This window comes from Scleropages formosus, chromosome 5 (assembly GCF_900964775.1).
Source record: "Scleropages formosus chromosome 5, fSclFor1.1, whole genome shotgun sequence".
NCBI classification, from domain to species: domain Eukaryota; kingdom Metazoa; phylum Chordata; class Actinopteri; order Osteoglossiformes; family Osteoglossidae; genus Scleropages; species Scleropages formosus.
Genome location: NC_041810.1, coordinates 28,632,999 through 28,771,191, shown reverse-complemented (window position 1 = coordinate 28,771,191; position 138,193 = coordinate 28,632,999). Strand labels below are relative to the sequence as shown.

Here is a 138,193-nt window from a genome sequence, read left to right as displayed (position 1 = left end):
CGAATCTGGTTGGTTTTTATTGAAAGCTCTGAGGCATGAGATAAAAACGTCCAAAAACGGGTCGAACCAGGTGTGATAGAAACATGAATCAATAAATAAATAAAAGTGAATAAAAGTGTAAAGTGTAGGTGCACCCAGTTTGATGTGAAACACTATCAAATGCTGCCCTCTTGCGGAGAAAGTCTGTAGTGTCTTTTTTTTGTAATTTTCACTTTTTTTTGTGACCCTTCAGAAAAATGAACCATTTTTCCCAACCTAAAGAAAAGTGTTTGTTTTTTTGTTTTTTTTTTGCACCCATGGTTTTCCCCTGTCTTGGAAGGACAGAAAGTGGAAAGCCATGTGGAAAATCTGCTTCTCTTGAACTGGCGATCAGACTTCACCGTTGGCAAAATCACAGCGTGGAGTCTGCTGCCGCGTGAGAAAGCCCCCGTCGGGCTCCGGTTCGAGCAGAAATGTAACGTCGGTTGCGAGTGCAGAGCAGGTTAGGGCAGGCAGCGAGACGGGTGTGTGGCGGGTGGAAGACGGAGGCCTCTGGGGCCCTCCCAGGGGGAAAATCAGTGTAGAGTAGAGTGAGTACAGTGCTAACCCTGTACATGTGGGAGGGGTGGGGGGTCAGGCCCTCGCCCCAGTGGAGGTCAGTCAGCTGGGGGTCTCGAGACGTCAAGTGTCTGCAGAGGGTGGCAGCAGATGGAAGGACCTCCCCCGTGAGAGTCTTGCGCTGGCGACCAGCCGAACCTCACGCAGGGCCACGAAGGCTGTTTCGACGCCTCGGCTCGGGTCAATAGCGCATCTTGTTTAACGCGGCACGAGGCTGCTGTCCGGGTCCTACGGTTTTTCAAGTGGGCCCTGATCCAACGTATGTGTGTAAACAACGCGGTCGCCATGGAAACCGGAGAAAACCAAGAGGGTCACGTTCCCTTCCCTAAATCGGTGAGACTCACCAAGTTCTGTCCAAGCCCTCGAGGTCACAGATTGTACGCTATGATGGTGGGACTCGGTAGCTGTACAGTATGGTGTGTGTGCGCGCGCGTGTGTGTGTGTGTGTGTGTGTGGGGGGGGGGGGGGATTCGTACTCCGTGGGCCTTGGAGTGGAGCATCCAATGGTGTACTACTTAAGAATGAGGTAAGCTGCAAGTCTGAGGACAGGCCTGGCCTAGGACTCAACCTGAATTAAGCTGGTGAACTGTCCTTACCATAAAGATGGGAAAAAAAAATCATTTACTTTGGACAAAAGCTAAATATTGAATAATTTGTTGGGAAATAAATATTAAATGTTAGATGACCATCAAATATTGATGTACTTAATACAAATAATATAGTACTATATATACAGTGTAATATATATGTAAAGTATATATTGCATAGTATTACATATACTATTACTTCTTAATATAGTTTGTATAGGGGAAGTATAAATTGTTTAATTTTATATATAATACATAAAGTATGTATAACAAAATACATTAAAAATTAAATATTTTCTAAATATTAAATATTCAAATTCAGTTACATTTTTAATAATTTGCAATTAAAATCCATGCATTTTTGCATTATCATTAGCAGCATGTCTAGTGTAGGGTTGCAGCGGACCAGCGGAGGGGCCTCTCTCTCTCTCTCTCTCTCTCTCTCTCTCTCTCTCTCACACACACACACATACACACACACACTCTCTCTCTCTCTCTCTCTCTCTCTCTCTCTCTCTCTCTCTCACTATATTTATGTTAGACCCCAGTTCTGCTGAAACATGACTTTGGACAGTGGGACGAGATCCACACAAACATGGAAACTCCATACGGAGGGAGCTGGATTCCAACCCACATCCGAACCCACAGCCCAGGAAAAGTGAAGCACAAGCGCTACCATCTGCACCCTTAACATTTATTAATTTAGCAGATGCTTTCCTTCAAAGAGAGGGGCAAATGAGAGGATGAGCGATGCGGACGCACACACGCCATCCTCACACCACAATCAGTCTGATGTCATGGTTTAAACCGGCATATTTTACATGAGTAGCTGCATATGGAATTGGTAGGAAATAGAAAGGTACGTAAATGTGACAGGTACACACACACACACACACACACACACACACACACACATTTTCAGAACCGCTTGTCCCATACGGGGTCGCGGGGAACCGGAGCCTACCCGGCAACACGGGGCGTAAGGCCAGAGGGGGAGGGGACACACCCAGGACGGGACGCCAGTCCATCGCAAGGCACCCCAAGCAGGACTCGAACCCCAAACCCACTGGAGAGCAGGACTGTGGTCCAACCCACTGCGCCACCGCACCCCCACTTATGTGACAGGTAATGCAGTGCAAATTTATCCCTGAATATTGATAGGGATTCAGCAGTTCTGAGTGCCACTGCCAGTAATCATTTAGAAAAAAGAATGCCCGATAAATATTACATATTCTAATATTGTAAAAAGCAGATTATAAAAATGCACCTGGTCAATGTACAAAACCAGCTCAGCTTAGCTGCTTCGGAGTGTGAAAACGTTTTGTGCGGCGTTCGGCTTTTCAGGGAGAAACCAGACCTTTGAAAGACGTTCGTTCAGTCGGCCTGTTAATCGGGAATAATTGCTGGGTGCGTGATGGATTATTGCTAAGCTCTTTAAAAGGACGAAGAAGAAGGAATGAGCTCGGCCAAGAGGTGCACTGTGTTATCAAAGGTGGGGAAGAGCGTTTCGCCGCCGTTTCTCTCGACGCCGAGGAGGAGGCCCTGCCCGTCGGAAGGCTACGGGGGCGTTCGAGGCCCTGGCGTGTGAAGACAGGCCTGCGCTGGGAAACCCCTTGGCGCGGGCCACACGTGTCGCGCTGCGTTCTGTTTGCGTTTGGTTAATCTCGACCGAGTCCCCGGGGCCTGTGTGGCGTGCGGCCGACCCACGAGTCTCCGCCCACTTCTCTGTGTTCCGGGCTGCGGGGGATGCGGGTGCCGCGCGCTCAACGCTCGACTGTACGCCCTCCGGCCCCAGGAGGCTTCCTGCGCTCCTCTCTGATGAGTCACGGCCTGCCTGTCGATGAGCGTCCTGCCACTCGCTGGAGCACACGGGGCTGCTCTGTGAACCTGCACTCGCTCATTGCTGGGGCCCTAGTGGGATCTTACATACAGTCACTTAATTATCTTAGAGGTATTCCATCTTTTTCTTACGAACTGTGCTGTTCTCAGCCCTTCTCACCCACCAAACACACTTCAGATACTCATGTGATCTTAAAAAGACTAGGAACGCAATCATCTTTATGCACCCGAACTATATCTTACACTATCTGCAGAGGCGTGGGAGTGCGGTGGCGCAGTGGGTCGGACCGGGTCCTGCTCTTCGGTGGGTCTGGGGTTTGAGTCCCACTTGGGGTGCCTTGCGACAGACTGGTGTCCCGTCCTGGGTGTGTCCCCTCCCCCTCCAGCCTTGTGCCCTTGTTCCCGGGTTAGGCTCCGGCTCCCCGTGACCCCGTATGGTACCTGTGGTTTCAGAGAGTGTGTGTGAATATCTGCAGAGGCATTTTATTTTACCAATACAAATTGAACTACAGTTGTTTTTTTATGGATTCATTTAGCTGACACTTCTCTCTCAAATATTTTTCAGTTTTTCACCCATTTCAAATTTTTACAGAAGCAGCTGAGGGTAAGTACCTTCCTAAAGGGTATTACAGTGGAGGAGGGAGGGGAATTTGAACCTGCAACTTGCAGGTTTTAAGTCCACATGCATAACTGCTGCGTTACCTGCCTTTTGTTCCCGCGTTCTCCTTTTCTTGACATCATTCACAGGCTCGGTGGTCAGTGGACTATAGGTACACGTTCATTAGAAGCTTAAGTGCTTCCCTGCAGCCCCTCCCACACAAAGCCTTGACCGCTAAAATGGATCAAAGCGCGGGTGACGGCCTCCTGCTGCTCTTTCCCAATGTTTCAGACACCAGTAGACATCGCCGTTAGAAACAGCAAGGTTCAGGTTGATGTCAGCAGATGTCTTAGAGACAGAGGACATCATTACCGGGAAAAGCCTGAATCGCTGTCAGTAAAGCACAGATCAGTCACATTTTGCTGCTCTTGGACAATTAAAGCAGCTCTTGTATTATTATGTGATTTATTTGATCAGTGTTAGAGCACTCCCACAAGGGCTCCAAAATCCAAAGTCTATTTTTTTTCCATCTCTGTGATGGATTCAGCGCCCTCTGTCCCTCGGAGCTGCTGAATCCCTTCCAGCATTCCGGATGCATCCCAGAACACGTCTTCCAGACCCGCTTCTCTCCCGATCTCCTAACAGCCCGATAAATTTGCATCGCGCCATCTGCCATTAACATCTTCGTGTTTCCGGTCACACTCTGTTCTGCGCGCAGCTATTTGAGTGATGCGCTCCAGCAAAATCGTGCACGTTAACAGTCGTAAGTCTGCGTCTAAAGCTCCCCGCCTGCTGTAAGCTCTACCTTGGTACAGAGCTGTGTATCGCTTTAGAGGGAACTGACTGCTAAATGAATAAATGTGCATTTCAGAACGGTTTTTGGCTACTGATCAACTGGTAATGCCTAGTATAACGTGATTGTCCCTGAAGCGTAAGATTACGAATAATTTGCACAAACTATCACGAATTCTCCTTATTTAGTCGACGCAGGCCTGACTGCGGTAAGACCGCAGGCCGACCTGGGCTAGATTAATCAGCATTTTTGGCGCAGCGCTGACTGTGCGCGAGCCACGATGGGCGCAGGTCCCCTCACCGTGGTAAACCAACCTAGCAGTTTCTGAGGCACGCCACGATCCCAGGGCGAGAGGCCGGCTCCCATTAGCCATGCTGGAGTGACTCTGCGATCATATGCATCCCATAAACAGCGGACCGCAGCAGTCAGACAGCGACTGACCTATATTTGATGGGAAGGGGGATGCTCGTGCTCAGCCTGCAGATACACACCGCACACACACCACAAAAAAGAGGTAATTCGTAGTTCTTCCCATCCCAAATCATTTTTGTTCAATTTCCCACATCTGGTCTTCCTCCTGTCTGGGTATTGTGCCTTTTATTATTTGAACAAGCATATCTAGGTCACATTTTTTTTAATCTTTTTTTTGGGGGGGGGCCTCATTCACTATGGAGTCTTTATTTCTGACCTCCCTCGCCCCCTCCTAGCTATAATACCTCTCAGCAAAGACCACCATTCCGTGGAGAGCACACATCAGTCCTGTTTCTCGTCCAGTAACTGACATTCACGTGTAAATGACATTTTGCAGGATTAAAAAAGGCAGAAAATAGTGGCCGGGGAGGGAGATGGGGTTTCATAATGAATACCGCTCCCTAAAGTCATGAATTTGTAGAAATGAAAGGAAACCTATTGCCAGAAGTGTCATCGCCTCAGCCTGTTTGCAACGGGTACAAATCTAAATTACGACAGAAAAAAAGGTTCAACCCAAGTGGGAAAAGTCTTCCAAGAGGGGCTTTTAGTTAAAGATTTTTATTTCTCAAATATCAGCTAAAATATTTTTATTATTCATCTTTCCCCATGCAGCGTGCCTCCACTAAAATCGCAATATTGAACAGCTGAAAGTCTTATAATCATCATTTTTGTTAGAAGGGAATCGCTGGTCTATTTGTGAATGAAGCGCGTCGGGCTCGGACGCCCCCGATTGGGCCGCAGCTGTGTCAATCACTGTGACGTCATGTTGTTGCTAGGGCGTTGAAAACAACCGGGGAAAAGCGTTCGCAGCGAATCCGAAGCCAGGCGGATTTCGGTGTCGAACTAGCAATGGCAACCGGTTGAGGTTTTGCTCTCCAAACACAACTTGTAATGGGGCGTATTATTTGATCTTTAAAAGATCTCAATAAATTTAATTGTGCACACTCCCACACATTGTGAAGTTTCGCTGTTCTTTGATGTTTCGGAAAGTGTCACAATTCACTTTTCCTCCTTTAGCCGAAGGGCGTTTTATTACTTGACTGACGTCAGTTTCGTCCAGTCAAATAAAAGAAAATGTAAAACAGCGTGAAACTGATGCCATATTGGCTCACGTTATCGCCTCTTTTTTAATATAGCAACGCTTTACAGTTTCTCCAAGATGGCGGCACACCACTCCAGTTTCAAGATTGTGGTTCGTTGATTAATAATACAGCCAGTAACATCAGAAAGAACAAACGTCTTGTATGGGTCTTTACGTTTTGATTGACAGTTAGAGTATCGAATCATAACTCCGGACGTACTGGGGTTAGGGCTGAATGCCACATGCGCTGACCAATCGGAACGAGGAAGCTCGTTTGACTGACAGGTATGTCGGCAGTGGGGGAAGGGGTTGCTGAAGTTGATAGAACCGCCATCTTGAAAAGTGCTATCTAATGGTCTCCCTTTTCCCGCCTGCCTGAACCTGCTGTAAACTGTTTATTTCTCACTTTAGCGGCCTGTTGCCGTCGTGGTTTCTGTTCAGGGGGCTGGAGGAGAGGGGTTTTTTTGAGCTACATGTGGCGGACTGGACGCTGCCCGTGGTTTGTCGGTACGTAGCGCCGTCGGCCGTGTGTCCGTGCAGTTCTCGGCAACTCACTCCGATGTGTTTTGCAGAGTCAGAGGCTGTTCTCGTGTCGACGGCGCGCGACACGTTATTTTTTTTCTGAGGCGTTTTCCCGCCCTCTCCGTGGCCGTTAATAATGTTACTTCGTCGTGAGTATGAGTGTGTGTCCGTGTGCGTGTGTCGCTGGGGTGTGTGTGTGTGATGTTTTTTCTGGCCGGCCGGGCTCGTACGGCCGCCCCACCGAGTCCTCTCAGCTATTCGTGTTCCCGTTTTTGCCCCAGTGCCTCGTCGCTGCGCACCGGCGCGCGCTCTCTCTCACACACACACACACACACACACACACACACACACACACACACACACAGAGAGAGTGTGACAGGTCCGTTGTCCTGCGAACCAGGTTCTGTTCACACACAGTTTGCCACGGGAATTTAACCATCGACATCTGTACAGTGTGTGTGTGTGTGTGTGTGTGTGTGTGTGTGTGTGCGCGCGCGCGCGCGATTCAGACGTTGTGTCTTTATAATGGGTGGATTTCTAGAATGCGATCGGCCTTGTCCTACATACTAGCTCGATGGTACTGCAGTCAGTGTGTAACACTGGGCTGTGAAAAAGGGTTCAGAATCAATGTTGTTTGATTTACCATAGTATACCGTAGTGTACCACAGTGTACTGTGGAGCACCACACTTCCTTTGGTTTCATTCACCGACACCAAGACTCTACAGCATCACCAGGGGTCCTGCGGGTCAGTGGATCATCATGCATGCCACTCTGGGTTACTGTGGTAAATGACCCTGATCTTCCTACTGTTACATCTGAGAGAATTAGCTGGAGATTGGAATTGATGTCGTCATATTCATGGTGTCTTAAAGAGAGCTCCCTGTTTCACATGGAGATTGTACTTTTTAGACATCTGTTGCAGAGGTGTGGTACTGATGATGATGTAGGTGCTTTAAATCTACCACTTTGTGTTAGGAAACTCGAAAATATGAGACTCTTACTGAAAAGGTTTGGGATCCTAATGTCTCAGAAGTTGCTGGTTGCAGTAAGTAGGTAGCATAGTGTTTAGTGTCCTGTAGGTACCAGGGTCAAATCCCGGTCCTACTGTAGTACCCTTGGGCAAGGTACTTACCCTTAAATAATAAAGTGAAAATACCCTGCTGTATAAATCTTTGTAAATTTGATTGGGTGAGATTGTGAGTCACGTGTGTGTGTGGTGAATGAAGGTTTATAACATCATCTCAGGGTTGAGGTGTGTGTCTTGAGGGTTTACCCCTGAGGGAGGTCTGGGTATGATGCTGGAAGATGTTTGTTTCTTGTAGCTCTCCACTTCTTCCACTAACGTAGTCCGTAGTATGTGGGTATTTACGTAACGTAATGTTTGTAACGAAAGTGAATGTGCTCACACAGGTTAAACGCTTTGGCATCTGAATATCACTATCGAAAGCAGTCGGGCTGCTGAGTCAGTGGAGAGTTTGTTTGTTACCGAGGACTTTGATCTGCCACATGTTTCTGTTATATGGAGTTGATGGGAATGGCGAGATGCGGGAAAACAGCTGGATCAAGGGGCGTCAAGCTTGACAGTTAACTAGGGGATGAGTGCTAATGATCCGTGAAAGTTTATTAAGAAGGAATATCGCCTGCTTTCCTAGAAAATTGCTGCTCTGGAAACGTGCATCAGGGTTGCAGTGTGAGAGAGTATTTGGAGTTAAAATGCCCGTCCAGCTCATTGATACTGGCCTGTTTTTTTTTTTTTTTTTTGTCTCCAGTCGTTCGCAGCTTTGCACCGAAATGAGCTGCTTTAAGCTCAACAGGAGCTAAAGACCAGCAAAGACGCAGAGCAGCTCGTGGTACAGTGGCACAGGGTTGGAGGGAGTCCAGCGGCTGCAGTCGCCCGGGTTGGCCCCTCCGTGGGGTCTATTAATAATCCTGTTCTCCTCTCAGCCGTTCATGTGAAAGAGAAGCAAAGTGCTGGCCAAGCGGAAGTCAGGACAGTTTTTCGGTAACCTCTTGCCCTGATACTGGCTCCGAACATCTTTCAACAAAAGGGAAGGAAAAACCTGAAGTATGTGTTAATCGTGCATCACAAAAGTCATATTCTGTGAACAGTCTGATTCAGTGTATTTGTCTTATTTACCGTTATAAGTCTGTTAAACTTGACACCTCTGCCAGTTTGCAGCCTGAATTGACATGACACACAGTGGACCTGAGGTTGTTTTTATAGAGATGCATTGTTTTTCTTTGGTAATGACTTAAACGTAAGTGGGGGGGGGGGGAATGATAAACCATCACAGCCAAGTCTGGAGTCTACTCCACTAGGCTATTCTACCTGTGGTCAGGTAGGCACAGCAGGTAATGTAGGAATTAAAAATAAATAAATGACACTTCTGAGGAAGTGCATACAATTTCTGTAGGTAACTCCTCCAGTACTTCTGAGCAAATGGGTGTTGCTTTTATAAATATGTGAAGCAAGGTATAGATATGTATGGATGAATGTTATGGAGAACTGCTGTAGTAACTACTTCTAGAAGTTACCTCTTACCTCCTGAGTACTGAGTGACAATAAGGAAATGTGTATGATACTTTCCTGTGAGTGAAAGTATTAGCAGGGTTGTGAAGTTGCACATTATCCCCTATCAGCGAGACAAACCGATAGGTGTTTTTCTGCAGGAAGGAACTCTGCATGCTTAGAATCAATGAGTTAAGGGTTAGGGGTTAGCAGGCATGAAAAGGCTTTTTGTTGGCTACCTCAATGATCAGATCACACTCTAGTCCTCGGCAAGAGCCCTGCACTCCTCCACCTCTGGAAGCTTGGTCCCACTCTGAAGGGGTCCGAAATTGGCTATGATTTGGTGGAATGAGCTTCTGCTCTGCCTCGGAACTGCTGAATTTCTCAGCATTCGGGAAGGTTCTCAAAACCCACCTATCCCCGTTACTTTCAATGGCATTTTTCTATTCTTACATCACATCTTACGGTGTCTGCTTGTATATGTGTGCTTGGAAGATTGTGATATAAAAAAAGTTGTACTTCAATAATTGTTTTGTATCTAGTGGTGTATTTTTGTTTCTCTGAGTTGTACTGCTGCCTAATGTGTTAATGTAAGTTAACTGGAGTATAGAGTGCTCTTGAGTGGTTGGTGTGTATTTGTTTTTGCAGGTGTGCATTGACTGGTTCGTGGGAGCTGTGCTTTCTTCCTGCATGTGTCCAGCACCCAAGGGTTTCTCTTCTTTTGGCTGCTGGTAGACCCTGTAATGGGCAAGAACTCCCCAAGAGCACAAGCATCATTTTATTTTTGATTGGAATTTATTTTCAGGTTATAGCCTCAACCAGGTATACCTTTTTGGTGTAAATTTACATGTGCCGAATTGTTGTAGTGTATTAAATTCAGTGTCTGGTGTTTTGTCTCTTAAACTTCACCCATGATTTCTTGTGAGCATTCAGAACTTATTGAAGCTACAGACTGAAAACTGCAAATATTCTTTCACCATTTTTTGGGTGTACTACAGTCAATTCATTCTGAAAGCAATGTAATTTATCAAAGCGGAAGTAGCTTGGTGTGCCTTACAAAGAAAGGCCAGTCCTGTTCACATCGGTGTGTATTCACAGACCGTACAGTTACAGCAGTGCATGTGTGCACATTTGCATGTGTTCTCTGAGTGTACCTCTGCAATTCGTCACAGTGGCACAATGTTCTGGAAGTTTGACCTGCACACAACGTCCCACATCGACACCTTGCTCGAGAAGGAGGACGTGACCCTGACGGAGGTCATGGATGAGGAGGATGTTCTGCAGGAATGCAAGGCTCAGAACCGCAAATTAGTGGACTTCCTGGTGCGGCCACAGAGCATGGAGGATCTGGTGACGTACATCACTCAGGAGCCCTCTGAGGACATGGATGAGAAGTTGAAATACAAGTGAGCATATCTGGCCCTGTCCCCTCACTGATGCCATGTCCCCCATTTAGCTGTGATGTTTTGTAAAATCTTGACTGGCAGTGTGATTTTCAGCTCTGTTCATACGTGCTGTTTCACTGCTCCATGCCTGTGCTTCAGTGCTGCAATGGGGACAAGAAATAATGCAGTATTAATACAGATTTTAATTACATTTTATATACTTTTTGGAGTTATTTTATTATGGTGCACACCGGTTTTTCTTATTGATGTATTTTGCAGCAGAAATGTAATTTTAAAAAAAAAAAACAAAGCTCCCCTCCAGTAGAACAGTTGAATTGTTCCATTCATGCTCAGTAGTGGTCTTAATTATAGTGCACACCAGCCGTTCTCTGAGCTACTGATGTATTTAGCAGCGGAAATATAGAATTAGAGCGCCTGTGCAGCGGCAGCAGGTTCACAAGGTGCACAAGAGCCCAATAGCGCTGCTCCCTGTCTTTAGCATTCACACACATCCTTTGTGTGTTGTGTTTGAGCCATATTAGTGTAGTAACAAATGTTTTGATCTGAAGTATCCTTTTATGTAAATCCCCACATATTTTCTGTGTCAAGGTGTGTGGAGACCCTCAACCCAAGCACATGAAATCGATAGCAATGAGGCTCTAATGTTGCTTCAGGAGACTCTAGATTTTAATTATAGGCTTATGGCAGTATTATCAAATTTACCGTCATACCATCTAATCACATTTATTGTAGCTATACTTTCAGTCATGTGCAGTTAACTCACACATGACCATGATGAGATTATCACCAGTTCATGTGCTGTGGATATTTGTGCAGTGTTATTGCTTTTCCTTGCTCTGCTAAATTTTTTTTTTTTTTTTTTTTAAAAATAAGCATTAATTTAAACTTTTAAATGTTGAGTTCTTGTTTAAAGAAATAAGTGCTGTTGTTTCTGTCTATTTCATGTCTATTACAGATATCCTAACATATCTTGTGAACTCCTTACTTCTGATGTGGGCCAAATCAATGATAGGCTGGGTGAAGATGAAGGTTTACTGATGAAGCTCTACAGCTTCCTGCAGAACGAACCTCCCTTGAACCCTCTTCTGGCTAGCTTTTTCAGCAAGGTGCTGAGCATTCTCATCAGCAGGAAGCCTGACCAGGTGAGCCCTAGGAGGGAAGGTTTATGAAGTGGTGAAAATTGTGTCAATGAAGGCTATCATATGAGGTTTGTGTAATTTGTGCTTAATTTTTGTAATATTCAATCTGATTGCATTGTCTGCTTAATTTTTTTTAATAGATTGTGGAGTTTCTACGCAAGAGGGAAGACTTTGTGGATTTAATGATTAAACATATAGGGACCTCTGCTATCATGGACTTGCTGCTCAGGATGCTGACATGCATCGAACCACAGCAACTTAGGCAGGACGTTTTAAACGTGAGAGCTGCTTTTATTTATCTCTTCCTTTTACATAAACAGATGTATAAAAATTATACTTCTTAGTTTGTGAGATGCATAGAACATGGTCAGTGACTTGCCTGTGCAGTTGCAACCTGTATGGTTTATAATAGAGGCGCGCTAGTTAAATGAGCAGAATTCCACCCTCTGTGGGTTTTTCTCAGGCTCTGGCAGAGCGAGAGAACTGTGTCATTCATCTGCTTTGAAGATTAGTGGTGATACATGGTATCCCTTTGCTGGGTTTTACTTCCTGGGGCAAAACTTACGTGGTTTGAAATGACAGCAGTTTGCCTTGGTGGAAGGGGAAACTCACTGGTCGCATTGTCCGTAATTGCTTTAGGTTTGGAAATGGGTTTGCATATATTAAGTTGACGGGTGTTCTTGGGCCACCAGCCTAAGAGGTTTGGATTTTCAGACAATCCTTTACTGTTGAGTCCCTAATAGCTCTGACTTCATTTTATCCACAGTGGTTGAACCAGGAAAAGATTATCCAGCGGCTTGTAGACATGGTACAGCCATCTCAGGATGAAGATGTGAGTATGCCTGGATTAATTTATGGAAAGTGGTTAGTGACTACCTGCTGTGACACATACAGTTATCCTGCTTCTTTAGCGATGTTGTATAATGTGGTCCCCCCCCCCCCCCCCCCCCCATTGTCTAGTTGCTGTGTAGATCTCAAGTCATTGTTTGTTCTGTGTGTCTAATTTTTTTGTTTTTGCTTCCCTCTGCCAGAGACACTCAAATGCATCCCAGTCACTATGTGAAATCATCCGTCTCAGCAGAGACCAGATGTTCCAAGTCCAGGGTGGCTCTGAACCCGACCCCTTACTGGCCACACTGGAAAAGTAACGTCCACTTTAGTCCTGTGCTTTTCAGTGTAAAATTGAAACCAGTGTTTGGATTTGAGTCAGCTAAAACGGATACTATTCAGTGATCTTTTGAAGTGAAGGAACCTTGCAATTTCCTAGAGTTATGTAAAAAAAAAGTTTGTTCATGGAGCACAGTTGTGGAAGTGTGTGTGTGTGTGTGTGTGTGTGTGTGTGTGTGTGTGTGTGTGTGTGTGCGCTAGTCCTGTCAGGTTTAGTGATCCTTGACTTGATGATTCATTCACTAAAGACAATCTTCCTGTACCCATGCAGGCAGGAGACGGTAGAGAAGTTGCTATCCAACATTTTTGACAAAGAGAAGAATGAATCTGCTATAGTCAGTGTTATTCAGATTCTGCTGACCCTCTTCGAGACCCGGCGGCCTGCGTACGTATCCTTATTGCTATATATAGATAGTGAGGTGAGGTGGTCTGTTGGTCGTGGGTTTTGCTCATCTGCTCTTGCGATTTTATCAATTTAGTTTTAATAAATAGTCTGTGCACTCTGCAGGTTTGAAGGCCACTTAGATATCTGCCCTCCTGGAATGAACCACCCATCATTCTCGGTCAACCAGAGCGTGCTCGAGGCCGTCAAGCTCAGGCTGAAACACTTTCATCAGCTGCTTCTGGAGCCCCCAAAGGTAACCATATATGTCATTTTGTTGTTCCCATCATGAATCTTGTTTTGTAACAGTGGTGGTGCTGGCTTTAGTTTGCAGCAGCACCTGATGAACAACAGTCGTGTGTTGGTAGGGGACGAGGGGTCTATCAGAAGATTCTGTTAGTGTATCATTTCTTCTCAGATTGAAGTTTCACAAAACACTTCAAATGAGTCAGAATACATTACATTTATTTAGCTGACGCTTTTCTCCAAAGCGACTTAGTGTTAAGGTCACAATTATTACATGCTTACAAACCCATCTGTATAGCTGGGTAATTTTACTGGAGCAATTTCAGGGTAAGTACTTTGCTCAAGGGTTCTACAGCTGGAGGTGGGGATCGATCCCATGACCTTTCAGTTCAAAGGCAGTAGCTCTAAACACTACGCTACCAGCTGTCCCCAAATGAGTCAGAAGATCACATTTTGGTTATGCTGCTTCCCCCATTCACCCGCTTCGATAGCAGCCAGATGGAGTGATTAAATTGCTCAGGCTTTCTTGGTGGGTGGCCTCCCTGGGTTGCTCCACTTTCATCTGCTCGTCTCTGTAGTCCAGCTATGGCCTTTTCTCGGCCTTTCAACGAAAGCATAATTGCAGTTTCTGGTATTGACCAACAGATCTTTCCTGAAAAAGATCCTTGTTGAGATGCTGCACTGTTACTTGAAGTGTGTTTCTGTGTGTGTGTGCAACCTTAGAAGAATGTCATGAAGACTACGTGGGGTGTGCTGGACCCTCCAGTGGGTAATACTCGGCTGAATGTGGTCCGCCTGGTTGCCAGCCTTCTGCAGACTAACACACACGTTATCAACCTGGAGCTCATCGATCTCAACACTGTCGGGGTCATACTTGTAAGTAGCCCCCCCCCCACACACTTTACCCCAGGGCTCTGTTCACATCGAGCGTAGATTATACATTAAAAAAAAAAAAAAAAAAAAAAACATTGCTCTTTCCTAGTCTTTTTTTTTTGCAGTTGATCTTACATGACCTTCCTGTTTTTCAGGATATGTATTTCAAATATATATGGAATAATTTCCTGCACATACAAGTAGAAATCTGCACTGCAATGATCCTAGCCATGCCCCCTGCCCTTAATGGCCCTGCCGAAATCAACCAAGATAGTGACCAAGAACCTGTCCGCGAGAACCACCTCGTTAAACACGTGAGTTCCGTCCCGTTCTGCCACGGAGCTTCATGTCGTTCTGTGCCATGGTTCACGAGCAGCTGAACTCCCCCTCACTCATCTCTTCTTCATCCTCAGCTGTTCCAGAAGTGCCAGTTGATACAGAGAATACTGGATGCGTGGGCCTCCAACGAGAAGGAGCAGTAAGGAGGCCAAGCTTCCTCATTTCACATGCATCTGTTTTGCGTGCGACTGTAGGAACTCGAGACTTTTCCATCCCTTTTCAGGGCTGAGGGTGGTCGTCGGCGGGGCTACATGGGCCATCTGACCAGAATAGCCAACGCCATTGTGCAGAACAGTGACAAGGGTCCCAACAGCGCACTCATCCAGCAGCTCATCTCAGGTAAGCAGCAGCGGCTGAGCCCCTCGTGGCCTCACATCCTGCCCTGGTTTCTTTCGCAAAGCTTAAGGTGTGGGCGTCTCCTCTACTGCAGAGCTCCCGGAGGATGTCCGGGAAAGATGGGAAGCGTTCACCTCTGGTCCTCTAGCAGACACAAATAAGAAGAACACTGTAGACTTGGTAAGTGGGTTCCCTGTTCTTGTTGTCCTGGGCTTTGGACATGTCCTCCTGAAACCATTCATTTATTTTTGTCCACTGTAGAGCACTTTTTTATGGGTATCTCCCCAACTGCACAAAATTTTAACGCATCCTGTAGAGGACACTCTATGTTCAAGTAATACCACATGTTTGAGGGTGGGGCTTGGAGAGCTTCCTAGAAATATATCTAGAAACTTAAGTTTTGAAGGTAACCAAACTGTTTGTATACAGGTAAATACACACCACATCCACTCATCCAGTGATGATGAGGTAGACTTTAAGGACAATGGATTTCATCAGGATTCCTCCTTACAACAGGTAAGTTTGATGGGATGACATTCAGATGTTCTATTTAATTGCATTTCCAGCTTTTGTTTACTTTTTAGGGCTTGTTTTTGGAACAATGTAATGCTAATACACTTTTGAATACTTAGTACTAATGACATGTGAACAGGCTGTGCTGGATATATGCGCCTATGTTCATTTAAAAAGTCTGAACTACTCATCGATGTTGAGTGTTTTGAGATGGAATCTGATGCGTTGTAGTGCCAATACTATATCATTATCATCGGTCCTGGGTTTGCCAGGCCTTTTCTGATTATCAGATGCAACAAATGACGTCCAATTTTATTGAGCAGTTTGGCTTCAATGACGAGGAGTTTGCCGATCAGGACGATGTCGTGGAGTGAGTACCGCTAACGCATGCTGTGTCTTAATAACCCGTTTCTGTGAGGAAATGACTCTGTACACCTGAGCGAATCATTTGGAGAACTCAGCTTCTGTGTGGGCTGTACTAACATCAAGAAGGGTTTTCTGAAATAGATTTTAGAAGGGTTACAGCATTGATTTAAAAAGTACTTTTGACTTTTACATCTCCTTTCTGCGTATATTTTAACACTTTAAATGCTTTTTGTTCATGGCACTTTGGTGGGGGGGGGGGGGGACATGAAGTTCCCACATTTGAGCAAGTTTATTTTAAGGCCCTCACCTCCCTACTGGCACATGTTCTTGGTTGTAGTTTCTGGTGCTGCAGGGGTCTTATGGGGGGCAATTTGGGCTTCTTTTCAAATCAGTATTGTTAGTGGCTGGGTGTGTCTGCTGTCCTGATCATGTCCACCAGTCTTACCTCTGTTCTGTTTTTAAATATCTCTTAAACAGTATGTGAAACTGGAACACAACTAACTGTACTTAAATCATGTTCTCTCTAATATTGCAGTATTCCCTTTGATAGAATATCAGACATCAATTTTTCCTTGAATACAAATGACAGTGTAAGTACCACCCTTTCCCCTTAACTGTGACTGAACTACAGTGTCCTGGGTTCAAACTTACCGCACTCAGTGGCAACAGTAATAACATTGTTTTGCTCAGTTTTTTACATGTTATCTATTACGACCTAATCCGTGACCTCAGGGTTGTCTGCTGCAGGCAAACATAGCTCTCTTTGAAGCCTGTTGTAAGGAGAAGATCCAGCAGTTTGAAGATGCTGGATCGGATGAGGATGACATCTGGGATGAGAAAGATGTCACCTTCGCCCCTGAAGCACAGCGGCGCCCTCGGTAATGGCATCTTTGAGGGCGGGGGTGGCAAAAACTTAACCCAAGTAGACTTCATTCGTTTGGACTTTGCTGAGAGGTTTGACTGAGTTCTCCCCTTCCCTTCTGTAGAAGCTCTGGCAGCACCGACAGCGAGGAGAGCACAGACTCGGAGGAGGAGGATGTCAAACGAGATCCTTTTGAGCCCAGCAACAGTGCTCCTGATGAGAGAATGGAGGTAGATCCTGGTGAAGGTGAGGATGTGCTCTGCCTCCATTTCAGCAATAATGCCATAGCCCTGAGCACTGCTGAAGGTCAGGTGTTAAGGAATACAGGGGAAGGCCGAGTTATATGCAACATTGATTTTTGTCTCTGCAGCTCCCACCTGGACAGCTAACTTTGACGACGTCCCTATGGACACGGGCAGTTCAACAGCAGCGGGAGGGTCCTCCACAGGATGCGTGGCTGCCATTGCCATGCCGGAGCCTGACGGGTGGGAGTCTAGCCCCTCTGGGGCAAAGGAGACGGGCTGGGCTGATTTCAGCAACTTCTCTGCTGTTACCAGGTCAGTGCTGCTCAACTGGGGCAGACAGCTCTGTGCTGTAAAAGACTTGACTAGTTTGAGGCTGTGGAAAAGGGCCTGGTGCAGGATGTATAGGGCTGCTGAAGCAGTAAGGTGCAGAACAGCACGAGTAGAAAAACACCCTGGAGCAATTGAGGGTACGTACCTTGCTCAAGGGTACTACAGCTCCACGTGGAGATCAAACCTGCAACCTTTGCAGCCAGAGGCAGTAGCTCTAACCATTACACTACCTGCTGTCCCCCTTGTTCTTTACACCTTGTTGCTGGTCGCTTTGTAGACACTCACCCTTCTCTCTTGCTTTTACTTCTACAGCCCTAAAGATCCACTGAGGAGCAGCTCCCCTGTGGCTATGGAGACCAACACGGAGACAGTGGACCCCCTTGGGGTTAATGCCCCTGCAGGTGAACCACTGGGCCGCCACTCCTACCTCTGGTGCAGTTTCTCATTTGTCCAGCGCATTGGTGACCCTGTCCTGCGGACCTCTTGCAGGGTCAGACCCGTGGCCTGTAGATGAGCCACCCGGTTCCACGGAGGAGGAGCCGCCCACCGACCGCATCACAGAGACAGTCACCAACGGCTCCATGAAAGAGACCGTCAGCCTTACTGTAGATGCCAAAACCGAGACTGCTGTTTTCAAGAGGTGAGGCTGTTTGCGGCAACGTGTGCAAGCATCTGGTCCTAGTATCTCCACGCTGCACCGACACTCCGCATGCGGCAAGAAAATGCTGTTCATCAAAGCCTACCTCATAGGACGAGTGTACCACAGCCTCCAGGGTGCTGTATAACAAGTACTAGTTACCTGGGTGTGCTTTACTTGTGGGGTTCTGGGTGACAGTATGTCTAAGTTATTTGAGAAACTGCAACTGAACTCCCTTTCGAACTGCAACATTTACAACATGAGCTTCCTCTTTCCCCTGCCATGCGTGTGGCATCAGAGTGTTGAAATCTTATCGGTATGTACAGCCAATCAGGAGCACACGTCTGTTGTCTCATCTGTCACTTTGATTTCCTTTAACGTTACTTTTTGTTTATTCCATCTGCATGTTTACCTTGGATGAATAAACGTCACTGACATGTCGTGAGCCTAGGCCATTGACGTTTACCATGTGTTGGGCTTTCAGTTGCCCCTGTATTCAGAGGGTTCCTTGTCACCTCACTACACCCTGCAGTCTACTGTCCCACCCCCCGCCCTGCTGTGCTGTCAGACAGACGACGCCACCACTGACTGCATTGCTGTCGCTTGGTTTGAGGCTCCAGGCAGCAAAACTCTTCCTGTTGAGCTGCCCAGTTGGATAATGGGGAACACAGTTTTTAGACCCTTCGGTGGGGGCACGTTCATCTTCCTCAGGCCACTGCTTAGGTCATGCAAACGTCTCATCTGGCCCAGCAGGTAGAGTAGTGGTTACAGCATCCAGGTTCAAGTCTCACCTTCTGCTGGTCACAGTAGTTGTCCTAAACTTGCTCCAGTGAAAATTACCCTGCTGTACAGAAGTGGGCAAATCATCGTTAGTTGCTGCACTTTGTATGTCACACTGGACAGGTAAATGTAATGATCTGACTTAGTATGGTCTATAAATTGCTAGTCAATTGTCTTATGCAATTCAAGATGGACATTGCTTTGGAAAAAAACATCCTGCTAAATAAATTTTGTTTGGCCTCTGATACTTGGTTGGGGACAGTAAAATGGAAGTTTGGAAGGACCCTGGCACTGAATTCCTCACCTTAACCTTTTCACACTTTTCCTTCTCTAAACTCATACATGTAACATTATACAAACAGGCAAGGAGGAGAGTAGAGCAGCCTTGCATCCAGCTCAGTGGGAGGCCTCATCCGACTGCCCGTGTTTCACACCCCTCCCACGCCATCCACATTAACGTTGTCCTTATCTGTCCTGCATGGGTCCATATGTGTCACAGCGGTCTGGTTTTCATTTAAATTAGTCTTTCCTGTTCATGAGAGCAAGCCCATTTGGGCAAGGGGGCTGAGGTGTGTTTTAACAAGCATATTTTTACATAGTGAGGAAGAGAAGTCATCTACCTCTGAAGATCCATCGGTGAAGTACACTGTGGCGGAGAGCGCCGAGCCGGACAGGAGCCTGTCTGCGTCAGCCCATCCGGCCGGCAGCTTTCAGAAACAAAGGTGAGAGTTAGTGCTGGGCCAGCTGATGGAAATCTGGTCACACATGATGATTTGGACTTATAGGATCAAGGTTTGAATCTCTGCTCCCGCTTTAATTCCTTTGAGCAGGGTGCTTTCTCAAGGGAACACAAGTAAAATTACCCAACTGTGTAAGTTGCTTTGGAGAGACATGTCATGAATACTTAAATTTGGTGTCTTTGCTGTTTACTGAGTGCATGTGTTCCTTCAGATCAGGGTTGGTACCCATGATGCTCTTCTCAAACCTCTGCAATTCCCCCCCCCCCAAATGTGCAACATTTCCACATTTTGACCACTTTTTGACCACCCACCTTCTGCTGCCTCCTCCCTCGGCAGTGCAAAGCACTTAGAAGAGAAAAAGTCTCCAACTGAAGCTTTAAATGGTCCCCTGGAACAAGTGGCTGCAGTGGAGGAGCCCAAGTAAGTCGTCCTGTTGTGATGGGGAGGCGCTTCTGTGGCACTGAGGACAATGTCCTGAAAAAGGGAAGGTGTGTCATGTTTTATCCCAACTTCCCCAGGACAGACCAGCGCGTTCCCTCGCCAGAGGCCATGGTGAACGGACCAGCATGAGGGGCACAGAGCCGCCCACCTCTGCCGCGCACAGTTCCTCTTCGGGGGGGGCTCCAGTAGGGGGGCAGTGCCAGCTCGGAGCCGGAGCCACCGCTGCACTAACTTTACCAGATCAGGACCAGCAATATTCAACAACATCGGTTTTACAGAGAGCTGTACAGAGGATTCGAACTGTATGAAGAGAAACCAACGAGCGTACTCAAATCTAATGGATAGAGACCTTTTTTCCATTTGTTTATATACTATTGTTCTTATAAGATCTGTCTGATATCTTGCCACTCAAAGTTAATAGTAATGTTGCTATAGTTACAATGATTGTATGAATAAAGTATTTTATAAAAGAAAATGTATACAGAAACCGAAAGTAACTGAAATAAACCAATTGGAACAGTGTGACCAAAAAAAAGCTGTTTTTGATAGGGATTTTCATCTTGCACAAATTGGATATTTAATTTCCATCTAAGTGAAATGGCAACAGCTACAGTGAAATGTGTTGCTCTTCGGAGTAGGTTGGTATTTTTAAGATGATTAGGAAATTTATCATTTTGAAAGAATTCAGCAAAAGGATTTTTTGCTACACGTATTATTTGTAAATGTTTCTTGTATCCTTAAAACAAGCAAAATTTGAAAACTTTTGGTATAGTTTTTAAAGTTTATTTATTACCGAGAAGTAGTGGATGATGTTAAGTTACTAAAAGACATAAGCTTGCTCCTGCTTGACAAATTGAGAATTGCAGAACCCCCACCCCACCCCCCCCGCAAACCAGACGAAGGGAACATTTCCAGTCGCATGTGACAAGTGTTGACTTACTGAAGGTTTGAGTCCCGCTGAGTGATTGTTCCCAGTCACTGACAGACGTCTACCTGCAAACAATATATAAATATATATAATATGTACAGTATTATATATTTATCTAAAGTAGGAATCCATGTAAATGAAAAGGATGGAGTGAGATTCCTGATATTGCTACAATCGTGCTTTTATTTTTTTGATTAAGAAAAAGGTCAGTGCCAGCAGTGTGAATAAATCTCCTTTTCTTTTCTATCCTCTTTTCTGTCCCCGGTGCCCATTCTTCCAACAGCAGCCTCTGGCAGGCAGTACTATGTAACTTTGATTTGATGAACAAATACAATGACAAGTTCTTAACACTGCTGGAGGAAAACCTGCCTGGTGTCTTGTGTAATTTATTCTCTCCTAAATGAAGTGTGGTTATTGATGACAGTGTTTTGCACAAGTTATGCTGTGATGTGGCTGAATAGCAGTTGTTTGATACAGTACAGCTGTATGACTTTTTATTGCCATCATGAGCATCTCTTCCATTAGGAGGCTGGGTCAGAGCAGCGGAATGGCTGTGCCATTCAAAATCATCACTGCACCATCGCTGCTGTGGCAACAAGATGTTACTGCCTCTGTCTCAAATGTTTTTCTGCACTGCTGACAAGCGTTCAGAGAATGAAGAGTTGAGATTTGCAGCAACTACAATCTCATTAACAAACACGTCACATTGAGCGTGAATGCTGTTAGCGGAATGGACACAGAACCTGCCCAATCGGTAAGCAGTGCAGCTGGTTTTTTACAGGAACAGTATATACTGTAATTGCAGTGTTGATGTGACAGGACTTTCATTATAATAATTCTACTGTTCATTCTAAGTTCCCTTAGAAAAAAGAATGTAGCTTCTGCGCACTAAACAGCTTTATACCGATTTATTCATTTATATAGCTGGCTCACTTTTACTGTTATCAGTTCAGGGTAAGTACTGATTAAGGCTACTGCAGCAGTACAGGCGACTTGAACCCAGGTCCCTCGACATGGAAGGGACCAGCTATAACGCTTATGCCACCAACTGCCCCATCGGAGCTGACCTCAGGGCAACAAAATTTATCCACAACAGAATTAAGGAGGGTGAAACGAGATTTTTCCATACTGGAAATGCTTGCAATTCTTTCAATATACTTTTGACAACTATCAGCAATGACAAATTAGTTCAGTAGACTGTACTCATTACTCACCCCTGTAAGTACACAAATACAGCTGACGATGGTTCTGAATGGTGGTGTGCTGTGGGTTACTTCCTCTGCTGAGCTCTTCACACACACCGCTCTTCTGCTGCTGCTGGAGAATCCTTGTCTGGCATCACGAGAATGAACAAAGACTTCCTGTCACATGACCTGTTCTTCTGTCACTCAAATTGGAGAGACAAGATGGGCACATAACTGCAGTAAAATTATTCCGATCCTTTTCCATGGTCAGACCTTAGCCTTGGAATGCTACTGAGGTGAAATTAGAGTAATTACTAATGGATAAATACTGCATGTTGCTGCAGTTAGTTCCTGGGGCTGATTCCCCTTTTGAGTTCTGGTTCAACAGCAAATGCCTAAGATTTGCAATGACAGTAAAGTGTTACTCAATTCACAGAAAAGGTAAATACAATTACCTATACTTATGTTCACATCACACTCAGGGCTGTTTTGCAGTCATAATTTTGAGTTTACACCTGACTGTTGGACAATACCACAAATTAAGCCCTCTACTGCTGTTACAGAGAAGACAGTGATACAGTGTTTGTGTCAGAAGGATTTGTTTCTGAATACTCTTGGCATGATTTGTGGTACACCTCATTATAAAACCTGCAAGAGAAATCACGGTAAAAATTCCATCAGTGCCTCATACCTCCAACAGGGGGCAACATCAAATTTCGAAAGTCCATGCCAGCCTCGCTCACTGGTGCAGATGCGCTTGCTGTGTCCAGGAGATGAGACAAAACAGTGTATTATAAGGTTAAGTCATTTTACTTAGATTTAAACTCTACAAAGAAGTATCCTATAGCTCTGCCCCTTTAAAACAAATCATCTAACCCTTTACAGGTTTTGATTCTGAAGTAATCTGTACAGTTTGACTTGTAATATAAAAAACTGAATGTACAATTGACTTGTATGTAAATCTTGCAACTAACTAAAGAAAATCCCACATTCTATTTATTCCCTTAGAGGGAACTACTTCTGCTGGGTTCAAGTTGCCTGTACTGCTGCAGTAGCCTTAATCAGTACTTTTCCTGAACTTATATAACAGTAAAAGTGAGCCAACTATATAAATGAATAAATCAGTATAAAGTTGCTTAGTGCACAAATGCTACATTCTTTTCTCTAAGGGGACTTACGATGAACTAAATAGCAGAATTAGTCTGAGTCCTCCTGCATTGCCAAAGGAAACCAGCAGATGGCACTGCATCACAAACTGGAGCTGAGTGAAATGTGAACTGCCAACATACTTATTTATTCATTTATTTAGCAGACGCTTTTCTCCAAAGTGACTCACAATGGATACTATGTAGTGTTACCAGCCCACACACCTTATTCACCAAGGTGACTTACAACACACTTGTATTTTTCTCTAAACATGAGTGGTCGTTCACTGCAACATATCCAGTGCCCTGAAGGACATTGTGCTGGTTGGGCGAGTACCATAATGTGACAGGTGGTTTGAGGTCTTCTGGTTAAGAACCAGTTGGACTTGGATGGCGCGGAGGAGACTGAGCTCTTGTGTCTGACCTCGTAGGCGCTCCAGCCAATCAATCATCGCCAGGGTCCAGCTAGCAGGTCATCGGAGCCTCCGCATACACTACTGCATGCACCTCCAGTGCTTTTGTAATGCACATGAATTTTTGTGCCCATGTCAAGATCCACACGGTACAGTTTGGCCAGGTGCGTGCACAACCTGTGGGAGATACAGCCTGGAAAATGACAGATGGAAGCACACTTTGTGCCTTAGGTGGACCAGCTACAGACAGGCCCACCTCAGGAACTGGTTGGGAAAATCCATTCAGCTTAATTTTTTCGACCACCCATCATTAATAACTGCTTATGTGGTGTAAGGCTGTGCTGGTCAAGGGACTATCCTAAAAGTATAGAAAGCAGGGCAGGCTACATCTACATCCAAAACCCAGGACCTGTACTGCACCTGGCACAGCAGGTAGTGCCACCATGCCAACCTAGAAATCATTCACTATAACTGAGCATAAGATGCAGAAACATTTCTGATCATAATGTCCCTGAATTGTGTGAGAACCCAGGCCAGTAACCCATCATCAGAAAAACTCAAGTCCTTGGGTTAAAGGTGCTAGAAGTGTTCATCCCTGTGTCTCGCCATTATGGCAGATATTGGACTGGACTGCAGCAAAACGTCAAAAAGGCTTCAACCAGGGAATTAGCGGTGGTGAATCACGTCCAGAGCAAGTGGATTATTTTGAATCATGTTCACTCTGGTTTGTCTAATTTAATGATAAAATAAAGGTGTTATCTGACACTTGTTTTCCAAAGCAACTTACATTAGGTCTCTACATTAGGCTCTTTACATACACACACACACACACACACACGTCTACAACCACTTGTCCCGAGCAGGGTGGCGGTGAACCGGAGCCTAACCTGGCAACACAGGGCACAAGGCCAAAGGGGGACCAGACGCGAGTCCACCACAAGGCACCCCAAGCAGGACTTGAACCCCAGACCTGCCACACAGCCCCAAACTTGCTGTGCCACCACATCCCACAAGGCTCTGTATAACGTTTACTAATTTATATAGCTGGGTAATTTTACTCTGTCAATTTAGGATAAGTATCTTGAACAAGGAGCAGAAAATGTGAGTTTTCCAATAGGTCTTTATTCCAAGGACACTAACCAGTACGCAACCTGCTGCCCTCCACCCCATAAACACCTTTATTACCAGTAATATGACACATTACATTATACCTACACTTTTTTTTTTTTTTTTATTAAAAAAGGCCCACACTGGACAAAATTACAAAGTACAAATTTTTTCATGACTGCAAGCCACTGAACCTGTGAGCATAAACTGAAGAAATTTCTAAACATTCACATCAACTTGAACATTACTGACACTGTTAAACTCTGAATGAGATTTCTTTAGCATTACTCATCCCTTTTTTCTACTCATGTATGAAATCAAGTCTTTTTTCGGGATGTGCAATAAGTCAAAGCGGGATAATCCAAAAGTTAGATGTACCAAGGCTGCTGAAGCGAAGGTGTCTCAGCAATGTGCAGAGAAAATAATCGTGTCTATAATGGGTGTTTCCACGATGACTGGTCATAAAGGTGTAATACACACCTAATACTACCTGCATTAATACACCTGACTGAGGCGGGTGGTCTTAGATGTAACAAGAAAACAAATAAGAACTAAAGGAGTACAGCTTTCATCCCAAGAAGGTCGTAAGCCAAGGCAAGTGGGATTCCTGACTTTCATCTGCATCTCACACAGAATTAGACATGTTTCCCAGATCAGGTACAGTTCCTGCACACAGTTTGATGCTGTGCACCAGAACGGGATGGGGGGCCTCGGAGAGACCCTGACAAGATCTTACGAGGACAGTCTGTCCTTTGTACCTGTGTGCGCATCTTTCTCTGGCCGTTTGTGATGGATGTCACTGCGGGTCTACGGGAGGTTACAGCGTTTACAGCAGATAGTGTACGACCAGCCAGCCTCTTCCCGAAAGACAAGCGCTCCATTACCACCAGTGCTCTTTCATGTGCTTGGTCATTACAGGTGACCAACGGTCCCACACCACCCACAAAAGGCTGCAAGGGAACAGTTCCTGCCCTTAAGTCTCTTACAATAGGACTCACATGAGGCCCTCTACTTATCTGCAGAACAGCATACGTTCCACCTGATCCATCTACAATGATAATCCTCCATCTAAAACAGCTACATTAAGAGTTTACCATGACTACATTTACAGTGGTGCTTGAAGGTATGTGAACACTAAAGGGATGGTCATTATTCTTGTATAAAGTATTAAACTTACAAAATCTAAATGCTAAAATAAACTTAAATGAATAAATGATTAAGATTTACACCTCTAATTCTACTTACCTACTTGGTTTGACCAGTGCAACTTGGGCTTCAATTATTTTTGCAAATGCACTACTTGCGTGTTTCTACTACACACAATATCTAAAGGAACATGCAAAATTGGTCATTGCACACTTATTATGTCACATGAGAAACACTTATTCTCTCCATATAACCATTCTGCAGCAAAACTGAGGGTCTCACATACTTTCAAACAGCACTATTATTCTTTACTGGTATTTCACTATCCAGAAATAACTCAGACGTTCTAACAGTAAAGATCTACCCATTTATAAACAGGGTATTTTACAGTTGTTACTTTTCTATCCACCTGTCATCAATAACCGATTGCAGGATTGTGGTGGTAAAGAGTCTGTCCCAGAAGCAAAGGGTGTGAGGCAGGGTACACCCTGGATGGGACACCAGTGTATAAAGCAGGGTATCACATGCGCACACACACAAAAAGAGCAATTTAGAGTCACCAGTTCTCCCGAATCACACGTCTTTCAACTGTGGGAGTAAAGCAGAGCACCTGGAGAAAACCGACGCAAACACAGAATGAACATACAAGCTCCACACAGACTCAGCCAGATTCAAACTCACACCAAAGTGCACAGTCCAGGTGCTACGAGGCACAACCACTACTTACTGTGCCACCACGTCAATGTTATTGATTACATGGGGGAAAGGGGAAAAAAACCCACATATATATCACCTTGCTTTGGGAAAACAGAATTTTTTATACCAATGAACATCTGAATTTTAACATCAGCTGACAGAGCAACTTTTTAATAGAGTGGAGTGTGAGAAAGATGATGATCGTGGCAAATGTCTTGGATCCACAGCCTCCACTAAGCTCTACAACAGGACTGAAACTGAAGGATCAACACCCCCACCCCGTTACCAAACTGACATTAGTTACAGATCACAAAGGGAGCAAAAGTCGACAAAGAGCGCTATTATCCCTGAGCTTCGCAAATAACACATAATTGCACCGTCACATTATAATAAGAAGAGATTACTAATGCTGTGCACCAAGCTAAATGGCTCTCTTTTAAAGTTCCATTATAAGATACACATAAGTGACTAATCAAAGTAATTTGCACATACTAATAGCACTGACTTGATACTTAATGCTGTATTATTTCCAGAATGTCTTTGGGTGTACAAGACGGATGATTAATGCTGAAAGAGGAGTAATAGCTACAGGTGTGTATTTCAACTTATTTCATGAGTCATTACTTCATACTGTACCAGGAAAACACGGAGCACACAAAATAATAACGCAGTATATCAAATTAATGAAAGGCTCATGAGATGGTTGTTTCATTTCTTGAAAGAAAAACTTTGTGTATACAGGCCATTTAGCACCAGTTTGGATGTGGTGTTAGACTACTCTCTGCTACTAGCTCTTGTATCCCCCTAAAAAATCTGGCTTTGGAGAGCAAAGCAATAGTAAACCATTGTTACTTTTCTTTTGTCAGAGTTGAAAAATGTTTGAACTTCAGGTATTAACTCCTTGTGACTGTTGACGGAAAATAACAGGTGAAAATCAGCCAAGGACTCAGACTTTTCACCAGAAGGGTTTCAATGTTGCCTCCATTATTTCCACTTGCAAAACAATTAATCTCAATGTTCGCTTTAAGAGGCTTCCCAGCCAGCGAGCACAATTCTGTTCATTATAATCACGCTGTTATGCAACTAACGACATTTCGATGTCTGCTTTTCAACTTTTTAAATATCTCCGTACCTATACTCTATGCCTGCTTATGTCGGGTACAGACTGACCTTTTTATGACTTGTTTGCCAAATTTTAAGCAAGAGAAAGGCTACACACCTTTCACCTGATGTATGAGTTAAGGGAGAGATCAAATTCTAATAGCATTTACTGTTCAATGTAATGATTGAATGTTTGCATTGATAAAAAGCAGACTACATACTGAAGGTTACTCAGTTACCCATCGGCAAAACTCAATTAACATGTGATTGAATAAAACCCCAGTACAGAACTAAAGCTCAAACTGCAACCTGGATATTGGTTTCTGTCTGGTTTCATGATAATATACATGTTTTGTATGTTGGAACAATCCAGGAGTAATTCCACTTAATAATGCAAAATTCTCTGTTAAGTCTGAGTATTTGTTGGGTTGTTAATCCAGAGTTTAAGGTTCATCCTTTGCACAGACCTTGTTGAAAGAGCACACCTGAACATCTAATGCCTGTTTACAATGTGCTCTGTTAGTAAAGCATGTACAAACACACCTTAACCAAATCAGACAATACAGTGTATTCCTGGTGGTTCACAATTTCTTTTAATTATGGTGTCTCCAAAAAAATCACAAAAGTCTGGCTGCTCTATGAAATTACAAAATAATATAGTAAGTAAACAACCAAAGACCAAACAAATTACGCAACAGTATTTTGTGACATGAAAACTATTTCAATGTGGATATACTAAGATCATGTCTTTTTTTAAATATACCCATTTATGTGATAAGAAAATTGCTCAGGAAGACTCATTTTTGTATTCCCAGAAGTTGGAAACGTACAATGACTCAGACACCATGTGTAACATGTTCTGAATATGCCTATCAGCTGGCTCCTGGTGAGCAGCTCACAATTTCCTAGATTTACTGGATCAGGATGAAGGCTGGGGAGAAGTCTTTATATTTATTTATTTATGTAATCAGACCTTTTTCTCCAACATAATTTACAATGCGAGGTTACTACGTTAAGTTCATTTCAACAAATAACTGACCCATTTATACAGCTAGGTAATTCTTACTGAATCAGTTCAGGGTATAAAATAATTTGATGAAGGCCACTATAACAGCAGGTAGGATCTTTGTATTGCAAGAGCAATGTCTGTAAGCACTGCACCACATACTGACAGTGATGGGATGACTTTGTTAGCCAGATCTTCACCAAGGCGGTGATCTCAGGATAGTGTCTGAAGAAAGAATGAGAACATTTCATCTTGTACAGAACCGCGTATTCGCACTCTGACCCAGTCACCACCAGGCTCACCAAAATGGCATATCTGTGTGTGTTTGTATCACAGGGATAATCTGATATTGCTCCACATCCATATACTGTTTGGGTACAGAAGATGAAGCTATTGTGCCTGTCCTCAGGAGATTTCAAACTCTAATCCTGTGCCTTGTTCGCTAAGATAGACACGTGCTTTTGAAATGCTAATCAGATATATAAAAGATAACGTTGCCCTGATACAGCTGATGCCATGAGAAATTCCCTAATTTCACTCCCACTGGGAAGTGGGCAAAATGAGTCTGTGAAGGATGATTAACACATTGTGCCCCACTGTTCCCTTGTGTTCAACAGGAATACATTCATATCCTACCACTTTGGAGAACAACCTTCACCCTCTGTCTGCTTTTCACTGTTCACAATGGACCAGTTCTTCCACCCTGCCCATTTCAAACCCATTTTCCCATATTTCAGCCTCTAATCGTTGGTATTTTGTTAGGTGTCCTACTTCCTTTGATGGCTGCACCCATGAAGATTGCTCTAAAAGCACAGAGCTACAGGCCCCTGTGTGCCCTTGTTTGGTACGACATTGAAAAAGCAAAAGAACATACACCCGCCCAAGGGTGATTTGCCCCACTGTGTCTGAGTTAATGTGACCTTACACAATGGAGGGCACTAAGACTTCCAAGATGGTAGTAACCAGACTTCCTCTAATGCGATGCTCTGAATCTCCTTCGGACATGATGTTTAGTGTCATCGTTTGTCAAGATTCTAAATGTTATCCCAACTAAAACCCCACCATACTGTGAACGAGTCGGTTGTCACTGTATGTCACCAGTACTTGCTGGTGAGAGTGCAAGAGACATTGACATCTGGGATAGGACATGTTCGGCTTTAACTGTCCTTTCAGTAAAAATGCAACGAAACGGTCCTGTAATTCTTTTTAAATGTCATATCTACATTTACACATTAAGGTACCTAGAGCGGGGGGGGGGACAGTATTGTGTATCTGGTATTATTTCTCATTCTGCTGCGAGAATTGTTACTAGAACTAGGAAGCACGACCATATAACACCGGTACTTAAATCCTTGCATTGGCTCCCGGCCTCTTATAGAGTTGATTATAAAATCCTACTTTTGACCTATAACGCAATACATGGCATTGCTCTGGCTTGCCTTTGTGAGATCATTAATTTGTATATCCCAGGACGATATCTCCGTTCATTAGATGCAGATTACCTTAAAGCACCTGTGATCAATAAGACCTCAGTAGGAGGTCGCGCCTTTAGTTATAGAGCACCTAAACTGTGGAATAGTCTACCAGTTACTGTCGGAAATACCCCGTCTGTTTCTGTTTTCAAAACCCGACTTAAGACTTATATGTTCAGTCAGATATTCCACCTCGTAACGTAATTCAACCTGCCTTGGTTATTTATTTTATCACCTTTACAAAAATGCATTTTAAATTTACGTAAGTAAATTACTAACTGTCCTATCTTCTCGTTGAGCACTACCTCGCTACATAAGACCTGAGGAGGCCGGCCAGTGGTGACAGACGAATCCCGTGCTGACAGAGGATGATGTCCATCTGCTGTGACGATCGAGACGTTCCATGCCGAGCTGGGGATCCAAGATGCCATTTACCAACATTATAATTACTTGTTAAACACTGGCTTATAAATTGTTACTTTCTAGGATGCCCAGGAGGGGTGGGCAACCACTTGCCCGTAGACCCCCAGAGGTTTTTTTTCTCCCTCAACCTTCAGTTGGGAATTTTTGTTCCTTTTCCCGGTGGCCAGTAGGTATACTTATAGCTCTATAATAAGTTCTTCATTATGGTAGCCATTAGTTGACTGTCTTCTTTGTTTGTGTCAATTTTTCTTGCTGTATGCCTGTGTTAAAGCGCTCTGTGTCACTGCGTGAGAAGAGCGCTCTATGAAAAATAAAATAATTCTTTATTCGAACATGGATATCTTAAGGATACAGAGAAATCTCTTATGGACATGGTGCAGAAAGTACATGGGACTCTTTAGAATTTGTAAAAGTTGCAGCTTTGTTTATAACTTTAATGTAGGACTCACAATCTGTATTTATGTACACCTAAGCATCATCTTACTGTATTATATGCAACATGAAAGTTGCTCAGAGTCCAACTAAACATTTCTTTTGGCCTTAATCAGAATATAAAGATCACGAAGCACCCTATTAACACAAATGAGATGGAAACCAGTGAAGTGTTTCTTGCTGGCTTTGAAATGAACAACCATGAAAGGAACCAATCCAAGTTAACCCACTCGGTCTGCAGTGCTCTCACAGGGAGCTCTCCAGCAGCCCGCTCCGTGTTTTCTGCTAAATTGGAATTTAATTCTTACAAGGCAGCAAGTAATGAGATTAGGTGACCACAGTGAAAACAAACAAGCCCTCACTGTCTCCTCACACACAATCTTTGGCAAATCCCATCCAATACATGTAAAACCAAATCCAAAGACTACATTTAAATGCCAGAAATCCTCAAATCAAACTGGGAAAATATTATGTTTAGTTGTTCAAACCATTTTCCTATTTGGACCGTGTTTCAGATAAATTCTCCAGTTTTGGTTTATTTTACAATCTGAACTATTATACAGTATTACTCACAACAGAAACTAATGCAGCATTTGCCTCCAAAAAGTAACTGTTTAGAGTTTCTAATTGTATTATTTCTGTATTAATGCGACACACCTTTTTGCCCAAAATATGGTCTGTAATCTTCATGGTATCTTCTCCAGTGTCACATCCACAGCTCAACTGCTTGGGCATCTGTTATTTAGTCACTTTAGAGATAATTATCTGAAAACAAAAGATAATCACTTAGTGGACACAGCTACAATGAAATCCAGCAAATTAAGTACAAGTGTGAACCAAATGGAGAAGCCAAACCAACACAAATTCATTTCTTTCTCATCAGATTGACACTTAAATTAATTTGGACTACACAAATTAAGAACTATCTGCTGTTTAGGATGTAACTGTTGTGGAATTCCTGCAAATTCCTCACACTAAGAAAGGACGAGCTGCTCCATACCATATAATATGTGCCTACTGCTTTCCTTTATCAAAGGCAACACCCTTGTCAGGTGAAACTTTATAGATACGCAGGCAATTCTGAGCCACATATGTTTATGTATTTCAGCCCAACAGTATTTCCAATAATGCCTACTCCTGCTATCACAATAATAAAAAAGTCTAACTGTACCTATTACCACAACCTACAACTTCAGAAATGATTTGTTTGTTTTCCAGGATTAAGATTTTGAACATATCCTGAATTTTTTTTGTATTTCTTAAAACGTAGCCTCAATACACAAGAGGTGAAGAAAATGTACTTTGTAATACTGAGCTAATTATGATCTTCACCTGCAGTTGTATGTGTAGATGTTGATCAGTAGCACAATATATAAATATGAGGATCAGTGAAAAAGTATCTACAACAATCTAATTATTATTCAATGTAATTATTTATCCTTGTATACAGTATATATAAAATATTCGAAGGGGAGACTAAATATCACCTGGCAGCACCTCTTCAACACATCATTTCTGAAAATAAATGGACTGTTCACTTGACTTAAGGGATTCCACTTTTATTTAACAATGTCATTGTTGAGTTTGGAGAAGCAACAAGAGCTTATGATGCATTACCTTGGCAGCTTGAATTTGTCAACTTTGACTTTGTACAGCCCGTCTTCGAACTCCCTCTGAAGGGTCACAGAAAACTTTTCAGGTCCCAGAACTTCTTGACATCCTGTATAGTCATAAACCTATTGGAGGAAAAGTTTGTAAAAGAAGGCAGAAAAAAAGCTCTACTTAGGAGAGGCCTAGTACACAAACTGATCTTTAGAATACATTTTGACTTTGTATAACGAGACACCAAGAAATCTGAAACTGTAAATTTCATAACAGATACAGAATTTTACAAAAGACATGTTTTTAATAACACCAAGGCAACTGATGCAACCTCAATTTAAATGTCACATATTTAAATCCATTTTAAGTGACATTTAAATTTGCATTGACCTCATGTATATATTTTAATTAATTTTGAGTATTCCAAGAAAAATGCAAAACAACTACTTTCTGTATGATTTCATGTCTCAAACTTTTACATTGACCTTGATAGAGCCAAAGAAGCATGCTATACATGTAAGGGTACTTAAATCTTAACTACATCATTATGGATAATTACTAGTTTTTCACTTTATCCAAGGAAAAACATAACAAGCTAACACCACATAATGTGTGTGTCAGACAGTCTAAATTTACATATAGACACATATTACATGGTGTTGCCTTGTTAGGTTTAATACATATTTGAATTCAAACAAATAATCATTTAAAATTACAGCTCACCAAGCAATATGGTATGATATAATCAGCAACACAGCGTGTACTTCAGAATTTCCTAGAATGTTCAATTCTTCCATAACAGAACAAAATTGATTTGGTATGTTAAAAATAACACAGCTGTTTGCCTCTATGGCTAGTTCATATCAGACTATGTCAGAGCTTGCAGAAGGACTTTTAAATCCAATTTGAGAAACTGACCATAATTACCCCAATCATGATTTACGGAAAACAAGCAAGAACACGTGAGAGGACATCATGTCTACAGTGATTTTCACAGCGTGTGTAAGGTTTTGTGTGGAGAGGACATCGCTTACCTCCCATGCTGTTCCACTGCACTCACTCTTCGTCCCTAACTGATCACAGGCCTTCAATGTGCAAAAGTTATTCTCTCTGTGATGTAATACAATTTTGTTAAATAATTTAAAGACAACATTTTCTTCCAAAAAGGTCACCTACCTACCTTGCCCCACACATTCACTTCTTCCATCTCCTGGGACTGATGGGCTGGCAAGCCAAGTTCACACAGAAGACTCTTCTGACACCCACAGACACACACCACCACCCAGCACTTATTACACTCACAGCAGTGGAAGGTACACTCAGTTACCACTGTGCACTTACACAGAAAAAGCATAGCAAAGGGAGACAATCTGTTTTGTGACAATTCGCTATAGTACACTTTGTAATAATTACATTATGCCGCTATTTAAGGGACAGATCTGAGCAAATCTTTAATATGCAACAAATACTAAAACTTGCAAATCAGCATTTTACCTTATGACAAAACAGCAAAAAAGAAAAATGTTTCAAAAAAAAGGTTGAGTCAGCTATTCAAAAGTGGTAGTTGTCCCATTTCTACAGTATATTACATATGGTGTATATAAGTGGTCCCCGACATACAATGGGGTTACATTCCCCGAAACCCATCGTAAGTCAAAAAATGCATTTAATACACATCTCTGCGTGACAGACTAGGAGATGTGGATTGCTGCCGCTGCCCAAGCATCGCAAGAGATTTATTGTACCGCATATCACTTGCTTGGAGTGGGGGGGGGGGGGGGGGGGGGGGGGGGTAAAAATCGAAATTCAAATACAGTTTCCACTAAATGTCTATTGCCAGCTCCCCATACATATAGATAAAGTCGAAAAAAACCATAAGTCGGAGACCTCTTGTATATTAAAAGTTGACTAAATGTTAAGCATATTCCAGCAGTATCCCATTTATTGACATTTTATACTGATGCCAGAAAGGTTACAGTGAAGTTACAGTTTAAAGTGGGAAGTGTGGGGCTACAATGGCTGGAGTGTGTGTATACACACACACACAAAATTAAACTGTTTTTACTACACTTCTTGCCCATAATAGCAAACTTAAAACTCACCTCTAATAAAATAACATTTATTTGTTCAGCATACTACTTACAGCAATTCACCCATTTTACATAGCTTTTCCCCAGGACAACTTAAGACAAACACCTTGTGTATTAGGAAGAAAGTAAGATCTGAACCAATAACCTCCCCGTGCGTGCAGAGGCAGCTATATCCACCTGCTACTGGCTCCAAATAACAATGATCACAAAATGAAATAAAACTATTAAGTATGTGAGAGGATGGGAAAACAAGACAAAGCAACTCCAACTGTCTGACAGAACAGTCACTCTGCGAGGCCACTCAGAACACCTCAAAACTCACGTATTTGGCCTTTTAAAACAATAATTGCAACAATTTTCCACAATCTTCTAAACGTTTATACAAGTACTTTGTATATTAAAACACGTTTGGTTTACTAATAAATATAATTAGAACTGGAAGCCCGAAGGACGAACTCGGTGAGGACGTCGTCGATGAGAGCACAGAACATTCTCGAAGGTCTCCGTGCGTACGGTCGCCAAAGTCGACGTCGAACGCATTTAACGTCACGCATGTTTTGTATTTGTCACACAAAGAAGTTGTTGCTCTAAGCTTTTCCCACTTTCTGACTTGGTGAGTCTACTTTTTTATTTTTATTTTTTAAACTCTCTCAGTCTCTGCGGCGCGGTATTCTGTCTGTTTTTTATTTTACCAGACTGACAAACTTGTTCAAGAAGAGTGGCAGAGAACTGAGCTCTAGTAGTCAGTGCGTGCTCCTCAAAGCCCGCGCAAATTGGGTCGAAATAAATTATGAACCATTTTCTTCTAAAAATGCAGGTTTTATGACTTGTAAATTTTAATTTTTAATTTACCGCCAGCCTCCGTAAGTAACTTACTTCACTGCATAAGGAACGACGCGCGTTCCCGTAACTGCATTAACGTCGCTGCGTAAGACGTCGTGCGCGTTCCTGTAATGAATCTTCCGCCGAGTGAATTCTAATTGGCCCTCAACTGGTTACCCGGCAACAAGGACGCACAAATCACGTGGCAACTATGTAGCGATGGGCCGCTGGCAAGCAGGACATAGCTGTTCACCATTTTCAGTTGTGGGGCAGAACTTGAGGTAATTCGGGAGGACGTTGGTTTTAAACGTTTCCCACGTTTAGCTCCACGATTTGCCATTTTTATTTTCAAGGTGCGTGGCCATTTGCCCGTGAGTAGTTAAGGAGAGGGGATGGCGCTGGGATAAAAGGTTACACATTGTTAACTAAGTGCAGTACAGTACAGGACTCCTCACATGTCATGTCTTCCGTACCACTCAGATTCAGTATTGAAAGCTTCTCATTCGTTATTAACTTTTTATACCCTTGATTGTATGTCGCTTTGGAGAACCTCTGCTGATTGAATAAATATTATGCCATCAGATGTTGACCTCTAACAACAGTGATTTTACTTTCCTTCTCTTAATTGTCCAGTGTAAAAGATATAGTTTTGGGCAAACTCAGTGAGACTAGAAAAGGAACTTTGAGCTGTTTCCAGTAATCCCCTCCATTAAGCCTATCTAATGGTTTCTATTCTACATGATGCAATTATATGAAAGTGTCAGCATATGTTGTTTGTGGATATTTTGCAGATTTCTGCTACACGTTATGGATTTGTCTCGAAATTCTACCAGGACAGAGGAGGCATACTCTGCCCGAGGATGTCCTGAGCGCAGAGTCACAGGTGTCCAGTCTGGGACCACTTTTCCTCCAGAGATCACGTTTCTCACAGTGAAAAGCTGTGATCATTGTAAAAGCCTCAATCTGAGTTTTGGGTTTGCAAAGAGATTGATGGTACGTGCTAAGAATACACATACATAATATGATCTTAGTTTCCCCATCTGTAGTCTGCACTGACATTATGCATTTTAAACCCTTGCAGGATTTCAATAAAGCGCTGAGTGCCATTGATGAGCGGACGGTCAAACTGGCACGCATTCTGGATGACAGTCAGTTGAGTCGTCTGTCCGACCAGATGAGAAAGTCTGAAGGCATCTGGGCAAAAATCCACGATTTAGAGGCTCTTGAGCATCGGTCTGATGATCTATCTCTTTCACCTGCGCCATGCGACTTGCAGGTACACCGGAGCACGCCCAAAAAAGGCTCCAGTGCCATAGGCTTCTTTGATGAAGGACTGACTCTGAATGAAACTGGCCCTGCACATGAGGATTTGCATCTTAACGCAAGAAGCAAAGAAATTGGCTATACCACTGAAAATGACAGGTATTTTTTTCTCGTAAAATTTAATTCATACAGAATTTTCTGCTTGGCCGAATGCTTGTGGAACTGATGCCAAAGTTGTTGAGCCAAATGAATGTTTACACATGTATACCATGTATCTGGCATTACAATGTGGTAGAATAACTTAGTATTTATTGCCATCCTTTCCTTAGTTTTACAAAATAGCGAACCATTTCCAGATTATTTTATAAATACACATAGTAGGTTTTCTTTAATCTGGACTGCTGGCCAGTCTTGTATCCTCCTCTTTCTCAGCCATTCATTTGTGTCCACTGTAGAGGACATGTGCTACGGTCCTGAGTCCTATTGCACGTTATAGAGGATTTTCTGTGCATTTAAACACCACATTTTCTGGGTTGGCACTTGGACAACTTCCTTAAAGTAACGCTTTTTTCTTTCTGTGAAGAATATGCAGCCCATTTTGAATTCATTCATTTAATAGCATTCGTAAATGTGTAGGTTTGAATTTAAACTAAGAAATAGATTATTTTGCCTGGTGAATCCTATGCTATCGTTCCTATTAGCATTGACTTCAGTGCTGAAGAAATTCCCCCTGCCGCTGCACCAGGAAATGCTTGGAACGGTGACCCTTCACTCTTTACCCATGGGGCAGAGCACTCAAAGGAGCTGGATTCTGGTATTCAAGAAGGAGAGAGCATTCAGCCAGAAGAGGGAGAACCAGAGAAAGACGCGTATCAGGCAGAACTTGGTCCACCCTCCGGCTCTCAGTCCAAGACCAGCCTTGGAAGCACACAGGGCGACGCAGAAATGGAGAAACCCACAGCCCAAAAGAGAGACACAGTGTGGTCCAGGGTTCCGATGTTCATACGTTTGTTTGTATTTGCAGCTGTGGGTTTCCTTATGCTGGGTTCTCTCCACTGGTGCAGGTATAGAGTACCAAGATCATGGGTCTCAGATAGTTTCATGGGTGATGTCCTAAACCTTTGCCATGACCCCCTGTGCAATCCACCTATTTGACATTAAAAACCCTTGCCTTAATAATGTTGAAGCAAGCTTATACTGCTTTCCCAGTATTTGGGTATAACTTTATTGAATACATGTATTCAATGAGCTGATGCCTTTGTCCATGGCAATTTTTATTCAGCTGGGTCGTTTTCACTGGAGTAATTCAGGGTAAGAACCTTGCACAAAGGTACCGTAGCAGAAGAAGAGAGTTCAAACCAGGTTCTTTGATAGCAAGATGATAGCTCAAAAGTTACACCACATGTCTCTCTGTAATACTGTTTTTAGTATTTTTGGTTCCCCAGTACTTGATAAGATGCTACAACCTTGATGAAAACACTTCTATGGATGTTTCTGGCAAATTAGCATCAGGTAATGTTTTTGCAGTTAATGTAGCCCCAGATGTCTTCAGTGAGATTGGTTTCAATAAATAAAACCACCATTAATATCAACATGTGGTTCTTGCATCCTTGTGAAAGTGAGCAACTATGGCGACATGATTTACAAGCTCTGCAGTAATTTGTCATTAACTTTTAATTGCGTGAACATGTGTTGCTCCCCTGTGATGGGCTTGTGTACCATGCAGGGTGTACCATACTTTATACTTTATTCCCTCATGAACCTGTAATGGGCAAGTAGATATTGATAAAGGGGAAAAAAAGACCAGTTTTAAAAAAAAAATAATAATAAAAATCAGTTATGACCATTACAGCTTCCACAAATTTTCAATTTTTGGGTTATTCAATGACGACGCGGTACACGTCCATCGTCACTGTGACTGAGTCCATCCACCTGGTTGCTTGTCATTCTCATCTTTTTTCCGACTTCTCCGAGTACTACACTCTTTTTGAATCATACCTTCTCGTGACTTGCCCGAAGTATGACGCCCTCAGACATCATTCATGCTTCCAGTGATATTTCAGGCTCAGTTTGACCCCAAGACCCATCATGGTGTCTTCCTGGCTGTCCATGGTGTCTTTAAAAAGTCTCCCAGGGCACCATAGTTCAAAGAAGTCCATGCTTTTCCTGCTTTTTTCAACATCCCACTTTCACGTCCATATAGTTTTACATGAACTAGTAGAAGTGTTGACCAGTGTACCGTACTTGTGTCATTTTGAGAATATACAGAACACATACTGTAATGTAATACACAGAGGACTGATTTCCTCATCAATGTCCCTCTGCTGTATTACTGGGAAGTTATAAACTATAGTGTATATTCCACAAATACACTTTTATAATTATCTTTTGATTATAATGTATTGGCAACCTTTTCTGGAGCCATAAATGAGGGTGCAGGTGGATGTTTGGTCTTTTTTTTTTTTATTAAATGAAGACAGACTTGGTGCGTTTTTTCAGTCTCAGTCGAATGAAAAGTTGGATAAAGTCATTATCAGGTAAAATGACTCGTTTATAGAGACTTTAATTCGACATAGTAATCGAAACATGTTCTTCCTCGATCCTTCAAATGTCTTTTTTTTTTTTCCAAAAGAACATGATCGCATTACTGTAATTTGGAAGAAAGGCGGTGACGCAGAAAGGTGTGTGTGTGTGTGAGTGCGTGTATTTCCCAGGTCAGTATAAATAGGAGGAATCCCACGGATCCCCTCATGCGAGGCTCTCATACACACACCACACACAGCAGAATGGAAAAATTCTCCCAGGAATACACACTTTAAGGGTTATTTTATTTTATGCAGAGATAAGTTATTCCTTCTAGCTTGAAGCGTATTCATAGTCACGCGTTTCTTTTCAGAAGAAACAGAAAACACACAAGGTAAGTTTAAATGATGTAATTAAGTGAAGTAACTGACGTGTTAAAAACGTGGTAATATTAGTTTTGCTGCAGGAATGTGTGGTAACTGGACAATATATTGCGCATGGATCTGGGGGTGAATTTGGAATGATTTATTTTGATGGTAATTTCTGATTTGGGTTTTTTTTTTTTATTTATCATTTTAAAATTTTGCCCCCGTTGGGATAGTGTGGGAAAAGTAAAAGTTGTGCTCATCATGTCACCTGTCAGATGCAGAAGTCCATCGGAGTTCTGTGCGTTTTCCTGCTGCTCTGCGCAGCGCTTTCCGAGACCATCGGGCTCGTCATCGCGGTATCTCCTTCACTTCATTCTTTACTGTTTCTTTTTTTCTTTTTAAATCGACATTTCCTTCAAAAGCTAGCATTATTAATCTCAGTACCATATTACAAGCCTATTTACAGCATTCGGATGTAATTAAAAAGTCCTTTCGTCCCTGTGCGTAAAAGCGCAGGAATCCAATGAATCCAACTGAATGAATCTGGACTCTTTGCCTCCGCAACGTAATCTGGGTTCTTTTTTGCAACCTCTCTCTTACCTTAAAATTCAACCATTTACTTTGCAAGAGAAATCCATACAAAGAATTAAATAATGCAGCAATGTACTGAATTTGGAAGGTTTCCCAAGTTTTTGCCTGCGGCTTTAAAATAAACCAGGTGTTTTTGTCTGGAAATTCGAAGACTGTAGAAATGTAGTATTTCTGGACAGAATTTGGACAGAACAGGTGTGATTTTTCGGTGGGAGTGGTGGAAATAACTAGAAATAAGAGTGGTTTGTGGGACAGTGTCCCCATTGTGTCCTCATTGTGTCCCCATTGTGTCCCCATGTGCTGTGCTGACAGGCCAAAGAGAAAAGAGGCTGGACCCTGAACAGTGCTGGATACCTCCTGGGTCCTCGTGAGTGTCCCTGTCCTCTTTTTTGTCCTCCTGTCCATTTTTGTCTAATATGTGTACACAGTATAGAGGGGTATATAGTGAACATCTATCTATCTATCTATCTATCTATCTATCTATCTATCTATCTATCTATCTATCTATCTATCTATCTATCAAACATCCACATACACACACATCTACACATCTGCATATCTGCACATGACCCTTCATTTGACCTCCTTCCCACTAGTTGAGCTCATCCCTTGTATCCGCCTGTCCTTCCACTCCAGTTATAGAGCACTCTGTGTTTCTTTCTCCCAGCATTATTTCCATCTACACCATCTGTTCCTTGACTTTTTTCAGTCCGGTTCTCACCTGCAACTCCTGCCTTTCGTCTCTGTAAACGTGGCACTGTGGATCCCTAGCGAGAGACGTTCCCTGTGCTGGATTCGCTGCACGTGTGTGTGTGTGTGTGTGTGTGTGTCTGTGCTCAGACACTGTTAAATTTCACCAGTTTATCCTTTTTAATCCGGGTGTATGGAGACTCTTCCTATGGCGCTGCACAATCAGTCTTCTCACACATGCACTGCTGAGCTTAGAGGAAACATCTTATTATGGGACTTTGAGCAACAAACTGCACCACAGAGGGGGTCATTGTGTATTCTGCCAGAGGGGCTTTTGTTCCTCAGATTCTGGGTAGTGCTAATTTCCTCATGTCAGGAATTATGTGCTGGGGTTAATACCCTATATTGCTTTCATATTTCTCTGTACCAGCAAGAGGAAAATTTAATATTCCTCAGCCTTATGAGAGGTCGAGGTACTTCTTGGTTATGTGTGTCCGTGTGTGTGTGTGTTTGTGTGCGACACACAGCACTCCAGAAGATACAGGTAACGTCACCGGGCGTGAAAGGTATCTGTCAGAACCATATTTTAGCATCACCTGCTGGGAAGAGTCCTCCTCTAAGGTGAGCCGGAGATGAGTTCGAGTGAACGTTCGAACCCTCGCGGCAAGCTGCTTCCGAAACGTGTGTTTTCTATTTTTGTGGAGCGATACATTGCAGTCTGGAGTAAGTACTGTCAGCCCAGGTAAAATGCTCATCATCCCCTGTGTTTCAGGTCGTATTGAGCACCTAATACAGATTAAGGATACTCCCAGTGCAAGGGGGAGAGAAGAGCTGCTTGGAGAATGTAAGATAGCTCCTGCAGGTCACTTGAAGTCAACAGAGGAACTGTTCAAGTGATGCGCTGCTTTCTGTGTTCGTGTTATTCCTTGTGTGCCCAGTTATTACATATGAAGAAAACAAAAGCTGGGGGGGGGGTCGTCAGGGCTTCTCACATGTTTTTCCTTCCTTTTTCTTTCCTGCTGAGCTGTGGCACATCCTGTGTTCACCCCCACCCCCCCAGAAAAAAGATGCTTTAAACAGATCGCGGTAAACTTTGCGGCTGAACGCCTGCGACAAAAACACTCGTGCTCTCAAAGTTTGCGATCTGGACGAAGCATTGGTTCGGATGCACTGCTTACGCCTTCTGTAGACATTACTTTTACTAAGGAGGGAGAATTTAAAAAAAAAAAAAAAACATTCAGGGTTTGGTTGCGAGTAACTGGTTTTAAACGTGCGTGTCCAGAATTATTCACGAGGAATCCTTCAGTTGTGTAAATACAGCTCACGAGGGGGGGGGTCTAATCCAGACTTCTCATTTTTTAAGATAGTTTGTGCAGCTATGTAATGGACATGTCCGCAGTCTCTGCCTTGATCGCACAGCTAAATGATGGTGTAATTAACCGCAGTCGTGGTGTCCCCTCCACACCTTTGTCTCCATGCATCCAGGGAGAGTACAGAAAGAGACAGTGATTATACGTGGAGATGTCCTGTGCACTCTGCTCTCACCCATCCTGTGCCCAGTTTGGTCAGTTCTTGCTTGTCCACTAGTGTGTGGTGACGCCCCTGCTCCTCACCTCATGCTGTACGTCTTTGTCAGTGACCTTCCGAGTGAACCTGTGTCCCCCGCTTCCCGCATCGTGCCATGGAACCAGATTTTGAACACACGTCTTTGACTCAAGCCCTGCAGGTTGCTCGGTCCCCCCCTGTGAAATGCCGTCTGAGAGCCGCACGGAGCACAGATGTGCGTGCGTGCCGCTGCTAGGGTTTTGGGGGTTGGGAGTGCACGACGTGGACCGGGTGTTAGACCTGTACTAGCTGCTTTTTTTCTTGTGGACAGATGCCATTGACAGTCACAGAACCCTCAGTGACAAGCAAGGCTTCGGAGGCAAACGGGACCTCCCCATGGAGGAAGACTTCAAATCAGGTGGGCCGTCACGTCCCTCTCATGGTGTGTGTGTCACAAGGTGAACGAGGAGAAAAAGCGGTGCATACGGTGCCGTTGACAAATGTGAGCACACTCGGGCAACCTGCATAATACCTGTTTGTGATAAACTGGCTAGGTGAGTGAAATCAAAGTGAGACACAAGCATGGTACATCTCCGGGAAGCGCTGCAGAAGAGCTGGGAGGTCACGTTGGCTCGTTTCCCGATCAAATTTGTTAACCGAATGCATCGCGAACACATACTAGTCTCCAGCACATGTACTCAAACTTTTGACAGGTAGTCTATACGTGGGATTGATGTGTTCTTAGTCGCACTGAAATTCTGAACACTTCTCTGTGCAGGTCCTCTGAGAATAGCGGATGAAAACGTGATACACACCATCATCGACTTCTTGTCATACCTGAAGCTTAAAGGTGAGTTCAGCCAGTTGTTACTACTATTATTTTCTTCACTGTTATCGCACTCATCATCACCGTATTTAGGATTTGGGTAGGTGCGATCCAAGAAATTTAAAGTACAAGAAACTGATTCTACAGTCACAGCACCAGATGAGATGACTTCCTACCCATGCAGAAACATCATTTAAGTAGTCCCTCTGTCCCTCTGAGCTGCTGAATCCCTTCCGGCCATTCAGAAGGAGTATGAAAATATCTGTCTCACAATTATTCAAATTCTGTGGACAGCTGCTTCAGTATTGTGCCTGAATAAATGCTGGTGGTGCAGTGGGTTTGACCGGGTCCTACTCTCCAGTGGGTCTGGGGTTCAAGTCCTGCTTGGGGTACCTTGCAACAGAGTGGTGTTCTGTCCTGGGTGTGTCCCCTCCCCCTCTAGCCTTGCACCCTGTGCTGCCGGGTTAAGCTCTGGCTCTCCTTGACACGTGTGTGAGAGTGAGTGATGATTTTTATAAAGCTTCACTTTGATAATGACAATGTCTAAAGCTCTTTGTCAGTTGTCGAATACATTTTTGCCTACTCTGATTTGTCACTTTTGAATAACCTTCCTAATTAACAAACGTAAATGTGAAAATAAATATAACCAGGAAGCCCAACCTTTCAGTCTTTAGATATCATCTATGTCGTCCAAATTAACCCACAAGGGGAGCTCTGTTCCTGTTGCTTCTGCATGAAGAAAAAAGTGTATGGAAAATGTCACATGAACTGAAATTCACTGAAATAAAAAAATGGGTAGTAGTATAAACATATGGAAGCTGTATAGCTTGAACTGTTCACATCTCTTTTTTAATGATTGCATACCACTGTAATTTACCTGAGACCTTCCCATCCTCCTTTCAGAAATGGGTGCTTTGGACAATCTGTCCTCGTCGCTCACATCAGATGAGACCGCTCAACCCTAGCCTGATATGAATGTGTACATAGCTACTCCGAACCCTGGACAACACACCCTCTTGCCTGCTTTCTGAACCCTGGGCTTCGGCCGTCGGTCTGTGTTCATCTTCCTTTCATTGTAACTGCTCCTGGTGCCTTCACTACTGTCTATCCTACCATACAGAGACTATTTTATTTATTTTTTGGTTGGTTGTTTCAGAGAACAAAAAAAAAAAAAATCTATGAGTAAAATAAGTTAACAGCATTGGCTCTTGTTGTTGTGTTTTTTTTTTTTTATTTTTTACAATCTTGGAATTTGGGAAAAAAATCAGTAACGCTGCAATAAACATGGTACATTTGTTATTTTATTCCATAATTCACACATACGGAGGGGCCGAGGTAAAAATAAGGTTCCCAATGCAGACATCACCAAAGTAGGATCTTCCCAGAGTAGTCCCAATATCCTCCGTGATCCTTTTCGGACAAGCCAGCAACCACAGACAGCACGGAGGACACGCTCTCCTCCACACTCAGATCAGCCTGTAAAATCAGAAATAACAAGCAAGACCGAGTGAACCACATGTCCATTCTTTGCATTGAAGACAGACACAGCATGACTGAATTGGCTTTAAGTGGCCATTACTGGCTCTTACGTGAGGTCCACCCAAGTCCGGGTGAAGATCCATGCAGAGGATGCCCTCTGACCCCAGATCATTGGCCAGACACCTCGTCACCATGTTCAAAGCAGCCTGGTGCAGGGGGCAGAAAATTACTGCACTGGTTCTCAGTGTAACCAGTTACCTGGTTAAAGGTGGTGTCTCGATAATAACAATAATCATCCCAGCTCTAGTTTACGCTTTTCTCCAAACCAGCTTGTAATTATTTACCCATTAATACTGATTGGTAACATTTACCTGAGCAGTTTTGGGTAAGCAACTTGCTCAAGGGCACTACAGCAGCAGATAGGATTCAAACCCGGGACCTTCGAATGTGAATGGAGGCAGCTGAGCTAACAACTATACTAGCAGCTACCTCAACGATGGATTAGATGCTTGCCTTGGAGGTTCTGTATGCATAGTTTCTATAAGCTCCAGATCCCCAGTTCAGCTGGATGGAGCCAAGGACGGAGGACATATTCACCACTGCCGCCCTGTGGATCCCCATTCCGGGGACTTGTGCTGCAGCAGCTCGCAGAAGGGGCAAAAAGGCCTATTACACAAAAACAGCAAGGGTACCTTAATTTTTACTCTTTATCGTTTAGATTATTGCAAATATTTAGTGCTGGTCTAAGGAAGCATTGACAACTGTTATAGGACACAGTGATCCCATCCTTGTTTTTTGAGTACAGACAAGACTGTATTTGCATGCAATGGCTTACAGGCTGATTTGCATAAATGTGTCCCGTACAAAAGGTGACATTAAATAAAATAACAGGAAATCCTGCTGTAACTGTGAGGCTGGTACAGAGCGGTCGAGCCAGTGTCTGCAGCTACTTTTTGTAGGACTAATAGTAAACTCTGGTTTGTTTACCTTGGTGACCATGAGAGGGGACACAGCATTGCTTTCAAAGGTCTTCAGCATCGCCTCTGCTGTCACCTTCTCCAGATCGGTGGACATGGATACGGCTGCATTGTTTATCAGGCAGTTCAGGCCACCAGGTCCCACCAGGGAAGCTACCTCCTTAAAAGCCCTCTCTACACTGGCCTGACTGGTCACATCTCATGGAGTAAAAGGGAATAACAGGGAGCACTTTCTTCAAAAACTCACAGTATCACACATCCTAAGCAGCTAAATGTACATAAGGAGGGTTTTTGTTGACTGTGAAAAAGTTAAAATAACTCATTTATTATGTGGAATTTTAATTTTAACTATGAAATCTTCCTAAAACTGAAATCAATGGCTGGATGAAGTGCACTGTGAGAATGCACTGTGCCACTCTGCCACCTGGTGGTAAAAGAAGGAATTAGCTAAAGGAAAAACAAGCTTACCAAGGGTTACAGCATTGGACTCCAGGATGGCTTTCCACAATCTTCTGAAGCTCCTGTAATGAAGCAGCATATCGTACATCGAATCCAAACATTTCCCAGTCTTTTGCTTTGGAATTTATTTTTAAACAAACATCCAAAGAGCAATTATTCACACATTCATACATACATCCATCATCAATAACGACTTGTCCAATGCAGAGTTCCACTGGTCTACAGCCTATCCCAGAAAACATGGGATGTGAGTCAGGGTACATCTTGGACAAGGTATCAGATATACACACACATGCAGAGAGAGAGGAGAGCGAGAGAGAAAGAAATGTAATTCCAAAAGGAACCTTCACTTTGCTATTTCCAGAACTTATAAGTTCAGGAAACTGAAGAGTGTATTACAAGTGAAGCACATAGGAAATATTTTGAGGTTGAACGAGACAATTTAAAAGACAAGTAAAGATTTGTTTTACCTGTGCAGTTGCAGGATTGCGGGCGGTTGCAATAATAACATTAGGTCTCTGGGGACTGTTAACCAACATGTTCACCATGTGGAGGCCGAGACCCCTGCTGGACCCCGTGATCAACACGGACCGACACTGACTGAAACCCCCCTTCATGGATGTAAACCTCAGGCTGATCGTCTGCTCCGCTTACCCTGCAGGTCCATGTATTTCTATCCTGGGACTGGGGTGGGGGTGGGGGGTATGGTTTTCAGTTTTATAACCATTACACCAACAATTTTTACACTCCATCGTAAATCTTGTTCCGTGACACTGACATGTGAAGCTCCAAGCTGTTGCCTAACAGTGATGTTCAGAAGTGTTGGTGGGCATACCATACAGACAAGCAAGTCAAAGAGTGTTTTAAAATTTACCAGTCAAAATAAATTAAAACATAAAGCAGTTGAAAAAAGTAAAGTATTTAAAGTAAAGGATTAAAGCATAAAGTATAAAGTATTTGCTGTATTGGAAACACAGGCATCTGAAACAAACAAACATAATATATAATTTTACTACCTGTTATTACATGTAAAGAGTTAAATTTTTTTACACACAGTATTTTACACACACACTGTCAGAACCGCTTGTCCCATACGGGGTCGCGGGGAACCGGAGCCTACCCGGCAAAACAGGGCGTAGGCCCAGAGGGGGAGGGGACACACCCAGGACAGGACGCCAGTCCGTCGCAAGGCACCCCAAGCGGGACTCGAACCCCAGACCCACCGGAAAGCAGGACCGTGGGCCAACCCACTGCGCCACCGCACCCCCTCAGTATTACATAATGTTTTGTAATTTCACAAAGACTTTACTGTTAACCAGCAAGAAACATTTTACTCACCCACATTAGAGGGTAAAACTATATGTATTTGTCCCCCACCTTCAACCTCCATTTAAGCTGAGCAATAACGGCTGGAACAGCAATTTGGAAGAAATTGCCGATTTTGCTCAGGAGTGTGTTTGTTGTGTTCAAAGACCAATGAAATGTGGGGAATTTGTTTAGAAGATTCTAGTACGAGAGGGCGTGGTGGCGCAGCGGGCTTGGCTGGGTCCTGCTCTCTGGCAGGTCCGCGGTTTGATCCCCGTTTGGGGTGCCTTGAGATGGACTGGCGTCCCATCCTGAGTGTGCCCTTCACCCTCCGCTGCTGGGTTAGGCTCCAGTTTGTCGCGACCCCACTTGGGACACGTGGCTTCAGCCAGTGTATGTATTCTAGTGTGCTCAATTTGTAAAGGCTGTGAACCAAAGCATCCTGAGGTCAGCAGGGTCAGAAAATAATGGCTGTGGACTGCAAGCTTTCTGATGTAATGCTAATTGTAAAAAATATTCAATTATGAGGTTTGTTCGCATTTAAGTGTTATTTATTTACTTGTTGGAGTGAAGAACATCAGGTGGAACCGGCCGTCACCGTTCTTATTAAAGGTCGTTTGTAGAAAACAGGCTTGAAGATATGGTAAGATAGGTATAGATGCAGAAAACACAGAACATCCCTGTCTAATGCCACTGCCGGGCTTTTTTTTCCTCTGAAAAATATGTTTTGTCACTCTTATGTAACACGCATACTTTCTGACACCATATTTCTTGTGAAAAACGAAGAAAAACACTGATATATCTCTGACGCCTTTGTGAGGGCAGCGAGACCCTGGAGACCTAGGCGGTAAAATGGAGCCCAGGTCACACAGGGGAGTTCTAGAAAAGTCTACGAGATCTGTCAGGCAAAACTATAGGAGGGAAAAATGGAAATAGCACATAATGAAGCCATTATTAAATATAGAGTAAAATGCTGTAAATGCGGTACTGTCAGTAGTGCAGTATTAGCACACCTGACTTACAAAATAAAGCAAGTATGCAAGCGTTGTAAACAACACTTAAGAACTTATGCTAAATTATTCTGTTAATTGTACTATTTTTATTTTACTTTGTATTTTTATATATATTCTGTATTTATATATATATATATATATATGTGTGTATTATGTATAATTTATATTTTTCTATATATCCTATGTGCGCTGCATAGCTTGTGGTAGATATTTCATTTTATACTCGTACAATGAGTGAATTCAATTACTTAACAATTGCTAAAAACTAAGAAAACACGACTGGGAATAAATACAGTAAATGTAAATAAAACCAGCATCATCAACTGGTAGAAACTTCGCGAAACTCCTCATCACAGCCGAGCTCGCAGCCATCTTGGCGAGGCACGAAGGATCGCAACTTCCGCTTTAGTCATTCGCGCCTTTGTGGAGTCGCGCGAGGTCGCCTAGATTTAAAAAGATGGTTTACAGCTTGGCAGGTGTCTGCAACTACGCTTCGCAAAGTTTCACTAACGGAGAATAATACGTTTTCACACCCTTTAGATGTCCTTTCCTCGCAGTGAATGCTGTCAGGTACGAGTGCAGCGATAGATTTTTTTTTGTTTTTGTTTTTGTTTGTTGATCCGGCCGGATTTTACAGTTGAGTAAAAGTCTTCCCCTTTGTAGTTAAGAGAAAATTGGTTTGTCAGCCAGTGACGTCATTAGTTGTAGCCTAGAAGACCAAGAAAAATGAAGTTAATGCTAGTTGTTGTCTTTTTCTTTCCAAAAAGCATGATGTTTATTTGTAGTATCATGTGCCATTTTTACATTTATTTATTTACATATTTACCTGATGCTTTTCTCCAAAGTGACTTCAAATGGATACTGTGTAGTGTTATCAGCCCGTACACCTTATTCACCAAGGTGGCTTACTGCTAGATACACTGCTTACAATGGGTCACTTATCTATACATCAGTGGGAACACACTATGGGTGAACCTAAACAGCATGTCTTTGGACTGTGGGAGGAAACCAGAGCACCTGGAGGAAACCCACACAGACATGGGGAGAACATGTAAACTCCACACAGACTGAGCAGGGATCGAACCCATGTCTTCTTACATCACACAGGTGCTGTGAGACAGCAGCGCCACTCGCTGTGCCACCATGCTGCCCACAAGTTTTTTGCATTGGTTTAATCATGTGTAATTATGATGCTTCTTGTATGTTCAGACTTGTTGAAGGGTTTTTTGTGCTTTCACAGCAGAATGAAGACCTTTACAGAAGATAAGCATCCATATGTCATCTATGAGGATCTGTCCCAGCGCTCAGCGGGGTCTCTCCCGCAAAGCTACAGCAGCCCAGCCAGTGGGCAGAAGTTCTTTACGAACTTGAACAGCAGCAGGGGCCACTCAGACACCAGCCTGGAAGGAGACGAGTGTCCCTCGCAAGGAGATGTCTTCGAGCTGAGATGTCCGGATGACCAGGGGAATGGCACCTGTCTCCTTTTTGGGATCCATGGCCCCAGCTTTCATCCACCTCGCCATCTGGCCACCCCGAGCTGCTTCCCCAATGTCACCCTCAGTGCCATGGCATCAGAGCCCACTTTGTTTGAGATGCCTGTGGAATCAGTCCCAGAAATGGGACTTGGCTGCCCATGGTTCCCCACGGGGGTAGGTCGCAGTGGCACAACTTCTAGAGAAAGCACTACGTCTGCATAAAACGGAAATTTTCTATGGCATCAACACTGCAAAATACATGTGTTAACAATAAAAAAAAAAAAAAAATATAACTGTACTTTTGCATTCATTTAGGCCTGCCCTTTTTGCAAGATGCAAAACACACTTTGACCAATAGTCAGACTGTTTGTCTTATAATTATTGCATATGTTTAATAAAATTCATTGTTAGGTTTATTGAGAAGTTTTAGGGCCAGTCCTCAGACAAGGGCTTTCTGAAAAGCCTTTTCTTGATGCAAGCAGCTCAGACTAAGAGTCTCTCTGGAAATACAAGATTGTGGTGTTTTTGGGAAATAGTGAGCTAAGTTTGCTTGTAATATAAACTTCACATTTATGATCGTGAAGTTTTTCATTGGGAATTGACATCTGTTGTATGAACAGCTGTGTGATGGCATTCATCCTTTGTCAAGGTCTTTGATTTATTTCAACGGGATACCTTTAATACGATCATGTTTCCTCGCCTTCAAAATGATCGTCAAAAAGAGAGGCCTCTGCAATCCACATGATTTGTACTTTTTTGACCTACAGTACATGTTGCTTTAATTGACCCCACACATATACCCCCAAGGCATGAACCGATTCAAACAATGAAGCTGTTCATTACATCAAGTACACGGAGGGGGTTGTACAGGCAGTACAACAGAATGACTGTTTAGTGTTTTTTCTCCATTCATTATGTATAATGTAACATATAGTAAGCAAGTGTGGAGAATGAGCACATTCTTCAGAAAGTCAACATACAAAACTGTAACTGCTTATCTATTTTTATCCGGTGACCTGACTTATAGAATTTGGAAACATGGCCTGTTAAGTACATGCCAATTGATTTGGAGCAAAGAATATCGATTTAAGATGTGTTTCATGTTTGTAAGTATTATAAGCCTAGGTTTTTTTCCTCAGTTCTTAGCTCTGAATGCAAACTTTGTATTTGACAGATGTGGTCACATCAATAGATGTGAAGACATTTTAATGAAAGTTGATCCCCAGATAACTTTTTCTCCAGATGCCTTAGCAGCACCAACCAATGCCCTCTTCACATATGTGAAGTCCCCAATGCCATACTGTTTATAAACAGTCTGAAGAAATATTTAATTTGCACCAAGACATCAGTGTAGCCTTCAGACCAGAAACACAACACAGTTTAATTCTATTTAAAACAGTTTTTGTTACATCATAAAGACAGCAGCTGTGTACAATTTCCTGCAAATAATAATATGAACATTATTGTAGGAGTGTTTCAGTGTGGCGTTAGCCCCCCCCTCCCCCATATGTGGACAGATGTGTGTTGCAGCTGTTTTTGGGTGCGTCTCATGAATACACTTCTGTGTTGTTTAAATCCAGGAAGAGCTGTGTGACGCTGCAGCCTGCATGACCTCTAGATGCAAAGAAGAGCAAAGGGGCGAAGGAGTCTTTGTTAAAGAGGAAACGTCCGGGGAGCCCGTGTGCCAAACCAGGATTGAGAAATGTCAGCCTGTATGGTTCACCATTTAAAATGTCAAACTTTAGACCTCCCTTTTCTTGTGCATGTCTTGTCAAGAGCACTTTATCAGCTCCACACTGTTTGATCTTTGGGTTTTAATTAAATTTATAGCGTAAAGTTACACTCAGCGTGTGTGTTTCGTGTTGGATATCATTAACTTGTTGGACTTGTTTTTTCTCGCAGACCCTTGACCACATGGGAGAAAACTTGGCTATGAAGGGACCGGACATGTGTCAGGTGAGGCTGTTTTGATAAGACATCATCCAAATGGCTTGATTTTCATTGGACCTTTCATTGGACCTTGATCTTCATTGTACCAGTGTAAAACGTGAGTCCGCTTGCTCACAACTCGTTTGTTTCCCATGAGGCATTTGTTTAATAAGTCTGATCAGGAAATGATGCGCCAGCTCTTCCTTTTCCTTCTTTGTTTCCAGAGCTGCAGAACAACAAGTGCGTAGCTTTGATTTTGTTCTTCTGTCCAGTTTGTCCCATACAGGTGTTGCCCAGGTTGCTCAGGCGTGCTCATGCTTTTCTGTCCGAGTCAGTTGGGTTGGACGGAGAACTCGGAGCCTCTTGCTGAAGTTTTCGTCTTCCTTCTGCCAGGTTCGCTGCAGCGTTTGTGGTGCTGTGATGCTGGTGAACAACACTAAACTGGTCCAGATGAACGACATGCAGTGTGTGCTCCCTGGGCAAGTTCTTAATGCTTCTGAGCAGCAGGTCCCCAGCGCATCCCACAGGGGACCTCCTGAGCTCAGTGACACACATGAGAAAGGTTAGACTCACATTGAAATATCCATACTTTTTATCATTACTCATATGGTTTTTATGCATCAAATTTGCCCCATGTGAATACTGACATTTAAACTGTCACAAAATACCACCAGTGAAAAGCAGAAGGATGAAGGAGGAAAAGCAATTTTGTTGTGCCTCAACAGAGGGATGATGCCTCCTAGTGCTTCGCTGGAGGACTGTGCTTAAATCTGCTTCTGCAGAGTGTTTTACAGACATTTTTTAATGCCACTCATCTGTCATATATCAGATGTGTTGGACTCTGTACCAGTGTAAGAATATTTCGATATAAATGTTCTATGTACAGAATTTTAGAATATAGAATATCTGGAATATTTCAGAATATTCAATATCAAATGAACAATAAAGACTTGCATAATTACATTTATTCATTAACTGACACTCTTCTCCAAAGTGACTTACAATGTTAAGTTATAATGTAATTATTAGTTACAAGCTTACAATTATTTATCAATTTATTTGAATGGGTAATTTTTATTGGAGCAATTTAGGGTGAGTACCGTGCTGAACGGTACTACAGACGGAGGTGGGGATCAACCCACCGTGCCAAGCGGTTATTGACGATGGATGGCTACTAAGCTTTGTAGGAAGTTTATTAATTAAGAACATTATTTTGGGAAGTATTCTCACTTTATAGCTTTTTTCCCCAAGTACTTGGCCAGGTCCCGCTCTCTGGCTCGAGTCCTGCTTGGGGTGCCTTGTGATGGACTGGCGTCCCGTCCTGGGTGTGTCCCCTCCCCCTCGAGCCTTGTTCCCTGTGCTGCTGGATTTGGCTCCGGCTTGCTGTGACCCTGCTTGGGACAAGCGATTTCAGACAATGTGTTTGTGTTTTTATTACAGAAATCTCTTAGTTGCATTCTATGTGCCTGTAGCGCATTCAGATTTGTCCCATGCAGAGACCTTCATCCTCGGGCAGATGGTGTCCCCGACCCCTGCAGGATCACACCCCACCATGGTTCTGCCTGGCCCGGCCTCACCCAGCCTGCCCTTCATCCAGGCCGCTCCCACTTTTCCCACTGTCACGTGTGATGTTCCACCTGAGACCCTCAAGAGGGGCTGGAGCTCCAACTCCCTTCCTGAACCCTGCATTTCTCAGGTAACCCATATTTGTGTAGTCACTGCTGAATTGAATCGTATTATGGCAACACATGGGCTTTCTTAAATAGAGAAAAAAAATCAGCAGCCAGTGAAGAAGGTGCCTCCACAGATAGCAGAGTCATTCTACCTTCTGTTGAACAGTTCAGCCAGACAGCCTGCAACGTGTTTCCTGATTCCAAGGGATTACTCACTGAGACCCAGCCAAAGATACCTCTCGAACGGTAAGGATGGGTCCATCGTAAAAATTATGAATACAATGTTCAATTGCTGTTGATGAAATTGTGGACTGTTAAGTGCAGTTATTGTGCTGTGATGGTGAGTGGGGAATGTGTTGTGTTGCGATGGATGCAGGAACCAGCATTCTGGAACTTACTGGGACTCTGGGGCGAGGAAGGCCTGCCAGTGCATGAAATCGCAGTGCCTCAAATTGTAAGTGTTTGTGAGTCACGATTCTCTTTGATCTGCATGTGAGCCTTTGCACCAAGTCCACAGCTTTTTAAATAGGACAGTCATGTGGACAGTGAGGGCTGGATGGCAGGGACCCTTTGGTGGACTGGTAGAGTGCTCTGTGCTATACGTTGCTGAATGTACCTACATATTGGTATGTCATCACTGTTGGTCATCATCACTGAAAGTGTGTCCTCTGGCCCAAAGCTACTGTGACTGCTTTGCAAACGGAGAATTATGCATCCGCTGCAACTGCGCCAACTGCTACAACAACATGGAGCATGCGCATGAGCGCTACAAGGCTATTAAGGTATAAGGGCCGTGTGAATCCCTTCTTGTGTTTCCCATTTTCTATGTATTAACTACATGTACAGTTTAATTTTGCGGCCCATCGTGTTCATCGGTTGCATTGAATGACAGAAGAACTTCCTGTCAAATGAGATTAATAATTGTATGTTTAATGTTGTCTGAATGAACAAATCCAAGTAATCTCGATTTTTTTAGTCTGAATTTAGAATAACGGTTATTCTGTTGACATTATAAAACAAGGATCTTGCTGTAAATTCCCAGCTATGTGAGTGACTTTTGCCGTTTTTGCTCGTTCCATTACTGAAATAATTATACAGCTTTCTTTTGTGGGAACAATACAAGATCTGTCTGGAGAGAAATCCTGATGCCTTTCAGCCGAAAATTGGCAACAGGAAGTGGGGCAAAGTCAAGGGGCGTCACAATATGGGCTGCAGCTGCAAGCGCTCTGGCTGCACGAAGAACTACTGTGAGTGTTATGAGGTGAGTCGTGTCTTGACCAGTATGACCAGAAAGGCTCCCATGGGTCTGCTGATGCTTCACATCTATATGTTGAGGGCAACCGGAAGAGGTTCAAGACATGGATGTGTCACCTGGAGGCTGCCAGCTCAGCCTTCGTTGGGAGACCCTGGGATAGTGAACACCTGTGGTACAAATATTAGGCTGTAATACAAGCTGACTGTATGTACCTGTGACCCCATGTAGGCCAACACCATATGTTCCTCTACCTGCAAGTGCGTGGGCTGTAAGAACTATGAAGAGGGTTTCAAGAAGACGAAGGGTGTTTATGCTAGGTGTAAAAATGACAATATCCTTTCATACAAGGGAAACCTGTATCAATACAGCAAGTAAGTCTCCTTAATTAGATTTGAGATCCTTGGGAATTTTTTATGAAATCCTCCATTATAAAAAAAAATAATAATTAGTGAGCAAAGCTAATTTGCAAATGTTTGTACTTCTGGACTTGAAACCTTCTGAAAGGTTTTACCGACTTTTCTGCAGTAAGAGATGCAAATAGATAGCGATTGGTTGAGGAAAACCATGTGCGATGGATTTTAATTAGTGTCGCTGTGGTGGGGTTGGACTTAAGGCTCTTTCCAAATATGTATTGACTCATGAGCTAGCAGTTTGGGGGAGAATGACTTATAGTTAAATAAAACAATCATGAGAAGATCGGCTGTCTGGACCCATGTTGGATTTACTTTCGTCTTACTTAGAAATATGGAGCTATGTTCTGGACCGTGTTTTTCATTCACATTAAATTTTTAATGAGTTTCTTTCCCTCTGTAGTGACATTTGTACCGCAGTGTCTGAGAAATCATAAAAGTAATGAAATTGTCAGTAAGAGTGAAAAAGGCTCTTGAGTATGGATTTTGTGTAGAATGTTAAAGAAATTAGAAACTCTCTCTTGATCAGTTCAGTAGAGCTGAATGTAAGATATGGGCTATAAAACATGTTATTGATTTAAGTTGTCTCCGAGGCCCCAACTTGAATTAGATGTGGGACTTCATCCTATCTGCTTCAGCATAAATGACTTAAAGTGGTAAATAAATGGCTGATGGAAGAAAAACTGGGAAAACATCTATAGATTCTGGCACCTGTCCCATTTACTCACCAGTGAGATTTTTTTTTTTTCTGTGTTCCAATCAATTGCAGATTGCAGATGATGCCAGATGCATCCCTGTTTTCTTTTGCTGCAATCGATCTCTGTGTTTAATAGGTGTCCACTCGCGTGCATCACGTCTGACGTTGTGGAAGCAACATGTGGCTGTCTTATTGCTTGCGCCGAGGAGGCCGAAAAGGAAGGCTACACTCCGCCTCAAGCTGAGAAGATGATTCTGCAAGAGTTTGGCCAGTGTCTGACGCAAATCATCCGGTCAATATTCAAACCCAGAACATTACAGGTCTAATTTTGATGAAGGAGACACTATTGTTCCATATAGAAGAAATGATTCTAATGAAGTCTTGTATATGTTTGACTCACATTTGTTTTTTTTAATTTCTAAAAAATTATTTTTGTATTTTAATAATTTTTTGTTTTGTAAGTTTAGGGTTGATTTTTTTAAATCCTTATTTTATTTATTTTTCTATTAACATAACTAATACTAATTATTATTCCTTCCTATTTGGAAGATTGAGTTAGAGCATTACAACTGTAGACATATGATCAGCATTTATGCAGTATATCTAAAAGTAAATATGCCACAGTATATTTTATGTTTATTTTCTGTAAGATTTATGTACTATTTTGTCAGGTCAAGAGTACAATATAAAGGCATAATTCAATCTGTCGGGTTGAATCTTTTATTCGGAATCAGTCACACCTACAACATTCTATAAGTGTGGGTCACCATGTCAAAAACATAGGTGGCATTCATAAGATGACATGAATAAAGAAAAGGTTTGAAATCATTTTTATGAGTATAGAATTGTTGAATACCAAGGATTTCAATATTGTTATAGTTGCCCCAGTACTTGGATTGCTTTCGCAGCTACCACATGTGTGCATAAGTTTATACAAAAAAGATTGGTGGGAATCTTACTATTATTTATCGGTATGTTTGTGGAGTTTTGGACTGATCAAAATTATCTGTCCAATTAATATGATGGTGAATAGCATGGGTGACAATGTCAATCAAGACGGGCTTTGTGGTTTTCACCCTGGGCAGGAATTTTTCTTTGGTCGACCATATTTTCTCGACCAACTTTCTTTAGGTCACCATTTAAGGACAGATAGCAGTTATTAATTCAGAGGATGGTTCAGCTGTAATTTTAAAAAAGGCACTGAAGTCAGATTGTTGTTGAGAGTTCAAAACCCATAAACGGCAAAATGATTGTTATTACGTTTTTAATGTTGCAATTTATGCAAACCTGTGTTTTAGTGAACTCAACAAATACTTTGTCAATGTTGAAAATGTGAAAGCAAAATGTATAGTCGCAATGTTACGATGCGAATAGCAAGGTTTCAAAAATTGAAAAACCTAGATTGACGCTGACCAGTCGTTCTGTTTTTCGTTTTCATTACTGCAGTTACGGCCTTGACGTGAGCATCTGTTTGCAGCTTAATGTATTCTCTTTCCTCACCGGAGGACATGTACCTTGAAGAGATACCTCACTCAGAGGGGAGTATTGAACCTGAGATCCTGTTGTTTTCAGTTGTTCATGTGAATAAAAGAAGGGGGGAAACGCCAGAAGCAACAGATGGTTCTGCTCGCCAACATACAAACACTCCTCTTGGTGAAATGGTGAGTGGCGTGTGTGTAACCTAATGACCTTGCCAGCATGTTTAAAAATAAAAATCTAATAACACTTGACCTTCCTTTCACAGAAGAAGAGAACTACACTGATGTGCACTTGCACAATCATATGGATCTTCTTGGCCGTGGTTTCATGCACCGGTACAAAGGTAAGACATCATCCAAAGTTTTGATGAACCTATTGACTTTACCGTATTTGGCACTGGTGATTCTACAATATGTCAATGTTTCATATGGCTTGCTGTGTACAATTTCAGCAGAATAAACTGAATGCAAAAAACTGGGGTCCACAGTCAATGATGTACCTCAAAGGAAAATGTAAGGCTGTCAGTGAGTACTCAGAACCTTTTTGGTAGCTGAGCTGTGAGATCCAACTCAGGCCACTTACAGAACATTTATCCACTTGCAGATGGAAGAAGATTTGCACAAGACTACGAAGAAGACAATGTGTACAAATCAGTACTGAACAACTGGTCCAGTCTCCTCAAAGGCAAGTGTGGTTCAATGTGTTGGACCTTCGGGGTTCTCAGTGTGTAACGCCATACAGTTGATTGGATTAAAAGCATTTTAATTTCATAAAATAGTTTGGAACAAGATGTTTGACCAACCTTTTTGACCACTTTCATTGTATTATCTTATGTGAAATGGTTTTAATGACATGTCCATGTTGTCTTTAGAATGAAAACAATAGCAGTGTGCAGCATCCTGTGCATTCTTGACCGATCCTTCATTCTTCTTTCTCAGGGTTTCAACATCTGAAGCCTGTGGGGGTCAGGAAGATCCGAGGGCTCATGGCATCGGAAAATTTCGTATTTCATTACCTGAGATAAAGCGGAACTGAAGGTCACCTTTTCTCTTAACCACGGATGTACAATACATACATTTTGGATTGTATTTCTCTCATAGGACATCACTGCTGTGTACATTAAGGTGCATTATGTCCATTTAATTAAATGTACTCAGTTCATTTTCATTGAGAAATTCTATCCATCCATTTAACAGAGAATATATTTTCGGGCTGTTTAAATGTGTAAATCTTCAGTGTCGGCAAAACGTGTGTGAAAAGCGTCGGTATTTTATTGACAACATGAATTACTACTCCAAATAAATATTATTTTTGCGTTATAAGTGCATTTTATACCCATGTTTTCGTTCAGAAAAACGCGTCGCTGCTTTTAAGAAGTTACAGAGCTGGAGGGAAAAAAAGATATCAGAAGGTTCACATAAATCATACTCTGGAGTCATATTTTAGTTGCGTTTGAGCGGCGGGGGGTCTGGAGACTCGCGCGCTCAAAAGGTGCGTCACGTGCGGATTGTCGTATTAACGGAGGACGATTATTAAACAGTGCCTGTTTTGTTCATTAGCATCTGTGTATTTTTACTACTAAAAAATATATATGCGTATCTCTAAATGCACAAATTGTGTTTTCTCTGGAGAAAAGCGCTACTAAATGAATAAATGTAAATCTCAACGTGTAGAGACGAGTCATTTATTTCTCACAACACGTGTACGATTAAACTTTATTGAAAACGTCATCAAAGCTGACGAATACGTTTCTCCGACTCTTTTATTTGTCAACTGACCTTCAGCAGCAGGTGCACAAATGACACCATGATTAACAACACACCATAACTGCTCAATATATATATTTCAGTGTAATTCGTCGAACCCGTTTACACTGCACCCTTAACACACCCGGCTCACTTTCCGCTAACATGGGGGAGAAGAAAGAAAGAAAGAAAAAAAAAATAAAAATTCCACTTTTTATACCTCGAGCTCTTGAACCGCGCGGTTCAGGTGCATTTAATCAAAGCGCTCCGACCTCCAGTGTTATTCTGGCGACGTTATAAACAGCACCTGTTCTTTTTCCCTCCCTATCCAGAGAATGTTCCAGAAATATATTCAATTATCACTTCAATGTCAGCCGACGCTTCCAAAACACGCAAACACAATGCGAGTAAAACATAAGACACGTATAATAAAAACGAAACTAAGCGAAAGTGTGTGCGAGAGATATTTATACACGGGGGCGCTGCCCCAGACCAGGCTTGGCCAATTAAAAAGTCTCACACTTTTTTTTTTTTTTTAAATAGACTGACCTTAAAAGAAAAAAAAAGAAAAAAAAGTTGGCGCATGATAAACAAAGTTTGCGCACGCGTTTTCTGAAGGACATTCGGAGCCGCGCATTTCGACCCTGTCGTATTCGTTATTCTTGTCACTTAAAAAGTCACGAGAAGAGGGATTGCAAGGAAGAAGAACAATGTCTGGGTTTAACAGATCCTTCCACCTTCTGAGACGCACGCTGAGCCCCGTGGTGACCCCCCGAGCGACCATCACGGCGAAGCCCCCGAAGCACCACCTCTCCGTGGCTGTAAGTGCGGCGCTGCCCTGCGCTCGAAGGTCCAACGCGCGCACTTCAGCGTTACAGTGTCTCCAGTGCGCTTTTTCTTAAGTTTTTTTTTTTTTGGGGGGGGGTACTTTTTCAGAAATTTCCAGAACCCCCCACGTCCGTTTCAACCAAACAAACAAACAAAAAAAAACTCTTCGATTGTTATTTCTTGTTTTGGACATCGCACTGTGTGGACTTTAGCGCAGAGCGCACGTCACGTGCGGATTTAGGGTTAAACCGGCAGCGCTGCGAACTCCACACCACCAGGCGCCGCGCGCGCCATTGTCCCCTCGACACACATCACGTAGGACAGCAAACGACACCCAGAGCGAAACCTGCATCTTGGATGCATTAATTTATATCTATATTCTTATTTTAATTTAATGTAAGAAAGTATAGCGGTTAATCTGCAATGGAGGGATTATTATTCTCACTGGCTGGAATTGAGTACTTGGAGCACTGTGATCAGTGGGATACAATGTTTTATGTATCCATTTTTATGACACTGTGTGTGTGTGTATCCTCGTGTGGGTGCTGATCATGTGACCTGCAGGTGCTGTTTTATTTACTGATTTGTTTGGCATGGATGTAGTCACTTCACTCTCTGCCCCCTCTCCATGGGGGCTTTGGGGGACCTTGAGTGAACTTTTTGACACACGTTGCTGTGTCTCCCTGTTTGGCTCGAGATGGTGTATTCATTTAGTCCCTGATTTTCTCCAAAACAACATACCATATTATGTTTGTCCTCTCAGCTACTTGCAATAATTTATCTGTGTAGCTAAAGTGGCAGATTTTTTTTTTTCTTCCTCTTCTCTTCCCTGTGTTAATTCAGGGTTAGATACCATGATCAAAGGTACTACAGCAGGGTTAGGTTTTGTCTGGGTTCTCAAAGTGTAGAACTGCAGCTGTAGCCACCATCTGCTCCATTTTTTTTTAAATTATTTTATTACAAATTTTTGTTCCAGGACCAAACCATTGCAATGGTCATCTTGTTTGCCTGTATTCTGGTGCCGTCCGGGTGGGTGATGGCGAACCTGGAGGAGTACAAGAAACGCTGAGAAGCCACTGAACCCCCCTCCCCAGGGGGTGAGCGACCTGGTTACCTGCAGGCATCATGAAGAAAGTCTCAATATGAAGAAATGCACACTGACAACTCACTCTGAATAAACTGACAATGGAAAAATACTGGCTTTAATTGTGCTGAATGGAAGTTGCTCAAAATGAGCCGGGAGGTGATTTTGACAAATAATTTGGGTTACTTATGCAATAAGTAGAAGAGTAATGGCAAAATGGTCATTTAAGTTGTAGAGTATTTCATAGTAGTTTCAGCTGTTGTTTAATTGTGAGTTAATACAAATCTATTCATTTCATTAATGAGTTTGCTGAATAGTTGATCACTGGGTTTCAGAAGTTACATAGATCAACTAGATAATTAAATAATGTGGATTTATCAGCAGGAATTCTCTAACTGTGGGGAATGGTCTTTGAATAACATTTTAACAGTTGCATTTTTTTAACTGTTCTCACACACACACACATTTTCAGAACCGCTTGTCCCATACGTTCATTCAAGGCTAATTAGGTTAAAAGTTCAGGCTGAACAAAACCAGTGTACGGAGCAGGCCTCTTGGGTCGAGAACAGGTTTGTTCATGAAAGATGGGCTCGAACTGGATTGTGTTCTGCAATTCCGGCAAGGGAAAATGCAGAGGGACAAGACGTCAACAGACAGTACAGGTGCTATTAAGGCAAGAGAAATGTGGCTGATAATTTTGGTAAAGTTCTGAATTATTAAAACTTGCTCCATTTTACTTATGAAGCTGTTGTGGTTCCATAGTACTCTGGTACTACTGTACTCTTGAGCGAGGTGCTTCATGTCAGAATAGGCAGTCCTCGAGTTACAAACAGCTGACTTAAGTACTTATGAACCACCCACTTACTGACTGGAAGTTGATTTTTTTTTTTTTTTTTTTTTTCTGTCTTTCCCCCTTCCTCCTCCACTCTCCTCACCCTTAAACAACAATGAAATGAGAACTTCATGATTAAGCCTATTAAGAATTTGAGTTATTCTATGTACGATGGTTTCTAATAACAAAGGGGGGCACTACTTTGCAAGCACATCAGAACATGGCATGTCTACAACGGTTTGTTGGCTCGCGGGCGGGGTGCGTGAGCCAGAGGTAGGACAGACTTCCTTCCTTCTTTTCCTGTTAACAGTGTCACGTGTGTTGCTGTATTTGACTTTAATTTTTTAATTTTTACCCTCCTAACCATGGCACCAAAGCATAAATGAGAGAGAAGAGATGGTGATGCATCCAAGAGAAACTTAAGGAAACGATCACGATTGAAACTAAAGAGGAAATAAAGCAAAAGGTGAAACGCCAAGAAACAATGGAGAAGCGAACATTAATGTTTCGCGCGCACACACAGACACACACACACTGTCCGTCTCTCGTTGAGAGAGCGCTCAGCTACAAGACACTTCTTCCAGGTTGTGGAATCTTACACCAGACATTCCCACCCCCACTGTTTTCAAACCTACTTCACTTTTAGCTCTTCGACTCCTGCCCCTAATCGTTCCCCATTTCCGTCCCACGTCTTTTTGATAACGACCGCCTGCCTTGTTCTTCGACCACAATTTTGGATCTTTGCCTCCGCTCAGTTCACCGATCGACCGACCATTCGTCCGTCCACGAGAACACATCTAGTACTTTGATTCTGAATAAAAAATCCTACACTTGGGTCCAGCCTCCTCCATGTCCTCTGTTCATCATGACAGAAGTAACATTTCTCTTTCGATGTATCTCGCTTATAAATACTGTAGTTACATTTATTATCATTACATTGTATTATTATTACTGTATTGTTAAGGTGTTTTCATGTATCCAAAGTGTTTCTTTAATGTTTTTTAGGCATACAAAGGTATACAATATACTAAGACATATTTGACAAACTGACGTTAGATACCCACACCTAACTGTTGCGACTTAACGTACAAATCTGACTTAAAGACAGACTGAGGACATGGAATTCCTTGGTAATTCGGGGACTGCCTGTAGCTTTGGGATTTCAGATAGATGGGTAAATCTAACGTAGGTGTTTGAGAATATATATGTTACAAAAGTAATTTACATGGACATTTTTGGGGCCAAAATGTGAATAACAAAGCCACAAAAAGGCTCACAAGAGCTACAAAACTAATAAATTTCTCTTCTGAAGGTGTGGTAAATTCATACAGATTTAGATATCCTTTTTTTCTTTTTCTGTTTCATGAATACTTATTACTGGATTTTTAAAGAGAGAGATTCATGAGGCCTCCAGAAACCTGAGCAATCTATCATTTTTTGTACAAGTTGCTGGCGTAAGCTTTATTTTTTTAAAAAAAAAAAAAGTAGACCCAGCATTACAAGTGAAGTTTCTGTATTCTTCCAGTGTTTAGAGGGGCTCCCCTTCTAAAGTGATTTATATTATTTGCAGGGATGCAGGTAGTGCAGTGGGTAAGGATGGGGGGCTAATAAGCTGAAGGCCAGGGGTTGAAGTCCTAAAAAAGGTCCTTATTTAATACCAGAGAGCAATGGAGTTTAATGGTTCCAGCAGAACTGCCAACTGTATGGAAATATAAAATAGTACGAGCTGAACACCACACTGCATGGTGGAAGTGTGACTGGTGAAGTCTATGTGTGTGTGCGTGTACACTGTCCTATGAACAAGAGCTTTCTGGCCAGAGACAGAGCCTCAAGCCAAAATAGATAATGAGTAAGTAAATAAAATGATCTCTTCATGGGTAACTCCTACACTCATAATTGCATAGCAAAATATGTGTACCTCCTCTTCAATATTTCAAAGACAAGTTACAAGAATTATTGACTGGATTACCTTTATTGGATCTGAGGAAAGATATCATTCCCTGCCAGAAAGTGGTAGAGATTTTTAGGAAACTTTCTTCAGTACAAAAGAACTGGATGCATTACACATTCACCAATTTAATACTAAGTTTGTCCTCTTTGAACATGGAGTCTGTTACAGAAAAGAACTTTTTTCTAGCTCTAACGGCTTAGAGTTTAATGAGTAAGTAAAATGCATCAGACCATCTGACTGGACAGGGCAAAAATGCATGGAAAAAGATACATGGTCCAAAACCAGGTTTTAAAGAAATTTAAAAAAACTGAATAAAACATGGCATCCAACTTTAAATACAAAACAGTACTCAGAAGAGGTTCTGCATTCTGGATTCTGCTGTTGCAGTCCTCTTACAGTCACTATTCCAAAATACAGTCAGAGACAATGCTCCTGGGCTGCGGGGGTCTGAAAGATCCTCATGAAACCTGGACAAACAAGCAGAAACTGCTGGAAAACCACTCTAGGTCAGGATGTCATGGGCCTGCTGCTCCACCAGCATGGCCATGTTCTTCACATCTCCACACCACAAATCCAGACGTTCCTTCATGCCTTTGATCTGCAAACACAGGTGGAGAGGTCACAGACTGGAAGTTTATACTTTCGCCACTGAGGAAACACAAGTCAATGTACATTACAGTCAAACCTCAATCTGGGATTTAAAAAGCCTCAAATAGTTAGAAATCAGACATTCACCTGTTGCAAATCCAGTACCCTTGGTTGTACCCAGGTCATCTGAACCCTCTGATCAACCTCATCAATGTTGCCTTTAATGAGCCCCACAGAAAGGGCCTTCATCACCAGTAGCTCAACCTGTGAGAAGGGTTGAGGATACTGTGCATGAAGCTCAAATTGCACAACACAAAAAGGCAACAAATTTAACACTGCCAGGGAAGTCAAATGTAGCAGCAGAAGGAATACCTGAACAAGAGTCATTTATTCAAAATAGGACAGACTTACCTCATCCACAGGGATTTTAGCGCTGTGTGCTATTTCTTGGAAGGTCAGCTGTCTGTGATTGGCTGGGCGGGTAAATGTCATCTGGAAAGGAGGAGAAAATGCCATTAAAGCAGAAATTAATCCATGGGCTTTTCATGGGTTCTTTCCTCTAAACCAAAACATTAAATAACTATTAAATTAGCTGTTTACCTCCATCACACAAAGAAGCTGAATCTTCTGCATCAGTTTGTGTTCCTGGGCTGCTAGGTCAGGCTGCAAAAAATTTTGGCGCTCAGGAAATGGCAAATATCTCAATCTCATGTCAGCCAAGGCCATGAAGCACTAGAACGACGACTTATCCTTACCTGCTGGCCCCATGCTGGCTTGAATGCCTGGAATTTCTCCACATTGCCCCCATTGAAGGCATAAAGTGTGTCTATGAGCCACTGCTTGTCTGTGTTTCTCAAAGACTCCAGCACCGGATGCATGAGCTGTGAAAAACCAGATTTTAATGACTGCTTGCACCATTTAAAGAGTTGAAAATACAGTACACATGTTGAAAAGCACAGGAAACATGAAAGACAATGGTAGTAAATGACAAGAGGGAGCTCAGTGTGCAAAGTAATAAACTTAGTATGTGAAGGTTAATTCAATTTAATCACGAGGGAACCTGTGACTTAAACCTTGAATTTCACTTTACATTAATTTCTGCTGTAAAATATACAATTGTGTACAGTTTGTAGGCTTAAGCTGCTTTTAACTAAAAAACAGTAAGTATTTTCTTACTAGCTCTCCAAAGTTATAAACACCTTCCCCTAAGAGTCCAGCCAGCCCCAGTGTGAAAGCTCGCTCCTGTTGTTCTGCCTCTGTAAGGGGACACAACGGGGCATAAACAGGACATAAAGCAACCATTGCTTTAATTACAGCTCTCAGTTCAGATGAACAACAAAGCTGGGAATCATAGCTGTAACATTTCTATTGATAATTAAATCCATGTTAACTGTAGGTGATACCTGGAAGGTCCTTAGCATCCACACATCCCAGGTAGCGCAAGGCGTCTTTATAGTAGGCCGCATGGTTCCCAATGATGCGGTAATACTTGCTGGAGAGGTCATAAAAGCGTCCATGGACCGATGTCACGCCAGGCAAGTTGTTCAACATCTCCTCCACGTCCTCAATTATTTTCTGGAAGAACCCAGAATTTTGGGATAAAGACAATTGTCAAACATCAAAGTAACTTGTGGTATGCATCAAATGCAGTCAGAAATACGAAAAATACCCATTTGGGTCAGAAATACCTTTGTTGCTGGGAGGTCATTTATTTCCAGCTTGAGGCTACCAATGGAGGTCTTGCAAAGAATTACTGCTTCCTCGCTGCTTTTCACCTAAGCATTGAAAGAGATGGACAAAAAGTGACTTTAAAGAGAAAACCCCTGTGTAATATGTTGTCTACTACATGTTCACAGTGCCCAAAAATAATTTAAAAGCTGAGGGCTACCTTTTCTTTTGTCTTTTCAAGGAAGGTGATAGCAACATTGGGATCTGTAAAGAATGTAAAAAGTACTTTACTTTCAGGCTTATCTGAGGGAACAAAACTATTTACAAATATGACCTTGTGTTTCAACCTTTACACAACAGAGAGAAAGCACAACTTTAATATCTGTTTTTACCTGTCATTTGTCGAGCTACATGAAGAATAATTTCCACCAGGGAAAGCGGATTGATTCTGTCAGTTAAAAGACATCACAAGTTCATCACATGAAGAAGAAACACACGATTCACTTTGACGAATAGGTTTACACCTTTTTAAGAGCTGTAACCAAAATGTTCCCAATCCATTTCAAGACAGATTTAAGAACATGAGAACAATTCTAAGTGGCCGCCATTTGATACTGTCAGTTATTAAACATAAAAATGCCTAACCTGTGTTCAAAGTCACAGAGGAAGTTTTCGTAGAGCTGTTAAAAAAAAAAAAAAAAAATGCGCTGCATTAACACTGAATGTGGAGAGAAGTTTCTAAGACAGTGTGCAGACAAGACCAAATTATGTAAGTTAAAAAAGCATTTCTTCATTATGTGAAAATCTCTCACTTACCTGAATAAGTCCATCTCCCGTGGCAAAGCAGGGATCCTGCACAAAATCTGTGAGCTTCAGTGTAAGCTGGTGCCACAACCTGGTCACATTCAAGACAAGAGACAAAGCAGTTGGGTGAGTGACAGTGAGTTCGTGACCACGTTTTACACACAAATACAACAGTGTCTGTACTTTGGTGGATATTTAAAATCACCTCACAAGCACAACAATAAAAACACTGAGATTTAAACTAACAATTACAATGCAGGCTACAAAGCTACATTATATACAGAAAGAAATATACTATGATTACTACCCACTTCCAAATATTTTTAAATTTGTTGATTCTCTGGCCTCTTTTATCCTAAGGCTTGCAGTATTTGACCATTTACAGATCTGATTCTGAGTATTTTACTGTATTACTAAAGCCAGTTGAGTTGTTCCTTGATCAAGAACACAACAACAAGAGTGGGATTTGAATTGCTTACCTTGACTGCAATTTTAGATACCCCACTTCACAATGATTACCTATTCATACAATATTTTACTGCAGTAATTCAGAGTAAGTCCCTTTGAGTACTAAGTAAGTGGAGAGGAAACCTTCAGACTCAAAGTCAGATTCCATTCCGAATTTTGCTGCTCTCCAAAGAGACGATTTACTGTATTTTACCTTGATGGACTACTGATCGTGTGTGTGTTAAAAACCGGCCAAGGGAGGTTTAATTATACGATCAGTGGTTCAGTCTCACTTCGACCGCCAGTGAAGACAATAACAAACAATTAAAAACATAACACAGATATGAGTTTTAAAAAAAAAAAACACAAGCTCCTGGCATCAACAAACGCGAATAATAACTAGCTCTGCGTAGCTAAGCTAACAACTTTCTTCAGAGTAACACGAATGAAATGTGAATGTCGGCGCGTTCGCTGAAGGCTCAAACGAAACGGCCGCTTGACTTTCGGAGTTTTTAATACGGACGTCTTTCCAGAGAGGTCGCACAGCAGCAAAATGCACAATTAATGGAAATATTTTAGCTCCCTGGGGCCTCGAAGTCCATGTACGTTAGCTTAGCAACATGACTCAGCGCGAGACTCCTCAGTCTCGCCGAACCGTCGCCTTCCCCCCCCCCGGCTTACTTTCTGTTGTAGAGGTCCTCCAAGGAGTGCCACTCTTTCGCCAGTTCAGGCGTGGAGCTTTTGCTCTGCTGCTGTTTGAGGTACCCGGTGACATCTTTCATTGTGAACGTCGTCTCGGTACAACGTATCGCTGTAGCAAGAGACTCTTACTGTTACTGTACGAAGAATGTACACACCGCTTCTGCAGTGCATGTCGGGAAACGACCCGGGAGGGTCATAGCGGCCGAGTTAACTATAGTGTAGAGGGAACTAAAAATTCACCTCACCGGCAGAAAATTGTCGTAGACTTTTTTTTCTCAGAAATTCCCACAATTAGAAATTTTTGAAACAGTAATTATATATTAAATATATGACTAAAAATCTATAAGACATTGCTGACACTCGTAATTGTTTTCCTATGGGACATCTATATGTTTCATTACGGTAACTTTTGATGATGTCACGAGGTCACTTCAGCTGATTCTTCTATTCGCAGCTCTGTTGGTGCTCCGTGAGAATAATGGGAGTTCGGAGTCTTTTTGGTAGAAAACTAAATGCGTAACTTTTCCAGTCACTGCTGAAATAGGTATGACATTCAGCATGTCTTTCCCATTGCTTCGTCTGTGGCGGTTTAGAGTCTGTCAACGCGCAAGGTCAAAGGGAACTCGACGTCTTGTCTCGGTAGAAGGTAAACCTGACATAAACACGACGTGTCGTCACAATTGACCCATTATGGCATGATGATGTGACATTTAATTGTGTTTAGAGGTGTGCATGACATATATAGACGTCCAGTATTTTTCATAATGTGCCTGTGTAAACATCAGTGGCAGTGCACAGCATTTCTTTACATTTGTGGTTAATCATGTCTCATCAAGTAGAAATGAGGTAAACTACAGTACATCCACAGTTCCCACACACCCCTTGCAGGACATTTCTCAGATAATCTGTAGCTGTGTTTACGCATTTAACTATTAAATATATACTGTGTGTGTGTGTGTGTGTGTGTGTGTGTATATATATATATATATATATAAATATATATCAAATGCATAGTCTAGAGTTTACTATCTCTACTTAACTGATATCTAATCACTTGCAGACAATGACTGATCTGATTGCAGGTTCCCTCCAGGCTCTTTTTCTTGACTTTCTTTACATTATTTATCTGACACTTTTCTCCAAAGCAACTTGTAGTGTTAAGCTACTTAAAATGGTTTACCCATTTACACAGCTGGGCAGTTTTGCTTGAGCAACTGAGTGTAAGTACCTTGCTCAAGAGGGGGGCACGGTGGCGCAGCGGGTCTCTGCTGCTCTCTGGGGGGTCTGGGGTTCAGGTCCCGCTTGGGGTGCCCTGCAACAGACTGATGTCCTGCCCCTGGGTGTGTCCCCTCTCCATCCAGCCTTACGCCCTATGTTGCCGGGTTGGGCTCCGGTTTGCCGTGACCCGCTTGGGTCAAGCACTTTCAGTCTGTGTGTGTGTGCGTATACCTTGCTCAAGGGTACTGTTGCTAGAGGTGGGAGTCGAACCTGTGAGCTTCGGGTCCAAAGGCAACAGTTCTAACCTCTGCGTTACCAGATGTTGTACCGCTTGTGTGTTTGAGTGTCTTTCTTTCTTTTAGATACACAGCAGAAGACTTTTTCCTCCTCTGCCGCAAGGATCACAAGCATCCTGCACCCTAAACAAGACTGCTTGGGGAGCTCAGCTGGATTTGCACACCTTGGGACCTTGGGTAATGGGTGTGTAGACTGGTGCTTTCCCTTTTCCTGTGGCATTGTCTCCCTCTTGCATTCATTTGCAAAGGGACACTTTGCACCAGGGATTGCTACGGAAATACCAACCTCTTTCACTTCTCAGGAGAGGCTTCTGTGTATGGAGTTCAGCTCGAGGATTCTTTGGGAAAGGTGGAGGGAGCAGCACACCGCAGCAGAGCCTCCAAGGCATTGCCCGGGGTATCAAAGAGGGGGAGTATAAGAAGGTCGTGGTGATGGTGGGTGCGGGAATCAGTACTCCCAGCGGCATCCCGGACTTCAGGTGGAAGAATTGTCTGGAAACTGTTGTCTGTGTTCTATTAGGTTATTTTTATTTTTAAAAGGGTCTGTAATGTTTTACAGTGTATTTTACAGAATGTCTTTTTATAATTTGGAGATGCAAGAATGTGTTTTAATGCCTTATCCTACACTGCCAAAGCGGGATGGGCCTGTCATCACCTTGTCCTTTGTGTGGGAGATGTAGATCTGTTGTATTTTTTCTACTGTGCCCAGTGAGGGGGTGGGTTTCACTGAGTTTTGATTGTGCTTGTTGCACATTTTTAATCTGTCTCACTTGTGAAAGTGGATTCATTCTGAATATTGCTGAGCATGTTTTCCTTTGTTGTAAGCGTTTATGGCGATCAATCAAAGGAAAGACAGACGTGTACAGATTTTAATCATGTGTCATATTAAGTGACTCTTTTTTTTTTTTCCCCCCCAACAAACTTTATTAAATAAAATGTCAAACACTGCTTTGCTGAACTCCCTGTCCTATGCTGTCCTTTAACTGCGAGCTATTTTATTTATTTATCTATCTATCTATTACATTTATATCTGCAGTGTAAATATTTCCTCTTTGTACTTCCAGGTCTCCTGGGAGTGGTCTCTATGACAATCTGCAGCAGTACAAACTGCCATACGCTGAAGCCATCTTCGAGATCAATTACTTTCATTACAACCCCCAGCCATTCTTTGCTTTGGCAAAGGAGCTGTACCCGGGAAACTACCAGCCTAACCTGACGCACTACTTCATCCGACTCCTGTATGACAAGGGCCAGCTTCTGAGGCTTTACACACAGAACATCGATGGCCTGGAACGGAGTGAGTAATCCACCAGCATCTGGAGGGTGCGCTGCAAAATTGGTCTTAACACCCAGGACACACATCTCCCTGATATTCATTTAACGTGTGTTTGTGTTGTTTGTGTTTGTGTGTTTCCAGGAGCGGGCATTCCTCCAAGCAAACTGGTGGAAGCCCATGGAACATTTGCTACTGCCACCTGTACTGTCTGTCGCAAGGAGTACCCAGGAGAGGATCTGCGTGTGAGTGTCAAAATTAGATAGATTTATGTGCCGGATCACAAGTGGAGCCTAACCAGTCATCTTTTGTGGTATTTAATGTCTTTTTATCACTTTATTATCAATTGATGCTGGGGTGACATATTAGATGATGCTGGTTCCTCACAGTCCCAGGGTTGTGGATTTGATTCTAGTTAAGTCTGTGTGGAGTTTGCATGTTCTGTGTTTGCCTGGGTGCGCTGATTTCCTTCCATAATTCAAAGATGTGTTTCAAGTGAATTTGTGACTCTAAATTGTCCTTAGAGTATGTATTTGTCGGTGAATGAGTGTGTTCTGTCCAGGGTGTATCCTGCCTCAAGCCCTGTGTTTCTTGGAGTATTGATAAGTGATGGAATTCTGCGTTTTTAACTCATAATTGTAACATTTGACTGCATGATGAAGTAATAATATGTAGAGCTAAACATCCTGCCAATGCATGTGAGTTAGGGTTAAGGTGTGCTTTTACACAGATATGAAGGATAATTGTGCCAAGATTTGTTTGAGATGACAGGACAGTGGACCCCTTAAAAACTCTATGAAACCAACAAGAAACTGCTGGTATCAGAGCAAATGAAATGCATATTTAACTGTTAGCTGTTTTACTTTGCTTTTTTTCCTCATGCCCAACAGGCTGACATCATGGCGAGTGCCATTCCCAAGTGCTCTACCTGTAAGGGTATCATCAAGCCAGACATTGTGTTTTTCGGTGAAGAACTCCCCCAGCAGTTCCTCATGTACTTGACTGACTTCCCAATGGCGGATTTGCTCATCATCATGGGCACGTCTCTGGAGGTGAGGGCTGGCGGGTGGAAGAGCTGCAGGGCTCAGGATGGACATCATGAGCAGTTTGGCTCACAGCACTGAATGTGATCTGTAGATCAGGGCATGTGGACTAAGTTTCTGAAATGTTGAGTCTGCTGGCGCACTTCATTTTGCAACTGTCTGCACCAGGTGGAGCCTTTTGCCAGCCTGGCTGGTGCGGTACGCGGCTCCGTGCCCCGTCTGCTGTTCAACCGGGACGCCGTGGGGCCCTTCGCCCACAGCTCCCTGCGGCACAATGATGTTGCTGAGCTTGGCGATGTGGTGAGTGGGGTGCAGAAGCTGGTCGACGCTATGGGCTGGACAAAAGAGCTGCAGGCACTCATGGCAACCGAAGCCCAGAAGGTACTGAGCTCATTTCCACGTAGAAGTCCACATATTCGCACAGCAGGATAGAACAGTCACACACATACGCATAGTCTGAAACCGCTTGTCCCAAGCGGGGTCACTGCAAACCAGAGCCTAACCCGGCAACACAGGGCACAAGGCTGGAGGGGGAGGGGACACATCCAGGGCGGGACACCAGTCCATCACAAGACACCCCAAGCAAGACTTGAACCCCAGACCTGCCAGAGACTGGACCTGGCCAAACCTGCTGCGCCACTGCGCCCCTCCCGCCATCGAACAGTCAGTATAACATAAATCAGCATTTTTCATCCATTCAAGCCTTTTATAGCATTTTCATGGCAGCAGTTGGGAGAGTGAAGAATGAATCCGATGTGGCTAATGTGGTACACGTTAATGACAGCTATGGACAGCCGGGAGCAAGAACAACTGTTATCCAAACCCTTAGTGACAGTAACTGAGGAAAACACAAAAATGGAGCACTTTCATGGTTTCCCATTTTGACCTGCAGTAGTGGTTAATTTACAGGTCATAATATCACCCACAAAGGCCCTTTAGACCTAGCAGTTTTTTTACATGTCCATATTATCTAGATGGGAATTTAATGGCCAATAACATCCTAATTGAATTTGTATCTCCAACTTGGTGCCACAGTGGACTGCTTGTAACCCACAGGTTCCTAGCTCATCCAGACTATGGCATTAGCTTTAGTCAGACCCCCAAGGATAGCACACAGGGACCCCACCAGGAGATCAGGCATCTGTGACACCTATATACATGTGATACATGTGACAATGGTCCAGAAAGGAAAGGTGACTTCCTCTGATTCTGCTTTTTCTCTTTTCTTCTTCCAGATGGCAAGGGATAGAGAACAGTGAGGAGAGCTGGATGGGCCCTTAGAGAGGTGCACATAGGTGACAGATAGCCTCAAACCCTTGGGACAACCAGACACCCTCTATGCCCTCCCTGCATGGCTGTATGGAAAGCACCTCTCTGAATATCACAATCATTTGCCTTTTTAAGGCAGTGATGAAGGGCAGAGTTTGGGGCAGCAGGTAGAGTAGTGGTTAAGGACATACAACCTGAGGGCTGCGGGTTCAAAAGGACCTACTGTAGTAACTGTAAGGTACTTACCCTCAGTTGTTCGAGTAAAAATAGAAAGCTGTATAAATTGGTCAGGTACTTAATTCTCTGTAGATAAAAGCTTGATTGAGACCTGCCATCGTCCCTTTATTTAAACTACAGACATTGTGGAAGGATCAGGAGTGTGAAACAGCACTGCACGTCACAGTCTGTGATTTAATTGGAGTCAATTTTGATATTCTCGGAAAACAACTACAAAATTAAAAATGCAAGGGAGAAAATAGGAATAGGAGTCAAGGATTTTTATTTTTTAATGAATCTCAAATTAAATAAAGCTTGTATTAAACTGTATTAAATTCTGTCTCATGTTCATTTACTGTAATTACGGATCCTTTAAGCACGGTGGACGTTCGTGCCTAGAAATATTAAAATCTTACATATCGTAACCACCCGGTGGGTCCATAGTTGGGAATTCCCAAAAACAGTAATATACAAAAAAAAATAAAATTCCTTAATTTGAGGTCATTCACATTTGTCTGTAGATGTTTCACTGCATGGAAGGGTATCAAATTGGCTTTTCCATAACATTTCAAGCAACATAAAAGAGAACCCATAAACTTTATACATAAGAAGGAAATCTGTCTGTAAATGTTTTTTTTTTTTCTCCCCACTCTTGGACCTAGATTTACTTTGAGCTGCAAATACCTGAAGCAGAAGGGAAAGCTAAACGAAGCAGTAAATTTATGAGCCAAGCACAGCTCTCTGGGAGTCGCTTTACATTTACAAATGCTGTACGAAAGTGCTCTGGTGGAGTAAAGGTCGGTCCTGACCAATAGGAGCATGGCGTTTGGCAGACTAAACACACTCCAAAAAGTAGAAGGGAAGTGTGTGGCAGGGGTTATTAGGAGTATTTACTCATTTCTACCATAACTTTACTCTCATCAGTGCTTTTCTTTGCCTATGACATCTGAAGAGGGGGCATAGAGGGATTGAGAATAATTTCAGCACAGAAACAGTTATAAGATTACTGAGTTTACATCTTCATTACAGATATTAATTTTGCAGAGCGGCTTTGACGCCGCCCAGTGGACATGGTGGTGTTGGTGGAACAAATCGATAGTCTTTTTAGCAACTGTTTCTTGCATTTCCCACAGCTGTACGTATACAGAATCAGATCAACGGGAATAAAGGTCCTGTCCCTGTTAGGCGTCCTCCTCGTCGCTGTCGGACCTGTGTGGGTTTGGCATCTGCTGCCTCAGCATCTCAAAGTCAGCAGCCTCAAGCGCCGTCATTTGCCCGTCTGCTGTCAGCTTCATCGGCTGGATCACATGATCCCTGCAGGTAGAAGTTCCCAAAATAATTAAGGCGCTGGGCTGCTTTCCATGGAACACTTATCAAACTGGTTTTCTGCCATTTAGTCATTTCCAGTTCCATTTCGGACCTGATTATCTGCGGCGCTGCAAGCATCCACTGCGTTCCGTGGAGCGGGTTGACGGGAGAGAGAGTGAGCGGCAAATCGGAAGCTACCTGAGGACTCTGTGGGTGGCACTGAAGCAACAGCACACTAATGTACCGCGGTACCCACAGTTTCCACTAATACATCAATCCAGGCACCACGGGTCAGACTTGAACTGTGGTTTGTGCTGGAGGACACAAGCACTGCCGTCCCTGGACAAGCTACTTGAGACAGCTGGAATGGACAAACGTGGAAACGTGCCACATTTTCTCCTGATTTGAATGTGAGTATTTTTAGCAGGGGTGGCTTGGGGCTGCTGGGTTGTGACCAGTGTTGTGTAGGGAGTGGATCCCCTGCAAGGATCGACAGCGCACTCTTCCAGATGCGGACCTGACACTGCATTAATAACGTCTCTCCCTGGAGCAGTGGGGTAAGGGTGGGGTGGGGGCAAACCGTGGTGCAGCGTGGTAGGCATCTGTCAAAGGCATCATTGCTCACGGCGACAACATGCGTCACATACATGACCCACACACGCTTCCAAGCTAAGACCCCTGAATCACGCGACTTCTGCTGGTTTGCCCTTCAGCCCAGCAGTCATAACAACTCTTGCTAAAGGTCTACATGGGCACACGGTACATGTATTAGAGCCTAATGAATTTGTTCTTAGCCATTTAAAAATTGCCTGGAAAAATAAATTCTATCAATAAATAATGATCTTAAATTTTCCAGACTTATTTGGTACTGGCTGTTTAGTCCTATTGAGGGAGGCGCCACAGGCAGCTGCAGAACAGCTGACAGGTTAGCTATAAATTTTCAATTTTCCTTTGTTCCTTTGTTCTTTTACAATATTTGTGCGGTGGAGGAAGGACCGCTTACCTGGACAACTTGTCAAACATGTTGACAAGTTTCATGGCTTCCACCTCCTTCTGCTCTTCCGTCATGCCTTCCATCGGGTTGGGCTGCTCGTCTTCCACGCGCCCCGTCACAGGGTTTATCCTAGTTACGGGAAAGCAGATGACACCGAATGAGGACGACCAACCCAAGTCCAAGCCAGCCTAACCTAACTCAAGCCAACTTGCTCGCTCCCATCTTTGGTCAGGAGTACTGTGAGATGTGGGTCTGTTCCAGGCCTGACCGCACGTGATTGCTTGTCCATTTCCCCACCACTCACTTGGCCTTGGCCTGTCGGTACTCTTCCGTATCACTGTCTTCATCCTCCGAATAGTGGCCAGGGTCCCTCCCACCTCGCATCAGGCCCCGTGCAGCGAGAAGGCCTGCTGCATTGCCGTAACCCGTGTATTTGATGAATCGTGCCACTACAGAAGGGGTGTGATGCAAAATAAAATCAGACACTACCAAATCTCACACAAATTACAAAGGAATTTGTCATCCAGCCACACTAAGGGCAAATCAGAGTCACCAATTTACTTGAAACATATGTCTCTGGACTGTGGGAGGAAACCAGAGCATCTCAAGGTAACGCATGCAAACACAGTTGAAAACATGCAAACTCAACATAGGCTGAGCCGGATTCAAAACCATCTCCGAACATTTCCACAGACTGGGAATTGTGATGCACCAGTGATACTCGCTGTGCCGTTATGCCGCCCAGATGGAAGAACATGCAAAGGAAGTATTTTCGGAGATGTTCTCTGCTGTACAGGTGGCCGTAAACAAGGTATGTGGAGGAAACGGATGCCCTTCGATGGAAGCTGTGGTTCTCCCACTCACCGTTCTCCTTGCAGAGCACAAAGAGGAACTCGGCGGCGCAATGCTTCACATCCGTGTCAATGTGGGTCATGAGGCGCACCAGCTTGTTCCGCAGAGCATTTCCCACTTCGGGGCGGTTCTTCACATCACGCAGAGGGGGCAGGACCTGGCAGAGGGACCACGAAAGAGCAGATGGTTGTATCTCAGGTTGGACGGCAAAAAACCATATGTGAGTGGGACCGACCTTCATCCTCAGGAACTTCCTCGTCTCTCTGTGGATGCGGGCGCTCTCTGTCAGCAGATTAAGGGAAGGCAGAAGGGTCTCCTTCAGCTTGTTGCCCTGAAGGATACGAAACCCAAGAGAAGGTTCGATTTGATGCACAGAAGATCCACAGGTTCAAAGTGGTAAGTGACATTGATGATTTTATCAGACATATTTCTCCAAAGTCACGTGCAATTCAGGATAAACAAAAGAGCATTTTATAACAAAGAGCTTTAGATGTACACGTTCGCATGTTCACATGCTCGCTGAAGCACAGTTTGTCTAATACTGCCATCTGCCTAGCGCACATTACACAAGTAGCCACCTATACAATTGAGAGTCAGACAGAACATGTGAAAATAACCCTGACGGATGATGTGACGCAAATTTCGGTAGCTGTAGGAAATCAGGACAGGTCCTGAAAAAGATGGCTGTTGAGATTGTTCTTGAATGATGTAAGGGATTCAGCAGCTCTGAGGGAGAGAGGAAGCTCATTCCACAAATTCGGGGCCAAAAGACAGAACTTACACACTATCGATTATGGACCCCCTGTGTGTGGTAACACTAAGTGGCCAGAGGTGGAGAGGCACAGCACTTTTTCTGGGTGTGTCGGGAATCATAATTAGAAAGTGACTTTTCCATTTCTGTATGGTAAGGGCAAGAAAATGGAAAACAGCTTGAGGTCATTTATTTATCCCGCAAGTAATGTTAACTTTCCGCCCTCACGGCTCAGTCTGTCAGCACTCCTGCAGCCCATGTGGATGCCTCAATTACAGGTGTACCACGCTGAGGTCTGCACAGCTTTCATTACAGGGCCAGCTGTGCTCTGTTTTGGTCCCCAGTGCTGAGCGGTGCCCTCCAAGATGCATTTAAAAACAAAAACAGATAGTGTAGCATGTAATCACATTAGCGCCTTGCAGGTGTTTTCGCGGTGAAATAATTAAATTGCAGAAAGCGGTCCTGTTGGGATTAGCGAACATGGGTGCTGGGAGTAATACTGTGAAAAAGAGGGAGCGGCGCTCTAATGTGAGTGTACGGATTGCAAGTTATTGCAGGATCCTCAATCCTACTTCATTAACGAGATGGTTTATGGTAATGAGATACAACGGATAACTGTGTACATCAGGCCTCCAGGAGATTAATGATCCAACCCACCCGGTCGAGCCTCTTCTCCATGAAATCCAGCAGCATGTTGACTGTGTCCATATTGACGCCCATATACTCGATGGAGCCTTGTTGCACCTTGGGAGCCAGAAGCACGTCCAGGCAGAGTAGAGGCAGGTTGCCCAGGAGGTTCACTGTGTGACTGTTGAGGAACACACGCAAACACAGACACAAGTAGGACTACACACATGCCACTCGCTAACCTTAAAGGCTGTTTGGATAGCATCATTTGAATGGAGTAATCAGATTAAGAATCCATTGGGGGCAACCAGAAGAAGTAAGGCTAGGTCCATACTGGGTATTGTATTTCAAGTAAATGCTGATGGAAATGTTCAGTTTCTAAGAGTCTTCAATGGCCAAGACCTAGTGGCATCACAGAGATGCCTTTGGAGGTAACCGCCGATCCTTACCTATGGATCTCTTCTGTGCGCTCCTCACCCTCAGCTGAGCTCATGAGACAGTGTCTGAGAATGGCTCCGAGTCGTCGGTATGTGGCCGCCTCCTCCTGCCACGGAGATGGACAGGTTACCAAGACCATGGCAGAATAATTAAGTGGATCTTCAGAGTCAACAGTTCACTGACCGCTCACCTCATCCACCTGACGACGGTTGGTGTCAAAGGTGATGTTGAAGAGGATCTTTAGGATCTCCATGACTCGTTCCGTAGCCTCCCGGGTGAGTGGAGGAACTGGCGCCCCGTCCTCAGCATTGGCTCGGGTCACCTCAAAGGCGTCCACCCAACACACGCCTAGAGTGGCCTCCAGGGCATCGGACAGGAGGCTGACACCTCGCAGCTCGCGGGCCAGCTGGGCACGCGTGTCCACACGCAGCGCCGTGAAGAGGAAAGTGAGACGCAGGTCAAAGAAGCGCACCTCATGACTCCACTCGCGCCCTCGGCACTGCTTGAGTCGCTCGGCCAGGCCCGCTACAAGCCGCAGCTGGGCGCCGGCCTCCTGCGCCGCCTCACTGTTGAAGACCACGTTGCACAGGCATTTCAGAGCCTCCACAATGACTTCTACATCGGGGATCTCGGGCGCCGCGTCCTCCCCGTGGGCCAGGCCCGCGTGCCGGCTGAGCGTCTGGATGGCGGCATGGGTGGTGAAGGGTGCCAGGCTGTTCTTGTCCCGTGACAGGATGCGGATGGTCTCTAGGCAGGCCAGCTGGCAGGACGGCTGCAAGTCCCGCTCAAGGAAGCCAAGCACCAACTCTCCCAGTCGCTGAGGGGACAAAGAGAAGCGTGAGCATCACCCTCATAGCTGCTGGGAGGCTGCAGAGACGATATGAAGTTGGAGAATCATCCCCATCTCACAAGCTTCAGATCAATATCAGGCAACAAACATCAGTGCCCTACTGTTTTTTTCAGGACTCTACGTTATGATCAACATTCAGTGGTACTTCACATTGGACCCTCGTCTAAATATTATCTTCTGCATCCGAGTCAATCTTAGACTCCTCAAGTCTCAGAACGCATGAGTCTGAACATAAAGGTAGCAAAGGAAATTTCTAGAGAACCACAGATAGAAATGCAACACAAGTGGGTGGAGATGAAAACCAGCTCATCTCAGTGGCCTGCAGGTAAGATTCTGGACCGTTACAAAAGTCCTGGTTCTTGCACCCTGCCAAGAATATTCACTCAGACCAGCTTTTTTAATGGAAACCCTCGCTTTGCTGGACACATTGTTTCCTCATAACCACCTGAAGAAACTTGAAATGAGAACAGTTATTCTTTTCAAATTCTCAGTACTCATTATTCACCATATCTGGCATGAGCATCCTCATAACACTGCCAATACAACTCACAACTTCAAGGCTGTTGAGGCCTCCATAGAAAATTACCTTTACTGAAGTTTACCTTGGAGTGGCCATGTGTCCTGAGCCTTTAATTAGATACCAGACTTACCCAAAGGCTACAGATAGGTATTTCTGCAACTTCGGTAACAGGTCCTTCATCGACCATTGGGAAGAAGCACAGGATATTGACCTAAAGTCAACAAACAATTTGCTTCTGCAAACTTGGAGACAAGGGAGGAGCTGTTGTTCTGAAAAATATTTTCTTTTAACTTTCCTTTGTAGAGACTGAGCTCTTATTAAACAGTCTGGAGTTCTTTTCGAGCCCACCTGTACAATGTTTCATTTTTTTTGGTCACGCAGTCCATCTGTGGAACCACAGACTGGATGCCCGTGATCAGGCAACATCTGGTACAAATTAAGCTTTATTCCCAAGTCTTGTGTTGTGTATGCAACAACACCTCTGCGGATCGACAAAGAACAGCGACAAAGACTTATAGCAACATTTCGCTTCGCGTAATTTAGTGACGTCATTCCGGAGTGGTAAAGGGCGAAGCTGCAGCCGTAGCACACGGACACATCTGCCAAAGCTGGTCTTCCAGGTTCTGAACTAAAATAAACCCAAGGGAGATTGTGTATGCTAAGCTGATTTGCCTGATTTGTCTTAGGTTAGGATACTGTCGTCATGTGGGCCGAGTTCAAGTACCCAAGAAAACCTATTCAGTTCATCCGCAAGTATGACCACAAGAACTGTAGACAGGAACGACAATGAAAAGGACACACGACGCCTTTGTGATTGGGTGTGAGACAGGGGTTGATGTTTGCCTTACGGCCAAATATAATGTTATAATGGTTTCCAACAGGCAATGAATGATGTATGTTACCTTGCATCACCATCAATGGAAAGAAACACATGGAGCTTTATTGACTAAGCAGGAACGAGTCTACATTGCCCCATGGAATTTTCATGGTAAATGAAGGTTCATGTATACCTTTTAAACAAAATATGACATTTCCATTGTGTTTTGTTATCATATTAAGAGAGAACTGACTATAAAATTTATCTACTCATGCCATACACTATTGAATCTACTTTGGGGACCTACATGATATGCAGTGTACCGCAACCCCAGAGCTTATTTCATTGTTTTGCCCATTAATGTCCAACTGTTCTCATCTTATGTTTTCAGACATTACTTTGAATGTCAGCTTTCATAAATTTTCTATATATACATTGTTTGGTTATTACTTCATTGGGACAAAAGCTGCATATAATTCAGAAACAAGCTTTGGGTTGAGCAGCGAACTAGTTACTTGTGTTTTCTACTCATATACCTCTTGCAAGCTGCCATCCTAAAACACAGGTATGCAAGAAAAGGGTGAAAATGAAAAGTTAAAGAAGCAACAAATTCAACAATGCAGAAATATTAATTTCTAAGAAAAATCAACGTTGACTGTAATATCCATAGTCTGATACGAGCAAGGGATGCAGTTGCGCTCTCCCATGTTCACACAGTTACACAACGCAATTTGTTTCAAGCTCACTTAAAGTCAGAAGTTGTTTCTATGGAAACCAGCTTATGGGCCAAGTTTCCTGTTCCATCAGTTCTGATACTGACTCTAAAATGTTCAAACGTTGCCAGCGCACATGTGTACTTCGGTGCTGTGAGCAAGGCCGTACCTCTCGCTCGTCCTGCTGGTTGGTGCTGAACTGGAAGCACTGGCTTTGCTAAAATGAGGAAAGAGAAGACAGACATAACAGGTCAGCGCACTGCCACTTTCTGTTGCCGTTACATCACTCAGTCACGTGACTCGATGGAAAGTTCTGCAGCTACACGGGTCACTAATAGGCCCATGTTCTTTTGTCCCCATGGTGAATGTGTCCCAAACAGGAAGTGGCATCTGTGCCACAGTGAGACCCTGAGGCACCTGTCTGAATAACCCCGGAATAAAAATTAACCGGTTGTCCGACTCTTCTCCCAATGATGTCAGCAGCTTGCGTGGACAGCGGCGTCAGGCCCTGGTCAGCCTCCTCCAAGGCCAGCAACTGGCACGGACCAATTTGGACCTTAACATAATGAGACATCCATGATGTAAAGCTCACTTACCAGGTTAAAACGAGGGACCTTTGGAAGCTCTGGATTTGGCAGCATCTGAGCAATCTATTCGCGTTGCTCTTTCGCCCTAATCCAATCGCTTTAACGCACGACCACACATCCGGGGTCCCATGCTAATAGTGACGTCAAGTTGCGCCAGCAGAGAGATAGAGACCTGGTTTTGTTACGGTTTGGGCCTGAGAACATTCTGACTCAGTTCGGTAGACTTCACCTTAAAGACCGCACATCAACGCAGACGCTGCGTTTCTTATTCTTCTGAGCCAGTACCACAAAGAGTACCATGCAGTTATGTACGCTCACACACGGTTCAAGTTGTACTTACTAGTTTTTAAATTTTTTCCCACCAGTTTGAGACATGCAGCTGCGATCGGCGCTCACAATATTTGTATGGAGAATCAATGCTGTGATACTGACCATTTGGGAATAAATCTATAAAAAATATTTTTATTCACTGCATCCTCACCAGTTTTTTTTTTTAAAGTCATTTCTGGCCTGGTACAACTGTTATAAAATATCCTGTGCATTAAACCCATCTACAAAAAACCCTGATAATGTCAATCCCATTTTTGAGAAAAATATAACAAAGTGATGAGAAGATCAATTACAGTGACTGGGATCAACAGTCTACGGCCACTTCATTCAGCCTAAAATGTCTAAATTGTATTCTGTAGCTTCACATTGTGTGCCTTTACACATACATACTGCATAAATTAGAATAAATTTAGCAAGTGCGGGGGGAAAATCTCTAAATGCCACTTTGTTACATCTCCTGCAGCTTGTACTGTGGTGCAACAAGTTACCCTTTTCGACTCAAATGTAAACAATCCCGCAGGTTATATATAAATTTCATCTTTAGCATGAGCCTGATATGGAATTATCATATTTTGCTCTAATTTGAATTGATCAGCAGCATCTTCTAAATGACAGAAGTAACTGAAGGAAGAACAATTGAAGTGATCACAAAGATCAGCATGGACCTTTGTGTCTGAAAAGCATCAAAGACAATATGTCATGGGGAGTCAGGACAAAAATTGAACAATATAGAGAGTAAATGATTACAGACACTGAAGATCATCCGCAAAAAAATATTTTATGTTCATATTGAAAATCAGGAGCCTGCGATGATACAGTTTCGCAGTTCTAAATAATATGGTTGCAACACAATTACTGAGTTTCAGTTGCGAGTTACGTAAAAAAAAAACATCTTTTCGTTAATCATAATGGTTCAGGAATTGTTATTATAAAGCAAATTAATTTACACGGCGCTTTTATTTTAATTGACTAACAATCATTAATCAGGAGCGTGCAATGTTATTTACAGCTCGGCTGTGCCGATTAAATTTAACAACATGCATCAAAACACGATGCAGAGATGAGAGAAAGAAGAAATAATGATAAGCCGCAAAACAAACGTGTCAATACGATAATTCCCGTTATTACCTCTTTATTGTACGCCTGCAAAGCCATGAGCGCCGCGTCCTGATCTCCAGTTTCCATCTTCTCTATGATGGCTTTTAAATCCATTTTCATTGCCGTGTCTCACCCGCACCCGTTTATTGCCAGTTCGCTGTAAAATCATGTATGGGAGGACTGTCACTCAGCACAACACCCTGATGCCTTCACTCCCGCTCTTGCGATCCCCGCAACTCCGCGGCTCGGGGATGAGAGGATTAGTGGCACTTTGCCGAGGCGAGGAGCATTCTGGGAAATGTAGTTTCCAATGTATTAAATAGCCCTTCTTTTTCCCGCCCTTTCTGGCCATCGCACTCCGTTCGCACGATTTTATCAAATTCAGCTAAAAAAAGAGTGTTACATCTCGCGAATCTGACACCCTACAATAAATAATATAGTATATTTAAATGATGGGCTGCTGAAAAATTGGGGTTTACATGGATTTCATTCATTTTTCATCCAAACAGTCTGTGGTTACTCCATCCAGCAGAAAGCACCTTGTGCTTTATATATAAAAAGTCAACATGTCAACAGTTGCTGTGTTCTCTACGTGAGCTATAAAATTCCCCGCTCTCACTAAAGAGTATGAGAGTGACAGAGAGACTGTGTTCCACTGATGTATGAATGAGTGACCCATTGTAAGTAGTGTATCTAGCAGTGTAAGTCACCTTGGAGTAAGGTGTGTGGGATGGTAACACTACATAGAGTTCATTGGAAGTGGCTTTGGAGAAAAGCGTCTGATAAGTAAATAAATGTAAATGTGAAGAGCTTTTCCTACTGTCTCAATTTAGTTTGTGCATATATATATATATATATATATATATATATATATATATAATATGTATATATATTATATAACAAAATATACATACTGTACTAAGAAAGGTAAGCAGGCAAATAGTTGCACATTTGATTGGAAGGGTGGGGAAATAACAAGGGAATGTCAACCACAAGGGCTTGGATGGATATCTAATATGGAAAAAGGGAATGTGGTTCCTCCCTGATATGTCTCCACCTCAAAGTATGACACCCACACCAACTTGGAGAGGGGTGGAGGGACACCTTCGAGGTGCATGCTGTAAGCCACCCACCTCTTTTTATTCTGTGGGTTGCAGGATTCATTGGGTGTAACACAGCTGAAAAACAGAATGCGCTGCACCCAATTCTACCCACTGCCTTTTAGGACCACAGCTGACTCTAAGTTTTGCCCTGAGTAACAAAAAAGGAGGCCTAAACCATAGCCATGTAGTGAAGTACATTTTTTTAAAGTTTCATCCCACTTTTAACACCAGTTTGATGACATACAACTCTTTTATTACATACTCTGCAGACCACATAGCAGGTACAAACACTAGTTCACCCACCCAAATACTGTCTTTTCATGTTTTATCCATTTTCATCAACAGCTTGTCCTGTGTCAGGTTGCAGTGGTCTGAAGCTTATCCCAGAAGCATCAGTTGTGAAACAGGGTAAGGTAATCACATACACATTCACACACTATGGGAAATTTATAGTCACCAGTTCATCTGAAGATAGATCCAAAAAAGTAGCCATCGCACTGGAAAGGAGTCCGACTAAAACAGAAAATGTCTAATCGATGCCGTAATCGTGAGGTTTGGAGGAGTATGTAGTCCTGCAAAAGCATGAGCCCAGTATTGTGTTACTATATTTAAATGTTTTTAAACAAGAATGACTAGATAAGTCCAATGTCACTGACTTCTGAATTGGTCACCATGGTTACCACTCAACCATGAAGTGATTTCCATTCCTGAGATTGCAGTTGTGTTGAAGTTCAAAACATGGGTATGTTATTAGCATTATACTCGAATGAGACATGAGAGTGTCACTTTATTCAAAAAAATGTATCTCTTTGCATCTCGGCATTTAAAATGATGCCGTATATTGAACTATAGAAATGATCTTGTTGAACATTATGTGATTATGTTTAAATATTTGGCTGAGTACATGGATTTTTAATTTGTTTCCACAGACTCAGTATATCAAAACACATGTTTAATAAATGAGCTGTGTGGTAGCGCCTCACAGTTCCTGGGCTATTTGGGCCTTGGTTTGAATCCAGCAGAGTTAATATGGAGTTTGCATGTTCTTCCCATGTCTCTGTGGATTGGCTCCGGGTGCTCCTTTTTCCTCCCATACACATGCAGCGCACTGGATGCTCTAAATTGCCCATAACTACCCTGCAATGGATAGGTGTCCTTCCCAGGGTATAATCACTGGTTCCCTAACCAGGGCAAGCGGTTACTGAAAGTGTGTGAGTGTATAATAAATTTGAAGTTGTGTTAAGTACAAAAAATGACACACACTGAGTCATTGACCTATCAGTTTTCAGATTCTTTAAAGTCAGTAATTTTAAGAGCAATAAACTGATATAATGAAGCCTGTACAGAACGCCTTTAGTTTATGTAAATTTTTTTTCTTCCTCATTAAAACTGTTATGATTCCCAGAAATGACATGTGATGACTGCTATGTTTAATGGTGCGCACTCCTGGATTTCATGTAAGCCAAAGTCTAGACATTAATGTTTCTCAACAACAGCAGATGTCAAAAACAATTCAAGGACAGGAACCAATCTAAGTTAGAGATGTAAAAAACAAACCTGACTGAAAGACACTACATCCGACTCAAAACAAAATGTATCATTGGCTCTGGTCTTTATATCCGTTTTAAAAAAATCCATGGTATTGTAACAGCGCTGAGAGGAGTAAATGTGTAAATAGTTGGCATTAGTGTTTATGTGTGTGTACATAGTTGTGTGTGGTTTCTGATTGGTTGTCGTCCTATTTATGTTCAGTGTTCAAGAGTGGGATTCTGGGAAGTCCCAGGGGGAACCCCTTAACCATAGGGTGCAGCAGGGGGGCTGGGAGTGACCCAGGGGGATTCGGAGGTTTTCTGTGTCTTATACTGTCTGAAGTATCTTAAGACTGCTGCTGGAGATATGTATGCATTCAATAAAGGGCATGTTTGTTTTGTCCTGTCAAGCCAGTTTCTAGTAGCTCTGTGGGGGGGATGCTACATTGGTGTCAGAAGTGGGATGGGGCAGGATGATGAAAGGCTGGATCAGAGAGCAGCTGAACACCGAGCATTAGGAAGGAGAGAACATCAAGACAGAAGAACACTGTCCTGGGGAAAAAGTGCCTGCGGAAGTGGAGGCGGACAAGCTATGGCGGGGCACGGGTGTCCAGGGGGATGCCGGGGAAATGCACGCTAGGGGGAGGACGGCGAAGAAGAGCTGCGAGGTGCCGCTGGAGACAGGCGACCAGGTCGAGTGTGGTCTCCCTGCGCCCAGAGAAGGAGCGGCAGGAAGAGGCAGCGAACCGCCCTCGACCGTGGAGGCAGAGTAAAGTCGCCCCGCGGAGAGCGCCGCTTTCCCGAGCAGGATGGACGCCGTGCTGGACGACGCGGAGCAGTGTGCCTCGTCTGTGGACAGGCAGAGCTCCGTGTCGGAGAGGAGCGAAACCGCCGACGCTAATTCTCCCGCGGAACAGGAGTCCGTCACTTTTCGAGGAGAAAGCGCCCAGCCTGCCTGAAGCCCCGGCAAGCGTTGTTAAAGAGCGGCGCGGCGGAACAAACGCTGCAAAAAGAAGAGGGCTGCGCAGCAAGAAGAAGCGGCCAGGTTTTCGAGCGTCGCGGCGGGCTCAGCGTGCGACGAATCGCCGGAGGCGAGAGTGGCAAGCAGGGGGGCTTCGCCAGGTCCTTCGCCGGAAAACGGCCGAGCGGCGAGACGACGGGAGGCGCGAGAAAGATGTTCGCCCCCGAGAACGGAGCTGGGACAACGCGGAGCGTCTGCGGGGAGCCGTCGCGAAGGTCCCGCACAGAAGCCGGTCAGCGTCGGGGAGCGCAAGCCGCTCAGCAAAAGCCACGTGGGCGCCGCCATGTTTGGGACGTGCCACGTGCGAGGGAGGGAGGGAGTCGTGCAGGGACCGAGGCCGGGCGGACAGGGGACGAGGATGGCTGCCCCGACCCCCGAGCGCACCGCCATGGAGGACGGCGGGGACGCTGCTCTTCTTTTTGACGGGGGGCCATGTGACGACCCGTATTACTGATTCAATGTAAATAGTTGCATTATGGGAAATAATGTTAAATGTGTGTGTAACCACTGGGGGCACTTAAGGGGAAAATGGTAGGATGACCGTGTTTCTAGGTTCGGGGAGAACCTTGGGCGTTAGGCAGCCTGGCTATAGATTCTGTAGGAAAGGGGGTCCTCCGGACCGAGTGCATCATTTCCTTCGTGCGGGTGTTCGAATAGATCGTTTCTTATGAACGCTGCCTCCGCGTCCTTCTGTGCCCCATCCAAACTCACGGCGCTGCGTTCCACACTATTATAGATAGTCTTCACTATGTGAAGATCTTCTCTAAGTAGTTACACAGATATATATAGTGCTATTTGTGACTAAATCTACCAGAAATGAGATATGCTGACAGCCCCATAAATTTAGTAAAATATTGCAACTTATACTGAATAAATGCAAAAACCAAGTTGTGTGTTTTTATGTTTTTATTTTAAATGACAATCTTGTATTATTGGGGAAGATTTTTCAATTACATTCGGTACTGATATGCAAATGATCAGACACACCTCCCATCCCAAGTGCGCGCGACTCATTTAAAGTGAAAGTTCACCCCTAATTTGGAATAAAATAAAGAAAAAGGAACTTCTCACAATTATTGCTACGTAAAACATCCTTAAAGAACCCAAAATACAGTAAACTTTTCCTTCTCATTAAATCTGTAAAATGTCCAAGAACGGAAAGTTGTCAAAAACAGGTGTGATCACATTCATTAAAAACAATAAGAAACGTCAAAATGAAATAATGTAGTTTCCTTGTTAAAATCGTCAAAACGGTTAAGAATACGTAACGTTTGGCGTTTTCTTCAATAACTTTTATCGACCAGAGTATAACTAAGTTTAAGGCGAAATTAGCAGAGACGGGTCCAAATCGAAGACTTTTCCCATTTATTGGTTACGGAAGTAAAAAAAAAAATAGACAAGCTAGAAGCCGTTTTGCTGTAAAAAGCAGCCGTTCGCTAAACACTATCTCGTCGATTGTGGAGAGGAGCCAAAACAAGGGGTGGCTGTGAGTTCGGCTCCCTTCGTCTTCTGTCGACAATCTCCGTCCCGCCTCCTTCCTGTGGGCTCATCGTCGGCCCGAAAAGAGAGGGAAGGAGGCCATCGCCGAGCACCATTGCTCATATTATTCAACTCATGCGCCTCTATACTAGCGCCTGCCTCGTTTCGTTCGCTGCCATTTCTTCTCCCCGGGCCCTTTCCGCGCTCTCGGCCACCGGGGAGGGTGTTTGTCGCTCCCCGCTCGCTCCCCGCTCGCTCCTCGGACGCGTTCGGCCGCAGTCGGTCGGGCCCGGAAGCAATGGACGAGTCGGAATCGGCAACAAAGGGACTCGGGCTGCAGGAGGCGGCCGATCGGAGAGGGCAGGACTCGGAGACCGAATCGGAGGCCGAAGTGGCGACGATGACGATGATGGGAGAACCGGAGAACATCGACATGGGAGCCGAGTCGCTGCCGAACCCGGACGAGGCCGAGGCGGCGTTTGCTGGAAAGTTACCAGGGGCCGATCGCGCACGAGCGGAGGCGGGAGAGACACAGTGCGGATACAGTGAGGATACAGTGAGGATACAGTGAGGTTATGTTGAGGCGACTGACTGAGGAAACCATGTATCGCACTCAGTTAGTTCTGATCCTTTTTACTCTTACGATCCTGCTTCTCTTTCTTTGAACAATATCTTTCAGTTTCCACTTATTTTTTTTTTCTTTACACACTCTGTCTTTCACTGGTTCGCTCATATTTCCGTATTTAAATACAATGAATGAATGAATCTTCCCGTTAACAATTTTCGCTCATCTTTCTCTTTGGATACAATGTATCTAATTGTATGTATAATATCCTATATATACATTTTATATAATAATGATCTTTATTTTTTTGGATTTTTTCTGAGTATTCTTATTTTTCCTTTTTTAAACGACTTATTATTATGGTTTACGATTAAAATAATAATAATAACTGTGATTTATCAGAAAAAAAGAACGACAACATTATTATTTGGAGTCAAACGTATGGAATGTACACGCTTGTTAACGCAGTAACACAAATGTTATACTTTTAAAATAACGAAGCTGATTGGACTGCGGACGTTTGATTTTTCGCAAAACTTGAGAACTGATCGTAACTCCAGCATCGCTTTCCACGACCAGGCAGTAAAAGCTATAATAATACATACGCAACTTTATTCATTATTAAAGAAAAACGTGTCAATAACCAGTTGTCAAGTGTAGGACAGTACAGACAGTACAGACAGCAAAGTACAGACGCGCACGGCTGAGACCACGCAGGACGGGATGCCAATACATCGCAGTGTATAATTTAAAAAAATTAATAAAAACCACCTTAAAGCTACAATACAATTAAAACACATTTCAAGTGACTCAAAATAATAAACAGCTTCTTCATAACCTCCCGTTCACTGAATATAATGTTCCTCCAGCAACTTCCAAATCACTTTATTTATTATCTCTATAATTGTCTTTATTTCATTATTATCCACACTGTAAAAGCTCAGTAATACATATTGATCTTTGTACTCTTTTTACTGGTTAGGTTCTTTTAAAATGTAGGCTATATCTGTAATTGACATACTTTGTAAGACTTTTACTTTTTTATGAGCTTCCAACTGCATGTCCTCATGCAGGTAGCCAACATATAACAGTTCGTATTTGGAGTGAGGTTGATTATACAGAGTATACACTCTAGTTATTGTACTAACATAAAGTTTATACCTTAAAAGCTCTTTCCTAGATTAGTTAATAGTTTTAGATTATTTACAGTGCTCAAACTTTAAACAAAAAAAAAAAAATTGTTTATTGATTTGTGTATCACCAGTGAGATTTGTTTGGAAAACAATAGCATGAAATAGCAATAATAATAATGAATTGTTAACATGTAACTACTCAATGTTTAGCAGTCGTACAGTAAAAAAATGTAACGTGTAAAAAATGTGGTAAAAATAACTAAATGCATAGACAGTGGGGTTGAATGCAGTAAGTGTGACTAGAATGTATTGATAACAGTAAGGTTTTCCCTGCTATTTCTGAGCAGAAGTAACGACGGTGACAGTGAATGATGTCCAAGCATCTGGAGACAACGTGTTCACCACGTCTGTTGCCACAGCGGCCTCCATCTCAGAGCACGTTCTTGTAGGTTATCACTGTTTCCTCATGCGGAGGTTCTCACCCTGTCGTTGGCTCAGTGTTATGATAACTCATTTCATACAGCATGAGCCATAGAACCCCCCTCCCCGAGTCTTGTCACAGTTACGCCTTCATTGGATCTTGCATGATGAGCTCTTGCAATGCGTTCTACAGCAAGTCACCCGAAATGCAGCCTTTCAGACTAAAGGGTACGAATTGAGAGATGCTCCTTGTCACGTGTGTGGGCTTTCGTTTCAGACCGGCCGGACCACCTTGCAAATTGGAGACAGCCTCAACACCCAGAAAGCCACACTTATTGTTGTCCATACTGACGGAAGTATTGTGGGTGCAACAGGGCTGAAGGGGGCAACGACTCCCGTAACTCCAGGTATCGTCATTACTGTCATTGTTATTGTTGTGGGTTAAGACGCGCATGTATCCACAACTTAAAGGCCCTCCTCGTATACCGAAAGCTCTTTTCACGAGAACTGGAGAAGATAAAATTTGTATTGTAAAGTCTGCATAATGAACTATCAGCTCAAATTTACGAGAATATAAAATTACATTCAAACATCTGGTGCTATCAAGCACCTCACAAGGTGACCAGCCACTAAAAGCATATGGAATTCTTTCGAAATACAATATTATTATGAATGAGTTTGTGTGATTTCAGTTGGCTTTGGAGCTGGCTTCAGATGTCATTGATCAGGTGTCACATGTTATTCAAAGCTGCACTCATGAATGTTCTATTGCTTTCTTCAGGTCCCCAGACACCCACCACATCCATGACCCCTGGACACGAGAAAGAGGGTTCAAAGTATAACTGGGACCCGTCGGTGTATGACAACGAACTGCCAGTGCGCTGCCGGAATACCAGTGGTATACTGTACAAGAACAGATTAGGCTCAGGTACCCTCCCACCGCCGGGGGGTTTGAGGGGGGAACAATGTTGGTTTTAAAGAGAAGGAATAGAACACATGTCCTTCTGATAATGGCTTCCCTTGTTTTATTTAAGGTTCATTAGACTGACACTGTTCCCAAGATTTGATTAACCACTATGTGATTAATTCTTTCTATTGGATGATGGGCCTCGGCTTTTCTGTGTTTCTGTAAATTGCAGGCGGGAAAGGGCGCTGCATCAAACATGGTAACAACTGGTACACACCCACAGAGTTTGAGGGCATGTCGGGGAGGGCGAGCAGCAAGGACTGGAAGAGGAGCATTCGCTATGCTGGACGTCCCCTGCAGTGCCTCATACAGGTGAGAGGTCAGCGGCTGTAGCGTAGTGGTTAGAACAACTGCCTTTGGACCCAAAGGTCGCAGGTTTGAGCCTCACCTTCGGCTGTAGTACCCTTGAGCAAGGTACTTACCCTCAATTGCTCCAGTAAAGTTACCCAGCTGTATAAATAGGTAAATAATTGTCACCTTAACGGTGTAAGTTGCTTTGGAGAAAAGTGTCAGCTAAATGAATAAATGTAAATATTATAATGAAAGCTGGATCATAAATAAAAGGGTAACAAAACCATCCTTTAATGGGCTGTGTATGGTGGTGTCAGAAAGGTGGTCTAACATGTGTTTTGTCCTCAGGAGCGCATTCTGAACCCCCACGCAGCCTCTTGCACGTGCGCGGCCTGCTGCGACGATCTCTCCTTGGTGAGTCCTACGCGTGGCACTCGTCAAAATATAAAGTTAGTAGAGGCTAAGTTAAGTTGTTCCAAAATCATTCTCTCTGTGCCATTTAGAAAACACACAGCATATCTTTTCCTAACTGTTCCTTTGTCATTTTGTAGCATAGATATCATGCCAACATGTTTTCATGAATTGAGTACCCTACTTTAAACTACTGTACTGTAGATGAATTGTAACTCTACCATGTATAAAATCAGTGGTCCAGTAGGAGGCGCCAATTACTTTGATATTCTGCCTGGATAAAAATGATTTCACTGAAGCTCATTACAGGCAACCCTCGATTTATGAACCCTCTTTATCTAAAATTTTGGTCTAGCAGTTTTTGACTTTTTATATCCTATTTTAAATTTCGGGAGCAAACAAACTGTGTAAGGAAGTTTATCTAAGCAGGTCTAAAAAGAAATGAAAGTCATGCATCGCACAAGCGAAGCTCAGGTGCAATAATGTACCGTAGCTGGTCCATCTGCATCCAGATCTCTCTGTCTGTTGGTGAGTCAGGAATGTCAAAGTGTTGACTGAAAGGAGTGGGGCATTATGGGGAGTGTATGAAATTTCCAGGGGTGTCTGTAGGTCATGTTGCGTGTGTTTGTGGAGACAGCAGAGCAATTAGCAAGTAAAGTTTAGGTCACTTTTTCTGGTATGTATGCATATGTTAGCAGCAGTTGACAGTTTTGAAAAGTTGTTTACTATAAATGCAATGTGTTCTATTGCTCATGTTGTGAGAACTGATCAATTGAAAAGGAAAAGTGGGAATTGCCTAAGAGCTGTAAATGTAAATGTTTTATATTATGCTCATATCATGGACTCATTGTTATGTAGGTGTTTTACAGTGTTCTAGTGATATTTCCGAAAATGGGTTTGGGGTTTTCAGATGGATAGGGAACGCATTATTGATTTTCCCCATTTTAAGTAGTGGGAAACGGGGTTTAGGAATTTTTCCGAAATTTTTATACCCGCGCCATTTTCAGGAATGGATTAACTTCGTAAATCGAGGGATGCCTGTATTATTTTTTCCGGCTTTGTGCTAAGGATACGCTACTGTAGTGTGAGAGAGAGACTGTTTATCTTTCAGGTCCAGTCGAGTTGTACTCTGTACCGACAGCATGACTCAAATTGTCATTCATTATCTCTTCAGTCGATTGAAATAAAATGGAATTGCAGAGTGTTAAGGATTGTCAGACCTGCAGAGCTGCTTGTGAAGTTACTGAACTGTCGACTTCTCTCTCCCCGCTTGTGCTCCCTGTCTAATACTTTTTACAGTGTGCCACGGATGGGTCGTCTTTCAAAGGGGAGAACATAAATATGGTAATTAGAATTTGTGACTACCTTCTTAAAAATGGTATCATGAGGTCACATCTAACCTCCACACGTTTCTGCCAAGTTGCAGATGTTTCCTCCATGGCAGGCAAACCTGGGGGTATCAGCAGTGATGAGCGGCTCTTGTTAGTCCTTTATGGTCCTAGAGTATGCACCATTCCCACTGAACGCGCTCTTTTGACAGGAAGCCTCTGGTGTCACCCTCAGTTTTGGTCTCTTTTAGAGGTCATAGGATGGAAGGAAGGGAGCACTTTTCCGGTAGAAGTTCCTCGGAGGAGAGAGACTTGAGAGAACGTCGGGAGCATCCCGTATAGCTGGGACAATGCGATAAATGATTGCTAGCCATTAACCCCGATGCCAAGCTTTGCATAAATTTTGAAGTGCGGGAATTTGTTCTCAGGTGTGGAAATGCACTTGTAGTCCATAATTTGTGTACCTTTAGAACATGGGATCAGGAGGGTGAAAGATCAGTGAAGAGTACAGTCTCTCCTCATCTTATGAATATACTTGGGACTGGAAGTCTCACCATAAACTGATTTGTTCACAGCTCCGATTTCACGTTAACGTTGATTCACAATTGAAAGCTTTACACTAAAGACTTCCCTCAATTTATTCCCATGTTAGGTTCTGTAATAGTCTTGAATATAGCTGTAATAAATAAAAAGTACTTTTGGACTTCTTATTTTAACATTTATTAATGCCGACATTTTTTAGATGTTTTAACATTCATTGCATTAAAGTTAAAACTAATTTAAAATGACTGAAAATGAAAGAGTTCTCTCCGTGAGCTCCCGTTCGGTGCACGCAGTGTATCGATTTATGTGCAAGCATACGAAGATTTCATTGCCCTGTCGTTGATCACCAGCAGTCAGCGACACCAGACATGAGCTGTAAACACTGTGGAAGTGAGTTGAATCAAGGGCTTCCCACACTCCTGTTTTATTTCAGTGCTCTTTACTGCCATCTGCCGGTTGGGCGTGTAAATGCAGGTTGCGTTTGTTCCGCTGTAAGCTGGGAAAATGTTTGCGTCTCGAGGAGTCAGTGTAGTTGCGTCAGCAGGGCGATGTTAGCTCAGCGATGAGTTCCCATTCTGCCTGCAAGCCTCTGAATACACAAGCTGCATGTAAGGGATGTGTCCAGGTGGTGGGAGCCTGCTGTGAGCGATGGTGTTGGTGATGAGGAGGAGGTGGAGGTCACTGTTCTTCCTTACTATCTTTGTGAGACTCCCCTGGGGTTCTGGGAGCAGGTGCCAATTTTTGCTGAAAACCATGTCTCTGCCCACTTCTCTGTTCCAGACTGGCCCGGTGAGGCTGTTTGTCCCTTATAAGAGACGAAAGAAGGACAACGAGCGTCCCGCAACGCCTGAGAAGAAGGACGTTCAGACACCAAAGAACATCACCTTCGCACCTGGGACTACCAGTGAGTGCTTAGGGATGCTAAGTCCCCGTTTGTCTAAAAAGGACACGTGTGCACTCACTCAAGGGCACTTCGGTTACGCATCCAGGCCTCGCTGAGCAGAACAGCCACGTCTTGTTGGCTCTTAACCGAAAAGAGGCTCATTGGTGGAGCTAAGAAACGTAAAGACATTGAAAAACACACCATGGTGGAGGCTTTTTGCCCAATCACCTTTGTGGTGAATGTTCCTGTTGCCCTGGTTACAGCTGCCGCCACAAGGCCGCATCACCAGGCAGCGTGTGTTTACCGCCATCCCACACGGTGTCAGACTTTCTGAATGAAACCAGACGCCTGGAGCACATGACAAGTTGCGCTCTCAAGTGGATCACGGGGATCGTTTCGGCCTCAGCTGCCGGGAACGTTCTGTAATGTGGAATTTCCTCGTTTCAGCTTCAGCGCAGACTAGTTTGTGGTTTTGGGCTGGAAAGATCCAGGGCCACACTTTCCCCAAGAGGTCTGGCACCAGTTGTGCTGCTTGTGGAAGTAACACTGTGGTTCTCTCGGTGTTGAGATGGCGGTTAAAGCAGGCACATGGCACTGAGGAACTGTTGTGCTTTGGAGAACATCGTCATAAAATGGTCAATCGCCACAAGACCCTTTCTTGGTGCCTCCAAGTCCAGTAGATGCTGAAGCTGAAGAAATTTAGATGTTCTCTCCAAATGACAGAAGTTGACATTCCCATCATCTCTGAGAAAGAAGAGAGAAATTCTCAGTGGAATTTGAGAGAGAGGCAATGTTTGAAAGGGGCCCTTAGTTTGGCTCTACCACACACTGACCACACACACTCGACCACATACACAGAATAGGTGAGCTCAGAGGAGCAAAGAACATGGGCCAAACTGATAAAACACCATGTTTGGTGATGGCTGACAAGTCCCAGGCATACATTACCCTTACATGGAATGCTAACTATTAGTATTTATCATTATTAACAACTTTTTTTTTTTTTTTACCCGACACCTTTCTCCAAGACATCTTACAGCATGAGGTTTGAACACTAAGTTAATTTACATTTACCTGTTTATATATTGTATTTTCTCCAAAGCCATGTACATCATGGAGTGAACAGAAGTCACATGTGGTGAAGGACTATTTTTCAAAGGTTACAGGAGCTCGGGAGGGACTACTGGTCAAAAACAGATGAGTTTTGAGATGCTTCTTGAATGCTGGGAAGGATTCAGCAGCTCTGAGGGACAGAGGGAGCTCATTCCAACACATGAGGGTCAAAGGATCGTCCAGAGGGCTTTAGATTATGGTACCCTTCTGAGGGGGATGAGCAGGTGGCCAGAGGTAGAGGAGCAAAGCATTCTTGCAGGGATGCAGGGAACGATCAAGTTCAATATTCATTCATTTATGTAGCAGGGCCATTTTTACCGTGTTAATTCGGGGGTACTACAGCGGGAGCAGAAATTCAAACCCAGGTCATTTAGTTTTAAAGCTCTAACCACTACACTACCCACTTTCTGGAATAGAAACTGATATCTGTCATGAAGAGAAATGCTGCCATCACATGTCCCTCTATAAGGGCTCCTGGACGTCAGCCCGTAAAACACGAGGTGGCAGGAAATATGATTTGCGTCTCCATGCTGCCCAGCGATCCCTGCTGGCAGGAGACTCCCCCCATTATGGGTCTTCACACTTAACTTCCTCTTGACTTGACAGCCTCACAGGTGCACAGCCTCCTTGTGATTTGGCAGGAGCACAGAATGAACAGGTTGCCAGAAAAGGGCAGCAGTAGAAAAAAGCGTTCACACGTTTCATTCCTTTAATTGGAGGGGACACCATTAAATTATAGATGCATAATTAATATGTGATCATATATGATTATAGCCGTCACACAGAGGGTGCACCCAGGCTCATGCACTATCCTTGCAGGGTAGGCTGCAGACCAGCATGACCCTGCACTGGACAAGGGGCTATTGATGATAGATGGATGGACGAATATGTATTCTGTACAGTAATAATTAGTCTTGTTAATATCAGTGATTCATATTGTAATGATAATATTGTGGCCAAATAAGGCCATTTGGGTGTTGTGTTAGCTAGTGAACATATGTGGGCCTGTCTGTTTGTGTACCGCAGTCACCGTGTCACCGTCAGGCCAGATTACCACCTCCGGCACTCTGACCTTCGACAGGACGTCCGCCGGCGACGCGACGGCCATCATTTCCGAGAGCCCGGCGCAAGCGGACGTCTTTGCCAGCACGGCAGGTCGGTCATCTAAGTCATTTGAACCTCGCTTTATTAGTCTCCTTCCTGACACTCACATTGCCTGTCTGGAGTTTGCTGCTTTTTCCCTTCTAATTCGAGTGTGTGTGTATGTGTGTGTGTCTGAGAGAGAGAGAGAAACAGATTACCCTGTAATGGATTGAAAATCTGCCCAGGATTTTACCCTACCTTACACTCATGCTTCCAGGATAGACTGGACCACCGTGACCCTCCGGTGCACAAGTGATTACCGTTAATGGAAAGATGTTTGAATGGTAGGGGGGCACAGTGGCCCAGTGGGTTGGACCGGGTCCTGCTCTCGGGTGGGTCTGGGGTTCGAGTCCCGCTTGGGGTGCCTTGCGATGGACTGGCGTCCCGTCCTGGGTGTGTCCCCTCCCCCTCCAGCCTTGCGCCCTGTGTTGCCAGGTTAGGCTCCGGCTCCCCGCAATGCCGTATGGGACGAGCGGTTTCAGATGATGGTGTGTGTGTTCAAATTGTTGGAATGATATTTTAATATTGACTGACATTTTCCAAATATATACATAAGAATACAGCGTAAGCCGATGTTAATTAACGTACTCGTAGGATACGCTTTGTCGTTTATGGATGGTTCGAGGCGCAGGTGGGCGCAGCCTTTGGTGTCCTGTGTTATTTTTACCTGCTCTAATAAGGGTTAATGAGGGCAAATGGCTTCTGCACCACAGTAGATGCCAGCCTCTGTAATTAGTTTTGACAGATCTCTTCAATCTGCCACCAGGAGCCGCAGATGGATGGGCGGCGGGTGGCGAGGAGTTCGTATCCGCATCCGTGCAGGGAACCCCCTGTTTTACCTTTGAGGGACATACATCCATCTAACAGAGCTGGATCAGATTTACCTACACGGATGCGTGAAAGCGGCAGGTTCCGGCTCGGGCTGCTTTCTGCTACAAAGGGTCCCGTTGAGCCCGGATGCTTCGGCGCGTCATGCTGTGCTGAGTTTTTATAAATGAGAGTGAAATATTAATTTAGGGTGAATCACGGTGTTACTTTCGGTCGGGTGCCCTCTCTTTGAGCGGATCTGGGCGACGGGTGGTACACGGTTAGAGAAAGGGAGGCTCGTGATCCGACCCCCCTCCATGATGTCACCTACTAATGTGGGACGGCGGTGCGAAGCCCATGCCCCGCGCTTCCTGCTACGTGGGGACCCGTCTCCTTGGTTCAGGACCCACCTGAAAATCTTTAGGCAATTAAACTCCTCACAAGGACAAATGCTTTGTGATCTGTGTGTGTGTGTGTGTGTGTGTGTGTGTTTGGGCAGGTCCACTGCAACTTTTTTACTCGTTTCAGCTGATTTCTGCATTTTACTGTGATTTCCTGACTCCGATTTTAGGGGGTTTGAGTTTTTGAACCCAGGTTCTCCTTCCGGATTTGAGAGCATCAACCGATCCTTCACATGAAGGATAGTTGGAAACCTGAGACTATCCGCTGGACGTCACCCCTTACGGTCGGGGACGCGGCGTGCTGTACCGAGCCGAGCAGAGAGCTCCTGTTGGACAGCCTGGTCTTTCCACTCTGTCCCACTGTTGGACGCGTTCGGCTAGTCCAGTCGGCTTCCTATTTACTTGAGTGGCTGATGTAAAAATGATCGATTGTGAGCATTGTACCACATGTCAACGGTAACAAAGTTCATCCACCACCCGAGATTTGGTAACCAAGGCATCAGTTGGCTCAATCACAACAAACACACGGATAATGTAGGGACAGCAGGTAGTACAGTGGTTAGAACTTAAAGAACCTGAATTATCCAGGATCAAATTCCACCTCCTCCTGTAATCCCCGTAAGCATGGTACTTACCCTAAATTGCTCCAGTAAAAGCTACCGAGCTGTATCAATGAGTAAATCAGTGTAAGTAACCATGGAGAAAAGCGCCTGCTGAATGAGTAAATATCAGCGTAGTCACAGGGTAAGGGCAGTTTACAGCGCTTGGTGGAAGATCTCCACACTGATCCGCACGAAGTCACAGAGTACAGTGGTGACATTTGGTCTCCTGTCCCTCCCCCAACAGTGCTGACATCCCTCCCTGCCCTGGCGGTGCCCCCCCAGCCGGTACAGGCCAAGGCCCCTTCTCCAGGACTGGCCAATGGGCTGGAGGGGGGTGAACAGCGAACCTGGCTCTACCTGGAAGAGATGGCCAACACCCTGCTGAGCACCGTGCAGCAGCTCAAGGCCCTCATCGAGCAGGCCAAGCAGGCGAGCCAGGAGGCCCTCGCCGCGCAGGAGAAGGGCTTCGCCGAGCGCCGGGAGGTGAGCAGGACAGCTCCCTTTGTTAAGGCTAACGTACCTGCCCTGGCGGTAGTGTTACCTGTCTCCGAGTATTTCGCAAGCTCTCGAACCCTAGTCTCCCTGTTGCCCTTGTAATACCCTCGCTGCCTTGCTGTGAACTCACGCCGCTAGCTGTCTCTCCGCAGGCCTTCCAGGGACAGCTGTCCTTCCAGCAGGCCGGTGACCCGGAGGGGAAGACCACCGAGATCGTCATCAAGGTAATGGGCTGCAGATGGGTCCGTGTCACCCCTCCCCCTCCCCCTCCCACCTGCAGGACCTCGCTCCTACGTCCTCAACCTTCGTCTCCAAGGAGGTCTTTGTGCACTGTCTGTACCTGTCGTCGCCGCCGTTGTAATGACTGACCTGGACTGACACCCTCGTGGCAACAAGGCACACCGCTGGGGACCCTGCAGCGAGCAGTCGCGCAGCGCGCAAGAAAACAGCAAAGATATTTCGGCATGCCTTCCTAGAGGGACGCCGTTTTGACATGTCCCAGCTGTGTCCCCTTCCCAAGTCATTATGAGCAGAGGCGGCCTGTGGGTCGATCCTAAGTGGGGATGTCTGGCGAGGGTTTGCCTCTAGCTGCGTGTGTGTGACGCTTGCGCGAGCTTCACCGGGCAGATGGTTGACTGGGGTAATTGTGTTTCATGGTCCGTGCGGAGGGTGCCCGTATATACCGCCGGGCCTGGGTCACTCGCTAGGTCGGCGTCGCTGGCAATTGAGCTCAATTCGGCCTCCTTGTGCTTCCCGATAAGCCGGTTTTTAACCTAATCTCGGACCTGTTTCCGGAAAGCAGATTTGTCATCCCGCTCTGGGACTAGAAACTTTCTCCCGCTCTTCGCTGGAGGACTCACGATAGAATCTGCCTGGATTTCCGCTGCCGAGAGCAGGGGTGGTCCTGACCTCTGACCTCCTCCGATACAATCGCTCCATCTGCGCGACAGCAGCCCTGTTACATGTTGTGTGATGGGTCAGATGGCGGGGAACAATGTGGTTCGGTCCTCCTCGGAGACAGAGAGACGCGTGATGGAGGAAGTGGTGTGTCTCTCAGGACACCACCTGCTCCACCTGGACTCTAGGGAGGGTCTAAAACTCACATCGACTCACTGGTTCTTCTTCCGCCTTCTCTCCCTCTTCACCGCAGCAAATGTGCGTCAACTGCGGGCGCGAGGCGATAAGCGAGTGCACAGGTTGCCACAAGGTCAACTACTGCTCCACCTTCTGCCAGAGAAAGGTAAGTGCGGGTGCCTGGCTTTCCCGGAAAGATCAGGATCTGACCGCCATGGCTGGGAACGGGAATAGACCACAACAGTGTTGACTTCATGCTGTTTTCATGCTGATCTTGGTCTTTCCCACACTTGGCTGTAGACTCTAGATTGGTCACGTGTATTAAACTCAGTCAAGGGCCCTTAATAAACGCTTAACTGTTGCTCCAAGCACTTTGGGTCCTGTTCAGTGTGAAAGGTCAGTATTCTGATGAAACATGTTCCCTCATCGTTCATCAGCTCCAACCGGATGGAGCCAAGCTTCTGCCTCACCCATCACTGCTCTTATCCATGTGTTGTCATTGTATTGATCCAAAAACCCTGTAATTGAGTCTGCTTGTGAGAGGGGTGCGGTGGCGCAGTGGGTTGGACCGCAGTCCTGCTCTCCGGTGGGTCTGGGGTTCAAGTCCCGCTTGGGGTGCCTTGCGGCGGACTGGCGTCCCATCCTGGGTGTGTCCCCTTCCCCCTCTGGCCTTACGCCCTGTGTTGCCGGGTAGGCTCCGGTTCCCGTGACCCCGTACGGGACAAGCGGTTCTGAAAATGTGTGTGTGTGTGTGTGTGTGTGTGTGTGTGTGTGTGTGAGAGTCTGCTTGTTCTCTGGATAGTGAGTTGGATTCAGTCTCTTTCCTCTCGAACCCTGGTTTAACCAAGGCTGCCTAAGTGTTTGAAAACCTCATATGCGGAGGTTTTCAATGCGATGATGCTTGAAGTCATCTCTGTGTTCCCTTGCGGCGGGCGTGGTGGCGCAGCAGGTTTGGCCTGTGCTCGCTCTCTGGTGGGTTTGGGGTTCAAATCCTGCTTGGGGTGCCTTGCGACAGACTGGTGTCCCATCCTGGGTGTTCCCCTCCCCCTTCAGCCTTGCGCCCTGTGTTGCCGGGTTAGGCTTCGGTTTGCCGCAACCCCACTTGGGACAAGCAGCTTCAGACTGTGTGTGTGTGTTCCCTTGCTGGGTGTGACATAACAGGACATTTCACAAAAGGTGGGTATTTTGAACAAAGGTTCACCTTTTGAAAATTATGATGGATTTGATGATTATCCCCCTTTTTAGAACCTTCTGAACCAAAACCATATCTGTTTTACCGAAGGGATCCTTGGTCTCACCAAAACTGGTTGTTTTTATATCGTTTCCACCCCTCATTTTCCATCCAGCCTGTTCTGTCTCTACAGGAAGAGCTTCGCTTCACATTCTTTCCATTGATTTTTTTTATTTATTTTTTTTTAAACCCCCTCTCCATATTGTTAGATAGACGGCACGTTGATTAAAGCGAGCAGCGACGACTGGGCCAGTTGGCCATATGCCGTCTGTTCATTTCATTCCCATCGGTCGTTTATGCAAATGTTCATTAGCGGTTTAAGGAGAAGATTAAAGTTTTCTTTCTTGAGCCAACACTATTGTTTTTTATCTCGCATTTACATCGCATTTATACGTACAGCGCATCTCCAGAGTGACTCAGATTTGTACACTATGCATTTTAAAGTTTATACAGCTGGGTAGTTTTTCCTGTATCAATTCAGGGTAAATAACTTGATCTGCGGTATTATGGCAGGAGGAAGAATTTGAATCGAAGACCTTTGGTTGCCAGGTGATAATTCTGACTGCTGTGACACCTACTGTAGCTTATGTACCCCCAGAAATGATGCAGGGATCTATCTGAGATCAATGAAGTTCAGTGTTGCTTCTGGTGTGTTGAAGGGCCAATGGCTTTAAGAACCTTTAAGAACCTCAGGTCATGATGTGGTGACTCATGGACACATGAAGTGGAGAAACTTTTATTGATCATAACTTTTCAGCCCTGTTTCCCATCTTGTTCTCTCTGTTAGACCCTCAAACTCCCTCTTAAGGGTCTTATACTGTGTTCAGCTCATGTTTTGGGCTTTATATTCCTTTGATGTGTTGGATGAAAATGGTGATTCATTCTGCTTTGCTCTGTCCCTCATCTCTGATCCCTCACCTGTGGACTTTCACAGGACTGGAAGGACCATCAGCTCTGCTGCTGCCAGCCTGCTGCCGCTGTCGCCGTTCAGGAGGAGGAGCAGATGCCTACTATGGACATTGAGAAGGTCAAGGCCTAGATGCCTTCATCCAGTCTGTCCCAGATGTGGAGATGCCTTCATTCATGACTTCGGGGCTTGTCGTGAATAGGCTCCCTTAAGTGAGTTTGCTAGCTGCTCTTCCTGCAGGTGGGAAAGACTGAAACTATGGGAAACGTTTTGTCAAATGATTGTCCACCCGTTGGTTTGGTCTTTATCGTTAAGGCAAGTCGGGTGAGTATCTTGCCATTTGAAGCTGAGTGATTGCGTTGGATGTTATGCGTAAAGCAGAAGTCTGGAAGCACACCTGTCCAATAAGTGTCGAGTCATTCGCCAGGTGGTCGTCCTCCTCTCCTGGACTGGGCTTTTGGAGTTGTAGGAGGACTCACATCTGCTCAGCTGTCACCTTGGATTCTTACCCGGTTTACAGCGTTTTACTCTTGCACTGCTCACGTTTGGTCAACGGCTCTGGAGGAGTTGGACATTTCGAGCTGCACTGTTAATACACGAGAAATTCTGGTTTTTCGAACCATCTGAAATGCACTGAGAGCTACAGCAGGGGTCCACCGACTAGCAATCATGTCCTCTTTTTTGTTTTTTCTACTCAAAATATTTCCAGATATCTCTTTTTCCTGCATTCGGGACTTTATTTTTTTATTAATGTATTTAATTATGCACAAAATATGTAACAGAGTTGAAAAACAGATTCTGTAGATTAATGTCAGATTTGGAACTTGGTCTGTTGTTTTGACATTTTCAAGGCCCATCTGCCCTTTGTTTGTTCTGCTTTCCAGCTGTTCTTTTGACAGCTGGTGATCCACCAAAGAAAATCAGCCTTTTATTCTCACAGCAGCACCAGAAATGATGTTAAAAGTGGAATAAAAAAGAAAATAAAGCTGTGTGGGGCTATTTTCACTGAAGAGGAGGAATAAATGAGATGCAGTGGGAGAGCAGTCATGCAGAAGTTGTTCACATGAACACGGAACTGTGTATGAGTATGAAAGGGTCCCTGTATGCTGTGATGGACCCACTGGGTGATTTTTGCGCGAAGGTCTGGAAACTTGGTGTGTTTGGTTTCCAGTACTTCAAGGGATCATATTTGAAAAAACATGTTCCCATAAGGATCGTAAACCCAAAACACCCGATATTGTTAGGATGTGCGCCAATCTATTCTTTTGCCAGCTTTAAACATTTACATTTTTTAATTTAGCTGACGCTTCTCTCCGAGGACAGTTTACAGTGTTGAAATATTTACCCATTTATACAACTGGGTAATTTTTAACGAGAGAAATTAAGCGTAATAACCTCCCTCAAGGGTGCTGCAGCAATGGGCCGCGTTCGAACCTGCAACTTCGGATCTGAAGGCAGCAAGTGTAACTGGTACTCTAAAAACTGCAAGAACTCTTTATTCTCATCTTTTTGAGTTTCTTTAAGAGCAATTTAGGAATCATTCACAGCATTGACATAACAGTGAATGTAAAATGCCTGCAAAGATGGAACAAGTGGTGTGTGTGCAAGATCACGCGAGTGAGAGAAGATGCCCCCTCCCAGGTCGCTTCCTCTCCCCTTCTTCCAGTTAGAATGACTCAGTGTGACCATTATAATTGAATTGACAAGACCCATTAGCGACATTTGTTCAGGTGCTCCTCTGGAGAGCGGTTGACCACCATGTGGACGTGCGGGGGCTGTTCGGATCAGGATTAACACGGCTGCTGTTGCCCTTGGGTTCACCGGAGCGGTTGCAGACCCTGCCAACCGACCCTGCCAACCAACCCTGATGCTTGGCCTGGTCTCTCTCTTTCTCTCACTCTCCCCTCTCCAGGTTGTCCACTACAGGATCCTGCTCACGTGCATCAAAACAGGAGCTTTGGGACAATCCTTCTATTGTGCAATGGATGCATTTAAACTGTTGTTTGAGGGATCAGACATGCACATTTTTGTAAAGTGTAAACTTTCATTTTCAGCGCAAGCGTTTCCTCCCACCAGTCGTGCACTTCAACAGGGTTTCCTAGCCATGTGTCGCAAAGAGGCCCAAAAGAAGCAGGAGGCTCACAGCATTTTGATTTATTATTTAATAATCTGAACACCGTTTTCCGAAGCGACTTACCATGTTAAGTTTACATAGTAAGCTACTTACTTTGATTTACCCTTTTAAAGGGTAACCTTCACTGGAGCAATCCAAGGTGAGTACCTCGATCAAGGATACCACAGCAGGAGCTGGGATTCAAACCTTTGTCCACAAGACAACAACCCTAACCACTCTGTACTATCCTCTGCCCCTGAGATGGGTGTGTTCCTTCTGAGTGTGTGTGTGGCTTGTGGGGGACGATCTCAACTGTGTGACTGGCTACAGGTAATGCGGTAGAAAAAAGGGGTAAAATAAAAACAAAGAATGGGTGATTTATAGAATCAGCTTTTAAATATATGTCATGTAAGTATGCCACCTTCTGGATTTTAGTGCTCTGAAGAATTTTTCTCACGTATTTTATATTCACCCCAGGCATGAGAAGCCCATTATACCAATTTCGGACTGTAAGAGAGGGGAATATATTTAATCTTACAAGCCAGCTCTTTTTTGTCCACTTAAATGATGAACAGAAAAATATCACATGCCCTTGAAACTTGACCTTGCTTCACTCACTACATGACCAGCCTGAAAAGCATGCTGTTCTTTAAATGGTTTCAGAAAACTTTGTCTCACAGTTGTCCAGCCTGATGGTTTTTCTTACGCTCGGTAACCGTGTTAAAAGAGGGTTTTGTTGTTTTCTGGCTTGTTCCAGGTGTGGTGTCATTGCTGGGAGTTGGAAAGGGCCGCACAGGGCATATCTTCCATCGACATAATCTGGTTTATCTATCAGAAATGCGCTCCTTTGCAGGGAATACAGTTACAGTTTATCCACGGCCGAGTTGAAAGGTGAAAGACGGTCCTAACGGGTCTGATCGTGCTCAAAGGCACATTGCACATTGGGGTCTCTGTCTGGACGGGGGCAGCGATCATAGCTAGCTGGGGATTTGTGTCTAGGGGCAGACTATGGGATAGAGGATCTACCCCATTGTCCGCTCCTAGACACAAATGGGTAAGCCCAGCATCAGGCAGCGTACACTTTCCCAAGCTGAGAAGGCTGAATTTTTCCTTCGCCTAACGTTGACCTCACAGGAATTGAAGGATGCGTCTGTCTGGGATCTACAGTTTTAATGCAGTGTATTGACACGTCCTTGTAATTCACGTCTATAATTTTTTTCACAATGTCTGCTCTTAAGGTCTCTGTATCTACCACACCTTCCTCTAAACTTGGCTCTGAATGGACCTAAGAGAAGACAGAGTAATACTAATGACTGGATAAAGGAGTTTACAGGAATTACTCCTCTTCTTAAGTGTGTGTATAGATGTTAGAGCCTTGGCTCATGCTCGAAGGACCTGGGTTTAAGTCCCTACTCCTCATGTAACACCCTTTATCAAGGTACATACCTTGAACTGATACAGCAAAAACATACCAAGCTGTCTAAACGTGTAAATAATTGTAATTATCCAGTGTCAGGATACAAAGCCACCAATGCAAGTCATCTTGAAAAAAAGGCGTCAAGTAAATAATTGTTAAAAATAATAGCAATAATACATAAAATAATCACTGTTGTTCATAGAATGGAAAGTCAAGATTTGAAAGTCGTTCACCGATACTGAATTCCCCTGCTTGCATGTTCATATTCTTTTTTGTTTTCCAGAAATAACATTTTTCAAAACTAGCACTGGTGCATCCATCTGGAGATGACGCACGGGCCCATCAGAAGAACAGATTTGTCTGTCTGTCCACATTAGCGAGGATGTTGACAGCCATCACCAGGGAGCACGTTCTGGGACTAGGAAGTCTGTATGCGGATATTTATGCACTTGGCAAGATAGTTTTTTCCTCCATTTCTCTTGTTTTCCTTTCTTTTTGTCTCTGGTGCACAGTCAGGATAGTTTTGTATTTTTTATGACCATCCCCAAAAACATTCCCCTCGAACATTCATTGTGGAGAAAGTTTATCTCTGCTCTTTCTCTTTGTTCATTCCTGTCCAATCACGGCAAGAGCAGAAAATAATTTTTGACTTAAGGGAAATCAGGTGGTATAGAAGCGTAGCTGTTTCATTTCAGCTCATGGCTTGGGGTTAAGCGTCCTGATCCAATTCAGTGCAGATAGGATTATTGGCACCTTTGTGAGCAGTTCTTGCTGTTCCTATGAACCTATCTAAGCGCGGTAGCACTTAATGATTCACCCTAGTTTAAAATAGGTAAACCGTAGCTAGAAAATTTTTTCCACGCCACTTCCGACAATCTTTTGATACTGATGGTAATGAGAATCAGCAAGGTTTCAGAGCAGGATATAGACTGGGGTGGGGGTGGGGTGGTAGCAGATTCTGTACCTTAGAGAGAGAGATGAATGCGAATGAAAGCAGCATCACGTTGAACCTGTGAAGACTGGCATTCAGTGCTACAGGTTTTAGGTCTGTGTAAGCATCCCCTTTGGCCTCACCGGTGCTCCTGCAGGTTTTGACCTCCCCAGGATGCAGAATCCTTCCCTTTTCCTTGTCTCACAGAACCAACATCTAGCTGACCATAGTGAGAGCTGTGGAGTAACTTTTTGTTTGGGTTGTGATTCCTTCAGCTCGGCATAGTACAACACAGAGACCCCTAAATAAGAAAAATAATATTCACTTGTATTCTTAAAAATTCCAACACAAGGCGTCTAAGCCGTATTTCTGTGGTTTCTCATGGTATATCGCTCCACCTGATACTTTTCTCCGAGCAACTTACAGTGATTTGCTACTTCATAGAGCCGAGTAATTTTATTACGGAATCGATCCATGGTAAGAATCCCAATCACGGGTACCACAGGGGGAGGATGGCTTTGAACCTGGGTCTATTGAATGCAGGAGAATGGCTGTAACCACTACAGTATCTTTTACCCATATCACTGATGTTTTCTGTTCCACCTAGTTATCAAATTGCCTCATAAGTCGTCTTACCTAATTTAGCATCTCTCAACAGTTCTGAGAATACCTCTGGTTTAGAAAGAGCTTCTTAGCTGGATCAAGGCACTTGAAGCTTGAGTTGTGTAGACATGCCAGGATCACTTAAGTACATTTTTAAGGAACGACCTATCTGCTTTAAAGAGTAAATAAAAACACGAATCCGGGATGATGGTGCATGAGGCAGCCTGGGGTGGGGGGGTAGGTGAAGGCAGTGCCGTTTCCTGGCAGCTGGTCAGAGACTTGAGGTTTTTTTGACTGTAATACAAGATGACACACCCTGCCTTGCTTAAAAGCCTCATGTGGCACTAGCCTCCTTTCCTCAGTCCACCCACTCCTATATGATTGCCTTTTACAAGTTGGGGAGCTGCCCCCCGCGTGTCCTTGAGTTCACTTCTATTCAAATGACGAAACTCTTTCTTTAACTTAAAGCATACTGGTGCAGAAAAACTCCCTGTAAGATACCCCAGGAGAGCAATCTCGATTGATCATCTTGATGGCCATGTTGTGAAATGTGAAGAAAAAAGATTATCTTCAGAATCCTCTAAAAGTAGAGTGTTTTTAAACTGCAGACTCTCACTAGTGCTTAGTAAGCTGCTCCTGACCTCATGGCCGTACTAGAATATCCTCTCGAGACCCAGGAAAAACTTTTTTTGGCATTCATTTCTCAAATTTCTCAGAAGTTTACCAAGTCCCATCCCCATTCAACATGTTGAACCATTGGGAAGCTCAGGATCTCCTCTATAAGGTGTATTAGGGCTCGGCTTTGTACCATGTACAGTTTTAGAGGCGTACTTAAAAACAAGTGTCTTCTAGAAACCACACAGTTGAATAGCTGGGCCTCTGGAGGATACATCTATGTGTGTTGTATTTTTCGGTGCTAGCGCAAGTCGCCCTTCGCAGTCTTTCCGCGTGACGGGCTGTGGATAGCTAAACTAATTTCTGCGATTGTGGGTCCAGATTATCCGCCGAATACCTGCAAGTGCGTGGCCAGATGGCGTCTGCGCCAGGCCTGTCCTTTCTCATTCCCGTTTGGCTCGTGCCTGAACCACGTCTCTCCCTCTTAGCTTCGTGGCTTTTGTCCGTCTAATTTACGCTGCTAAGCAACATGGTCGAAGCGGCTTTTTTTTGGAGGCAAGCGTAGCGCAATTGATGTCTGCTATCGGTCGCAGCTTGACGTGTTGCTTCTCGCCTTTTCTCTGGGGGTGGTCTGAGAGAGGTCTCGGGCATCAGGGTAGGACTTGATTTAACTTAAAAAAGAGAGATTACAACACTCCACTGAGAACGTCGCTTACTATTCTGCTGCCACGTAAAACGAAAGGGATGAATCTTTCAGGTCATTGCTGAATCCTGAAATGACCGCTCTCTGTACGTGTGCATTGTGGAGCCCTCCTGGTGACGGATATGTCTCATTTCTGCAGCGCTTTGCCGTGCGCCTCCTTGCAACATATTAATCTTATGGTATTCAATTTTGTTAAAATGTTTTATTGCAAAGACGAATCTGGAGTCCGATATACTAATGACGTATAAAATAAATGACCGCTGTGGTCCTGCTGATATGTCCTTTGCATCTTCGGTGGAAAAACGGGCTTCCTCACAAGAACAGCTTTCCACATAAAACATGGAAGTAGCAAATCAAACATCATAACGGTAGCCAGACAAAAATAATGGTTGTATCAGTAAAGCATAAGAATACATCCATTTGCAAAAAAATGGAAAAGAAAGCCAATAGCCTATGTTTATACATCTTAATTCTTTTGTACAATACATTATGGTTTTATACTTGTGCTTTTTTTCCCCATCCGGTGATTATGGCGCAGTTAGCAGCAGCTGTGTAGGAATTTGCGGAAGAAGTTCCTGAACTCTGTATTGAAAACTGTGTAGATGACGGGGTTGATGGCGCTGTTGACGTATCCCAGCCAGGTGACCGTGCTCATCAGGCGTGGCGAGATGTCGCACGTCTCGCACATGGCCCGCATGGTGTGCACCACGAAGAACGGCGTCCAGCAAAAGAGGAAGGCACCTGGAAGGGAAGGCGCAAAGTGAGGAGAGCGGCAGACAGGTAGTGTCGCGGTGACACGATAACTGTTGGTGACTGATGCTTGTTTACTGCAGGAGTTAACAAACATCACCTTGTATTTCCATGCAAATGAGAAATCTGACTTCCGCCCATGACGGCCCCTTCGCTCTGCTGAATTATTCAGAAGGGCTGATGGGATTTCTATAAATACCCAGTAAAGGGGCAGAGATGAGTAACAGATCAGAAAACGTGTCCAATGTTGGGACACGAAACCCCTCCTCCGCAACCCTGATATTTCAGCCTGATGACGTTTGCTTTGAAGGAGGGAGCAAGTGAGTCATGGGGTGAAAAAGCCCGTTCGTTCTTCACGTACATTACTGCTGAAGCGCACCCCGTGGAGGTTCGGTTCAGCCTTGAAGCGAATGCTCTGGTTTGATTTCCGTCAAGCTGGTTATTTTAAGTTGCTGCTCATCCCTTGTTAATTCCGCAGGTAAAAATACGGGGCTGAAGTGCTCCGGCAGGTTGGACAATGAGAGATTTTAATTTAGCTCGCGGTGCTGGGCACGCTCGTCCGATCTGGACGAGTTCTTCGCTACCCAGAAGCGCCGAACCCTCGAGGCACGTTTGCGTTCTTGACGCCACGCTTGAGAAGGTTTGGCGGCCACACGTCTGGAGCCAAGCATCTGGTGGCCTTCGTCATGAATAAGCAATGGGGTTTAAACTGTCGCTGAACTGCAGCTGACACACGAAAGGAGAGGAGCGACGTCTGAAGATGCTTCAAATGAAAACGATGACCTGATCAAAGTCGAGGCTCTCAAATGGCCCTGTCACCTCTGTGTGTGTGTGTGTGTGTGTGTGCGTGTGTATGTGTGTGTGTGCTACTTGACCCCGTTGAAAAGGCGCTATTAAACTCCTGCTCTATTGAACACCTGTCCCATTCAACACCTGTGCCGATTGCCTGGGAAACCTGCTCTTTGATGCCAGTGGTGAAAGGAGAGTCCTTCCAGTGGGTCCGGTGAGGACTTGGAATGAGGCCGCCGAAGATGAGCTTAACGCTAATTCCACATCCTTTCCAGCCAGTTCTCAGTATCTGAATGGAACAGGCTTTCGCTGGTAGGAATGTTTTCAGAATATGGAGGGCCCTCCCTTTAGCACGCAGCCATAGGCTCAGCGAAAGTCTGCCATTCCATTTTAACCTTGTGTGTGAAGATAATTCCCTTTCACTTTACCTTGAACTTTTGATAACCTTACACTTTGGACTCCCTGCCCTTCAAACCCATTTCCACTAAGACTCCCTGTTAGCAGCAACTCCACGTAATGTACTAGTGAAATTTCTAACGGACAGACTGAGTTTGTTTTGACCCACAACTAAACTGCAGATGGTGAGGTGGTCTTCTGGAGTAGACGCCGAAGAGGTGCAGGAGATCCCACAACTTGACCTAGTTAAATTAAATAGCAAAACTACCCTAAGGTCCTTCACCTCCATTTGGCAGCTATCAAGATCGATGTCTTTCATAGGTCCGGACCGCTCATGAATCCTTCTGCTTTCCATATGTTCACTGTTGTGGCTGAAGGAAGACATAGGAGGATCCTGTAGATGGACCATAGACACGGATCCTGGGGCATCCCTGTGTTCTTCTACCCCGTTTTACCCTCAGTCTGGTGCGGGTGCCCAACCGAGCAGGAGGTTGTTTCCTGAGACTTGTGGTAGGATAACAGATATCTTCTTTGGTATTGCATTTATGGCTCAGCTAAGTGATTCTCTCTGGGGTTCAAGAAGCCAAGGACGAATCATGAATTTTGAACGCTGTCTCAGCGTCCTTAAATTGCTGTTCAATTTGTGAAGCAATTGTGCGCAACGTAGCTTCGGTACCCAATCTATCCAGTGGCAACAGTGGCTTACCCATCTTCCGTTCCAATCTTCTTTTGTGGGAAATCATTAGATAGACATTATGATGGAAGACCCCTTGCCCACAGGAAGCAATGAGGAGGAAAAGAAAAATCTTGACCGCTTCACTGTTTGGCTGGATTCTTAATGCCAACCTAATTTTAAACATCTTAATACTTTGCACAAGCTGAAACTCCATGGATAATGGATGTTGAAAATAGCAGGGTGCACCTGAGAAATGTGCCACTGTCCATTGAGTTGAACTCCTGACCCTTTCCCTAGGTTCAACTTGGCTGTACGGTGCGGAAATATCTTTACAGCTTATACTTTCTTTAGAGTCTTTGTGAACTTTACATAATAATCTGATTGGATTTAGCCGTGTTAATGTTGGAAATCAACAGCTTGGTGCAACTGTTTTGGCGTATTTTCATCATCTCGGTTGGACAGGCTGGGAAAATGGAAGGAAATTCTAACTGCAAGATTAAGACACAAAAACGTAAATCTGACAGGCAAGTACTTCTTCATCGTTGTAACTATGCAGAAACCCTGTCGTCCTTTACTTTGTTCGGAGAAGATGGATGACTCTGCTTCCAAAGATCTAATAAAGTTCTACAATTCATCAGATCCCTTGTATGAAATGTCAGAAGGTTGATGCATTGACCCGGTGCCTTGGAGGTGTCACTGTTTATGGATTGTGTTTCAGAGAAGCAAAGAGAGAGGTCAGGCCTCAGCCCGTCAGAAGATCGGCTCCATGTGGTACGACCTAAATTGGGATTTATGGGGCAGAACTGGCGCCGGGGTGAGAGAGCCAGGGGAGTCATCTCTCAGACTGCAGCTAATTTGCATTGATGATGATGGCGGTGTTTCATGTTACCATTGGGTTTAGCGATATCGTTTATTTAGCAGTTCGTTTAACTGTTTTGGTTCAGAACAACTTGCAAATGACTTTTACAGATTTATACTGGAACAACTTGGATTAGGTGCCTTTCTCAAAGGTACAACTGCAGGGCTCATCTGAACACATAGTGTTATTGAGTTTACCAAACCTTAACTGCTACACTCCCTGATATTATTCAGTTGTGCGCATATTCAGAACAAACAGCCTCCCAGAACAAAGAGTTGTGAAAAGAAGAAACGGCAAAAAAGACGAGTTCCAGATGAATCCCCGAATTAAGAAACTTGGTCCCGTCCATGTCTTCTCTAAAGACCAGTAGTGTGGCGATTCCTTATCGACAGGTTCAGCTAGGTGATCTGTCAAGTTACTTGGCGTTTAATCGAGCGAGGACGACCGCTTTCACCTTGGTAGAAATATCCATTAATGCTAATGAAGAATACCGAAGACACAGTCGGTGCGGCTATGACGAATGGAGTAGGACTGCGGCAGATGGCTGTGTCAAGGTTTCTAAGAATACAACACATCAGAGAGCCAGCCACTCACCCACTACGACAGGAAGGACCTTCATCGCTTTCCGCTCCCTGCAATTGATCTTCGCCCTCTTCCTTCGGGTCGGAGTTTTCGCGTACACGGCTTCCGGGTACGCCACCGTCTGGACCTCCGGATTCTTGTACTCCGAGGGGAGAGGGGAGTCTGGCTGCGAATAACACTCCAGCTCCTCGGCCCTGGTATCGGCGAGGTCGCACTCAATGACAGGGGGCAGAGGCGGGGGTAGGGCAGCCAGCGGGGGCAGGGCGGCAGCGGCAGCTTGCTGCAACTTGCGGCAGGCCAGGATACTGTTGCGCAGCTTGGCTTTGCGTGCTTCCTCCCAGCGCCGAAGGCCCCGGAACATCCCGCAGTAAAGCAGCAGCATGATGGGACAAGGGATGAAGAAGGAGCAGACAGATGAGTAGACCACGTAGTTGTCATCCTCCAGCTGGCATCTGGACGTGTCTCGATGCGGGATGTTGTTGATTCCAAACATGACGGGCGACGCAACCGCCAAGGCCAGGATCCAGGTGGCCGAGAGTAAAATGATTTGCCTCTGGTCAATGTGCTTGCGGTTGTAGTTGAGCGGAATAGACACTGCGATAAACCTGCCGGGAGAGCGAAGATGTGTTTACAGCTAACAAGGTTTGGGTCAAGTAGAATGTATTTCACTTCTTTGCATGCTTGTACAGTACTTATTTCCTGTATGGAAAAAGTCTGGAAAAAACAATCGGTTCACCTTATTTCTATATATTGCTCTTTGCTATTAACTTATTTATTATGAACTATTATTTAGCATAGACTTTGTCCAAGACAAATTATAACGTGGAATTAATATGCTAAGTGCCTTGCAGTTACATACCCAGTTATTTACTCAGCTGGGTTATTTTTACCATGTCAATTCAGGCTCCTTGACATGGGGTCCAACAGCTGGAGCACAGATTTGAACCCAGGTGTGTTAACTGCAAGGTAAGAGCTCTAAGCACTGTTAACCACTACAACCACAACACTACGTCCTTGACCTAAAATTTAACATAAGTTTGAAACAAGTGGCATGAACAATGACATCAGAAATGAAAATAATACCAGGATAATTTCGAGGTGTATATTTTACGCTGCATATGATGTGATGCTGGATGGATTCATGGTGTGAGAGACAGTCTGGAGCTGGTTGTAGAGTTTCCGAGGTTTAAATTAAACGGCGTTCATCCTGCCTTATTAAGGTCTGTGGGTTGTATGACACAGAACGCATTGTTAATTGTGAAACGATAACTTGTTTCTCAGTCGGATTAATCCGATTATCCCGTTGTGGCCTTTTCCTCACTGTGTCATTAGAAGATTGTGGATGACGACAGGGGAGCGCCAACGCACGTGCCGCCCGTTTGTAATGACGTAGCTCTCGGATTTTCTTCTATTATTTATTTGGCTGTTTTTTTTAATACTTTCCTGAAAATGAGGCCACCTTGTTGGAAAGACAAGCAGCAAAGGGGAATTCGGCAAATTAATCATTCCATCTCTATGCTGGGAGGGAATTCACATAATTACACAAAAAGCCCATTTGCTGTTTTCATTTCTTCTATAATGAGAGAGTTATCATTTGGTGCCTGATAACAGAGACCAAACAAGGATAAATATTTGTATTCACCACGGTAACGTAAAGATTTTTTTGACCCCCCCCCCCCAAGTCTGACCTGACGATCACGTTAAACCCTTCATTTCATCCAATCCAATTTCATGCACTTCTCTAATTTAAGGGTGAATCAGATCTACTCTGAATCTAAAACAGTTCAAGGAAATTACTTTTTTCTCTGATTTTAGTGATTTAGAGCTGCTAAAATCTTATTATGGGTCTTCCATGACTTTTAAACCTGTTTTCACAGACGAAAATATGGATCAAACAGAGAAGCATGGCCAAGCTATTGCTCGAGAAATTTCCGGAATTCTGTTTTTTGTCCATCGCTCCATTATGCGGGGGAATAAAATAAATTGATGAGAAGAGAGGGAGAGGTGAGAGAACCTGTCGACGCTGATGGCGCAGAGGTTGAATATGGAGGCGGTGCAGAGCATCACGTCCATTGTCATGAGTCCGTCACAGATGACCATGTTCAAGGCCCACACGCCACCCTGGAACTGGAAAGAGTAGGGTCAGAGCTTAGTCTGAGGAGGGCTTCAAATGACACCAACATGTTCTTGCAGTGCTTTCCTCATTACACGCTGAATTAATGTAAACAAGTGCGTGTTTGTGACCCTATTTTAAATGGACCCTCTCCGATCTTAATGACCCCCCCCCAGCGTGTGTTGTGAACTCCTGTTGGTTGAAGACCTCTAATTCAGTGTATAACTGATCAAAACTTGTTTCGCTTTGCAACTGTTCAGATGTGTTCAGCCTAGCAACTTTCTGATCACATGGTGATTAATCCCACGCCCCACTGTCCATGATGCTCCCACCTCCGGTGTGGGACATTCCTAGACTGCCTTTGCCAAAAAGACCAGTGTTGGAGAAAACATCTGCATCTTCTAGGCATGGATGTAGGATGTGCCCTGGATGGACAATGTGCTTTGAGCTCCGTCAAGGTATCTGACACACACGGCCACCAGGGCTCCGTCCTCACAATGTCAGAAACATGAGTACTAAGTGGGGTGATGCAAAACCGTGACTCCCGAGGGATGTGAAACCTACACCGCTCTAAGGCTCAAGGGTAGGTCTTGGGTTCCATCTGCAGTGTACGGTCCCAGTTCATATGTTAGTTTACACTGGTTTCGAAATGCAGCTGAATATAAAACTCACCATTAACACAGTGTAAGGAAAGTTCCAATTGAAAGTCAGTAATTATGAACCTGAAACAAACAAGCGAGGCCTTTCTTTAATATTTCAGCCTAAATGTCTCATTTTATTTCAACTCCGTCCAGAGAAGTTTGCTGCTCGCTTACAAATAATTTGCGAAAAGCCCGATATCATGAAAGATGGATTGTTTTTAAACACAGATCATTCTTTTTTTCCTGTGTCTTTAGATTAAACAGTTTTTTTCCCCACTTATTTCCACCGTATGTCAGTTCCCACCATATTAGGGTTTCAAGGCCCTTTCTTCCAAGAGTGAGCAAACAGATCAGATGAATACTTCATAAGGTCTCTACTGGGCTTGGGGGGCCAAGGAGACCCTCTCGGTACACCAGTCTGGGTCATTTAGCAAGACTCTGAAAAGCTCACTAGATTAAATGGCTATTATGACCAGTATAGTAAGAGGATAAGTGGTCCGATTTAGGGCACCTGAATCGACACGGACCACGAGGTTCTCTACAGCGCAAATGCTCCTCTCAATAAACTGGATGCCAACAAGAAGTTACTTTGAGTTCATTAAATTTTTTTTTAACCCCCCAAGGAAAACAATCAGTGCACTAATTTCACACACTCATTTTCCCAGAGGATTTGGGGAGGGGGGAAAAAATGGATTCATGAGCAGTTAAGCAGATATATTTCCCTGGTGCCTTAGGGAGAAAAATAGACTGCTGATCAGTTCACTCATTTCAAGTGAAGCCAAGACCTTCAAGAACACACATGTATTGCGGGAGTGTATTAAACATAAGTGTTTTTGGGTAATAGTGCTGAGATTAACTTGCCAGGTTCCATTAATGGTTTAAAAAATATGTATTTAATTTTAAAAATCTGTATATGTATTTGAAACTCTACCATATATATATATATATATATATATATATATATATATATATATAAAAGTCTAAACTCTAATATACTGTATGTATATACTCATATACTTATAATAATTAGGCTGTATATATATATTATATAGGGGGGTGCGGTGGCGCAGTGGGTTGGACCACAGTCCTGCTGTCCGGTGGGTCTGGGGTTCAAGTCCCGCTTGGGGTGCCTTGCGACGGACTGGCGTCCCGTCCTGGGTGTGTTCCCTCCCCCTCTGGCCTTACGCCCCTGTGTTCCCGGGTAGGCTCTGGTTCCCCGTGACCCCGTATGGGACAAGCGGTTCTGAAAATGTGTGTGTGTGTGTGTGTGTGTGTGTGTGTGTATATATATATATATTAAATATATTATATATATATATGTATCTTGATCGCCATGTAAGCAGGAAAGCTGTTATAATAATGAGTTTTAGGAGAGTTTTTATTAACCAGTATTTATTACTAATAATGGTTAATATGTTAGTATTTAATATTCGCAATTATTGCTCATAACCAGTATCAGGATGGTTATTATGCATAATAATAATAATAATAATAATAATAATAATAATAGATCCACAAGTTTAAATAGACTTAGTCACAACTTTAAATAATAATAATCTGTTTGAAGGAGGGGAGTAAAGTAGCACTGCTGTCTTAAGCGCCTGAGGACGTGGGTTCGATCCCCGCTCTGTGTGGAGTTTGTATGTTTTCCCCATGTCTGTGTGGGTTTCCTCCTGGTGCTCCGGTTTCCTCCCACAGTCCAAAGACATGCTGTTCAGGTTTCCCCATAGTGGGTAAGTGACAGACAGAGTGAGTGCGTTCCACTGATGTATGGATGAGTGAGCCAGTGTAAGTAGTGTATTTAGCAGTGTAAGTTCTTGGGTGCTCTGGTTTCCTCCCACAGTCCAAAGACATGCTGTTCAGGTTCCCCCATAGTGTGTGAGTGACAGAGAGAGTGTGTTCTGCTGATGTGTGGATGAGTGATCCAGTGTAAGTAGTGTATCTAGCAGTGTAAGTTCTTGAGTGCTCTGGTTTCCTCCCACAGTCCAAAGACATGCTGTTCAGGTTTCCCCATAGTGGGTAACTGACAGACAGAGTGAGTGCGTTCCACTGATATATGGATGAGTGAGCCAGTGTAAGTAGTGTATCTAGCAGTGTAATTCACCTTGGGGAATAAGGTGTGTGGGCTGATAGTAACACTACATAGAGTTCATTGGAAGTCGCTTGTGTGATGATGGCGCGTGATCGCAGCTGCTCCGAGTTATGACTATCGATCATCACTCACCTCCGCGTACACATAGAGAGGCAGCACGAGCACGGCGAGCAGCAGGTCGGCCACGGCGAGGCTCACGATGAAGTAGTTGGTGGTGGTTTTTAAAGCTTTCTCCGTGTAGACGCTAAGGCACACGAGAACGTTCCCGCAGATGATGAGGACGATGAGCAGCGTTCCGCACACGAGCGCGGCGAAGTTGTGGTCGTGGGCGCCCGGCGGGACGCTGTGGTTGGACACGCTCACGTTCGCGGGCATCTCTGCGGGACCAGGCAGGACCAGGACCCCCCGCCGCCGCCGGAGCTGCGATCCCTCCCTGCCCCCCCCCCCACCCCCGACCCCCAACCTCCCGCGGCGTCCTGCTCCTCTTCCTCCTCTTCCTCCTCTTCCTCCTCCACTTCTTCTTCTGGTGCTCCTGGCTCCTTGCGCTCGGGTTTCATCTAGGCATGCTGTCCACTCGTGGCACCCGTGGGCTTCTCGGGGTGGCCATCGCACAGTCCGACTCCTTTCTTTCTCCACGAAGCGATCTTCTCGGCTGTCCACCTCCTGCTCCCCCACCTCCTCCCCGGACCTTCAGCACCACGAGCCGAGGATAGAACCCGGTCCCATCGCAGCGCGCGCTCTCCCGGCGTCTCCCCTCAAGAAGTTCGCACCCGCACCTCGAGCTCCTCCTTTTTGTTTCTGGGAAGCACGGAAAACGTAGAAGCGACACTCTTCTTCTAGCTGGAGGGAACTCCGGAGCTGGCCATGAGAAGATGTGGTGGCTGTCCAGCTCAGAAGATGAGCGAGCGCCCGTCTGGAGGTGCTGATCTGGGTTTATGAGCTTCTCGAGCTCCACCGCCAGCAGCAGCACCCTGAAGCAACGCCCCAAATCCACCTTCTGAAAGCTGCTTACAGCTCTGCTCAGGCTCCCCTCCTCTCTCCTTGAGGGTGGAGACTGAGATGGTCAGGAGCTCACACACTGCCTGGGATCTCCTCCTCCTCTCCTCTCACCATGGGGCTTGGCTGGAGAGCAGAAGCTCCTGGGTGGAACACAACCCAACTCTCCTCAACCACTTTCTCCTTCTTTCTCTTGATGGTCTCCTGAGCAGCTGGGGGTGGGTTCTTTTTTCATTAATCCAGCATGACAGTTCTTGAGAATAATGGCCAGCTTTGCTGTGTGGAGACCATTCTGGCTGTAATTACTACAATATTTTCTTATTTGTTTTCATACAAGCAGCATCTTGGGAAAAGTTCAAATAAAAGCAATTTGTTCTACATACGCTGTGAAATATACAGCAGCCTCCTCAAAGGTCATGTTAAAATTTGTACTTAGTGTTGAGGATAAACGCCTTTACAGAGCAGAAAAAATTGTGTTCAAGTTACATTTTTTAAATGAAACACTCAAAGCCTTGCAATGAAGATATTGCTTTTTGCATGAATAAAATTATTTTTTTGATTCAAGACATTTTAAAACTTACAAATGAGATTATGCATTTGTTGAAAACAGATTAAAGCATCATCAAATGCCAGTGTAAATCATTAAAATGACAGAATGTTGGCTGAAAAAATATGTTTAGCATCTATATCTTGTTTGCTATCACCATTCCTCTTTATTGCTCTGTGTGTCTGTTTTCTAACTGAGTTTTTGTAACAGCTAATTGAGAAGACAGTGTCCTTTCAAAATGTTTGACCCCTATTGATTTGATATTGACATATTATAATCAATATAGAATATTGATTTATCAAATTATTTCACAACCGTTCTGAAATCCCACCAGGGATTGCCTTCAATAGTCAAATGACTTACATTGGACCTTTAATGACTTTATGGTGACATTTTACAGCAAATAAATTTCCCTCCTCAAAGGTTCAATAAGATACCTTCTCTGTATTTTGACATAGATTCTTACAAGTGTATCCAGTGTCAGCTGGGCATGTTTACACACCCAGATTCAACAAGAAAGCGTGTTACGTTGCGTCACATACATTGCAGTTTTATTTGTAAAAGACTCTTCATTTACTGGGGGGCGTGGCGGCGCAGTGGGTTTGGCTGGGTCCTGCTCTCTGGTGGGTGGGGGTTTGAGTCCTGCTTGAGATGCCGTGTGATGGAGCGGCATCCTGTCCTGGATGTATCCCCACCTCCTCCAGCCTTACGCCCTGTGTTGCTGGGTTAGGCTCTGGCTCACCATGAACCCACTCGGGACAAGCGGCTTCAGCCAGTGTGTGTGTGTGTGTGTGTGTGTGTGTCTTCATTTACCTCTCTGAAAAAAGGCACTCTTGGTAAAAGTACGCTGTCAGTCAAAAGTTTGAGTACATGCAACGGAGAGTAGTTCTTTGCATGACTGACATATTTTTTTACCATCCAGGTCATTAGTTTGAACATCGAAAAGGGAGCCATGTAGCGAAGTGCAGATTTCTTTTGGTTCCATCCCACTTCTGACACCAGTGTGACAACAGACAACTCTTTTATTACATGCTCCGCAAAGCACATACCGGGAACAAACATTTAGTTCACCCACCCAGGTAACATCATTTCATTTTTTAATTCCATTTTCAAGTGCCTGTCCTGTGTCATGTTTCAGTGGTCTGGAGCCTATCCCACAAGCATAAGGAGTAAGGCAGAGTAAGGTAATTGCACATATTCACACACTTCCAGCAATTAAGAGTCACCAGTTCATTCGAAGACGGAGTCAAAAAAGTAACAACTGCACTACAAAAAGAGCCTGGCTCAAAGACAGAATGACTAACAGATACCATAACTGTGTGGTTTGGAGGCACAAAAAAATTATGAGCCCAGTATTCTATCGCTGTACTTAAATGGTATGTTGGAGTTGCCCTTTCCTCCCACTCTTTATCTTACCAGTTCATGCACAGCTTTGAGTTCTGTTTAGGGTCAGTGTCTTGCTGATGGATGAAGAATGTAGGGCTGCCCAAGCAGCCGTAACCCTGGTGGAACGGCATGCCCCTGACGTATGCCATGACAGCCATCCTTGGTAAAGATCCCCCACTCTTTTACCAGCAAAGCAATGCCAGACCATGACACTACCTTCTCCATACTGGACCATGGGAGCCTCACAGAGCTCATTCCCTAACCCTCTCTGCATCTTACAAATACTTGGTGGTTGAACCCATACATGTGGCATTTTGACTCTCCAGTCCATAATACTCAGTCTTTTCCTTTGTACTGTACATAAAATAAACATATCATAAATGAGAAAAAAACTATTATAGTCCCAATTCTGGTAACTTGGTTAGACTTACATTCACCTAATTAAGTGCTGTAACAATTATTTATGGAAAACAATGAAAATCCTGTTCATTTATTGCAGCCCATGGTCATAAGTATTTTTGACAGGACAATGAATTCAAAATGGATTTCCAGTATTTTGTAATATATTATCTTTTCACTGCAGGATGGAGAACTGTCATGTGAGGAGCAGTTATTTGACTTATACGCAATGTTTGATTCCAGAATGACTGAGGGAATTAGTTGACATTATTATTGCCGTTGTGTGTCAAAACCAATTTCAGGCGGCTTCTAGATCTGGAGCTGCTAAAGTTCCCCCATCCTGGATGGGTCTAACACCATTAACCTTCACATCCTTTGAAGTTCTGCAAGTGAAACAAATTAAATTGGCTGACAAAAAAACATCCTGCAGCGGTGATATATTCGCAATCTCTGTGAGCTTCAGTCCCTTTCCATCCTCACTGAAATTCTTCATTCAGTGTTGGACTTCGTAATGAATTAAATCCTAACGAATTGAACTTTCGGGGGGGAAAAGTCTTGTGTGAAAAAATTACAAGGGATAAAAAAATGTACAAATGGGGCCAATGAACAAAGGCATTTTGTAGATATTTTCACTGAGGTATGATCAGGAAATCAGTGAACATTTATTGGGCACTGAGACATTCTGCAAGTCATACATTCAATTTTAGCTGCAGGACCATTTGTGGATGTGTCTGTATATTTCATTAAAGTTTATTTGTTCCTCATTGGTTTGTCTCTTGCGATTTCAGTGGACTGGGACTGAATTTTGATGAACCCTATGAAGGACTGGTGTCCCAAACAGGGTGCACCCCCGTCAGACTTGGGTGTACCCCCCCTAGGCTTGTGACCTGACCAGGAAAAGCAGTTAATGAAAATGGATGGATGGATGGATGGATGGATGGATGAGGCTGAGCTATTCATAGAGAATGGATGGATGAGGCTGAGCTATTCATAGAGAATGGATGGATGGATGGAGATGGATGGATGGATGGATGGATGGATGGATGGGTGAGGCTGAGCTATTCATAGAGAATGGATGGATGATGGATGGATGGATGGATGGATGAGGCTGAGCTATACATAGAAAATGGATGGATGGATGGATTTTAATTGTGTGCCACCAATGAACTCATCTGTGTATGAACTCTAAAAGCAACTGGATCGGGTTCTTCACAGGGTCAATAACTGCCATTCCTTTGCACTGAAATTTAAACACTCATTTGTCTTCTTTGTCCCCTTTCAAAAAGGGGGAGTTTTACCCTTTTCCCACTTTCACTCTACAAAGCTCATGTTTCTGCTTGTTCTTCAAACACTCGTAGAGGTCATGTTCGCCCTTCCAGCTTTTCTGGTTCTGAGGAAATTGATATTGATTTCAGAGTTGCATTTAATTTCATATATTTTTGCTCTGGTACCTTCAGTTTTTACCTTAGTCAAGGTCACAAATCTAATAATAAACTAGGCTGAAGTTTCTATTGTGACTTATGATGAATGTTTTGGATTTCTCTTGAGGTGCTTGGCCCGAAGGTGCTGGAGAAGAGTGGGAAATGTTTAATAAAGATTCTAACACAGATGTTTTTGCTCAGTGATTTTACAGGCAAGTGTCATGTTAGTCCCTTTTCTTATTTACTGTCTCATTCATCACAGGTGCTTGCAGTTAAGGGACATGACATGAAGGATCAAGCTCAGGTATGAACCTCTTGGTTGAATGTTCCGCTAAGTGACACTCCTTGGTGGAAAACATGGTAAGCGAGGATGGTGGAGAGCTTGGCAATGCCATGAGAACATCCATTGTCACCATCAGGGTCAGGGTGATCAGAAGTCTATGCTGGATACATGAGGGAAATTAGCTTAAAATTAGTATCAGAGGTTGTTAAATGAGCATGAAGTGTAGGACAGTGGTTAAGGCACAAACTGAATTACCACTATGCAGTGTTTCCACTACGGGGTTAATTAGATTCTCATTCTTGGGGAGATTTTTAGGGCAGTGATGGAGGACTGCAAAACCATCAGAGCAGCCACCCTTCTCTTCCCGCTTTGTAAACACAGTGGTGTCGTCCAAGTGGTTTGGATCCATCTGTTTTTTTGGTGTTCGGACGTCCACCTCATCACCTGGGATTTCAGTGGTAGGGCACTTTTCTACCCCCAGCTGCCCGGGGGTCGGTCACGAGTCCCGTGCTGAGCTCCAAAAAACATTGTCTCTGCTCTGTGAGGCTTGGAGAGTGATCCCAAACATTCGAATGATGTTCCGTCGGCGCGTCCTTGGGAGGAACGTCGCGTTTCACGGCCGCCGGGAGCAAAATTGCCTTTTTAATCAACCGCCATGGCGCTTGCACACAAGATTTGATTTGAAATGTGTGCCCTCCCAATTTCCACCGGCGTAACTTTCCCATTAGTGTGCACGCCTGCCATTCCTTTATTGCTAGGGACGCATGGATATTACCTAACGTTGTCCGGCAGCATCCATCACTTGCCTCCCATCCTCCGTGCCCTTTGTCGCACTTTCCCTCCTGTGAAATCTGCTCAGGGTCCACGTCACAATATCCGTCACATCGTCACACTCATGTCTGTCTATGGGTTCCTTCCGCAGCACTCAGATCCTTCCCTCTGACAGTCGTGCCCACGTCCCTTAGTATCTGCAATTAAAACGAACGAGTTACAGTCAAAATTATCTGCAGATGGGCATAAAAACTGCCACCTTTCCCCACTATAGATGCTAACACCAGGCGGCTGCTCATCACCAGGGGTGTTTTCAGGTCACCGTGACGGATGTGTCATGAGGAAAAGCCGTGGCTGGTCTGTGGCTAACAGCTTGTTAAATACCAGGAGGGATAAGCTTCTTGGTTGAGCCCTGCAGGGAGATGACTGGCAGGAGTGCGGCGGGTGGGCGGTGGCGGTGGGGGGTTAAATTACCACATGGGTTGCATATTGGCTGTGTCCTGGCGCTGACTTCAGCAAATCCATCAAAGAGCTTCTCTTCCACAGGTGAATCACAGAAGATAACCTTCAATGCGCGGCTCCCTCGGAACACAGGGCCTTCAAGGGAAGTTGTGGAGCGCCGGCTGGGCTCGAAAGCGCCCCGCTCAAGTGGTTCATTACCTGAAGAGCTCGGAGCCCCCAGCCGCTGCCTTCCAGAAGCCGTACCCGATATAGCAGCCCATGTGTGAATGCGTGAGAGGAGCTAAAGCGAGCATCAGTCAGCAGGATCGCGCGTTCACTCTACCCCTCCATACCTTCCCGTGCACGAATATTAATATCGCCGCCGATTTTGTACGCGACACAAATTCCAGCTGGAGGCATGAACACACAACATATGATTTTGTTACTTTTGTCTAATGCTGTCGGCTCTCCAAAAGGCCCAACTCTCCTATTGACCTGCAGTGCGGCGGTGATGTAAAGTCCCAGAGGTGCGGGAGGAGCTCCTTCCCAAAGATCAAAAGAGCCAGAAGAGCCAAGAATGACAGTTTATCCTCCTGAAAATATTGATTGGGAAGAGTTCAGAAATGAGCCATTCCTTGACTGATGGCACAGTAAAAACCTCTGTTCATTTTTCTCACTGCAAATGAAAATGTATATTTTGCCCATGAATAAAGTGAATATATGAGTAAATTACAGAGTGAACAAATCAAACTGATTCTCTGAATTCATTTTTAGTATTATATTGTGACGTTAACGCAGTCCATACAGAAGTGTTTCTTGTTTTTCTCATTTTGTGGTCAAAAAGAACATTAAGAAATTTTAAGGAAGCATGTAAATTTTCCTGCAAGCATTCTCCCACATACAGTACAGTGTTTTACCATGCCGTTTTTAATCATGGAGAGGAAAGTCATGTTTTAAAAACAGATTTACATGTGAGGAGACCAGTTCTTGTGTAATGTTCTGTTTCTCTCACCCCTACAAACACACGTTTGAAAAAATCTTTGACCCGTGACTAACAGCACTTTTACTGCTCTTATTGCCCACTGCAATTTATTGTTCTTCTCCAGCACAAATGAAAAAGGGGAATTAAATGGAGACGCTCATAAAAGAGAAGAAAGGGAGAGTGGTACTAGAAATGCGGCGTTTACAGATGTCTTCATTTGCTCTTACCTTACATTTTATCCCCACTGACGTCCATTAGCAATTGCAGTATTTAATGCCTTTGAGTCTTTTCCTATAACATATTTTACAGTGAACAGCTATTTTACAGTTTTACAGATGGATTGTCAAGCTGCATTTGCCAGTTCTTTACATTTATATTACATTTACATTTATTCCGCAAGGAAATTCTTAGTGAATCAATTCACGGTAGGTATCGTGATCCAGGGAACTGCAGCGTGAACTGTGAGTCGAACCCGAGCCCTTCAGATGCAAGGTGGCAGCTCTGACCCTCACTTGTTGCCCTTTGAAATGATATCTATGAAATTTATATATGAAGAGATGGGTGGCAGGGTAGGGACGAGGGCACCGGGTAGCAATGCACTGCCGGCCAATTTACTAGGTGAGAAAAGTCGGCCAAAAACTGTGATGTAATGTTACTATCAGACGTTGCTATGGTAACCATGGGAGGTCTCACAGAAAGTCGTTAAGATGTAAATTGATCACGCCAGTTGTACTTCTTTCCTTTCTCTGTGCTGCTGAGTGGATAAGTCCTCTGGGGTGTGAGTTTTTTTTCATTTATTTTTTTAATTAACAGAAGAATAGAACAGAGCAGAGAGGTCTCATAACAGCATAGACACAGATTCAGTATTCTGAAAAAATGCGGATGAACAAAGCACAGGGGCTGCTGCGAGGGAAGATCATGTGCCATAATCCAAGAGGTTCTGAAAAGGTGACTGAAATCTTCTAAAATTCATTGCTATTATTTTGCAGTTTCAATTTTAATTGTTATAATGGAAGAAAATGAGACACTTGAGTCAGCCACTTCTTTGCAGAGGTAGCTTCAGGCATGAACCGTAGGAATAAAAAAACCTTTTCTTGCCGGATATTTATGAATAATATGAACGTGTGTTTTGCAGCCTCATCAGGGATGTGGGACAAGAACGGTGATTTATAACATTTCTTCATGTGAAATATCAGTGTAATGGCTCTTGGCTTTTGATACATCATTTTCATCAGGAAAAATCAGTATAAAAAAATGTATCCAAAGCACATCCGATAAAATTTCAAAGTTGCCTGTTGCGCAAGCGAAGCAGAAGTACAGAAATGCACTGTGGTAGGTGCGAGTATACCATCAGCTGTTTCTTGTTGGTTTCCTGTCTCATGTTTCCTTGGTGCGGTTGTAGTGCAGTCACGGTGCAAGAATGACTGCCAAGCCTCCTCCACCCAGCACAACTTCCCATCCGTTATTCTACTCTTCGCTCAGTGAGGACAGTGACAGTTCATTACAGTAAATTTCCATGTTTGTCTCTTGTAAATTGTTGTCTGCACATATTTTCAACATAATTTTTTAAGATAAATTTAATTATTTAAAACAAGGGGCAACAGGCTTTTGGTATCGGAAATACTGATACCCACACTGTTTTCAGGAACAGATTAATTTTGTAAACCGAGGGAATGCACCACAACGGGCTACTACCCAAAGCATCAGTTTGTGCCAGAGCTCCGGACTGAAATACAAGATTACACCCCCCCCGTGGTTCTCTTTGGCGAAGGAAATTCACCTCATTCATCCACCCTGTTACAGCTCTGTAACAGCTGGCTCATAGCAATGTAAGATCCTGTACATTACTTGCATAGGACAAATTATTTACAAATAATAATCAAATAATTACTGAGTAGCTTTTACTTTATCAGTGAAGTTCATTTTTACTTTATTAATTCAGAGTAAATACATCGATAAAGGGTACTACACAGGTAAAGGATTCATCCCCAAGGTAAAGACTAATTGCTGCACCACCTTAAACACCTATGTGTGTTAACGAAGATAATACGCACACACTGACTGAAACCGCTTGTCCCAGGCAGGGTCGTGGCAAACCGGAGCCTAACCCGGCAACACAGGGTGCCAGGCTGGAGGGGGAGGGGACACACCCAGGACGGGACGCCAGTCCATCGCAAGGCACCCCAAGCAAGGCTCGAACCCAAGACCCGCCAGAGAGCAGGACTCCGCCAAGCCTGCTGCGCCACCGCACCCCCTGTCAAAGATAATATGTAATTATATTTATAGCATGATCAGGCAGTATAATACTTACAACTCTCGCCTTGCATTCAAGAGACTTGAAATCCCTAGTCCTGCCGTAGTACCCCTGAACAAGGTACGCGGCTGATAGTGAAGCAGTAAAAATTACCCTGCTGTACTCCATGGCTTGGATATGCAGCGTGAGCTCCACAGACCGAGGAGATGGTAGATGGCACCCATCCGATGTCTAAGAGCACAGGGTGTTAAGGCCCACATGTGTAAATAAAATTGAGTTTGTTTTGTGTAAATACGATCTCATTGTAACTCCGTCTGCGCCCGTTTTATTAACTCTGTGACTAACCTTTGGCCCCGACCTGCAATATTTCCATCGCAGCTATGCGGGCTCTGCCATAGGTCAGCCGTTTTTCTCCCCCCGCTGCTTCCCTAATTGATAGGCCCGGCTCGGTAAGAGGATTCCACCTGTCAAAAGCGGTTAAGGGCTATGAAAGGGACACTGCCGTGAGTGCCAGAAACTCTGAGCATCACAGAGCGCAAGCTTTGCAGAATGGGGGTGTGGGGGGGGGGGGGGGTCTGTCATCAATAACGTGCAGAGTGATTGATGCGGCTGACTGTACTACAGCTCCACACATGCAAAATAGACAGTTATTTCATGACGGAGTGGCCATCCAAAGAGCACGATGCAACAGTATTTTACAGCAGGGGCTCGGTAGCCGCCGTTTCACTACGAAGTTTCGTGCCAAGACACTTGTTGTCACATCAATATAATATTACATAATCTTTTCATGTTTACTTCGCTGGGCCGAAGATAGGCTCTCCGCTTTGTTCCCTGCGCCGGGGGGACGGCGGCCGCCGACACGGCTGTCCTCGATGTGAATTCGAGCAGAATGAGCCGTCCGCGCCAGTGTTTCCCCTTTCTGTTTGGGTGGCTTTTGTTCGGGCGCCGCGGGTGGCTCTCCGGCACAGCCCACCCCCATTGTGGTGCGAACAGTGGGATACTAACTGATGGAGTCCTGAACATCACACATTTCTGCGTTGCCCACACTGTAAGTGGATGGCAGTCATTAAATCGTGGTGGTGGTATTATTATTATTATTATTATTATTATTATTATTATTATTATTATGGGGGGCGCGGTGGCGCAGTGGGTTGGGCCGCAGTCCTGCTCTCTGGGGGGTCTGGGGTTCGAGTCCCGCTTGGGATGCCATGTGATGGACTGGCGTCCCGTCCTGGGTGTGTCCCCTCCCCCTCCGGCCTTACGCCCTGTGTTACCGGGTAGACTCTGGTTCCCCGCGACCCCGTATGGGACGAGCGGTTCAGAAAATGTGTGTGTGTGTATTTTATTATTATTATTATTATTTCAGCTGGTTCTTTATTAATTCACATCTCAGCAAGAAACCAAACAATTCATTCAAGGACTTTGTGCACAATATCTGTTGTTCCCACCACTGCAGTCTTCTTATTCTTCTTCTTCTTATTATTATTATTAATAATAATAATAATAATAATAAGAAGAAGAAGAAGAAGAAGAACATGATCATTTATTTAATTACTAGCTGTTATACGTATATTTCTTTTTTTATTGATAGTAGTAATAACAACGATGATGATGATGATGATGATGATGATGATGATGATGATGATGATGAAACAACAGTTATTTTCAAGTATTTGCCCGTCCAGGCAGCAGGGCAATCTAACACGCACACACACACTCACACATTACAAGCAGTTGAGAGTCACCAGTGCACCTGAAACGCGTTTGGACCGCGGGAGGAAAGCGACACAGACACGGGTAGGGAGCCCAGGCTCCACGCTGACTGCGGCGGATTCAAACCCACGGCCAAACCCGCAGCCCAGGAGACGTGGGACAGCGGTGCAGCTAGAGGCCGAGGGTTCGGTTCAGGCCTCGGTTCACTCACTGCCGGTCAGCTGGGAATTTCTCCATCACGGCAACCAATTAAACAGCAGAAATATCTCTGTTCCTGAGATGAGTGTCTGTCTCCCGGTGAGGGTGCTTCTAACACTTCCCGGGGAACAAATTGCTTTCACGGCGAAAACAAACAGCTATTACACATCATGACATCACAGCCAGGTTGAAAATTGCTTTTATGTAAATTAATTTTGGCGAAAATGGCTTTGTTGACGTCAGGTATCACTTTAAATTTAACTCATGTCTGTGAGTAAGTGGGCTGTGATTTTCCACATAAGTGTACTATTAGTGGATGTGGTTCTGGAGACAGGAAAGGGCTGGAAATATTAAACGTTCGCCCTTAATAAAGGGTTAAAAAGAGAGTAAAAAAATGGAAAAGTATGGCAGACATGTAAATATAGACAAAAATTACACTTGCGCTCATCTGACTCTTCTCTTCTGAGCACCAGGCTGCGGCAGGTGGCAGGTGTGAACTCGCATGGCATGCTTGTTTTTTTAAAAAACATTTCTCCAAAAACAGTAAAAGTGACATTTTCCAGGGAAAGCAGCGATCACAGCTGGTCTCTTCCAACACCCTTTACAAAGGAAACAACCGGACCGCAAAATCACAAAAACAGACTGCATACGAATGACTCGCATAAAATCATACTTAATGTGAGATATGAAATCAGGGCAAAACGCCATATAGGTGAGGGAAGAACAGAGGAGTTGAAAAGAAATGCATCTGTTATAATGCAGGCATTCATAGATTGTTCTAGATGGAAAAGCTTTGGATAAATCCACTTTTTGTAATAACTTAAGGTCTGGATGTACACTGGATGAAGGGGGATGCGGTGGTGCAGTAGGTTGGACCGGGTCCTGCTCTCCAGTGGGTCTGGGGTTCGAGTCCCGCTTCGGGTGCCTTGCGACGGACTGGCGTCCCGTCCTGGGTGTGTCCCCTCCCCCTCCAGCCTTATGCCCTGTGTTGCCAGGTTAAGCTCTGGTTCCCCACGACCCTGTATGGGACAAGCGGTTCAGACAGTGTGTGTACACTGGACCACCTATAATGCAGGGGTGTAGAGCAAGGGAATAAAACTTTTATAAATACTCTCTTTGTGTTTTTGAACATTTGCACGCAGTATGAGTTACGCAACCATTCGGTGGAGGAGAGAGGGAAAAAAAAACTCCCAGTACCACCCCTGCAAGGCATGTTAAGGACTGGGCACAGGACTCGATATTAAAAATATGTAATTAGAAGCAGGAACAGTAATATCTGAGTAATTAAAAGAGGACTGAAAAGCAGCAGCAGTCGCCCCGAAGTAATGAGATACAACATTTGCATCTTAAATAAATTTGCGTCGACGTGTTGGGAGCCCGAGATGCCGTCGACTCGGCGTTTGTTCAGCGGCTCTAAAAAAGCAGGGGCTGCTGATCGTTGACACCTGAGCTCAGCAGCACCTGCAGGATCCAAACCATCTGGATCTGCCGCCGAAGACGCGTCTCTGCTCGGCCGCGGTCGTTTCTCGGGGGCTCTGCAGCGGCCCGTCACCCCGGGGTCACATCCACCCAGCATGGCTCAGCCTTTGCGGCGTCCGAATGCCCGCAGATGGATGGCTCCGATCGTTGAGGGACCGCGGAGAAAAATGGCAGCTGCCATGCGACGCGCGGTGGGGACCTTTCCCCGCTCGGCAAAGTCAGAGACGCCCTTCTCCCAGGGCAACTGAATTTCAAGGGTAAAAAGTATTTCTAAGGTAAAGCATGTCACACCACTTTATGTGGACTTCTGCTATTCCTGCGGACCGGTGCTTCGGTGGCTCCGAGTCGTCAGCGGAACCTGATTGGCGCACAGAGGTCGCGTGAGGACAGCCGGTCCCGCTCCGGCGTGGTTAAGACGTAGTGCGGTCACCAGAGGGATTTGAGCAAAGCCAGATGGGCCGCTGTGACTGATCCACTGGTGCTCTCGTGACCCGACGACGCCTCTCTGGCTTGGCAATGGGCGTGGCCTATTGGCCATGATCCTGCTGCACCTTCACGATTGCAGGCTGTGTCGAGGCAGCTGGCTGTGTCGTGATGGGGCTCTGATGCGTACGATATTCAAGGGGTCATCGCTTGGACTTGAAACATGGGATGAGGGCCCCCCCCAGTCCCCTGAACACTGCACTTAACCAAAATCATCCATTTATTATTAAAAAAAACATTTGTCCAGTGCAGGGAGGTCCAGAGTCTATCCTGGAAATATAGGGTGTGAGGCTGGGGACACCCTGGATGGGCCAGCAGTCCAGCACAGGGAAATGACACACACTCATTCACACACGTGCATACAATGAGGGCAATACATGGTGATCAGTTCAGCTGAAACATGTCTTTGGACTATGAGAGGAAACCAGAGCACCCAGTGGAGACACAAATACAGGGAGAACATGCAAAGTCCATAGGGGCTCTGAACCCACGGCCCAGTAGCTACGAGGCGCCAGCGTGGTGCTGCCGTACTACTTAAAATCAAAATATCTGAGATGGCTAAATGGCTGAAAATGAAGGCTGTGCAACTGGGCCGCTCAGCACTGCCACAATAAGAAATGGGTGTCTGTTTCCGGAACCTTCTTTCTATACGCGCAACAGATCGCTGTGGAACCGTACGAGAACGCTTGCTCCAACCGGGACCCGTGGTCTGCAGGGGGCGCTTTCGAGGTCACCGAGCTCTCAAATAAGACGGTTAAGGTCCCTGAGGACACCTTGAGGAAAGCGGTGCATTTAATCAATAACCTCTCGCTGCACGGTCGCCCCGGCAGGAAAAGACGTCACACGGAACAGTGTGATACGAAGAAGAATGTGATCTGGACAGGATCAATAAAGAAAATACACATTTCATACCACTTTGGTCTCGTAACCCTTTATAAATAAATTCTGCTGTCGAGGTTCGAAAACGTTATTTCTTTGGTAAATGCGCTTGTCTTACTTCCTCTCTGTAGAGGAATAAATCTGCAAAGGTGCTTTTTTTTTTTTTTTTTTAGGTCACAGCAGCACTACTTTCAGAGCTGGAACCCCACAACCTTCCGGAGTCGACCGCAAAACCTCATGCAGAGCGGGATAGTGTGGAGGCCGCCGATGGTACGAATCATCCAAGCTTCTGTGTAGCCCTGCGGCCTTTGACGAATTCATCGGACGACAGGTCCGAGCGACCCTGGGTGGCGGAAGAGAGCAGGTGGATACAAACGGCTCCTCCGAGTCCAGGGGTCAGAGGGTGGAGGTGAGAGGGGGCCCTTCCTGTGCTGTTTTCCAGGGTGCTCGCAAAGACCCCCGAGCTGGAGATCGTCCCAGGTGGAAAAAAAAAGGAGCCGTCTCACAATTACGCCGCTTTGCCCGGAGGACCTAACACGTCTCAAACCCTGGGCCGGGTCTTCTAACAAAACCCGCCCCGAGTCTGCTCGCCCTGGAAATCACGAGATTGACCGTCAGAAGCGCCTTGTGTCCTTGGCGCATGCGCTAGAGAGGAGAGCTGGCGGCTCCGTCATGCGGACTGCATTAGCGGACCCCGGTGTCTCCGACCGTCTGGATGTCTGCGGCACGTGGTGCAGGTCGTGGCTCGGGATGGCTCGGGATGCCTACTGTGTGTTCTACCCAGCATGCCCTGGGCCCACTTCTCTGTGTGGGGCATTGTAGGTCTTTGAGGGGGTCTGGGAGTTCAGACATCAGGCCCCCCCAGCCCCCTCGTCCCACGGATGTCTTTGTTACTGGTGTAACGCCGTGTTCCGACACGTTCATTGAAGCGGCAGGTTGGAAAGAGAGGTGATGCTGTAAAAGGGCGGCATAGTGGTGCAGCAGCTGCCTCTCCTCTCCTGGGCTGCGGGTTCGAATCCGGCTCAGTCTGCGTGGAGTTCGCATGTTCGTTTGCGTTTGTGCAGGTTTCCTCCCGAAGACGTGTTTCGGGGGAAGTGGTGGCTTGAAATTGTCTCTGTGTGTGTGTGTGTGTGTGTGTGAGACGGACTGGCATTCCATTTGCAGTGTTCCCTGGATTACCCCTCACGTTTTTTCTATTGCCACACTACGCTCCAGAACCCCGGGAGCGTAAACCAGACCAGCAGTTATTGATAATGGATCAATGGATTGCTAGTGAAGTAAATGATGAGTCACAACACCTATCTCCTGTCGCTCTCCACACTGCGGGAAATTTTTGGAATCCGAAAATGACGCAGTGGCCAGAACGGCATCTCACAGCTTGCGATCGCCGCGCCTCTGTGGCGCCGAATGAAAACACGTCGAGCCCCGGATCCCGAAAACACGCCTCTCCTCGGCGGCCTGTACCTGGCAGAGGGGATTAAGCTAATTGACATCTTTGGAGGCGCGACTCATAAGGGAAAGGGTGAAACTGCCAGGTGTGATTAACCTGTAGTTGACCACAGAGGCAATTAACCATGAGAAACACGAGTTCCATAAGTTCTGAATCCTGGGTGTTGACGGCTTGTTGTCGAACCCTGAGCCAGCAAGGGGTGTGGCTACGCGTGGCATAGGGAGGCTAATCGTCGAATTCTGATAAAAATCGAATGCCGAGCCCACCGTTCGTTTAGTGTCTTCATGAATGGGTTTGTTTTCAGTAAAGACTTTTGGATGAAGCTTTTGGTCACATGGCTCCCTAGGAAACTGCAGGGACCTCGGTGTTTGCTGGTGGGGTCGGGGTCCCCGTGTATCCTGCAGGTTTCGTTGCCCCAGCATACAGCACATCTCTGGAGGTACCAGAAAATCATTAAAAGTCATAAAAGCATGAAACAATTCATGCTTTTCAAGGACAGACATACTTTTTTCACTCTTATGACTCGTGGTAAAATTGACCAATTGCCAGTATTATCAATTCATTTAAATAATCAAAATCAAGTACACACACACACACACACACACACACATTTTCAGAACCGCTTGTCCCTTACGGGGTCACGGGGAACCGGAGCCTACCCGGCAACACAGGGCGTAAGGCCAGAGGGGGAAGGGGACACACCCAGGACGGGACGCCAGTCCGTCACAAGGCACCCCAAGCGGGACTCGAACCCCAGACCCACCAGAGAGTAGGACTGCGGTCCAACCCACTGCGCCACCGCACCCCCTGATCAAAATCAAGTATTTAAAAGAAAAATGTTTCTATATTTATAATATATGCCTGTTTACTTAAATAAACATAATATTTACTTAAATTAATACTTTTAATACCTAACTATATATTTAAATAAATATTTCTCTTAGCAATTAAATGACAGTGTGTCCTTATGGTTTATTTTTTTTTTACCATAGATATTAAAGTGAAATAGATATATTATTATAACAGACAATGTTTTGATAGGCAGGTGTTTTGTTTTTATTTTCTTAGTCTTTTTTCTTTTGATATAGTCTGAGAGAATTGGGCTGAATTGTTTTAAATCTATTTCTATTAATATGAAATAAAAGTACTAGGAAGCAATTCTGTCCTTATCTCAGTTATTAATATATCTAAATATTGTAAAGAAGCAGTCAAAAAAGGACCAGTGTAGTTCCCTAATAGCTTTTAAACACATATACTTTCTTTTGGTATTATGGGCTGTATGTTTCACTTGAAAAGTGTTATTATGTATTAATATGATTCTTATTATATACCGCCATCTGGTGTTGATATTTGGTAATTGCACTGATTTGTCTCAATCAGTGCTGTTAACACATAAAAAGATGAATGATTATAATTTAATTGTAGTGCCCGTAGGTTTCCGTAGATTATATTTATTCCAACATTTTGAAATAAAAGTAAAATATAATTAAAGGTTTGAAAATTGGAAATGTAAAAGATTACATTTTGAATATTGTTTGGATGTGGTGACAGGAGGAGGCTGTTCACCAGTGGTGCGTATGTGTGTATGATGAGATTTTTCTCCCCTCGGGGCTTGCCGTAGGCGGGATTTTGTACATGCGCACTGGAGCGCATCACTCAGTTCTAAGTTTCACACGTGCTGGGTCTAGTAAAAACTTTGAAGGTGTTTGAAACCAACCTGAACGGGTATCGTTTGTTGTTTTCTGGCTCTCTCTAGGCGAACCCTACACGCTCGGTTACAGAATCAACTATTTACTGGATTTATAAATTAAACAGTATTCTTTTACTGAGTCGTGCACGAATGTTATGATGCCTTATGAATCATGTACGCCCAGAAGGTGTTGAAACATGAAGCAAAAGAAATTTTGGCCGGAACTAAACATAGTTGGAAACGTGGGCGCCCGAACCCTTGAGTGCGACGCACAGGTCTCGCGACACCCAAGGCTGGTAACTGTAGGTTATTCGTCTGCATCCTTCGCTGCATCTCAGCTTGCAGCAGAACACGGGAGCGTTGCTGGATGTAAAACTTCCAGTTTGAGAATATGTTCAGGAACGCGCTAAAATTAGCGTGGAGCGCTGGCGGCCGCTGCCCAGCGGATGGAACTATGATTTCAATCAGCGGCGCGAGACCGCTGCGTACTTCCGGCCGACATCGGACAGACGGCGTGAAGGACGCAGGAGCGACCGGAAACGGTTTCGACACCTCTTTACTGGAGGTTCTAGTGTGTCCTCTGTCCAAAAAAACGCTCAGGTGAGACTCCTAACTCTTATGTCTCTCCTTACTGGAGGTCCCAGTGTGTCCCCTGTCCGAAAAAACGCTCAACTGAGACTCTTAAGTCATATTGCTTCTTACTGGAGGTGTTAGTGTGTCCCCTTGTCCAAAAAACCTTCAGGTGAGACTCTTAACTCTCATGTCCCTCCTTAATGGAGGTCCTAGTGTGTCACCGGCCCCAAAAACCCCCTCAGGGTCACCTCATATTAGATCCTTCGCGTCAGTTCTTAGAAGTGAACCTCCGTTAATTTTAACTGTCCTTTAATACGCACAGTACTGTATCTGGGGTTCTTGCTGTGAATTATATGAATATAAGTGTGTGTCTTTGCACCTGTTATTCTGCCTCACCAGGTATGATGGAGAGACCAATGAACTGATCAATGACGAACTGGGCATCGCGTACCCGATTATCGACGGCATACCCAACATGATTCCTCAGGATGCCAGGAAGGTCGAGAGGAGCTCCAACAAGGAGGAACCCACCCAGTCATGAGGCGTACACACCGCCCGAACGACAGTTGTGTATTTATTCTGTCTGCCAGGTTTTCTGCATTTGTTCTTGTGTTATAGTCCACTGTTTTCTCCCTCCTTTTTTATTTTTAATTCCAAATTACATCAGTTGGTAGGGGGGCATGGTGGCGCAGCAGGCTTGGCCACGTCTCCCTCTCCGGTGGGTCTGGGGTCCGAGTCCTGCTTGGGGTGCCGTGCGACGGACTGGCGTCTCGTCCTAGTGTGTCCCCTCCTCCTCCAGCCTTGCACCTTATGTTGCCAGGTCAGGCACCGGTTCGCCGTGACCTCACTTGTGGCAAGCAGTTTCAGGGAGTGTGTGTGTGTGTGTGTGTGTGTGTGTGTGTGTGTGTGTGTGTGATTACATGAGTTGCGTGAGTTTTCATGGAGGATACTTCATTGAATCGGCTTGTGTAGCTTACAGTTGTCCACTTTTGTGTGAATATTCTCGCAAAAATATGTACATTGTTAAATAAAGCAGGGAGTTTAGAAGCCACAATGTTAACGTGTATAGAGTGTGTATCTCATATCTTCTGATGTTCTGGTTTCTCTGTTATCCACTATTGGAAGTTGTTGAAAATAAGACACTGAATCCCTGGATACTAGTGGTCAGAAATTATTGCATTGCAGTTTTAGCTTTGATCAAATAAAAATTAGCATTACATTATGTAAAAGTACTTGTGTGTCACTTTTTTTCTCCGGTGTTTTTTGTGTTCAGACTTTTGGTGGAACTACACGTGGAAATATTTTGCTTCAGATATTATTGTGCTGCTAGATATTTAAAATGCAATTAATTCCTTGCCTAAAAGGGCGACGTTGCATTTTAAAAATTCTCTTCCCGAGATGACAAATTTATTGCAACTTGTTTTCTGATGGTTCTGTCTAATAAGAGATGGAAAAGTCATGGCTGTCATTTTCCTTTCCTGTTTTTGCTGGGTATTGTCTCTTTCCTATTTGCTATTCTTTTCAGAGTCCTTGCATTGTGTTTTGTTTCTCATTCAGCTCTTGTTTCTCTTTGAACCCTTTTGAATTTTTTTCCTTTGAATCGGTAGATAATGTATTCACTGAATGGAGATTTTCCATCCACAGAAATTTTATGGGAACAGTCGTCACTGTGATGGTAAGTGAGCTTTGAATTTCACCCTTTATAATTGCCCTTTACTCATAAATTTATGACCATCAACCATTTTTTACGGGGTCTCAGTATCAGCCTGTCCCCATATTTGAGGGTTACAAGTAAATTTACTCAAGGGCGTTAAAAGTAAATATTGTTTTATTATTTCACTAAGTGGCACAGTGGTTAGAGCTACCACTTTGTGGTGAAAGGACCCAGATTTGAACCCCATTCTCCACTTTTGTACCCTTGATCAAGGTTCTTACCCAGAATTGATACAGTAAAAATATCCAGATGTACAAATGGATTAAAAAAATTGCAGGTAGATTAACATTGTAGACCAGTGTTAGCTAACTAAATGCTGACTGTTGACTATGGCTACATTCGAGGGTGCAGCCTAGTGCCCAGTGATTCCGGGATAGGCTCTGGACCCCACCGACCCTGAAAAGGACACGTAATTAACGAAAATGAGCAAGAGAGCAGGGCCATGGTATCGCCAGGTGTTTCATTCATTCCACATCATTGTTTTCTTTATTAAACTAGTACAGAGATCTGTACCACAGTAATCAGATCATACCTTACCCACACTGCAGTATTTGCTTCTTGAGGTTATGGTCACACATTTTATTCATATTAAAAGAATATCTTCTGGTGGTTGATCCATTGTAGGCCACTAACTA

General features: G+C 44.2%; 12 protein-coding genes across 30 annotated transcripts; 8 read left to right on the top strand and 4 right to left on the bottom strand.

The window, feature by feature from the left end:
- Positions 1 to 6,288: 6,288 nt before the first annotated feature.
- ppp6r3 (protein phosphatase 6, regulatory subunit 3) lies at positions 6,289 to 20,695 on the top strand. 4 transcript variants are annotated; one of them, XM_018765607.2, is made up of 26 exons: positions 6,289 to 6,473; positions 9,647 to 9,820; positions 10,171 to 10,404; positions 11,360 to 11,546; positions 11,684 to 11,821; positions 12,310 to 12,375; positions 12,575 to 12,687; positions 12,982 to 13,095; positions 13,219 to 13,348; positions 14,062 to 14,214; positions 14,367 to 14,525; positions 14,625 to 14,689; positions 14,774 to 14,889; positions 14,981 to 15,066; positions 15,316 to 15,402; positions 15,723 to 15,769; positions 16,301 to 16,355; positions 16,513 to 16,643; positions 16,752 to 16,873; positions 16,998 to 17,184; positions 17,515 to 17,603; positions 17,692 to 17,842; positions 18,138 to 18,155; positions 19,219 to 19,341; positions 19,696 to 19,779; positions 19,878 to 20,695. In XM_018765607.2, the coding sequence occupies exons 3-26, from the start codon at positions 10,178 to 10,180 to the stop codon at positions 19,927 to 19,929; spliced, it is 2,700 nt and encodes an 899-aa protein (XP_018621123.1). In that variant the 5' UTR covers positions 6,289 to 6,473; positions 9,647 to 9,820; positions 10,171 to 10,177; the 3' UTR covers positions 19,930 to 20,695. The 4 variants fall into 4 exon arrangements, with proteins under 4 accessions (XP_018621123.1, XP_018621119.1, XP_018621125.1 ...); XM_018765603.2 differs by having other exon boundaries at positions 15,672 to 15,769; XM_018765609.2 differs by lacking the exon at positions 18,138 to 18,155.
- A 13,582-nt stretch (positions 20,696 to 34,277) lies between these two features.
- Positions 34,278 to 38,222, top strand: LOC108942331 (uncharacterized). 4 transcript variants are annotated; one of them, XM_018765612.2, is made up of 4 exons: positions 34,278 to 35,158; positions 36,159 to 36,360; positions 36,449 to 36,789; positions 37,332 to 38,222. In XM_018765612.2, the coding sequence occupies exons 2-4, from the start codon at positions 36,175 to 36,177 to the stop codon at positions 37,783 to 37,785; spliced, it is 981 nt and encodes a 326-aa protein (XP_018621128.1). In that variant the 5' UTR covers positions 34,278 to 35,158; positions 36,159 to 36,174; the 3' UTR covers positions 37,786 to 38,222. The 4 variants fall into 4 exon arrangements, with proteins under 4 accessions (XP_018621128.1, XP_018621129.1, XP_018621126.1 ...); XM_018765613.1 differs by lacking the exon at positions 34,278 to 35,158 and adding an exon at positions 35,580 to 35,648 and having other exon boundaries at positions 37,421 to 38,222; XM_018765610.1 differs by lacking the exon at positions 34,278 to 35,158 and adding an exon at positions 35,580 to 35,648.
- Positions 38,223 to 39,796: 1,574 nt separating this feature from the next.
- Positions 39,797 to 44,179, top strand: gal (galanin/GMAP prepropeptide). The gene is made up of 6 exons (XM_018765433.1): positions 39,797 to 39,877; positions 40,425 to 40,479; positions 41,575 to 41,646; positions 42,679 to 42,765; positions 43,126 to 43,197; positions 44,077 to 44,179. Exons 1-6 carry the CDS (start codon positions 39,797 to 39,799, stop codon positions 44,136 to 44,138), a joined length of 429 nt encoding a protein of 142 aa, XP_018620949.1. The 3' UTR covers positions 44,139 to 44,179.
- Positions 44,180 to 44,507: 328 nt separating this feature from the next.
- On the bottom strand, positions 44,508 to 46,815 carry LOC108942256 (C-factor). The gene is given in 7 exon segments (XM_074559696.1): positions 44,508 to 44,649; positions 44,763 to 44,858; positions 45,166 to 45,318; positions 45,640 to 45,827; positions 46,098 to 46,113; positions 46,115 to 46,150; positions 46,559 to 46,815. Coding segments are annotated over 7 exon segments (750 nt in total). The 5' UTR covers positions 46,706 to 46,815; the 3' UTR covers positions 44,508 to 44,535.
- Positions 46,816 to 48,698: 1,883 nt separating this feature from the next.
- tesmin (testis expressed metallothionein like protein) lies at positions 48,699 to 58,003 on the top strand. Of its 7 annotated transcripts, XM_018765245.2 has the most exons (16): positions 48,699 to 48,976; positions 49,647 to 50,055; positions 51,462 to 51,593; positions 51,784 to 51,837; positions 52,204 to 52,372; positions 53,307 to 53,506; positions 53,650 to 53,729; positions 53,860 to 53,937; positions 54,163 to 54,265; positions 54,607 to 54,744; positions 54,967 to 55,109; positions 55,982 to 56,137; positions 57,292 to 57,506; positions 57,590 to 57,667; positions 57,776 to 57,836; positions 57,928 to 58,003. In XM_018765245.2, the coding sequence occupies exons 2-13, from the start codon at positions 49,651 to 49,653 to the stop codon at positions 57,362 to 57,364; spliced, it is 1,731 nt and encodes a 576-aa protein (XP_018620761.2). In that variant the 5' UTR covers positions 48,699 to 48,976; positions 49,647 to 49,650; the 3' UTR covers positions 57,365 to 57,506; positions 57,590 to 57,667; positions 57,776 to 57,836; positions 57,928 to 58,003. The 7 variants fall into 7 exon arrangements, with proteins under 7 accessions (XP_018620761.2, XP_018620760.2, XP_018620765.2 ...); XM_018765244.2 differs by having other exon boundaries at positions 57,590 to 57,836; XM_018765249.2 differs by lacking the exon at positions 57,928 to 58,003 and having other exon boundaries at positions 57,292 to 57,304; positions 57,418 to 57,506; positions 57,590 to 57,907.
- A 1,636-nt stretch (positions 58,004 to 59,639) lies between these two features.
- On the top strand, positions 59,640 to 61,093 carry cox8b (cytochrome c oxidase subunit 8B). The gene is made up of 2 exons (XM_018765251.2): positions 59,640 to 59,890; positions 60,874 to 61,093. The coding sequence occupies exons 1-2, from the start codon at positions 59,780 to 59,782 to the stop codon at positions 60,964 to 60,966; spliced, it is 204 nt and encodes a 67-aa protein (XP_018620767.1). The 5' UTR covers positions 59,640 to 59,779; the 3' UTR covers positions 60,967 to 61,093.
- Positions 61,094 to 63,776: 2,683 nt separating this feature from the next.
- psmd13 (proteasome 26S subunit, non-ATPase 13) lies at positions 63,777 to 68,142 on the bottom strand. The gene is made up of 13 exons (XM_018765366.1): positions 67,953 to 68,142; positions 66,837 to 66,915; positions 66,666 to 66,700; positions 66,413 to 66,468; positions 66,241 to 66,284; positions 66,041 to 66,127; positions 65,756 to 65,927; positions 65,529 to 65,608; positions 65,108 to 65,233; positions 64,953 to 65,015; positions 64,764 to 64,844; positions 64,500 to 64,616; positions 63,777 to 64,362 (listed from the first exon to the last, which is right to left on the bottom strand). The coding sequence occupies exons 1-13, from the start codon at positions 68,051 to 68,053 to the stop codon at positions 64,267 to 64,269; spliced, it is 1,137 nt and encodes a 378-aa protein (XP_018620882.1). The 5' UTR covers positions 68,054 to 68,142; the 3' UTR covers positions 63,777 to 64,266.
- Positions 68,143 to 68,403: 261 nt separating this feature from the next.
- On the top strand, positions 68,404 to 74,497 carry sirt3 (sirtuin 3). 4 transcript variants are annotated; one of them, XM_018765690.2, is made up of 9 exons: positions 68,404 to 68,619; positions 69,554 to 69,671; positions 69,790 to 69,966; positions 70,552 to 70,784; positions 70,905 to 71,005; positions 71,651 to 71,812; positions 71,972 to 72,184; positions 73,039 to 73,098; positions 74,422 to 74,497. In XM_018765690.2, exons 1-8 carry the CDS (start codon positions 68,520 to 68,522, stop codon positions 73,060 to 73,062), a joined length of 1,128 nt encoding a protein of 375 aa, XP_018621206.1. In that variant the 5' UTR covers positions 68,404 to 68,519; the 3' UTR covers positions 73,063 to 73,098; positions 74,422 to 74,497. The 4 variants fall into 4 exon arrangements, with proteins under 4 accessions (XP_018621206.1, XP_018621205.1, XP_018621204.1 ...); XM_018765689.2 differs by having other exon boundaries at positions 73,039 to 74,432; XM_018765688.1 differs by lacking the exons at positions 73,039 to 73,098; positions 74,422 to 74,497 and having other exon boundaries at positions 71,972 to 72,249.
- On the bottom strand, positions 73,931 to 83,431 carry ric8a (RIC8 guanine nucleotide exchange factor A). 2 transcript variants are annotated; one of them, XM_018765687.1, is made up of 10 exons: positions 83,204 to 83,431; positions 81,328 to 81,375; positions 78,449 to 79,075; positions 78,270 to 78,364; positions 77,851 to 78,001; positions 76,678 to 76,773; positions 76,455 to 76,599; positions 75,895 to 76,039; positions 75,600 to 75,719; positions 73,931 to 74,602 (listed from the first exon to the last, which is right to left on the bottom strand). In XM_018765687.1, the coding sequence occupies exons 1-10, from the start codon at positions 83,291 to 83,293 to the stop codon at positions 74,470 to 74,472; spliced, it is 1,650 nt and encodes a 549-aa protein (XP_018621203.1). In that variant the 5' UTR covers positions 83,294 to 83,431; the 3' UTR covers positions 73,931 to 74,469. The 2 variants fall into 2 exon arrangements, with proteins under 2 accessions (XP_018621203.1, XP_018621202.1); XM_018765686.1 differs by having other exon boundaries at positions 76,455 to 76,773.
- Positions 83,432 to 87,791: 4,360 nt separating this feature from the next.
- On the top strand, positions 87,792 to 103,590 carry deaf1 (DEAF1 transcription factor). 3 transcript variants are annotated; one of them, XM_018765275.2, is made up of 13 exons: positions 87,792 to 88,790; positions 90,351 to 90,448; positions 90,701 to 90,830; positions 91,205 to 91,351; positions 91,563 to 91,702; positions 92,030 to 92,095; positions 93,392 to 93,436; positions 94,744 to 94,867; positions 96,986 to 97,114; positions 99,157 to 99,395; positions 99,560 to 99,631; positions 100,558 to 100,647; positions 102,647 to 103,590. In XM_018765275.2, exons 1-13 carry the CDS (start codon positions 88,604 to 88,606, stop codon positions 102,749 to 102,751), a joined length of 1,572 nt encoding a protein of 523 aa, XP_018620791.2. In that variant the 5' UTR covers positions 87,792 to 88,603; the 3' UTR covers positions 102,752 to 103,590. The 3 variants fall into 3 exon arrangements, with proteins under 3 accessions (XP_018620791.2, XP_018620789.2, XP_018620790.2); XM_018765273.2 differs by having other exon boundaries at positions 87,792 to 88,850; XM_018765274.2 differs by lacking the exon at positions 93,392 to 93,436 and having other exon boundaries at positions 87,792 to 88,850.
- A 5,674-nt stretch (positions 103,591 to 109,264) lies between these two features.
- drd4b (dopamine receptor D4b) lies at positions 109,265 to 118,297 on the bottom strand. The gene is made up of 4 exons (XM_018765389.2): positions 118,032 to 118,297; positions 115,068 to 115,180; positions 113,066 to 113,658; positions 109,265 to 109,742 (listed from the first exon to the last, which is right to left on the bottom strand). Exons 1-4 carry the CDS (start codon positions 118,272 to 118,274, stop codon positions 109,540 to 109,542), a joined length of 1,152 nt encoding a protein of 383 aa, XP_018620905.1. The 5' UTR covers positions 118,275 to 118,297; the 3' UTR covers positions 109,265 to 109,539.
- A 17,246-nt stretch (positions 118,298 to 135,543) lies between these two features.
- pyurf (PIGY upstream open reading frame) lies at positions 135,544 to 136,539 on the top strand. Its single transcript, XM_018765429.2, has 2 exons — positions 135,544 to 135,871; positions 136,244 to 136,539. The coding sequence occupies exons 1-2, from the start codon at positions 135,663 to 135,665 to the stop codon at positions 136,383 to 136,385; spliced, it is 351 nt and encodes a 116-aa protein (XP_018620945.1). The 5' UTR covers positions 135,544 to 135,662; the 3' UTR covers positions 136,386 to 136,539.
- Positions 136,540 to 138,193: the final 1,654 nt, after the last annotated feature.

Excerpts from the sequence above, each read along its gene's own strand:
- ppp6r3 (XM_018765603.2), top strand. The coding sequence starts at position 10,178 with ATGTTCTGGAAGTTTGACCTGCACACAACGTCCCACATCGACACCTTG. Across the intron at positions 12,376-12,574 it reads AGCCATCTCAGGATGAAGAT|AGACACTCAAATGCATCCCA; the intron begins GTGAGTATGCCT and ends TCCCTCTGCCAG. Across the intron at positions 14,526-14,624 it reads AGAACCACCTCGTTAAACAC|CTGTTCCAGAAGTGCCAGTT; the intron begins GTGAGTTCCGTC and ends CTTCATCCTCAG.
- LOC108942331 (XM_018765610.1), top strand. The coding sequence starts at position 35,587 with ATGGGCCGCTGGCAAGCAGGACATAGCTGTTCACCATTTTCAGTTGTG. Across the intron at positions 35,649-36,158 it reads GTTGTGGGGCAGAACTTGAG|ATTTCTGCTACACGTTATGG; the intron begins GTAATTCGGGAG and ends GATATTTTGCAG. Across the intron at positions 36,361-36,448 it reads GGTTTGCAAAGAGATTGATG|GATTTCAATAAAGCGCTGAG; the intron begins GTACGTGCTAAG and ends AAACCCTTGCAG.
- gal (XM_018765433.1), top strand. The coding sequence starts at position 39,797 with ATGCAGAAGTCCATCGGAGTTCTGTGCGTTTTCCTGCTGCTCTGCGCA. Across the intron at positions 40,480-41,574 it reads TGGATACCTCCTGGGTCCTC|GTCGTATTGAGCACCTAATA; the intron begins GTGAGTGTCCCT and ends CCTGTGTTTCAG. Across the intron at positions 41,647-42,678 it reads AGAAGAGCTGCTTGGAGAAT|ATGCCATTGACAGTCACAGA; the intron begins GTAAGATAGCTC and ends TCTTGTGGACAG.
- tesmin (XM_018765245.2), top strand. The coding sequence starts at position 49,651 with ATGAAGACCTTTACAGAAGATAAGCATCCATATGTCATCTATGAGGAT. Across the intron at positions 50,056-51,461 it reads GCCCATGGTTCCCCACGGGG|GAAGAGCTGTGTGACGCTGC; the intron begins GTAGGTCGCAGT and ends GTTTAAATCCAG. Across the intron at positions 53,730-53,859 it reads CCAAAGATACCTCTCGAACG|GAACCAGCATTCTGGAACTT; the intron begins GTAAGGATGGGT and ends CGATGGATGCAG.
- cox8b (XM_018765251.2), top strand. The coding sequence starts at position 59,780 with ATGTCTGGGTTTAACAGATCCTTCCACCTTCTGAGACGCACGCTGAGC. Across the intron at positions 59,891-60,873 it reads AGCACCACCTCTCCGTGGCT|GACCAAACCATTGCAATGGT; the intron begins GTAAGTGCGGCG and ends TTTTTGTTCCAG.
- psmd13 (XM_018765366.1), bottom strand. The coding sequence starts at position 68,053 with ATGAAAGATGTCACCGGGTACCTCAAACAGCAGCAGAGCAAAAGCTCC. Across the intron at positions 66,701-66,836 it reads CGGGAGATGGACTTATTCAG|CTCTACGAAAACTTCCTCTG; the intron begins GTAAGTGAGAGA and ends TTTTTTTAACAG. Across the intron at positions 66,469-66,665 it reads CTCTGTGACTTTGAACACAG|AATCAATCCGCTTTCCCTGG; the intron begins GTTAGGCATTTT and ends TTTAACTGACAG.
- sirt3 (XM_018765688.1), top strand. The coding sequence starts at position 68,520 with ATGACATTCAGCATGTCTTTCCCATTGCTTCGTCTGTGGCGGTTTAGA. Across the intron at positions 69,967-70,551 it reads AGCGGCATCCCGGACTTCAG|GTCTCCTGGGAGTGGTCTCT; the intron begins GTGGAAGAATTG and ends TTGTACTTCCAG. Across the intron at positions 71,813-71,971 it reads TCATGGGCACGTCTCTGGAG|GTGGAGCCTTTTGCCAGCCT; the intron begins GTGAGGGCTGGC and ends TGTCTGCACCAG.
- ric8a (XM_018765686.1), bottom strand. The coding sequence starts at position 83,293 with ATGAAAATGGATTTAAAAGCCATCATAGAGAAGATGGAAACTGGAGAT. Across the intron at positions 81,376-83,203 it reads TGCAGGCGTACAATAAAGAG|CAAAGCCAGTGCTTCCAGTT; the intron begins GTAATAACGGGA and ends TCCTCATTTTAG. Across the intron at positions 74,603-75,599 it reads ATGTTTGACAAGTTGTCCAG|GGATCATGTGATCCAGCCGA; the intron begins GTAAGCGGTCCT and ends TTCTACCTGCAG.
- deaf1 (XM_018765273.2), top strand. The coding sequence starts at position 88,604 with ATGGACGAGTCGGAATCGGCAACAAAGGGACTCGGGCTGCAGGAGGCG. Across the intron at positions 91,352-91,562 it reads CAAGAACAGATTAGGCTCAG|GCGGGAAAGGGCGCTGCATC; the intron begins GTACCCTCCCAC and ends TGTAAATTGCAG. Across the intron at positions 91,703-92,029 it reads CCCTGCAGTGCCTCATACAG|GAGCGCATTCTGAACCCCCA; the intron begins GTGAGAGGTCAG and ends TTTTGTCCTCAG.
- drd4b (XM_018765389.2), bottom strand. The coding sequence starts at position 118,274 with ATGCCCGCGAACGTGAGCGTGTCCAACCACAGCGTCCCGCCGGGCGCC. Across the intron at positions 115,181-118,031 it reads CTCTCTATGTGTACGCGGAG|TTCCAGGGTGGCGTGTGGGC; the intron begins GTGAGTGATGAT and ends TACTCTTTCCAG. Across the intron at positions 109,743-113,065 it reads GGTCCTTCCTGTCGTAGTGG|GTGCCTTCCTCTTTTGCTGG; the intron begins GTGAGTGGCTGG and ends CTTCCCTTCCAG.
- pyurf (XM_018765429.2), top strand. The coding sequence starts at position 135,663 with ATGTTCAGGAACGCGCTAAAATTAGCGTGGAGCGCTGGCGGCCGCTGC. Across the intron at positions 135,872-136,243 it reads CTGTCCAAAAAAACGCTCAG|GTATGATGGAGAGACCAATG; the intron begins GTGAGACTCCTA and ends CTGCCTCACCAG.